This window comes from Rhinoraja longicauda, chromosome 3 (assembly GCF_053455715.1).
Source record: "Rhinoraja longicauda isolate Sanriku21f chromosome 3, sRhiLon1.1, whole genome shotgun sequence".
Classification (NCBI taxonomy): Eukaryota; Metazoa; Chordata; class Chondrichthyes; order Rajiformes; family Arhynchobatidae; genus Rhinoraja; species Rhinoraja longicauda.
In genome coordinates, this window is record NC_135955.1 from 67,930,246 (window position 1) to 68,074,424 (window position 144,179).

At 41.8% G+C, this 144,179-nt stretch overlaps 1 protein-coding gene and 1 pseudogene across 9 annotated transcripts; one reads left to right on the plus strand and one right to left on the minus strand.

Moving 5' to 3' along the window:
* Nucleotides 1–2,423: 2,423 nt before the first annotated feature.
* LOC144592260 (RNA-binding protein 8A pseudogene) lies at nucleotides 2,424–12,014 on the minus strand (annotated as a pseudogene).
* sema6a (sema domain, transmembrane domain (TM), and cytoplasmic domain, (semaphorin) 6A) lies at nucleotides 5,369–107,455 on the plus strand. 9 transcript variants are annotated; one of them, XM_078396303.1, is made up of 20 exons: nucleotides 5,369–5,968; nucleotides 51,126–51,265; nucleotides 51,608–51,725; nucleotides 60,528–60,588; nucleotides 63,912–63,974; nucleotides 64,256–64,357; nucleotides 70,932–71,025; nucleotides 73,593–73,712; nucleotides 74,238–74,326; nucleotides 77,876–78,093; nucleotides 78,828–78,959; nucleotides 81,991–82,146; nucleotides 83,970–84,143; nucleotides 85,128–85,268; nucleotides 85,754–85,831; nucleotides 86,739–86,797; nucleotides 89,056–89,076; nucleotides 89,270–89,320; nucleotides 92,110–92,271; nucleotides 103,655–107,455. In XM_078396303.1, exons 2-20 carry the CDS (start codon nucleotides 51,166–51,168, stop codon nucleotides 104,824–104,826), a joined length of 3,111 nt encoding a protein of 1,036 aa, XP_078252429.1. In that variant the 5' UTR covers nucleotides 5,369–5,968; nucleotides 51,126–51,165; the 3' UTR covers nucleotides 104,827–107,455. The 9 variants fall into 9 exon arrangements, with proteins under 9 accessions (XP_078252429.1, XP_078252430.1, XP_078252435.1 ...); XM_078396304.1 differs by having other exon boundaries at nucleotides 5,369–5,646; XM_078396309.1 differs by having other exon boundaries at nucleotides 5,371–5,968; nucleotides 92,152–92,271.
* Nucleotides 107,456–144,179: the final 36,724 nt, after the last annotated feature.

The window sequence follows — 144,179 nt, forward strand, 5'->3', positions numbered from 1 at the left end:
TTTTAGTTATGATTTAAATGTTTAATGCTAGCACTTAGTTGCTGGTCATTCAATGATCAAAATTGGAATTGAATAATGCCTGTGAAAAAACAGCTTAGTTACCATTGATTTTCCCTTTCCTCCAATCTAAAAAAAACGATAAAATCAAGATTTTTTTCAACTTATTCATTTTTAGGGATGTGCACATCATTGGCATGTCAACCTTTATTGCCATTCCCTAATTGGGTGGTGATGAGCCTTTTTGAACTGATGGAGAAAGCACTCCTACATTTCTGTCTACAAGGAAGTTGCAGGATTTTGAGCCAAAGACAGTAAAGGAACAATAGTATATTCCCAACTCGGTTGGAATGTAACGGAGGGAATTCTGTAGCTCTATTATTCTTGGTTCAGCTGCATTTGGAGTATTATGTGCAGATCTGTTAGCCCCATTACAGGAAGGATGTGGATGAAGGCTTTGGAGAAGGTCCAGATGAAGTTTATCAGAATATTGACTGGATTCGTGGTTGTTAGCTACAAGGAGAGGTTGGACAAATCTGGATCATTTTCTCTTCAAAACTGAAGGTTGAGAGGAGACTTGACAGAAAGATATAACATTATGAGAGGCAGAGAGTAGACAGTCAGAATCTTTTTCCCAGGGCATAGCTTTAAAGAGAGTTGGGCAAAGTTTAAAGATGTGTGGGGCAGGTATTTTACACAGGTAGTGGTGGTGGGTGCCTAGAACATGCTGCCAGGGAAAGTGGTGAAGGCAGATATGAGAGTGGCATTTAAGAGGATTTTAGTTAGTGACTTTAACATATAGCAAATGGATGGAGATGGACGATGTGTAGGGAGGTGAGGTTAGTTCATCTTGGCATTATATTCAGCACAGACATTGTGGGCTGAAGAGCCCGTTCCTTTGATATATCTTTTCTACGTTCTATTTTCTAATGATTTTCCATGCATGCTGTCCTTGTTCTTGTAATTGTCAGAAATTTCAGATTTGGGAGATGCTGTCAAGGTAGGCTGGTGTAATAACTGTAGATGGCTCACATTGCAACCACTGAGTATCAATGGTGGAGTGGGTGAATGTTTGGACTCGGGAAAGTTTAGTTTAGTTTAGTTCAGTTCAGTTCATTGAACTTCTGGACAATGCAGATCCTGATCAAGCAAGCTGCATTGTCCTGGAAGGTGTTGGAAGGAACTGCAGATGCTGGTTTAAACCAAAGACATCCACAAAATGCTGGAGTAACTCAGCGGGACAGACAGCATCTCTGGAATGAAGGAATGGGTGACATTTTGGGTCGAGACCCTTCTTCAGACTGATGAGCTACTCCAGCATTTTGTGTCTCTCTTGTCCTGGATGGTGTCAAGCTATCTGAGTGTTGTTGGAACTTCACTCACCAATGCACTAGGCAACACCGTTAAAAAATCTTGTACTTAATATAATTGTATTTAATTGTATTTATGTATTTATTTGTTTTTGCATTTATTGCATATATGTTTGTACGCACCGTCAGGATTGGCTATTTTTTAATTTCGTTGTACTCGTTGCAATGACAATAAATGAATATTATTATTATTATTATTATTGTAATTGGTCAAAAGGCCTTGGATGTTAGGAGGTGAGTAACTCCGTGGTGCTCATAAAAAAACAGTGTTTATGTGGCTAGCCCTGATGAACCTCTGGATTGGTGCTGGATTAACCTAGTATCAAAAGTAACATATGCTAAGGGCCCCGCATTTTCGAGGGCCCCGCACTAAATGCTTGGAAGCTGTCTGCTGAAACCGGCACCTCACGATCTGGCAACATTTCGGGGGAGCTGCATGCTGCATGGTACGTAATCATTATGGACGTCATTAATAACATGATATGAATAAATAATTTTGTTCAAATTTAACTTTTAATTGTCCCATATTAGGCCAGGGGTGGGTGGGGGGGGGGGTGGGCCCGGACACTGTAGGAAAAAACCTGGAAATGCTGGTTAAAATCGAAGGTAGACCCAAAATGCTGGAGTAACTGCATGGTACAGGTATGTAGGTTAATTGGCTGGGTAAATGTAAAAATTGTCCCTAGTGGGTATAGGATAGTGTTAATGTACGGGGATCGCTGGGCGGCACGGACTTGGTGGGCCGAAAAGGCCTGTTTCCGGCTGTATATATATGATATGATGATGATGATGATGAACTCAGTGGGACAGGCAGCATCGCTGGAGAGAAGGAATGGACGACGTTTTGGGTCGAGACCCTTCTTCAGACTGAAGATTTAAAAGAAAAACTAAAATATGTTATTTCTGAGTGTTGTTTTGCACATGTCAACCATACGTTCCTCTCTCCACCCTCTCCCCAGCCCCACGACAGTCCAGACTGAGATTAAATGGCCCCTGTAACACACAGCTCAGTTTGGGCACAGCGATCTGCAGCCGTTTCGCTCCCAGCCCCACCGGTCACTCCGCACTCCGTCCCGGCTCAGTGACGTTTCCGTCCGGGCTCCGGCTTCTGCGGCCACTCCGCCTCTTGCTCCTAAGGGCCCCCCTGACGAAGCCCCAGTCCATACTGATTGGCCACCCAGCCAGCTCCAACCCGTTCAAACCCCCCATGGCCGCCTGCACCTCCTTGTACTTCAGCAGAGCGTTGCCCTTGAGGTAGCTGGTGCGCTGGTCCAGGTTGAGGTGCAGGTTCTTGATCTCAACATACTCGGCAAACCTGTCGTGGATGTCCTTCCTCCTCAGTGGCTTCCTCGTGGACCGCGGTCACAAACAAGATCCATCCCTCCATCGAGCGTTGAGGGCCTGGCTCATTGCCGTCTTGCTCCACGTAGTCGTAGTCTTCTCGCAGCCTGGATCGAGCGCCTTCCTTGGAGCCAAATCCTCTCCCCTTCCTCTTCTTCACCTTCTCCTTCAGTTTGTGGATGCTTTTGTCGCCCTCGTCTTCCATGGCAAAGTCCTCGCCACCTGCCTCATGGAGGTCCAGCAGAAGATGGGTAACTGTAATTCTTTTTGTGCACAACCCGCAGGCATTGCCACTTTCATTTCACTGCACATCGAGTATGTGTATGTGACAAATAAATTTGACTTGACTTGACTTGACTTGACGTTTTGGGTTGAGACCCTTCGGTAGGGTCTCGACCCAAAACGTCACCCATTCCTTCTCTCCTGAGATGCTGCCTGACCCGCTGAGTTACTCCAGCATTTTGTGTCTATCTCCTGACAGTGTACGCCCGGGCGCCGCCTAGCGGAGGTTGCATAGCGACCCGCCTCCCGGCCTAGGCGGCTGCCATTGGTGGAACGGGAGCATGTGGCCGCTGGCTGGGTGGGGTCACGTGGGGCGCGGGGTGGTGACGTCACCTTGTCCAATATTTGAGAGTGAGGAAGTTGGCAACCCTAGCTACAGGCCCCGTACTAGCTTAATCCAGCCCTGCTCTGGACAATGGTGACTCCCATCCCTCACACCCACCCTGCTTCACTATGGTAATGCCATTGAATGTCAATAGGTGGTCAAATACTTCCAAACAAACAGTCCCAGGAGGAGCCCTTACAATCCCTGACAATCGGTGCCATTCAGTCAGATGGGTGACATTGTGCATGGCCTTCTTTGCAGCCCATTCCCCACCGTTCTCTTTTTTCCCCCAATTCAAAAAAACGATTGATCTCACTTTGTGACTGAACATCCGCAGCCATTTGCGGTAAGGAATTACAACGATTTACAACTGTCTGTGTAAATAAGTGTTTTTATCTCTCGCCTCACGTTTAAATGCCCAACTCTTTATCCTGAGGCAGTTCCCCTAATTCTAGACTCTCCATTCATGTCCATGCATGCATGTGGGCATTCTTCGTTATGTAGCAACCCACATGTATGAATAATTATGCCTTCTGTACAATTATGTATTCTTTACCGCACGCTTATATAGTCAATCTTTCATTCCCACTCAAAGCAACCAAAAAGGGCCGAAGACTAGTACTGAAAGTGATAAAAACAAATCATGGAAATGTTTGCAAGGTGGCAGGTTTTTCGCTGATCGGCACTTCTGGGCAGGATTTACTTGATTTCTTACATTTTTAATCTACTAAAAGTAAATATCAAGCAGCAATGTGAATGCATCCCCCAGCGTTTAAAATGAAGTGAGCGAGGAGATTAAATTAATCATTTGGTACGGGGCGGGAGAGATAATGGGAGGACGGGAGGAGGAATGAAGGGGAAAGGGCCATGGGGACGGAGAAAAGAGGGTGCAGGGAGATGTGGGCAATTTTAAGGATGTATTTTAAAGAAGCCGTCATTAGGAGTATTCCTCTGGAGAATGCCACGCAGTGTTTCTGCGGCCACTAGGTTTGCTGACGGTCCTGCTGGCTATTACAATGAGGACACCAGAAGAGGTACCTGCCGCATTAGGAAACAACAGCACGCATTGGGAACATCGGTTTGCGAAGAGCCAGTGTAGACAAGACGAAGTTATTTATATTAAACAATCACTGTAGCTTGTTAAAGGAAACTGGCTTTTCTGCTTCGTAATTTGCACAGAAGTGAAACTTGACATGAGAATATAAACCAGCAATCTGCAGTTCCTTCCTACGCATAAGAATGGTTTGCTGAAGTTGTAACGTCTTTCCGTGCTCTCACTCCCCCCCATGTTTGTGTCTCTCTCTTGCCTTTCTATCTTTTATTGTTCGCACGTCCTTTTTTTTGTTGCAATCACCTCGCGGTCTGTTGTGAACCAGCCTGTGGGTCATTCACCTATTTACTGCCGCTCTCTTTATAGCCCAGGTGTTCATTCCCTCCGTTACTTTTCTTCCCAACTGAGATATCCCCATGTGATGAACTAATATATCCGCAAAACTTCATTTAAACAAAAGCAGTTGCAGACAAGCGAATAAAACTTATTTTCCCGTTTGCAACTGACCTTTGTTTAGCGAAGTATTCTATTCCGTATTTCCAATCGTTGTATTGTTCCAATGGTCTAAATACAGAAGAATATTTCTACCTGCCAATGTTATGATTTTAATCTGCCATTGTTTTAAATCTCAGATGTCAACAAACGCGTGAATAAAATTAAAAGTGGGGGGGGGGGGGTGGAGTATGAAAATGCGAATAGGTAACATTTCTTACTGTTCTCTGAAATAAAAAAAATCAGCAGCTTTGCTTTGCAAGTAAAGAGGTGTTTTAATGATAGATTGCAATCCACATGTTGAAACTCAATGGTAGATTAACAGGATATATCTCAGTGTTGTAAACGGATTGGCTCTTAAACCAATCCCGGCGAACTGATCATTTCCAAAGTGTCAGTTGCTGGACGGCTGTGAGGATTTCTTTTCATTCAATTTCGCATGAAGTTGGAAACGATGTCCTAAAATGCCTGCATAAATGCTGAACAGTTGATCTCGGGCTGGCTGGGGAACAGCACTCCCTGAGTGCAAAGCGTTGGTTCATTCCGAAGAAATAAAATCCAGGCCGGGTTTTGATCGCTGCCTCTTGCAAAGCGGATAGCCAGTGACAGCTGGAGTTTGAAGGCAAGGATGAGGGTAGTACTGGGGCATACGCTCGTAAGACAGGCTGCTTGTCCTGCACATCTCCAAATAAGATGACTCGGAGCCTGAGTAGCCAGCGCCGTCCCAGTCTGTTGTGACAGGACCTCGGACAAGGAGCTACAGGCTTACACCAGCGGCTGCAGGAGAGGTCGGCTTCCACTTGAGCCAAGTCTCTCCCCCTCCCCTTGATAGTGGCGCGGATCGGCGAGAGTTTTCCTGGGTGGATTTCTGGCGGATTTGCATGAACAGGATTTTTTTTTTGAGCAGTAAAAGTTCCACATGCAGCCGGGAAGGTCGGGGGATCGCCAACTTACTCGCCCCCTTCTCCGGGAAGGACAGATGTGTTCCCCTCACAGGGGCTGACGAGCGCTGTGTGAGTCAAGCTGGCCACAGATAGCCTTAAATGGATTACTAATGAGACACCAGTGCCACTGGTTCGAGTCCTTCGCCTGCCTTTGCCAACCCAGAAGGTAGACTGACTCTCTGATTATTCCTCGGATCAAGGCTTTGCACCTTTGTTTTAGTGTGTGGCGAGCATGTGCTCTTTGTTATTTTGCGCCTCTTTTCTTGAGATTTGTTCAAATAGTTGCTCACCCTCGGCCGTGACCATATCTACAGGGAGCTGTGTGAGTAGAACCGAGGCGTTTGGATTGTACAGTATCTCTCAGCTGCTGGCATTAAGCTCCCAAGGACTGGTGCGAACTCTCTGGCGGTATTGCATCTCGCTTCTAGGTTTCTTTTGTTGTTATTGAGTGCCGAGGCTGGTTTTAATTTTTGACACAGATGCTAAATATATTTTATTTTTCTAACGAGCGTGCAGAAACCACATCATCTGTGTGTTATTTAGAAAATACGTTTCTTTTCTTATTTGTTAAAGTTTCCTTCCAAATTTCTTTCATTCCCCCGTTCGCTTTTCTTCATAAAATGCTACCTTTTGGGCAGCACTTTTAAATACTAAACGGCTTTCTTTTTGTGTGCACTAGACACCAGTAGTTAGTAGCCCGGGTCAATTTACAAAAACCTTTGAACAGACCGTAATTGCTTAGAACCTAAGGTTTCGCGGAGCAAGCGTGGAGGTTGGCGTTGTGTGTGGAAAGTCCGGGAGTGGGTGCGGACTGAGTGAGGACTGATCTTTCTCTCTGCCTTTGTTCTATGTGTCCGTAAAACAGTTAAAGAAATAGTTTAAAGTAACCCGCGGAAACCATAATCAATGGTCCAAGTCTATAAACCTCCACGTGCATTTTAGTTTAGATTAAAAGCAGTACAGTTGCTACATTACAATACGTGGAACAAGAGGACTGTGTCCTGTGCTGAGCACCCACCAGCGAAATAGTTTAGTCGCAATGTGTAGCACTTGTGTGGTTACCTACTCTGCGAGGCTAGCGTCCCCGTCAAACACTCCCAGGGCAGGGAGTTAGATTCAGAATGGGGAAAAAAGAGGGTCCCTGGTGTCTTGGAGTGGGTGATTTGGAGCGCGGAGGATGTGATCAGGCCAGGGGTGGGTGTCCAACAGCTGCTTATGCAGGCAAAATGCGATGTGGAATAACATCACAGGCGCCGAGCAAATGTAATGCAGCTTGTGGCGGCGGGAGTGCGGTGGGGATGTTTCTTAAAGGCGTCTGTCGTCTCTGTTGTGAAGTGGAAATGAGCCACATTTTAAGAGATGCACAATGTGAAATCTGCATTTTAAATGTTCTGTGGCATGTGGGATATCTTGACTGGACTGGAATCAGTCTCCTGAGACCCGCTCCCATCCTTCACAAAACTGGTGTCAGTGTTCAACTGAGCCGAGCTGAGATCCATCTCCAATCGCTGTTTGCATAGTCGAGCGCGTCTTTTCCTTTTGCGTAGAGGAGGGTTAAATGGATACAGTGGGTAGGACTGTCGAACCACATAAAAGCTTTCAATCAGTGAACGGGGAAAATCTGCACTTTCAAATTGTCTTTGTGTGCGTGTGGATCCTACGGGCTTGAGTTATCGCTCAGTCAGGATCTTCATCTATTAATCATGGAAGCTACTTACTTATTCAGTTTCCATAGTTTCAAAGCCTCTGATAGTGTTTTAGTATCTTGGGAATGGCTGGAAATACAGTAGGGCCACATGCTCACCAGTTTTTCTGGCAGCAGCGTGGAACTTAACAAAAAAAAAAAGGTCCAGGGTGTCGGGAAGTCTCCCTCTTCCCAATCCTGCCTCTCCCATGAACTTTGTGCAGAGTGATTTGATTCTCATTTTGCAAAAGGTTACGAGTTAGCTTTGGACAGCAAGAATATTTTTACTTATCAAACGGCACGTGTAGAGTGAAACGATAGGCTCTCCAATCATCTCTGAGCATTTGCAAATAGCAATCATGATTTCATGATTATGCATCAGCAGATGCTATATTTTCTCATTGGAACCTTATGCCGGATACAGTTATTCCATATGGAGGTGTCTGGCACTTTGAAGTGTTAACCCAGTTTTTTGATCAGGTTGCTCTGTGGCTTTCCCAAAGGCCATTGCTGAGTGTCAGACTGCCTGATTTTGCTCATCCGAGCAACGTAGGGGTGTTGAGTATGTTGATGTTTGTGTACATGACAGAGTGTTTATATATATTTTTTACACTTCTACGTTCCTGTCACAATGCTAATCTGGGAAATCGCGGTTCCTCCCCCAGATGAGGATTGTGTGAGAGCAGAGCTCCCGGTCCCCTCCCTTCCTCTCTCTTCCTCTCTCCACACTCTCAGAACTGCGGGGCTCGCCGCCCGTTCTCCTCGCCCTTCTTTTTTTGTTCTATGCTCCATCTGGTGGCCTAAGCTGGAATCGGCGCAAGCAGTCAAGTCAGCAGGGTTCAAATGTCAATCGAGACAAAGATTCAAAGGTGGGATCCTGCGGTAGTGGGCCCTGGCAATGTGTTGCTTGAGATATAACATTACCTTCAGAGGGGGAAATTAGTTAACCGGCCTTTGCATTATGCTGAAGTGTTGGGTTGCCGAGGTGTAATAAAGTGCCCTAATCCTTTCATTGTGCTGTGCTTGGAGAAAATCTGTAATGTTGTGATTCGATATTAGTGGAAGCTTTATTGGATCAAAGGGTAGTCATACGCAGAAGGGTTGCTTGCCCAGATATGATTGTCTAATGTTTATGGGTCTGCACTAAAATGATCAGGGCTTCTGCTGAAATGCAGTATTGCCGCTGTAGCATCAAAAGCAAGTTTAGCTTTGATGCAGCTGCTTTATTGAACGTTTCCATTTTAAGTTTACAACTGTTTGCTAAGCTTAATTATTGCAGAATGCATCATTGTTTTACTCTGCACTTGACTGTAAGGCAGATCCAGAAGATGTGCTGACTGATCCTTGCAGCATTATTTTGCTGCAGTGAATGAGGTACCTAAAACTGTCAGCAGACTTTTATTCCTTATGATTTACTAAAATGCAGGATATGGAGTTTTACATTTCAACTGTGTTTGTTCTGTGGTTACTTAGATCTTTTTTATGATGTACTGTGATAGTTTATAGTTTGCGGAAGCAGTTTCCACGGAATAAAAAAACATGGAATTGTTATGGCACATGGGAAGGCCATGCAGCCATTGTGTCTTAATCCAGCAACCCAGTCTTCTCACACTATCACTCCCCCCCCCCCCCCCCAATACAAGCATCGACAATGGAAAGTAAATTTTCAACACTAGTTTCCAGAAACTTTGTTTTAGTTTGCATGTTACATAACATTGCAAGAGAACTGCTGAATGTGCCCACTGCACACACAGCAGTGGGGGGATGTGCCATCTGTAAACATTATAGCACGAGTGCAAAAATGTCTTCAGCCCAGTGATAGAAGGGATGTTTTATAGCAGTGCTTCTGAAAACATGGCTTTACATGCGTAAATGAATGCCTAATGTCACATATATTGTGTACACGTGTTTTATTGAGATTTTATTGATACTGGTAGTGGTAATAGACAATAGGTGCAGGAGTATGCCATTCGGCCCTTCGAGCCAGCACCACCATTCAATGTGATCATGGCTGATCATTCTCAATCAGTACCCCGCTCCTGCCTTCTCCCCATACCCCCTGACTCCGCTATCCTTAAGAGCTCTATCTAGCTCTCTCTTGAAAGCATTCAGAGAACTGACCTCCACTGCCTTCTGAGGCAGAGAATTCCACAGATTTACAACTCCCTGACTGAAAATATTTTTCCTCATCTCTGTTCTAAATGGCCTACCCCTTATTCTTAAACTGTGGCCCCTGGTTCTGGACTCCCCCAACATTGGGAACATGTTTAGTCAACTCTTCTTGTTACGAAGGCCAACATTCCATTCCATTAGCTTTCTTCACTGCCTGCTGTACCTGCATGCTTCCTTCCCACCTTCGCTCGACCTGGACCCTTCCTTTCAATGACTGATGCACTAGGACACCCAGATCTCGTTGTATATCCTCTTTTCCTAACTTGACACCATTCAGATAATAATCTGCCTTCCTATTCTTACCACAAAAGTGGATAACCTCACACTTATCCACATGAAACTGCATCTGCCATGCATCTGCCAACTCACACAACCTGTCCAAGTCACCCTACACCTCATAGCATCTTCCTCACAGTTCACACTGCCACCCAGCTTTGTGTCATCTGCAAATTTGCTAATGTTACTTTTAATCCCTTCATCCAAATCATTAATGTATATTGTAAATAGCTGCGATCCCAGCACTGAGCCTTGTGGTACCCCACTAGTCACTGCCTGCCATTCTGAAAGGGACCCATTTATCCCCACGCTTTCTGTCTGCCAACCAATTTTCTAGCCATGTCAGTAACCTACCCCCAATACCATGTGCTCTCATTTTGCCCACTAATCTATGTCGGACCTTGTCGAAGGCTTTCTGAAAGTCAAGGCACACTACATCCACCGGCTCTCCCATGTCCATTTTCCTAGTTACATCCTCAAAAAATTCCAGAAGATTAGTCAAGCACGATTTCCCCTTCGTAAATCCATGCTGACTCGGAACGATCCTGTTACTGCTATCCAAATGCTCCGCAATTTCGTCTTTTATAATTGACCGATCTCCGGGGTCTCCTGTAGTCCATGTTCACTCCCCTTTGAAACGGTCTCCCACCTTCGCTCGACCTGGACCCTTGGCGTGACAGCATCACAGTAGGTCTGGTCCAGGAAACTCTCGCATTCCCGGATGGCTCCGAGATCATCCAGCTGCTTCTCCAACTCCACAACACGTCCATTCAGGAGCTGCACATGGACACAATTCTTGCAGGTGTAGCTCCCAGATGCTCCAGCGGTGTCTACCTTCCCACATCCTGCAGGAAACACACTGCACCAACTTGCCTGCCATTACTTTAGTGTCAAAAAACAAATCATGCTCAAAAACAAGTGTATCCTCCTCACCTCAGCCTCCTCGCTGAAGACTCGCAGCCAAAGACTCGCACTTTTCTCACAGGGCACTTCCCTCGACAGGGAAACATATGGTCTTATATAAGAAAATAACTGCAGATGCTGGTACAAATCGATTTATTCACAAAATGCTGGAGTAACTCAGCAGGTCAGGCAGCATCTCGGGAGAGAAGGAATGGGTGACGTTTCGGGTCGAGACCCTTCTTCAGACTGATATGATAGCTATCTTTCTTTTTCAAGATATAGAATGATTAAAATACTCCATTGTGTGCTTTGTCCTTGAATAAGTATGTGTTTGTATTTTTTAAGCAATTGCATAAGGATGATATTTAGTCAGTGATGGTGTCTGGTGCCTTCTCCGGTTGCTAAATGGAAAAGTTTGATTACAGATAAGTTTAAACAAATCCAAGGATCATAAATCAGATTTACCAAACATCAACAGGCAGAATTCTCACCAGCAGAGCAAAGCCTTTTAATGCCCCATTGAATGAGAATTTAAATCATGCAATGAACTAGAGTCATACAGCACAGAAACAAATCCTTCGGCCCAACTCGTTCATGCCGACCCATATGCCCATCTAAGCTAACTCCATTTTCCTGCATTTGACTCTTATCCCTCTAAATCTTCTCTATCCATATACCTGTACAAATATTTGTTAAATGTTGTTATGGTATCTGCCTCAACCACTTCTTCTGGCAGCTCATTGCATATGAGTACCATTCTCTGTGTGCAAAGATTGCCCCTCGGGTTCCTTTTAAATCTTCCCCCTCTCCCCTTAAACCTATGCCTGCTAGTTCTTGATTCCCTAATCCTGGGAAAAAGACTGTGTGCATTCACTCTATCTATGCCGCCCATGATTCATTACCTTTTTATACGATCACCTCTCAGAATCCTATGCCCCAAGGCATAAAGTCCTTACCTGCCCAACTTCTCCCTATAATTGATTTCCTTAAGTCCACGAAACATCCTTATGAATCTTTTAAGCACTCTTTCCAGCTCAATGGCATCTTTCCAAAGTGGGGTGACAAAACTGAATGCAATACACTGCAATGTCTTGTGCAACTCCAATATAAATTCCCATCTTCTGTATTCAATGCCCTGATTGATGGAGGCCAGTATTGCAAAAGCCTTATTCGCCATCCTGTCTACCTGTAACACCACTGACAGGGAACAATGTGCTCATACTCCTAAATCTGTTCTACAACACTCCCCTGCCATTCCTTGTGATAGATGTGCCATTTGCAATTCCTCAGCCTATTTACCCAGATGATCAAGATTTTGCTGTAACTCTTGATAACCTTCTTCACTTAGTAGAATCAATAGATTGGCAAATGAAAGAATTCACCAATCTGTGTGTGCAACATCAAGAGTTCAGAGAATCAATTTAATTGTCATATGTACCAACAATTGAATAATTAAATTCTTAGTAGCAGCATAGCAGGCCTATAAACACAATACACGTAGATAATATATAATAAATGAAAATAAAGTGATTTATTAATGACCCCAATACTAGTGCAAAAAACCCCAAAAGTTCATGGTAAAGCCAAAGTACATAGTTCATCATTGAGGTTATTGTTGTAAAGTGTACAAGAGCCTGATATTTGTTGGGAAGAACTGTTCTTGACCTAGTGGTCAGACTCCTATGCCTTCTTCCCAATGGTAAGAGTGCAGTCAAGGCAGGAAAAGCTTTGCACACTTTTAGGTGTTATGTGAAAAATGGTAGTGTGTGGAATGCTAGAGCTAATGTCCTCCCTGGAGGACACAGTATTTGCCAATTATTGGCTGCACAAATATGTTCCAGCTGAAAGAGAAATAATCACTTTTCCTACAAATTATAAAATCAATCTTCTGGGCTTTCAAAGCAAAGTAATTGAGATTAATAAATATATCCATCAGCATCATTGCTGAAAGAACATCTAAGGAAGGCTTGCATTTCTATAGCAGCTTGCTTGTCTTTCTTCAATATCCTAAAATGCTTTACCATCACTTTAGAAATCTAGGAATAATGACACCCCATTGTACATAGTAACGGTCCACAAACATTGTTAAAATCGCTAGATTGGTCAGGGCACTACTATCAACCCCCCCCCCCCCCCCCACCGCCCTTCTTCATAAATAGTGCCATTGGATCTTTTGCATTAACTAAAGAAAGCAGACATTTTAACACCTCAGAGCAAAAACAGCCCACTTGAGAGTGCAGCATTCCCTGTCATTTTCATGCTCAAGACGTGAGAGCACAATCAATATCGTGATAGCTGGCACTGGCTGGAAACAATGCCTGCTCAATGGAATCTGATTGGTTTTATTCTGAGTTATTCAAGCCCTGCAAATGTCACTACTAGACTAGCCCACTCAAAATAATGATGGGGCAATCCAGACCAGCTATAAATTTTGTTTAAAAATGGTAATGTTTTTATGACAAGATAAAAAGTAAGAATTTCAGAAGATAAAATATGGTTTAATTATGCATATGTGCAATGCAATGCATAGATTACTTTAATAAATTAAGCCATACTTTCTTTGAAGATGTGAAGATTAAGTTTGATTGAAGCTGAAAGAACTGATCATAGATGAGGGCTATTAAGATGCTGCAGGAAGGATTTGAAAATGTGTCTGCTCTTGAGTAGGATTTGTTAGTGGATTTGTTTCAGTTCTGATGTTCCCTGCTGAAATATCATGACAATTCCTGAGAAGGTTTGCTGCCCCTGAACACCAGGCACCAATGAACCTTTGCTGGTTTGTGTATTTAATATATTCAATGTTTCTCCATACAGGAGAAGAAGATCTATATTCGAGTCGTGGCAATCTAACATTTCTTTAGTTGATTCCATCTGATATCTCCACCTAAGCTGTAGAGTTCAGAGTAAAATTCCACAAATTTCAGAGAAACCTGTGCACTATATACACCAGAAGAAAATTTAACTACATAGACAACATTTTGTGTTTTTTTAGCCATAAAGCCCACAATCTTCCGAAGTACTGTGAAGAAAACAACCGGCGAACATTATAGGTTCCTAATGAAACAGGGATGTCTCATTTGGTGCCATTCATAATAAAGATGTCAGGCAATGTTAGTTACATATGTAGCTGCTAATAAAAAGTCAACCTTGAGAATTGGAAGCAGTAAATGAAAAGCAGAGGAAAGGATCTGTAACAGGTTGTTTAAATTCTGCTAGCAGGCACACTGCCCTCAAATGGCTGAGGTTTCTCATTGCAGTTGGTTGGAGGGACCAGGTACTAAAAAGCATGTTGTTATGATAATTATGAATACTATTATCATTGCATCTCCTTTGGTCAGAAAAAAACATAGTTATAGGGGCCGTGTTGTACATGGGCTGCAGAATAGTTTGTGTTTACCTAAACAAATAACTGCAATTTAGAAATATAGTTCACATTTATAGGTGGTTTACAGAATTATGAATGGACATGCTACAGTAAAATAAATGACATCCCTGCCCCCATCCGTGAACAAGTGTTACTTCTTTCAATGTTAGTATTTGCCATATGGTTACGGTACCTGTTGATTTTGATTTCTAACTTCCCAGGAAGGGAGTGGGGGAGGGTGGAGGGAGGGTGGGAGTAGAAGGAGCTCAACCTTATACCTAAAATGGCAGTTAGATCCACACTGATTAGAAGAAGCTGCCTGTCATCAAGTAGGTAGTTTGACCATTGAACCACAGAAATACCAGCTGAAACAAAATCATTTAGCCGTTGGGCTTGTGAGTCTCAAAAATATAATAATTGCAGTTTTAGAGTTTGAAACTGGCATGAAATCATGGAAGGTTTATTGGTGTCCTTTCAAGATACAGAGGTAACTGTGAATTGGTTCTGTCTTTTTATTTCAGATATTTCACCTCACTGTCTCAGCACAATAATCAATCTGTGACATCCACAGATCAGTTCAGAAACTCTAAAATGAGTTTTTTTAACTGGCTTGCAACTCGTTTAAAATGGATGAGTTTACACAACTCATACCTAATCTTAGGTGTCAGCTCCTAAGACCACAAATGTATCCCTGAAATTAATCTATTATACAAATTGATTTCAAAAATGCATTAGAAGTATACACCGATTAGATTGAAGGAAATGTATTCAGAAAGATACTGCAACCTCTGTAGGGTGTCAGTAATAGAGTTTCATGATTGTCTGGGCTTGTAGGAGCAGAAACCACTCTGTTCATGTATCCATTCATTGCAGGGTAATACAAAAGTTAGTATGAAAGCAGGGCATAAAATTCATAGTTTTACTTTTATTAAATAATAATTCATAATTTTATTCTGGGTGTTAGGTGTAAGTGTTAAGAGACTTTGATTAGTAATCAATCAGATTTTGAATGTTCTCGGAAAAACATATGATTCATTATAGATATGTCTTGCAATCGATTTGAGAGCAGTACCCTGCAAATAGACTGGGACAGTTAATATTTTGATCAAATGTTCACTTAAAATTACACCACCCAGATAGTGCCAAATGTTTAGCAAAAAACAAACTTCTGCAGGAACTCAGCAAGTCAGGAAGCATCTGTGGAGATCAATGAACAGACCATGTTTTGGGTTGGAATCCATCAGACTGAAGGAATAGAGGGGAGATAGCTGGTCGAAAGAGGTGTGTTCAACAGAGTGAATGCCTCGTCTATGCTTGATATTACCAACGTAGAAGAGGCCACATCGAGAACATTGAATGTCTCCACAAAGAGCGATTATGTCTCCATCATTTGTTTGTTAGTGTACTTCCAATTTTTCAATACTAGTGCTTGGAAAATGCCAAAGCCTTTCTTCTTTTCTCAATTTAATAAATGTCCTGCAAATGGTGAATAATGTCAATGACTATATGCAGTCTGTATTGAGAGGGGGATTGAGCAATCTCTCTCAACTATTTAGTCCTTTAATAATGTTGAAGTTGATGCTATGCTGTGATTATTTTCTAAGAAAGGTCTTTTTAACCAACTATTTTGTCCACCTGCTTTATTTATACTGCAAAGGGTTTCATGAAGTTCTTTGAATTTGTTGAGGGGATGCTTTGAAATCAATTGAATTTTAAAGAAATCAATATTTCTAGCCTTCATTACCTGTAACTATCTGGATCCTTAGAGCCTGCATTTGTCCTGCCAGAGGATAGCTCATTATAAATTGGCAAAGTGTAGAGTCTCTACAAATGTCACCAGTTTAAAAAAGATAAGTAACAATGATGTGATTGTTTGATGTTTGTTTTACCTTTGTACTCAAGATGATGTCTATATATTTTCTGCCAAAGCCACTCATTTTTTTAAACAAAATGTAGCTCTCTTGTTGATGCAACCATCTCATCTTAAGGTGGATTTTGGAAGAAGTTTCCTTTGTGCTCTATTTGTGCTGGAGCTGTAGGTCAAGTTATAAAGTCTTCTTTGTAAATGCTTTTGATTACTCTTCATTGATGCAGAGAGAAATCCATCTCCTACTCTAACCAGACAAATGTTGGTCACATTACGCTCATGTACTGAAAGCAAAGTAGCTCAACATAAACAACTCCGTATTTAAAAATTGCCCTTCTTGTCTCAGGAATATTAACTCCTTGCAATATTGTGCAAGTCAACCTCTGATGCTTCATGCCAGGTGTTCTAAGCAAGTTTTATCATTGTCAACAAGGGCTGCTTGACTACATTGGCTGTGTAGCCAACCCAACCTTGTCCACTTCACATTATGGTGTGTTTCTAACAAAGTCTAACATTGTTTTATATAACCAGAAATTAACTTCAAAGAAGCAGAGAGACCAATTGTTGCACCTTATCAACCAAGTTGTTGGTCAGCTGAATCAGTTAGACCAAATATTGAATCTGGATCTACATAGTTTAGTTACTGCAGTCTGTGTATTAAAGTGTCTGCATGTTTAATGACCATTATAATAGTCTTAATCTTACAATTACTAAAAAGTTTTTAGTCTTACAATTTCTAGCCACATTGATCCTCTTTTTGTATTCATTCAAAAATGCCTTTTCAGATTCCAGTTAGATCCAATAGTTGTGCAAACAGGGAATGAGCAACATATAATCTGGGATTTCAATTGTTTAATTATTTATTAATTGCACAAAAGCAGACATGGTTTAAATCTGTATGTTTGGGAAGCCACATGTGTACTGGACAATTGGTTGCTTTCAGTCTTTTTATGTGTTGTGTTTGAATTCAGTTTCTAGGAATTAATCTTGATCAAACACTGGCTACCAGCAATTCACACTAACAGCAAGTGCAGAGTTACTACCTAATGCCAGGCTCCCTTGATCCAAATCATAAACAAGGTCAACATCAAATTGTGTATGCTGTCAGTCTTTTCAATGCTGTACAAAAAAAATTAGAAATGATTTGGCAGAATGCCTTGTCATTACTATCAGCATCAGTTCTGTAACCGCAGAGTCAGTGGCTCAGGCAAATGAAGAATAGCACTCAAATGTAGAAACAAGGAACTGCAGATGCTGGTTAACAAGAAAAGTCACAAGGCGCTGGAGTAACTCCGCTAGTGAAGCAGCATCTCTGGAGAACATGGTTTGATTACATTTCAGGTTGGGACACTTTTTCAGACTGATTGTGATGCAAGCAGGAATAAAGCTGGAAGAGAGGAGGAGCAGGCAAAGCCTGGCAAGTAATAGGTGGATACGGGTGCAGGGAGCTTTAGGGTGGCAGACAGTTGGACAGAGGCCAGAGATGAAAAGACAGAAGATGTGAGTCAGAAGGATTGAAGAGCTGCAAATTGTGAACCTGGAAGGAATGTAGGCGGAAGGGGAGGGGAGATAGAGATGCGAGTCCAGGTGGGGCACAGGGGAGAGAGGGGGAGAAGGGGAGGGGCCAGGAAAGATGGGGGTGGGTGGCGGTTTGTAGTTACCTTAAATTGGGAAACTCATTATTCATAACTTTAGGGTGTAAGTTACCCAAGTGGAATATGAGGTGCTGTTCTTCCAGTTTGCATGTGGCCTCGCTCTGACAATGGAGGAGGCCAGGACAGAAAGGTCAGTATGGGAATGAGAAGAGGAGTTAAAATAGTTAACAACCGGGAGATCCAGGAAGTCTTGGCTGAGCAAGTGCTCTCCCCGTGCATGGGGGCGGGGAGAGTTGCAAATCCTGTGTAATTGACGGTGCCCTGCAGAGATTAGTGCGGGCGGAGATGAGAAGGGCGCAGTTGTAGGGTTCACGGAAGCTACTTTACCACCGAGACATCGTGGCTGGGATAATTTACACGTGGTTTCAATTGTCACCAGTGATTCGAGTCGAAAGATTGTACGAATGGACAAGTTACACAAAGCGCTTAGATTCAATATCACAAACAGAAGCAGTTCCATAGTGCAGAGGAGAGTTGTTTGGGTTGCAGGGGTCTGGGAGGAGGGGGTATTGTTGTTGTCTGCTCTGTAGCTTTGAACCTGCTAGCGCCTCTCAAGCTCCCGCCGACCACAATTGGAAATGGTTTGTGATCAGACTCCGAAAGGGCGGATATAAATTACAGCGGCTAATAAGGGGACAGAGTCCGATGGAGACACCGCTCAAACAACATATCACTCGGGGGGGGGGCACAGGAGTGGCAATGGTCCTTTGTTTAAAGACAGGTGCGAACATTACTGAACGTGCTACTGTTGAATGTGCAGACATTGAGACCGCACGAGGAGTTTTTGCACAGTTTTGTTTATATATTTTTTTAAATTCGGAAATTTATTTCTGAAATAAAAACAAGCATCTTTTTAACATTAATAAATACACCATACACACAAAAAAAGTTCGCCAAGTTTCCCTCATGTGCTGAGCAGAATTTGTTTAAAGCTCATTTCGTGTGTCAATAGTCGATTGTGTACAAACCCAAAACGTCGTTCAGTGTGGTCGATTGGCTCAGAGGGCTGGGAGATTGTAGGGGAGGGAGCTCTCTCTGGGAACTAGGGACGGTGAATACAATACACAGGGTGTAGACCTGCCGCCTCCTTTGTTCACTCCTTTAACGGGAAGCTAGTCTTTTCTCTCATTCCTGGTCCACGAATGACCACCAAAGTCCCAAATCTCCCCAGCATTAGTGCAGTCGGGCCGCAGGCAGGCTCACTCATTCGTTCTATTCACAAAATGCTGGAGTAACTCAGCAGGTCAGGCAGCATCTCGGGAGAGAAGGAATGGGTGACGTTTCGGGTCGAGACCCTTCTTCAGTCTGTCGAGACCCTTCTTCAGGTTCTCGACCCGAAACGTCACCCATTCCTTCTCTCCCGAGATGCTGCCTGACCTGCTGAGTTACTCCAGCATTTTGTGAATAAATCGATTTGTACCAGCATCTGCAGTTATTTTCTTATACTCATTCATTCGTTCACTAAGGAGGGAACATTCAAACAAAAAAAGGACCAGTGTGTTTTTGAACCTGTTATCAGTTTATCAGGAATATTTTTAAAAAAAACAGACTTTAACGTTCTGCTCACACCTCGTCCTTGTATAATACAAAAACAAAAGATGAATCATTATGTGCCGTGAACCGCCACCGCTTTAATTCTTTGCTGAAGACCGGGGAATGAGACGAGACTCCACACGCTTCACCTTCCCCGCATCCAGCCCTGATGCAGCTCCCTGCTTGAAACACAAGTCGCAGCCGCTACCCGGGCGCCACCAGTCACACCCACCTAACGCGGTGTCCTCTTGTTGTTTTGCAAGTACCACTCATTTAAATTTGAATCGATTTTGTTGGTCGATCTGCAATGCGGAGGAAGAATAAGGAAAAAAATCGATAACTGAACTGTACACCTTTGTTTTTTTAAAAAACGATAACAAGTTTATTGCAAATTTTACTTGCTTAATTTAGCCAGCCTTTATGCCAAGTTATTCGAAACGAAATGATAAACAGTTTGCAATTATAAATCCTATAACGCTCATTGGAATACCATTTTAACTCGAGAGCCTGATTGGAAATCCACTCGTACCCTTGGGAAATGTGGCCAGAAACGTGATAAATCAATCAAAAGTCTCGGCTACACCGTTGTTACCAATCGCAAATTAACATGTGTGCAGCAATCCTGGGAGGCCAATGTGTGATTGAATACACTGGTCTCCAACTTAACTTTTGTAGAAATAAATTGGTCCTGATGAATCCCGCGTTACAGCGGCTTGGCACGTGTAAAATAAGATTCCGCGCGGTGCGAGAACCCGGCAGAATCTTATTTGTTTCATACAGTAATTGTTGCCATACGTCGGGGGAGGAAGACAAACTAAAAATATATATGTGCCAACGCGACCTGCTTTTGGGGGAAATGCAGAGGAGTATGACTTGAATTAGACTAGCTTAATCTTCTGGTCTTCATACAACATTTAGTGTAGGTTAAGGTGCATTTAAAGTCTGTGTAGGAAGGAACTGCAGATACTGGTTTAAACCGAAGATAGACACAAAATGCTGGAGTAAAAGTCTGTGTAGCTTTAGATAGTGCGGGTTGAAAGAGAGATTCAGCAGGAGTCCGCACTGAACATCAAACACCCATTTGCACAAATCCTACACTAATCTAACACAACTTTATTCTCTCCATATTGTCACCATTTCTCCTCACCATGTGCCTCTAATGTGTCCACCATCACTCACCTTCACACCAAGAGCAATTTACAGAAACCATTGACATCCTCCTCCCCCACCTTTGAGAAGCAATTCTAAGGCGACTAGTATTGGTGACCTAGATACAGTGCCCTCCATAATGTTTGGGACAAAGACCCATCATTTATTTATTTGCCTTTATACTCCACAATTTGAGATTTGCAATAAAAAAAATCACATGTGGTTAAAGGCAACATTGCCAGATTTTAATAAAGGCCATTTTTATACATTTTGGTTTCATGTAGAAATTACAGCATTGTTTATACACAGTCCCCCCATTTCAAGGCGCCATAATGTTTGGGACACAGCAATGTCATGTAAATTAAAGTAGTCATGTTTCGTATTTTGTTGTATATCCTTTGCAAGCAATGACTGCTTAAAGTCTATGATTCATGGACATCACCAGTTGCTGGGTGTCTTCTCTGGTGCTGCTCTGCCAGGCCTGTATTGCAGCCATCTTTAGCTTATGCTTGTTTTAGACAATAGACAATAGGTGCAGGAGTAGGCCATTCAGCCCTTCGAGCCAGCACCGCCATTCAATGCGATCATGGCTGATCACTCTCAATCAGTACCTCTTTCCTGCCTTCTCCCCATACCCCCTCACTCCGCTATCCTTAAGAGCTCTATCCAGCTCTCTCTTGAAAGCATCCAACGAACTGGCCTCCACTGCCTTCTGAGGCAGAGAATTCCACACCTTCACCACTCTCTGACTGAAAAAGTTCTTCCTCATCTCCGTTCTAAATGGCCTACCCCTTATTCTTAAACTGTGGCCCCTTGTTCTGGACTCCCCCAACATTGGGAACATGTTTCCTGCCTCTAATGTGTCCAATCCCCTAATTATCTTATATGTTTCAATAAGATCCCCCCTCATTCCAGTGTATACAAGCCTAGGGGGCTAGTCCCTTTCAGTTTTCTCTTCAGCATATAAAAGGCATGCACAATTGGGTTCAGATTGGATGATTGACTTGGTCACTCAAGAATTGACCATTTTTTAGCTTTGAAAAGCTCCTTTGTTGATTTAGCGGGATGTTTGGGATCATTGTCTTCCTGTAGAATGAACCACCGGCTAATGAGTTTTGAGGCATTTGTTTGAACTTGAGCAGATGGATATGTCTATACACTTCAGAATTGTTATGATACTACCATCAGCAGTTGTATCATCAATGAAGGTACGTGAGCCAGTACCTTCAGCAGCCATACATGCCCAGGCCATAACACCCCACCATCGTGTTTCACAGATGAGGTGGTATGCTTTGGATCTTGGGCAGTTCATTCTCTCCTCCATACTTTGCTCTTGCCATCACACTGATAGAAGTTAATCTTCGTCTCATCTGTCCACAATACCTTTTCCCAGAACTGTTGTTGCTCTTTTAAGTACTTCTTGGCAAACTGTAACCTGACCATCCTATTTTTGCAGCTAACCAGTGGTTTGTATCTTGCAGTATAGCCTCTGTATTTGTGTTCATGAAGTCTTCTGAGGACAGTGACCATTGACAAATCCACACCTGACTCCTGAAAAGTGTTTCTGATCTGTCGGACAGGTGCTTAGGGATTTTTCTTTATTACAGAGAGAATTTTTCTGTCATAGGCTGTGGAGGTCTTCCTTGGCCTGCCAGTCCAAGATTGCGATTAGTAAACTCACCAGTACTTTCTTTCTTCTTAATGCTGTTTCAAACAATTGATTTTGGTAAGCCTAAGGTTTGGCTGTTTCTAACAGTTTTATTCTTGTTTCTCAGTCTCATAATGGTTTCTTTGACTTTCATTGGCACAACTTTGGTTCTCATGTTGATAAACAGCAATAAAAGTTTCCAAAGGTGATGGAAAGACTGGAGAAGACGAGGTGCTGAGAGCTCTCTTATACCTGCATTAAGGAGGCAATTAAACACACCTGAGCAATTACAAACATCTGTGAAGCCATGTGTCCCAAACATGGTGCCCTGAAATGCGGGGACTATGTATAAACACAGCTGTAATTTCTACATGGTGAAACTAAAATGTACAGGTGCTCCTCAACTTACAATGGGGTTACGTTCCGACAAACCCAAAGTAAACCGAAAATATCGTGTTGAAAAAGCATTTAATACTCCCAGAAGCCTCCTCGCTAACCGGCGCATGCACCCAGAGGCCGTTTGAGTGACGCTGCTGCAGCCGCGACGGAGGGTAAATGTTGATCCTGTGGCCGGGCCTGAGGAGATAACAATAGTCAATAGTCAATTTATTTGTCACATACACATAAATGTGCAGTGAAATGAAAGATTACCCACAGTCCAACAATAAGACCAATAAAAATAAGCAATAACACACAATCATAAACCAACACCAAACAAAAAGAAACATCCATCACAGTGAGTCTCCTCCAGTCACCTCCTCACTGTGATGGAAGGCCAGAATGTCTTTTCTCTTCCCCTGCCGTCTTCTCCCGCGGTCAGGCTGTTGAACATGCCACGTCGGGGCGGTCGGGGCTCCCGACATTGTAGCCCCCCGATGACGGTGCCGCTGCCGGAGCTCCCGATGTCGTCCCCCACGCAGGGGCCTGCGGGCTTCCGACGTCCACGCGGCCCGCCACCGCAGCCCCCGAAGGCAGCCAGCTCCGCAGATGGTAAGTCCGGTCTGCGGGCTCTGCGAACCAGAGCCCAGGTGTTCCCAGCTGGGGGCTGCCAGCTCCAGGTGTTTGGCCGATGGTAGGCCGCAGCGGGAACGGAGACACCACCCAGAAACAAAGGTCGGGTGTCCGTTCGGAAGAGACAGATTTACTGTTCCCCTCCCCCCCACACACAATACACAACCACAAAAAACACTGCATCATATCTAAACACTACAATTAAGACAAAAAACAACAAAAAATACAAAAGACAAATGGACTGCAGGCAAGCCGCAGCTGCTAGGGCAGTGCAGGGGCGGCAGCAGCAGTCTGCAAGTCCAGGAAAAGCTCGGGAAAAATTCAAAATTCGAAGTGCGGTTTCTAGTCAAGTCAAGTTTATTTGTCACATACACATACACGATGTGCAGTGAAATGAAAGTGGCAATGCCTGCGGATTGTGCAAAAAAAAAGAATTACAGTTACAGCATATATATATTAAAGTTAATACAGAGAAGACAAAATTTAGTCCCTGGAGTTATAAAAGTTGACAGTCCTGATGGCCTGTGGGAAGAAACTCCGTCTCATCCTCTCCGTTTTCACAGCGTGACAGCGGAGGCGCTTGCCTGACCGTAGCATCTGGAACAGTCCGTTGCTGGGGTGGCAGTGGTCCCTCAATCTTGCTTGCTCTCGATCTACACCTCCTGATGTATAGGTCCTGCAGGGAGGCGAGTGTAGTTCCCATGGTGCCATGGTGCGTTCTGCCGAACGCACTATTCTCTGCAGGGCCTTCCTGTCCTGAGCAGAGCTGTTCCCAAACCAGACTGTAATGTTGCCGGACAGGATGCTCTCTACAGCCCCAGAGTAGAAGCAATGAAGGATCCTCAGAGACACCCTGAATTTCCTCAGCTGTCTAAGGTGGTAAAGGCGCTGCTTTGCCTTACCCACCAGTGCGGCAATGTGTGTTGTCCATTTCAGATCCTCTTTGATGTGGACTCCCAGGTATTTAAAACTGCTCACCCTATCGACAGTAGACCCATTTATTTCCAGTGGCGTGTACGTCCTTGGATGTTGAGCCCTTCTAAAGTCCACAATCAGCTCCTTAGTTTTTGTGACATTCAAGAGAATGTGCATGCATTTTGCACCATTGTAGTCGAAATATCAGAAGTTGAAGCATCGTAAGTCAGGGAGCATCTGTATAAAAATGGCCTTTAATAAAATCTGACAATGTGCACTTTAACCACATGTGATTTTTTCTATTACAAATCTCAAATTGTGGAATACAGATGCAAATAAATAAATGATGTGTCTTTGTCCCAAACATTATGGAGGGCACTGTACTTATTCACGTGTAAGCTCTACCTGACAATAGCACTACACCGAGTACAGCTAGACAACAGCAGATGCTTATTCGAACATTGACTCTGCTCAATAATTTTATCAATGAAATGTTAGATCTTGCACGTTCTGCTTTTTTTCTCGCTGATCCCATGGATTAGAATTGAAAATGTAGTTGTTGGAAATATCCGTTATACCTGGATTCAAGAAAGATTGTGTCTCCTTTTACTCCTTCATTTTCAAGCATGCCATTGAGTAAGCCCAGGATATCTCAAACGTACTTTGCAACCAAAGAGTTATTATTGAAATGTGTCTGAATGATGCAGCCAACAGGAATGAGGGGAAGACCCACTTTGTGAGTGCACATTGTGGATCAGCCCAATCTTGGAATAATGATATGGGAGCTTTAAGGGCCACCTGAACAGTCAGGTACATGAATAGGAAAGGTTTAGAGGGATATGGGCCAAATGCAAGTCAATGGGACTAGCTTAAATGAGGCATCTTGGTTGGCATGGACGAGTTTAGCTGAAGGGCCTATTTCTGTGCTATATGGTGCCATCTATGACACTTTCCTCTTTTATATCGGCCCAGCAGCAGGCCCACATCACTATCTCTGTGGTACTGCCAGGCATTGACGGGTGTCAGAGGTTATGGGGAGAAGGCAGGAGAATGGGGTTAGGAGGGAGAGATAGATCAGCCATGATTGAATGGCGGAGTAGACTTGATGGGCTGAATGGCCTAATTCTCCTATCACTTCTGATCTTATGATTGAGTGGGGCTTTCCCAAGAGCACAGGGGTGTAAACCCCTCATTATGTTATCTGCATGATCCAGAAGAAGGTTAAAGATGTTTGAATGCCCCATTATTGTATGAAGTGAAAATCACTTGTGGTTCCCATTACTGTTCACAATGTGGTGATTTCTGTTGAAAGTGTACTCGGTGCAGTTTGACTTTCATGTTCTTCCTAATCAAATTAATATTAAATGAGATTCGGCAATCTATATACAAACACAAAATGAGGTAATATTCCAAGCTAAATGCATAATTTGTCAGTGAAATGCATGCATTGCTATTTTTGCTTTAAAGTCTCCCCCAATTCAAAATTGTCCAAACTTTTGTGTTATTTTGATCATTTGACAAAGGGTCCCAACCTAATAAATCACCTGCTGCCTGGCCCACTGAGTTTAGATATTGGACTTTAGACTTTAGGGATACATCATGGAAACCGGCCCTTTGGAACAACGAGTTCACACTGACCAGCGATCACCCCGTACACTAGCACTATCCTACACACACTAGGGATAATTTACAATTTTTACCGAAGCCAATTAAACTCTGGAGCTGTAAGGCAGCAACTCTATCGCTGTGCCACTGTGTCATCCCTAATTCCTCCAGCACTTTGTGTTTTATTGATGTCAAATTAATTTTTTATTAATTGGAATTTATTTAATTAGTGTTGTAGAGCAGAAGAAATTGGAGCAGTCACTGGAAGTGTCATGAGAGCAGTCAGGGTTACCGTCAAGGAAGTACTGAAGGTACTGTCGTGTTTGAAGGTAGACAAGTCTCCGAGGCCTGATCAGATATATCCGAGGACATTGTGGGAAACTAGAGAGGAAATTGCAGGAGTCCTGGTTGAAATTTATGAGTCGTCCTTAAATACAGGAGAGGTGCCAGAGGATTGGAGGGTGGCAAATAGAAACATAGAAACATAGAAAATAGGTGCAGGAGTAGGCCATTCGGCCCTTCGAGCCTGCACCGCCATTCAATATGATCATGGCTGATCATTCAGCTCAGTAGCCTGTACCTGCCTTCTCTCCATACCCCCTGATCCCTTTAGCAAAAAGGGCCACATCTAACTCCCTCTTAAATATAGCCAATGAACTGGCCTCAACTACCTTCTGTGGCAGAGAATTCCACAGACTCACCACTCTCTGTGTGAAGAAATGTTTTCTCATCTCGGTCCTAAAAGACTTCCCCCTTATCCTTAAGCTGTGACCCCTGGTTCTGGACTCCCCCAACATCGGGAACAATCTTCCCGCATCTAGCCTCTCCAACCCCTTAAGAATTTTATATGTTTCTATAAGATCCCCCCTGTTGTGCCTCTTTTCAAGAAGGGCTGAAGGGAAAATGCTGGGAACTATAGACCAGTGAGCTTAACATCTGTAGTTGGTAAGTTACTGGAGAGTATTCTGAGGGATGGATATACAGGCATTTGGATGGGCAAGGGCTGATTATCGACAGTCAGCATGGTTTTGTCCGTGGGAGGTCGTGTCTCACAAATCTGATTGATTTTTTTGAAAATGTGAGCAAAAAGGTTGATGAGGGCAGAGCTGTAGATGTTGTGTACATGGACGTTCGACAAGGTAGGCTGCTCTGGAAGGTTAGGTCTCATGGGATCCAAGGAGAGATAGCTGAATGGATAGCAAATTGGCTCCATGGAAGGAAGCAGAGGGTGATGGTGGAAGATTGCTTCTCAAAATGGAGGCCTGTAACTAGTGGTGTGCCGTAGGGTTCGGTGCTGGGCCCGTTACTGTTCTTCATCTACATCAATGATTTGAATGAGAACATACAGAGCAAGATTAGCAAGTTTGCTGATGATACAAAAGTTAGTGGTTTTGCAGATAATGAAGATGGTTGTGAACGATTGCAGCAGGATCTGGATCGATTGGCCAGGTGGTCAGAGGAATGGTTGATGGAATTTAATACAGAAAAGTGTGAGGTATTGCATTTTGGGACGTCGAACAAGGGCAGGAACTACACAGTAAATGGCAGGCCCCTGGGTAATGTTGTAGAGCAGAGGGATCTAGGAGTACAGGTGCATGGTTCCTTGAAGGTCGAGTCACTGGTGGATAAGGTGGTCAGAAAAGCTTTTGGTACTTTGGCCTTCATCAGTCAGAGTATTGAGTTTTGTATCATCAGCAAACTTGCTAATCTTGCTCTGTATGTTCTCATCCAAATCATTGATGTAGATGAAGAACAGTAATGGGCCCAGCACCGAACCCTATGAGTATAGAAGTTCGGAGGTCATGTTGCAGTTGTAGTGATGTTGGTGAGACTGCATTTAGAATATTGTAAGAGAATAACTGCAGATGCTGGTACAAATTATTTCTGGGCACCATGTTATAGGAAAGATATTGTCAAGCTTGAAAGGGTTCAGAAAAGATTTTACGAGGATGTTGCCAGGACTAGAGGGTGTGAGCTGTAGGGAGAGGTTAAGTATCTCTATTCCATGGAGTGTAGAAGGATGAGGGGAGATCTTATAGAGGTATACAAAATCATGAGAGGAATAGCTCGGGTAGATGCACAGAGTCTTTTACCCAAACTAGGGGAATTGAGGACAAGAGGACAGAGGTTAAAAGTGAAGGGGAAAAGATTTAATAGGAATCCGAGGGGGAACTTTTTCACACAGAAGGTGGTGGGTGTATGGAACAAGCTGCCAGAGGAGGTAGTTGAGAGTGGGACTATCCTATCGTTTAAGAAACAGTTGGAAAGGTACATGGATAGGACAGGTTTGGAGGGTTATGGACCAAGCGCAGGCAAGGGGCTGGGGCATTGTTGACTGGTGTGGATGAGTTGGGCCGAAAGGCATGTTTCCACACTGTATCAATCCATGACTCTTTGACTCTACAGATTTTATAAAATCACATAAAATTTGACTGGAAAAGTGCCGACGGGTTCTTCCAGCCTTAATATCATGGTTTACTACTTCTGTATTTACCTATTATGCAGGACACCTCAGATTTGTGTTTCATGGAGACACACGGCAAGCATCAACAGACCTTTTCTGCCACAGCATTTGTGAATGCAAATAGTGTTGGTAGCAAGCTCCATTCATTAAATAGTGTTGTGGTTATAAAGTGGATCAGTTACAATGCTTGTCCTGATGCCAGAGTGTGAAATAAAAAGTTGGTCGGTATTTTATTACACTTTCAGTAACAGTACATTGGCACACACTCGCCCTCTCACTCCACCATCAGATCACGATGAACTTTGATTGGGTACAGTCCATGGAAGTTGCACAACGTCATCATTCTGAATAAATTCCCATCACAGAGGGTTGCGTGATCTGAAGCCAGGGATTTGAAGGACAAGAGGTTATGTTCTTTGTGCCTTCAGTACTGGAAGTACATGGAAAATTTACAACAGTAATTCAGGCTTCCAAACTGGCCCAAGCAATTAAATGCTGTTGCTGTTTGGGAACAGTGTTGTTGGAAGCTTGCCTGTTATTCTGGTAATGGCTCGAGGGGCTTATTGCTAACCAAGGGACATATTTCTAACCAGAGAACTATGTAAAGGGCTGCTGTCATGTTGTCCACGAGACTGCAATCAACAGCTGGTAAGGTATTACTAAAGATATTCACTATGCAGACACACAAGCCGAATAATGAGACAGAAGTCTCGAAAGAAGCTCCTTTTGTCCAGCTACATTAATTTGAAAGACCAAATGATTGACACGTGTGGCGATTGAGAACCATTGGTTGATTATTAGCTGAATTCCGTGCTGTTGCTTTTCTTTAAGCTTGCTTGTGTCAGAGTATATTCTCATTAACAATGCTTGAGGCTTTTACTGTAAGCAGAATTTTGTGTGATCATGCCAGTAGTGTAGAGCAGGTCACACAGAAGCTGAAGATTCATGCTGAGCACCCTCATCATGTTTGATGGCACCATCTGGCTTGTCAACTTCTGCCTGGATTTTCTGCTCTGATATTCCCACTTAAAGCCGCCGTTTATCTGGATAAACATCACAATGTAATGATATGCCTATTCATAAAGCGGTTTACCATAGTAGCAATAAAGTACGGCGTATTAAATGGATTTTAACTGTCAGCAAAAAAATTTCAATGAGAGAAAAATACTGCTGGAGATGGTCAACTTGATTTCTTGTTGAAAAGCGGATTGAAGTCTTGAGTTGACCAAAATGTCATTTACAGTCCAAAAGACTTACTGGTATCAAAACTTTGATTGCAATTGATACTGTTGATCATTTTAGTTTTGGGATTTAATTTTTCTTAATTTAAGCTCTTTCAGGGAAGAGTATCTTCTCGTCCAGGCAGAATGCTATATTCTATTATAACTGCAGTAGAGAAACTGTGACCACAGGCATTTGTTGAATCTAACCCAGATCCATCATCGGGGAAGAGCATTTTGCCATAAAAACTATAATTTTGCTTTATGTGCATTCAGTGTGCACCAAATCCATGTTTTTTGGTTAAATATATTTCGAATTAAAATCCAAAGTGAGTTAATCATATCATATCATATGTATACAGCCGGAAACAGGCCTTTTCGGCCCTCCAAGTCCGTGCCGCCCAGTGATCCCCGTACATTAACACTATCCTACACCCACTAGGGACAATTTTTACATTTACCCAGCCAATTAACCTACATACCTGTACGTCTTTGGAGATTAGATTAGGTTAGATTCAAAATTGGTTTGGCCATAGAAGACAGTGAATAGAGATGGAGGGGGTGTTATTCTAACTGGAAGTTTGTGACCTGAGGTGTTCTGCAAGGATCAGTGCTGGTAACTATTATTTGTAATATTAACACATTATTTGGATGAAAATATAGGTGGACGGATTTGTAATTTTGCAGATGACACACATATTGGCAGCATTGTGGATAGTGAGGACGGTTGTCAAAGGCTTCAGCAGAATATAGACCAGTTGGAAATATGGGCAAAGAAATTGCAGATAGAGCTTACTCCAGACACGTCTGAGGTGTTGCACTTTGTGAGGACGAATATAAGAGTAAGATGTACTGTAAATGGCAGGACCTCAAGGAGCATTAATATACAGAGAGATCTTAGGGTGCAAGTCCATAGCTTCCTGAAAATAGTAGTTTGAGTAAATAGAGTGGTATAGAAGACATACAGCATGTCAGCCTTCAGCGATCAAGGTGTGGAATATAAAACTGGGATGTCTACGGCAGCTGTATAAAACTTTAATTAGGCCACATTTGGACATTTGTGGGCAATTCTAGCACAATATTGACAGGAAAAATTGGTAGCTTTGGAGAGAGTACAGAAGTGCTTCACCAAAATGATGCCCGAGTTAGAGTATTAGCGATAAGGAGAGGTTTGGCATGGTCTAGAGTCACTTGATCAAAGTATATGAATTATGACAGGCATCAAGAAGGTAAATAGTCAGAGTCTTTTTCCCAGGGTGGAAATGTCAAATACTAGAGGGTATAGCTTTAGAGAGACAAGGAAAGCTTAAAGGAGATTTAGGAGGCAAACATTTTTCACAGAGAGTGACAGGTGCCTGTAATGTACTGCCAGAAGAGGTGGTGGAAGCAAATAAAACGGCAACGTTTATGAAACATTTAGACAGGCACATGAAACAGGTGAAGAATATGGATCACATGCAGGCAGATGTGCAGTTTATATGAGCATCATGGGTCGAAGGACCTGTTTTTGTGCTGTCCTGATCCATGTTAAATTCTCTTGCTTTTCAAGATAGAAAGAAAACTTTCACCATCGGAAGCAATATATATTGATTAAGGGAAACAAATCCAATATAACAATATTAAACTATAAGAAACAAACACAACTAGAAGAATCTGGCAGGACAAACAGAAATTCCAGAGAAACAAGCCATTTGGTTAATGTTACTAATTTAAGAGTTTTCCCCTAGAGAATTTGGACATAAGCTATCCAATCCACTCATGTACCCTGACTCTTAACATTATCACATTTTCAGATTATATTTTTCCTCTCATTATTTTCAATATTTAATTTGAGAAATTCAGCATATGCATTATTTAATTTCTTGCATAAAACTCTGGTAGATTATAAATGATTCTAAATCTTATGAATCAATCTGTTCTTGAGAAGTAGATAACATGCAGGTCCACAAGAAGGAGATAATAACATTCATGTCCAAAAGTGCTGTTTCTAATTTATCTTCTAATATATCTAAATCTACTTCTGATTATCTATTTCTAATATATCTATATATATTCTATATAGTAGAATTCATGATCTCAGAGCATCCTATTCTTCTTTCCTGCCAATTAAGTACTTTTAGAATGTTGTCACTGTCATTGTGTAGGAAACACCAAAGATTCTCTATATTTGGCTGTTTATGGAAAGTGTTAGAAAGGAACAGAATCAACTTATGTTTCTGACTTGATATACAAATTCAAGATTTTACCAAATCCACAAATATTTGCTGTTTAGTTTAGTTTAGAGATACAGTGAGGATACAGGCCTTTCGACCCACCTAGTCTGCACCAATCAGCATTCCCCGCTCTTTAACACTATCCTATACACAATAGTGGGCAAATTCATGGCAGATGCAATATAATGTGGATAAATGTGAGGTTATCCACTTTGGCGGCAAGAACAGGAAAGCAGAGTATTACCTGAATGGTGACCGATTGGGAGAAGGGGAGATGCAACGTGACCTGGGTGTCATGGTGCACCAGTCATTGAAAGCAAGCATGCAGGTGCAGCAGGCAGTGAAGAAAGCGAATGGTATGTTGGCATTCATAGCAAGTGGATTTGAGTTTAGGAGCAGGGAGGTTCTGCTGCAGTTGTACAGGGCCTTGGTGAGACCGCACCTGGAGTATTGTTTGCAGTTTTGGTCTCCTAACCTGAGGAAAGACGTTCTTGCCTTAGAGGGAGTACAGAGAAGGTTCACCAGATTGATCCCTGGGATGGCGGGACTTACATATGAGGAAAGACTAGATAGACTGGGCTTGTACTCGCTGGAATTTAGAAGACTGAGGGGGTATCTTATAGAAACATATAAAATTCTTAAGGGGTTGGAGAGGCTAGATGCGGGAAGATTGTTCCCGATGTTGGGGGAGTCCAGAACCAGGGGTCACAGCTTAAGGATAAGGGGGAAGTCTTTTAGGACCGAGATGAGAAAACATTTCTTCACACAGAGAGTGGTGAGTCTGTGGAATTCTCTGCCACAGAAGGTAGTTGAGGCCAGTTCATTGGCTATCTTTAAGAGGGAGTTAGATGCGGCCCTTTTTGCTAAAGGGATCAGGGGGTATGGAGAGAAGGCAGGTACAGGCTACTGAGCTGAATGATCAGCCATGATCATATTGAATGGCGGTGCAGGCTCGAAGGGCCGAATGGCCTACTCCTGCACCTATTTTCTATGTTTCTATGTTTCTAATAGGGACAATTTACAATTATACCAAGCAAATTACCCTCTCAGTCTGTATGTCTTTGGAGTGTGGGAGGAAACCGGAGAAAACCCACGCTGGTCACGGGGAGAACGTACATACTCTGTACATACTTGTACAGACAAGCACCCGTAATCAGGATTGTGCCCGGGTCTCTGACACTGTAAAACAGCAACCCTACCGCTGGGCTACCATGCCACCCCTATCTTTTGGATCTTTTGACACGCATAGCAATAACTTAAATGATGTATTCCAATCATTATTATCTGATTGTATTGCATGACTAGTGCATAAAATTGTTATATAATGTTTAATTTGGTGGAAGATGACACCAAATAATTTGCCGAGATGGTGAAAAAAATGTATTAAACTTGTCACCTTCAGTCAGATTTGTAAGGATTGCCTTTCACATAACAAAAAATAGTTTTCAGTAATTGTGTGTTCCTTCCGTAATTGTTGCAATGGATTTGAATTAAATGCAGAATGCTCAAAACTGATCTTCAAACAATAATTTAACACTCAAAGCTCCTTGATTGTCCTCCATGTGAAAAATTATATAATAGGATTAATTATGAAAAAGCATTTCTGCTCTGGGGTATATTTGGCTGGATCAGAACAATCATATGATAACAGGGACCAGGGGATGATTTGGTCCACTTTGACTCTGTGCATGAATCAGGTGTATGTTTATGCTATATTATTGAGTTATATTTTCTGAGTGTAGTGCAGTTTCATGAAGTTCATTGTGATAATACTGAGTGCATGAGGCCAGAAGATCAGATCGGAAGGAATTTGTCTGTTGCATGGGTGGCATTATTCCACTCCTCAGTGTAGTAGAAACCAGGTCATTTGCAATTATGTTAATCAATTGCAGACGATCCAGAAATGCCATGTTTCAGTAATGAGGACATAATGTCAGCACTGTTTCCGACAGACTGCTGTGGTTTTTATTGTGCATGCACAGCGAAGTGTGTTGGCATATCCCTGATTTAGTCTGGAAAACAATGTTTCAGGAATGCAGCACATATTGTGGATTAGAAGGACATGATGGATTTTGGACAGTATTGTAGTAAAACTTGTGTTGTGTGGAGGTTATATATGTTTGGGGGTTTTTTCCCACAGTTAATACAAATTGACTATTCTAGTCTTGCACATTGCAAATAGCATAGGAGTACAAACATGTGGGTCTCTTTCCGTTGGGTCATTGCATGGTGTAATCCAGCAAAGGTTCCAGGAACCAGGGCCTTTGAGGATCTGGTGCACCATCTTTGCCAATTTCTTTGGAAGACTCACACAGTGTGTTTGCTCTCAGGCTCTTTGTATTAACAGTAGACGCCAATGACCTTGGGAGGCTGACGAAACACTCAAAGTAAAACAAAAGAACTGAAATGTATTCAAGTTGCTTTCTTCAAAGGGTATGTAACAAAAGATGGAGTGCTGCGAAAAGAGAACGGTTTTGCAACATGCCATTCTTCGGGTGGCTTTGGCCATTACACAAGGATCCAAAGGTTCAAAAGCTAATCTTGTTAAAAGACTAAAGTGGAATTAAACTGATTTGCAAATATATTTCAAGTTCCCTTCCTTGATATTACTGTACCTTGTTTTATCCACATTTTTGCCTTAATTTATAATGCAGCTTTTAATGTTAAAATAAAACAAAAATGCAAATAAAAGAGCATATTGTACTTTGCTTTTTTAAATAAATATTCTGCAATGAAGGGGTTTAGATTTTTTTGTACACACAAAGGAGTGAATGACTTTGCAATATAAAGTAGTGGTGTTGCCATGTTCCATTCATTCTACAAATAAAAATATTGCTAAATGTATTTTGTTGAAAACAATGCCCCTTTTAAAACTGTATTCTCCCTGAGTCATGCAAGGAATACACAGCAATGTACAAAAGAAGCTAAGTGTTCCATTTTAGCTTTGCTTGTGTTAATTGCTAAACTGTGAAATTGCACTTTCCTGACCCTTTCCAAAATGCATTTTATGTTTAGTAATATGGAAAATGTTGGACGTGCTCAGCTGGACTGGCAGCATCTGGGAAAAGTGGAACAGAATTAAGGTTTCAGTTTGGTAACTTTAAATGTCATCTTTCCCCAAAGATGCTGAATACCTCTATGTTGTTTTATTTCCAATTTCCAGCATTTGCAATATGTTTTTAGTTTAGTTTAGTTTAGATATATAGCACAGAAAAAGCCCTTCAACCCACCGCGTCCGCACTGACCAGCGATCCCCAGACACTAGCACTATCCTACACACTAGGAACAATTTGCAATTTTTACCGAACCCAATTAACCTACAAACCTGTATGCAGGAAAAAAAACTGCAGATGCTGGTTTAAATCAAAGGTAGACACAAAATGCTGGAGTAACTCAGCGGGTCAGGCAGCATCTCAGGAGAGAAGGAATGGGTGAGAAGGAATGGGTTTGGAGTGTGGGAGAAAACCGGGGCACCCGGAGAAAACCCATGCAGTCATGGGGAGAACGTACAAACTCCATACAGAGGGCACTCATAGTCAGGATCGAACCGGAGTCTCTGGTGCTGTAAGGCAGCAACTGCATCACCGAGCTACCCCTTTTCTTTTGGATTTTTTTAATACTCCTTTTCAAATACCAATTCAGCCCCTTTCGAATTAATTATGTAATCTCCGCCTTAATAGCCATTCTTGATGACATGAGAATTTGGAGCAAGAGAAAGCCATTTGACCTTTCAAGCCTGTTCCATCATTTAAGATCAAGTCTGACCTTCCAACTTTGCATTATTTTCCAAGGTCATCCTTTTTCCTATGATTATTTTAATACCCGCAAATTTGTTGATCTTTGTTTCAAATGCAATCAGTCGTTGATCTTATACAGTATCCGTGTTAGAGAATTCCAAAAATTCCACATATTTTGGCGGTAATTTCTCCCTCCTAAAGTCCTATAGGGCCTATTCCTTATTCCAAGATTATCCCCGGTTCTTGGCTTCTTGACTAGATGAAACCTGCTCCCTGCATCCATCCAGCCAAACCGTGTAAGAACTTTGTAAGTGCTAATGAGATCATTCCTCCTTCTCCCAAACTCGGGAGAACCCAGGCCTGATCTACTCTACCTCTCCTCATGCAGCAAATCATCCAACCCTGTAATCAATCTCTCCACATTCTCTCCATAGCAAGTACATGGTGTTTCAGAAAAGTAGTCCTAAACTAAACTGAATGCTCTAACTACAGTCTCTTTAGGATTATTCCCACAACATGGCATTGTATTTCAATGCCTCCACCTACACTGTAACCATATGCTGACACACAAATACTCTAGTACTTACACACTAACACACAGATTTACCTTACTCCCATCCCCATTCTCTCCACTCACAGGGTTATACAGCGTGGAAACAGGCCCTTTGGCCCAACTTGCCCACACTGACCAACTTGCCCCAAATACACATCCCACCTGCCTGCGTTTGGCCCATATCCTCCAAACCTTTCCTATCCCTGTATCTGTCCAAATGTTTCTTAAATGTCGTGATAGTACTTGCCTCAACCGCCTCATCTGGCAGCCCTTTCCATATACCTAGCACCCTTGGTGTAAAATGGTTGCCCTCATGTTCCTATTAAATCTTTCCACCTTCATCTTAAACCTATTCAAGTAAACTTAATCTGCATTGCTGTATCCCACGGCTGAAATTTGTTGAAAAGATCCACCCACTGGATTGCTGATTCTTATTCAAACACAACAGCTCCCTCCTGAAAACTGCTGCTCTCAGAGGGACTTATACAATCATAGATTGTGTAACTTTCTTCTGGGAATATTACTGCTTCCCTGTGAACTAGAAGTAACTGGGGTGCAGATAATCATACTGAATGCACATTAGAGCCATAAAATTATTTATGTAATATTAACAAATTTAGCCGAAGGAATTAAATAGACATAGAAACATATAAAATAGGTGCAGGAGGAGGCCATTCGGTCCTTCGAGCCAGCACTGGCATTCATTGTGATCATGGCTGATCATCCACAATCAGTAACCTGTGCCCAACTTTTCCTCATATCCCTTGATTCCACTAGCCCCCAGAGCTCTATCTAACTCTCTCTGAAATTCATCCAGTGATTTGGCCTCCACTGCCCTCTGTGGCAGAGAATTCCACAAATTCACAACTATCTGGGTGAAAAAGTTCCTTCTCACCTTAGTTTTAAATGGCCTCCCCTTTATTCTAAGACTGTGGCCCCTGGTTCTGGACTCCCCCAACATTGGGAACATTTTTCCTGCATCTAGCTTGCCCAGTCTTTTTATAATTTTATATGTTTCTATAAGATCTCACCCTTCTAAACTCCAGTGAATACAAGCCTAGTCTTTTCAATCTTTCCTCATATGACAGTCCCGCCATCCCAGGGATCAATCTCGTAAACCTATGCTGCACTGCCTCAATTACAAGGATGTCCTTCCTCAAATTAGGAGACCAAAACTGTACACAATACTCCAGATGAGGTCTTACCAGGGCCCTGTACAACTGCAGAAGAACCTCTTTACTCCTATACTGAAATCCTCTCGTTATGAATGTAACATCTCCAAGTTTGCAGATGACACAAAGCTGGGTTACAGTGTGAGCAGTGAGGAGGATGTTATAAGGCTGCAGGGTGACTTGGATAGGTTGGGTAAGTGGGCAGATGCATGGCAGATCATGGCAGATCATGGCAGATGCAGTATAATGTGGATAAACGTGAGGTTATCCACTTTGGCTGCAAGAACAAGAAGGCAGATTATTATATGAATGGAGTCAGATTAGGAAAAGGGGAGGTGCAACGAGACCTGGGTGTGCTTGTACATCAGTGTCCAAAGGTAAGCATGCAGGTACAGCAGGCGGTGAAGACAGCAAATGGCATGTTGGCCTTCATAGCTGAACGATTTGAGTATAGGAGCAAGGAGGTCCTACTGCAGTTGTACATGTCCCTGGTGAGACCACATCTGGAGGATTGTGTGCAGTTTTGGTCTCCTAATTTGAGGAAGGACATTCTTGCTATTGAGGGAGGTTCACCAGGTTAATTCCCGGGATGGCGGGACTGACATATGATGAAAGAATGGATCGACTGGGCTTATATTCACTGGAATTTAGAAGGATGAGAGGGGATCTTATAGAAACATACACAATTCTTAAGGGATTGGACAGGCTAGGTGCAGGAAAAATGTTCCTGATGTTGGGGCAGTACAGAACCAGGGGGTCACAGTTGAAGAATAAGGGGTAGGCCATTTAGGACTGAGATGAGGAAAAACCTTTTTATCCAGAGAGTTATGAATCGGTGGAATTCTCTGCCACAGAAGGCAGTGGAGGCCAATTCACTACATGTTTTCAAGAGAGAGTTAGATATAGCTCTTTGGGCTAACGGAATCAAGGGGTATGGGGAGAAAGCAGGAATGGGGTACTGATTGTGGATGATCAGCCATGATCACATTGAATGGCGGTGCAGGCTCGAAGGGCTGAATGGCCTACACCTGCACCTATTTTCTATGTTTTCTATGTTTTCTAAAATTCAATATAATTATACATAGCAGGAGACATATGCACACACAATGACTCTTCCTCAGGGACAAATCTGTGGGCATTTAACAGTCGTGTACTTCCACACACAGTGACCATTGGCTGACAAACACAGGCTCTCTGGGATATAGGTCCCATAGACACTGATTCTCATGACTCTATATTTGTATTGTTTAGAATCTATTTGTCACAATTTGCCCAGTTTTTTAATCCTTTATAATTGTTAAATTCCTTTGTAAATCTAATACAACCTAATAAAGTTAAAGAAGCTATAGAAACCAACAGCATAATGTACCCCGCATAGCAGTTTGCAGATCGACATAAAGCGTATCCACTGTGGGAGACGTTATGATATCCACAATATGTCTAAAATCATAATATAATAGGGCACTTTATATTGAGGTTGCACTGTGATTACAAGTAGACTGCTTTATTCATGTACTCCAATTCTCTTGAAATAAATTGAACATGCCATTGGCCCTCCTTACTACTTGTTGCACCTGATTGCTATCTTTCTAGAACATGTTGTTCTCTTTGACTGCCAATATTTCTTACAGTTGCCATGAAAAAAACCCTGCTCCTGCCTTGTGCATCAAAGTGGATTTCTTCATATTTTTCCGCATTATATTGCCACGTTATTGACTTCTGAATTTGATGGTTTATATCCTTTTGATGTCTCTTTACATTCTCCTCATTAATCACAATCCCACCTAGTTTCGATAAAGCCTTCTGTGGTCTAATGCACGCTTCTCTATTCATTTTTCATTAGAGTCTATGCCACCTTGCTACACTTTTTTCCAAGCTGCTTTTAAATATATTTCTTCCAGCAAACTTCACAAGTTTTGTTCATAACTAAAATGTTTCATTCCTGGTATCATTCTAATGAATTGTTGCTATCTTGGATTGAGTGGCCATTGTGTAACATATAGAAGTTTGGTAGAATGCTAGATGACAGTGTGAACTGTGAGGAAATTGCAGACTGGATGCAAGAGAATGTAGATAAGTTAACTGAATGGTCAAAGACATGTCAGATGGAATATAACATGGAAAATGTGAGGCCATCCTCTTTTGTAGATAAAATGTAGAAAGATCGAATACTTCTTAAATTGGTGTAAATGGTGTAATATGGAAGGACTTGTTCAGGGGGACCTGGATGTTCATGTACCTGACTAACTAAATGTTAACGTGCAAGTAGAGCAAGTATTTAGAAAAGCAAATTGTATGCTGGCCTTTATTAAAAATAGACACAAGTACAAATCTAAATAAAACACAAAGTGTTGGAGAGACAAGGAACTACAAATGATGGTTTACAAAAAAAAAGTGGCAACCTCTCTGGAGAACATAGATAGATGATTTTTTAGGTTGGGACTGACCCAAAAAGTCACCTATCTATGTTCACCAGAGATGCTGCCTGATCCATTGAGTTACAATGCGCTGGAGTAACTCAGCAAGTCAAGCAGCATCTGTAGATGGAATGGAGAGGCAACGTTTCAGGTCTGGACTGAAGAAGGTTCCCAACCTGAAACATCACCTATCCATGCCCTCCACAATGCTGCCTGACCCATTAAGTTACTCCAACACTTTGTGCTTTGCACAAGATTCCAGCATTTGAATTCCTTAAATCTAGAAGTCTCAATGTAATAGGCCAGACTACAATTTTATGTTTAGCCTTTGTGTAACTACATCTGGAATATTATGCATTGGTCTTCCCATCAAAGTAAAGATATACTTGCGGTAGAATTAATGCAACAAAGGTTCCCCAGATTGATGTGAAATTTGGTCTACAAATTTGGTCTTCAGCAGACTGGGCCTGTACTCTCTTGACTTTAGAAGAACGAGAGGTGATCTCATTGAAACACACAGAATTTTAATGGAATTTGACAGGGTAGATACAGTGATGATGTTTCCACTCTCTCAGGTGACTAGAAAGAGGCTTTGCAATTTCAAAACAAAGGGTTGCCCATCGAGGGATTGAAATGAACAGAACATTTGTCCACCCATAAAGTGGTGAATCTTTTGTTTTCTTTCTCAAAGAGGGCTTTGGCGGGTCAGTTGCTGGTGATTGATTGAAAAATGCAGCATGGAAACATGCCCTTTGGCCTAGCGAGTCCACACAGATCAATGATCACCCGTTCACACACTAGATCTATGTTTTCCCACTAGGGACCAATTAATCTGCGAACCCACATGTTTTTGGGATGTGGAAGGCAACTAGAGCACATAATCACAGGGAAAATGTGTAAACTCCAAAAAGACAGCATGCAAGGACAGGATGGAATCTGGGTCTCTGCACCACTTGCCATCCCTATGTATATTCAAGTCAACAGGAGTTTACCTCTTTCTGTTCATTCTTACATTCTTTCTTACATTCTTTCTACAAAGCTTATATATTTGTTATATTTGAACATTCAGAACACTGAGTTTCTGAGTTTTGTAAATTCAACTCCAAAGACGTACAGGTATGTAGGTTAATTGGCTGGGTAAATGTAAAAATTGTCCCTAGTGGGTGTAGGATAGTGTTAATGTACGGGGATCGCTGGGCGGCACGGACTTGGTGGGCCGAAAAGGCCTGTTTCCGGCTGTATATATATGATATGATATGATATGATAACACACTTTCCTTTATTATATATGCAGTGATCTATGATAAAGGTTCAGAATCCATATTTGTGACACATTTTACCTTATTTCCCTTCTTTATCATTAGGTTATTTTTGATCCCTCATTCCTGGCCTTGAAACAATGCTCTCTCCAGTTGTTCAACAATGATTATCTATCTATACCTATGAATTCCTGCATCCTTTCCCTGGATCATATTTCTTATTTTGGTATTGTCAGAAACTTCATTACCTTTCTTCTTTGTACATGCTGACAAGTGTGACAGATTTGTAGAAAGGATTTTTACCCTCCAGATACAACATTAGAGCCTGTCAGATTTCCACTTTAATTCCACTATACATTTTCCAGCACAGTGAACTCCCTGGAGAATGCTAAAGAGGAAAATATCTGCATTACTGTAACACATCATTCAAAAGTTCCAGAAACCAATTTATAATTTATTTATTTTTAATTCATAGAAACAAAGTGCAGGAGTAGGCCATTCAGCCCTTTGAACCATCACTGCCATTCAATATGATCATAGCTGATCATCCAGAATCAGTAGCCTGTTCTTGCTTTCTCCCCATATTCCTTGATTCCATTGATTCACTTTCTAAACAAAACACCTTAATGATTTCTGGAGATGCCACAGTGGAGCTGTTTTCTGTTTTGTGTTCATTTGCTTCAAATTATTCGAACTATTTGTAAAGATTATGATAAAAACTTATTGTATGATATAAGTCTTTCTGGTAAGAGTAAATGAGCACATGGTGCATCCTCCTGTACAGAAGGGCGGTTATTGTAAATGTCTCATTTTTTTGCATTGTAACGATTCCTTGTGGATATTTTGACCACCAGATAAAGAAATTTGTTGGAAAGAAAGTAGACAAAGGAACTGTTTGCACAAACAGCCCTTTTGGTTTCAGCGCTGAACGATTTGCTGAACTTGGCCTAGTTTGTGTATAGAAAGGCTGTCTATTGTTAATCAGGCAGGGCTGAGGGGTTAACAAAAGAGCTAACCTCTCTTTGAAGATATTGGTGCATTAGGATACTTCACCCTCAAGATGATTGCCATTTCAAAAGACAGTCGAGATGAGGGAATTAGTGACCATTGATTCCTAGCATTGCTTTTATATTCACATGTTGGAAATCAATGTGCTTTTTCAAATAACCAATCTTTGCTGTTGGATGACTGATGCTGATTTGTGAGAAATAAGGAAAAAAATGTATAATAGTGGAAGTAATTTATAGTAGTGATATAGCAGGAAGAGTCTTGACACTTGCCTGCTAGTGGCAGTCTGTCTGCCTCAGCCTGTTTGTTAATGCCGTAAACTGAACTTAACAGGTGTCGTTTGAGATCCCAGGAGAGCATTTGCAGTAAAGGTTACAAACAGAATTCATTGGCTTTCTGAGCCTTCCTGATTCAGCAGGGATATTAGACGACAATCTAACAGATCATGTCATCACGGATGGTTTCCTGGTTAGGATGCAGTTATTAAAAGTGTCGTGTAGGTCAGGAGTGGCTTGGTTCAATTTAAACAGTCATTTGTGCATCAAAGTCGTGCTAACCCATGGAGCAATGCATACTGTGGATGAAGCTGATGTGTGTGACAAGTTTACTGTAAAGCTTTTACCCTCTACTTACAATATTAGACCCTGTCAGATTTCCCATCCAATTCTACCAGCTTATCTTTTCTCACAAGGAGATTGCACTGAGACTTTTTCTGTTTGCTGCTGAAGATGAAAATATTTGTACTACTGGTGGTGTCATTCATAAGTGTGACGAGATCAAACTAAAAATGATTGCTTTTATAATTCTTTTAAAGATCCACTTTCTAAAAAAACATTTTAATGCTTACCAAAGATTCCAAAATGCAGCTGTCATCTGTTTTGACTTAATTTCATTCAAATTCTTTGAACTTGCTGAAAAAATTGAGATAAGAGCACACTATAGAGAAAACCAAGTCCAGCTAGCCAAAAGATGGTGACAAAGGAGGCTTTGTCCGGGTGATTTTGTTCCTGTGAGGATTAACTCTTGCGTGTTTGGCTCTCTTTTCCTGCAGCATTTGAATACTGTGTTTGATAACAGATCGGTACACTGCTTGCTTACGGTGTGAGAAAAAGCTTTAGTGTTGTCTGCTTGTATTTAAACAGTGGCTGGATTATATAATGCAAAATTGGTGTAAAAACCCAACCTTCACTGCTCATTTGCAGCTTTAACAACAATGAATCCTCGTCTTACTGTGAAGAGTGATTCAGTGGAAGAAGTATTCTGCTTGCTACTTGTAGGAGCTTGAAATAAGACACTTATCACTATTGGATTTTCAACAGTCTTGGGTACTTATTTAGAGCCACATTATTGAAGGATCTGCTGCTAAATGGGAACTGAACCAAACAGAAGAGGTAGGTCCCAACTTTAAAATTGACTTATTCTATTGGCTGATCTAAGTACTTGAACTTTATTTGCTTAGTGTGTCTCTGGATCAGAGATCTTGTTCTTGGTCTTTATTTATTTTCTTCTACTTGAAAACACCTCTATGTACAGCTATTGGTTAGAACAATATCAGATTTGGCCGTGATGCCCTCGTAGCTAAATTGCCTCTTACCTTTCACTGTTCACACTTGAAAATGAAGAATTGCCAATTAGATTGTATAATGAGGGTTGGTGGCTGTTGTAGAACCATACTTTCACACAAGGCAATGCTCTAGGGCTGTGTTAATATTAAATGTAGGTGGGGGAAGCTGGGGATGTAGAAGTAGACTCCATCACATATTTACAGGACAGTTAAAACCCATAATCACACTGCAGAACATATAACATTGGAATGTTAATGGGAGTAATTCACAACCTTGGTCTAGACAACAACCCCTGTCTCTGTTATGTAGCTTATTACATTAGTGTCAGCTGTTCTTATGCAAGCGTCAGACACTTAGCTCCTTCAGCAGATTACAATTTCCCCTTCATTGTATCTCAAGCTGCGATCAGTATTTCACTGTGTTTTTGTACCTCACACCCCAACTTTATCACATTTATTTTAGGAATTTTAAGTTAGAAGTAAAACACTGGAAGAGAACTAGCAATAAGTTCTTCTTCGCCAACACTTTAGCCATAGTTTCAGTCTACAAAATGCAAAATGCAAAGTGCTGCACTCAGTGGTCTAGGCAGCCTCGGTGGAGGGAATGGATAGGTGGCATTTCAGGCCAGGACACTTCTCCAGACTACTAGATAATTAGATGGGAGTAGACAGATGAGCTTAGTTTACTCATCATAGGTAGATAGGGTAGTCAAAAAGGCTTTCGGCGCCTTGGTCTTCATCAGTCAGAGTATTAAGTATAGAAGTTGGGAGATCATGTTGCAGTTGGAAAGACATTGGTGAGGCAACATTTAGAGTATTATGTTCAGCTTCAGTTACCATGTTATAGGGAAGATGTTATCAAGCTGGAAAGGGTGCAGAGAAAATTTAAGAGGATGGTGCCATGTCTCGAGGGCCTGAGCTATAGGGAGAGGTTGAGCAGGCTAGAACGTTATTCTTTGGAGCACAGGAGAATGAGGGGTGGGTGATCTTATGGAGGTGTACATGATCATGATTGGAAAAGATAGGGTAAATGCAGTCTTTTACCCAGAGTAGAGGAATTGAGAATATATGATGGATATATGGAACCAGCTGCTGGAGGAAGTAGTTGAGGCAGGTACTATCATAACCTTTAAGAGACTTCTGGACAGGTACAGGTAGGATAGATTTTTTTTTAGAGATACAGTGCGGAAATAGGCCCATCGGCCCACCGAGTCCGCGCCGCCCAGCGATCCCCGCACATTAACACTATCCTACACACACTAGGGACAATTTTTATATTTACCCAGTCAATTAACCTACAAACCTGTACGTCTTTGGAGTGTGGGAGGAAACCGAAGATCTCGGAGAAAACCCACGCAGGTCACAGGGAGAACGTACAAACTCCGTACAGACAGCGCCCGTAGTCAGGATCGAACCTGAGTCTCCGGCGCTGCATTGGCTGTAAGGCAGCAACTCTACCACTGCGCCACCGTGCCGCCCGTTAGAGGGATATGGGCAAAGCACGGACTAGTGTAGATGGAGCAAGTTAGGGTCAAGGCCCTGCTAACTCTATGACTCTATTACTTTATTTTGGCATTATGTTCGGCATAAACATTCTGGGCCGAATGGCCTATTCCTATACTGTATTTTCCTATGTTCTACGTTCTTAGATAGAAGAAGATTCATACAGGTTGATGCCAGGAATCATATAGGATCAGTGGATACATAAAAAGAGATGTTGCTAAACCAAGTGGATGAACCAGTGAGGTTGGGTGGGATAAATTAACAAGTTCATGATAATCTGAATGATTGTACCTTTTGATGTTCAGACACCTGAAGGGAAAAGGTAAAATCGGACACAAATGTGTAAAGCTGTAAAGGTCTCTTCTGTTTGCTGTCAATGTGGTGGTTGAGTGTCTACCAACAACTTGTAATTATATATTTTCTTAAAACAGTAATCTAAAGATTTTTAATTCAAGAGGGAGACCATAGAAGAGCAAGAAAAAGATATCAATAAGCAAAGTTGCATGAAAGTATTAAAGGTGGGGAAGGGCTTTGGGTGAAAATGGTGGAAGGCTGATATGACTGAAGGTTGTGCCAAAAGAGGTAGAATCGGGAGGGATGAAGACCCCAAGCTACAGAGGACAGAAAAATGTAGCCAAGCTATGGAGGACAGAAAAATGTTAAAGGCACGTATAATAACGAAATGGATTGATTTGTGAATGAGGGAGAGGATTTTGAATTTGGGTGATTGATGGGAGTAGATATGATTTTGCAGGATAGGAGTGTAGGCATCAGGTTTTGGACAAACTACAGTTTGCTTCTGATGGCACTCCCTTAGCTCATATAAAAGGAAAGGATAACGTAGGGTGCTCAGTTGGGATCAGGATATGGGTGCAAGTATGCAGTCTGCCGGATTGACAGGCCATGAAGCTCAGCTCAGAAGACCAGCAGAAACCTGAACTGTCAGAGCAACTTCTCTTCTTAGAAAGCAATGAGAAGGATGGCATCAGAAAAAGGTGTGGCCTTTTTAATTGGATGTGCAAAAATGATTGCTCCATGTTGCTTCCTGTTCATTAAAGGGAAATTCTAGGTGCTTCTCATCTTGCCCAAACATGCAAGATTTGAACAACTGGGAAGCCGCCTCTTGCGGCATCCACGTGACTGTGAGGAAGATTACAAGAAATGTGGGCAGAATGGATGCCCAATGAGGTAAAATTAAAATGTCAATGGCCCAACAACATTTATGATACTTACAGATATTATCAACTCAAAAATATGTCGTAAGCATGATGAAATGTGGGACATTGTGAGGTGAAAATAATGAATCCAGAATTTTTTAATGAGCCAAAACCTGCCATAAACATGATAACATTTGAGACAACATGAGGTGAAAATAATGGATGCAGAAAGTTTACAAGCCATGCAAGACATGTTAGAAGTACAGTCCAGAATGTGCCAACACTGGTTGTGCAGGGGCTTGCTATTTCAATACTCTGTTGCATATGAGGACAAAGGCTCAGTAGATTGGGGATTGCCTTTGGCTGTTTAGTGGTGGAAGGTCATGGTTATGATCCGTGAAATTCCACGGAACTAGCATTTAGATATGTGTTACATGTAGGGTTGCCAACTGTCCCATATTAGCCGGGACATCCCGTATTTTGGGCTAAATTGGTTTGTCCCATACGGGACTGCCCTTGCCCCGTTTTAGGCCCGGACAGCGCTGTAGACCCAGACACTGTAGGCCCAGACGCTGTATGCCTGGACACTGTAGGCCCGGACACTCTAGCCCGGGGGCCGCTGTAGTCCCGGACAGGTTAAACTGTTGATCACATTTAATAATTGGCTAATGAAAACCATTGGTCAATTGTGCAAAAAAAGGGTACCATCACGTGATTAAATTGTTAAGTTAATTGGGTTTTTTTAAACCATTGTCATGTCATTTCAGAACCATAACTCTAGATTTTCGCTATTAATTTTTAAATAATATTATTGTTCTCATGTTATTGTACTCATGTAATGAATTGCATTAAAATGGCGGAGCATCAATCAAGTTTCCTCTGAGGAAAACAAATAATGTATAAACCATCGCATATGATAGTAAACGAAAGATATGAAAACGTAATGATACTGATATAAAATATAATTAGGTTTATGATCAAGTTTTTGAATGAAGAAAATTTTCCCAAATAACTGTTTAGTTTAGAGATACAACGTGGAAACAAGCCCCTTCGGCCCACCGCATCCGCGCTGACCAGCGATCCCTCGTACTCTAGATCTATCCTATACCACTAGGGACAATTTACTGAAGCCAATGAACCTTCAAACCTGCACATCTTTGGAATGTTGGAGGAAACCGGAGAAACAGGGAGAACATGCAAATTTCCACACTGTATCTCTAAACTAAACTGAGCAGTTTACAATAGTCTATTTTTGAAAGAGATCATCAGTATTCACAGGAATTTTGAGCTTGCAAAATCTTAGCACTTAAACAAATATATTCTGAAATTGATCAAACAGATCAATTGATCAACACAGATAGTTTAATTATCATCCAGCCAAGCCTTGGATGTGCTGGCGAAGGATATTGCATTGTTCAACATAAGGGCATTACTGCTACAGGTTCACCACGGATTCTCCGGCGCCCTTGGTTCCAGAGCCATGCCGTATTATCTGTTTTGCTGGAACAACAGAGGTCAGGGCCATGGGGGGGAGGCAAGATACCGCTGACAAAATTGGCCATGGAAGTCGGTTATGGGAACAGATTTTCCGGCTCCGGCCGGGCTGGAGTTCCAGAGCCCCGGCCACAGGCAGCAAATTTGACCTGCCCATCGGCTGTGGAAGACAGCTACGGGAACGGCTGCTGGCTCAGGCCAGGCTGGAGATCCAGAACCTCAACCACAGGCAGCAAATTCGACCCGCCAATTGGCGCGGAATTCCCGATGAGATCGAAAGTAGACACAAAATGCTGAAGTAACTCAGCAGGTTGGGTAGCATCTCTGGAGAGAAGGAATGGGTGACGTTTCGGGTCAAGACCCTTCTTCTTGACCCGAAACGTCACCCATTCCTTCTCTCCAGAGATGCTGCCTGACCCGCTGAGTTACTCCAGCATTTTGTGTCTACCTAGCCTGGTCACAATTGAAAGCATATTAATAAGATAATATCTCACCTCCCTGTTATGGTTTGCTATCAGTTATGTTTCTTAAGCCTAAGGTCAGTAATGAAATTTGAATCTTAAGAATCTGTCATTGATAAAAGTAGCCAGTATTGAACATCTTTCTTGTCTTAACCCTGTGCATTGTTTAGCTGATTATTGCCTTATGTGATGTTGTGTAATATCCATCATGTAACATTGGTTTAATGGATATTATGCATGTTAGCTAGCACGATACAGCATACAATGCTTGCTCATGACAATTATATAATGATCTGTAGTAATTGTTCCCATAATCTGGTCACCTTATATTTGCACATAAAACGACAAGCTATTTTTTGTATTGGGCAGGAAGACCCATTGTTTAACATTGTCTTTTAAATCATTGCTTTAAGATTCTAGAGAAAATTTGATCCCCCCCCCTCCCAAGTAAAAATTGTACATTCCACTGTGAGTTACTACAGTGAATCCTCCTTGCACTCCTCATGTCATTCCCACATATGTGACGCTTGGGATGCTGTCATTTTCCTTTAAGCACATCTTTTTGGAGCATGAGATGGGAAGTTGTGCTATTCTATGTTAGGTTCACCTGTTGTTTGTGACTCCTGGGAGAATATGTCCTTATCACAGCGGGGAAAACCCGCAGGATAAGTAATTTTTCTTCCTCCTTGGCAATCCCACCATTTGCACGGCACCCTCCAAACCCATCCCTGTACACTCGGTCCCCACCCCCATCCCAATTTCCAATTCCGTCTCCTACCCTTGATCCTCCTCCAATGTAAATCCTCAACAGTGATTATTTTTTCCCTAATTCATCAGTCCAAATGGTCACATTGCCAGAACTGATCTATGTTTTGCTTCCCCTGAGCTCTCCAACAAAGCTGGCTTATTCTGTCACATGGACTGATTGGACTATGACCACTGACCAACCTCCCAACAGAGCCTGGCTGTGAAAAGACGTAGAGTTGCACATTGCTGATTATAAAACTATACAAAGCATGGTCACTTGCATCTTAGGCTCTAGAATTTGTAGATAATTATCTCTATTGAGTGTCAACAGAAACAACATGTTGATATGTATTGTAAAATATCCAAAGGTATTTCAGAGACCTATCAGACACAAAATCATGGTGAGCCGCACATGGGGATTTTAAACAGAATGTAAAGTTTTAAGAAAATGAGATATGGCTGTGAAATATATGAAAAGGGATGTAATTGAAGTCAAGGATGCTTTAGAGAAAGGAAAGGAACTTGAATATCTCTGAGCTTGGTGTGGAAAATCAGTGCTTGCTGTCCACTTATCTTTGGTCTCTAAAAGCACCAATTTAAAAGTACAATGTTTAGAAATTTTCAGAAGTGTATTGTGCGTTATGTAGATATAAGTTCATTCACTCCTCTCTTTATCTTTTCCCTCATGACCAGTTGAAGAATGTAACCTTTAGTACATCATTATCCTAATTCAGTTAGCTTAGGAAAATTGTCTGTGCTGAAATATTGATATTTCATTAATGTGTTCATCCAAAGTGGATTCAGATGAGTTTAAATAAGACTCTGTTATTTCACCCTGAACAGGTCTACAATATTTACACTTAACTAATTGGGTTGTTGGAGGGAGCTGATGGCAAAGTATTGTCATCACCTTCCTGGCGATCCCTGCTATTACTCCCCCATTAATTTCACAAAGCAACTTGGAAACAACACAATAATGTAATTTTCTTTCTATTTTAAAATATGGGGTTAGTAGCATAAACCCCATAATTCTCCTTTACAAGGGCATAGTAGAAAGGCAGTATACATCAACACAGAAGATAAGCTGGGCCCTTGATATGAAAGCAGATGATGTTTTTTTTGTGTTAGGAGATTCTGAAGAACAGGGGTGGAGGTCGGGGGGGGGGGGGGGGGGGGGGGATGCGAGGCGCAGGGCGTCAGAACAGATCTGGGTCTGATAGCTGAGCCTGAGTGAATCTATGCCAACTCTGGAGTCTCCGTAAGGTCGCAGAATTTAGAATATTTTAAGTCATGGTCAGATTTGGCCAAATTGCTGTGCAGCTCTTGATGCCCTTTTGTAATTCTAAACGTGGTGTTTAATGAATTCAAGGAGACCTTGTTTACATTATTAACTACTGACTCCTCTGGACTGAGGTCTCGTGTGGATGCCACTTGTAATAACTGCACTTTTTCACAATAGTCCTTGCAATGCTGGAGTGTAAATGACAGGTAATGAGCTGCGATGGTATATACGGTATTGTTTTAAGAAAAAAGAATTGCATTGACATTGAAGGTATTGCATCATTAGAATCTTTAATTATAAAACCACATAAATGTTATGAATTGTATTAGTATAGAATTTGAACATTTTCATGGCATTCTATTGTCACCCCAAGGCATTTCGGTAAGTTTATAGAGACACCAGCCAGATTGCAAATGTCACGTTGTTGCTCAAAATGTGATTTTTTGTTGTAAAATTTTGGGGCGTTGGTTTTGTGTATGCAGCTGTACAAAGAGCAGACAGAGAGATACATGCGTAGGCTTGTATCACTGATGATCAAGTGATAATTTCCCATCTCTTTGAAGTGCATATTACATATTAGTTCCACTAGATTGAGTGGATGAGCTCTTGATTTAAATTTGTGAATTATCTGAATTAAGATTTTGTGATTAATAATATTCACTATGTCCCTCCTATTACATTGCCTTGACATTGCTGTCAATTTTAAATGCAGGCAAAGTTTACAATCTTATTACGTGTAGGAAGGAACTGCAGATGATGGTTTTCTCCGAAGATAGACACAAAATGCTGGAGTAACTCAGTGAGACAGGCAGCAAGCATCTCTGGATAGAAGGAATGGGTGACGTTTCGGGTTGAGACCCTTCTTCAGAAGAGTTACTCCAGCATTTTGTGTCTATTTACGTTCTTTTTAGTTCACTTACTTTTTAATCTTGGGTATCACAAAATGCTGGAGTAACTCAACGGGTGAGGCAGCATCTCAGGAGAGAAGGAATAGGTGACATTTCGGGTCTCGACCCGAAACGTCACCCATTCCTTCTCTCCTGAAATGCTGCCTGACCCGATGAATTACTCCAGCATTTTGTGATACCTTCAATTTGAACAAGCATCTGCAGTTATTTTCCTACTTTTTAATCTTGGTCTTGTTGACTCGCTCTCTCTTTACATCTTGCTCTAGTAACTAGTAAACTATGTGTATATAACTAAACAATGCAAATCATTCATAGCATATGAAATTTTTTAGAGTGATCTTAAGAGCTAACACCCGACTCCTTTTTTCCCCCCATTTTTCAGGCTTAAGTGAAAATAAAAAACAGAAGCTAGCTGTGCTATTATGAAGTCTGAAGCCTTGCTGCTATATTTTTCACTACTACATTTTGTTGGGGCTGGTTTCCCTGAAGATTCTGAGCCTATCAGTATTGCACATGGCAACTGTAAGTATTCAAGCAACATTTCTCATTTGCTGACTTCAGTGTGAAAGTAAAAATAAAGGAGAGAAGTTTGAAAAATTATGATTCTGTTTGCAACTTGGTAAATGCCTCTCCACAGGAATAGTTTAAAAAAAAGGTAATTTTCTCCTTAGCAAGAATTTTTAGCTTGTGAAGGAATACTGTCCCTGCTGACTTGTAACAACGATTATAGGAATGAGTACTCGTGAAATCTGCTGTGATACTGCTTTACTGCCTTAGGGTACAAAAACGAACTGATGGCTAAGTGTGTGAATTGTAACTCAGGCAAATTGCATTAACTTGGTTAAATTCTCTGTTTCATAACAGATACAAAACAATATCCGGTATTTTTGGGTCACAAGCCAGGACGAAATAACACACAAAGGCATAAATTGGACATTCAGCTGATTGTGAAAATGAATCGAACACTCTACATTGCTGCTAGGTCAGTATTATTTTGTTTATTTGTCAACACCTACACACAATTCACAGACCAATGCTCCCAATTCAAGTCTCCCAATTCAAAATAAGTGGCTCTGGCTGCTTGTGCGATATAAAGAACTGATTGTGTTGAGTGCTGAGTTTGAACCAGCTTTGTGCTCTGCAGAAGAAGGCAATGGTTTTGCCTCAGTTCTCAGTCCAGATATTATGGCGTAAGAAGGAACAGCAGATGATGGTTTTACACCGCAGATCGACACAAAATGCTGGAGTAGCTCAGCGAGTCAGGCAGCATTTCTGGAGAAAAGGAATAGGTGACGTTTCGGGTCGAGACCCTTCATCAAACCCTTTGTCTGATGAAGGGTCAAAAACCCGAAATGGCACCTCTTCCTTTTCTCCTGAGGTGCTACAAGGATATACAAGGATTATAGGAATCCTGAGATACTCCACATATTATGTTGTTTCCTATATATTCACACAAATCCCTCTAATCACCACGTGATAATGATCATCCTTGGGCCATGATCATTTCTGATGCACAGGACACCATGTTTGAACAGGAGATTAGAGCAAAGAAGGTTCATTATCACTACATTTATGGCTTCCATCCATAATCAATAGAAAAATAGTTGAGTTACTACATTTGTGTCCAATGGTCTGGTGCTTTATCTGGGTACAGGGGCTCATACCGTATTTTGGTTGCTGTAGAATTAAAATGTAAGTAATTAAATAAATGTGGTATAAAAATTAGTATCTGGAACGGCAGCTACAGAACTACTGCAAACTCATCCAGTTTGCTAATGCCCATCAGCGAAGGAGATGCTGGCATCTCTACCCAGGGTGCCCATGCATCACCAAACCCATCAATAAGCTGACCGTTAGCCACTCTCTGAAGTGGCCAGTAAACTATTTAGTTCAGTGGAGAACATCATATAAACAAATACATTGTAAAAATCCTTGGAACAAAAGCAAACTATTCAGTCCCTTCAACATGCTCTGCCATTGAATTAAACCAGAGTTTAACTCTACTCTTTGCAGATTGCAAAAAACACAGGTATGATAATACTTTGGATTATGCCATAGATAAATACTCATGTCTGGAAATCACCACTTTGATCTGCTGCTTGGTATTTATTTTTAATAAAGGATAATGGAAGTAGCTTTGATTTTGTGCAACAGTGAAAATGAATCGACAATTTCACATATTTTTCCATATATCTTTAGTTTATAATAATAATAATAATAATGCATTACATTTATATAGCGCTTTTCATATACTCAAAGATGCTTTACAGGGATTTAAAGAACATAGGGAAGTGAATAAATAGATAAATAAGTAAACGAACAGAGAAAGGAGATAGAAGATGAGGTGACCTTCAGTGGTTGAAGGCAGTACTGAACAGGTGAGACTTCAGTGATGTTTTGAATGTGGTGAGTGAGGAGGAGTCTCTGACGGTTTGGGGTAGTGAGTTCCATAGGGTGGGAGCAGCGATGGAGAAAGCCCTGTCCCCCCAGGATCTGAGTTTGGTCCGGATGGGGGGGGATAGGAGATTGGCAGCAGTTTAGTTTAGTTTAGTTTAGAGATACAGCGCGGAAACAGGCCCTTCGGCCCACCGATTCCGCACCGACCAGCGATCCCCATACAAGAACACTATCCTACACACACCAGGGACAATTTACAATTATACCAAGCCAATTAGCCTACAAACCTGTATGTCTTTGGAGTGTGGGAGGAAACAGGAGCTCCCGGAGAAAACCCACGCTTTTTAAAATATCCCCACTTCTGCTTCTGGTGAACTCCGTGCAAGCAGTGCAACATCATGACCGACTTGCACATGCTTCCTTTAGGATGTTGTCTTTCATCTAGTACATTTTATGGCCCAAAATTGGAAAAGAATGATCATTAGTGTCTTTATAACCCTGCACATAATATAAATTAGGTCTGTGCACATTTTTTTTTACCTTTTAAATGCAACAAGCATTATAAAAAGTCACTCTTGGAAATGTTTTGGCAAAATGTTAGTATTTTCTTTTGCTCACTACTCCAGCGATGATGAGAAACATGGCAACACTTCAGTTGCAAAGCTAAAAATAACGGTGATTCATAAATCCAACCTCCCCACTGAAACATTCAAGTTTCATCAAGACATTTCCCTATTAATTGATACATTTGTACAGTTGTATACATGAAGGGAACATATGAAATGAACATACTCATTGGCATTAATTTACACTCTGATAGAAAATTATTGAAATTAAGCTCAATTTTGAACTGGAGACAGTAAATGTTATTTAGACGGTAGGAGATCCATAATTTATTTGCATTGCACAGCTAAAAAGATGTTAAAACCAAAATGGAGGGAAGAATAACATATAATTCATCTGTCACCAAATTGTTAACCAGGTTCAAGAACCTGCCTCTGACAGTCTGAAAGGGTCTATTTGATTTTAAAGTCAATGGCCCAGAAATTCAATTGCATGGTTTTTGATTTTAAGTACAGATTTGGGGATTGTGGCACTGGGAGTAATCAGAATCTTGAGGTGAGGAATTGGGAGGCAGCAGACTGTGTCTGGGTCAGACTTGGGGGTGTGATAGGGCCAGGGTGAATGTGTGACCTGCAGCCTAGGGCAAGAGGTCATGGGTCAGCAATACGACAGGGAAGGATGCAGCGTAGAAGGAAAGGGGCTGGGGTCCCTAAGAGAGAGCAAAATCTAACTTAAGAGGAGTATTTGTAGATACAGGTACAACTTTTAAGAAACATTTAGATGGGCAAATGGATAGGATAGGTTTAGAGGGCTATGGGCCAAACGCAGGCAGGTGAGATGGGGGCATGTTGGTCAGCGTGGGCAAGTTGGGCTGAAGGACCTGGTTCAACACTGGAGGAATCTATGACTCTATGTGTAATCTGCAACAGGTTCCTGATGTTGGACACCAGGATCTAGGGACTCCTCAGGCAGTTCCCTTTCATGAATCCGGCGAAGGCAGGAGAATTGGATTGAGAGGGAGAGATAGATCAGCCATGATTGAATGGTGGAGTCGACTTGATGGCCGAATAGCCTAATTCTGCTCCTGGACCTTATGAGCGTATGAATGACAAATCATGTCTTACAGGTGCTCCATTGGTCTCATTTTGCTTAGGATTGTCCTGCATTGTCCACCATCCATGCCGATATCCATTAATGAAACACAGTGACAGTGTGCAGTGTGCATGTCTGGCTTTAACATCAAATGTTTCAAGGACAGGGAAGGTAAATCATGGTCTTGGTGATCTATGGAGTAATTCTAGGATTTTATATACTGTATATTTTTTCATAGAAGATGTGCAGACACTCAGAATCCCCCTTTACTTCCTTACCTTAAAATACCACTAGCTGCTGAATAGGGGCATTGCACAAATGAAATCTCGTTTTAAATATATAGAGTCATAGAGTCTTAGGGTGATACAGTGTGGAAACAGGCCCTTCAGCCCAACTCGCCCACACCAGCCAACAATGCCCCAGCTACACTAGTCCCACTTGCTTGCACTTGGTCCATATCCCTCCAAACCTGTCCTATCCATGTACCTGTCTAAATGTTTCATAAACGATGGGATAGTCCCAGGCACTACCTCCTCTGGCAACTTGTTCCATACACTCACCACGCTTTGTGTGAAAAAGTTACCCTTCAGATTCCTATTAAATCTTTTCCCCTTCACCATGAACCTTTGTCCTCTGGTCCTTGATTCCCCAACTCTGGGCAAAAGACTCTGTGCATCTACCCAATCTGTTCCTCTCATGATTTTGTATACCTCTATAAGATCTCCCCTTGTCCTCTTGCGCTCAATGGAATAGAGACCCACCCTACTCAACTTCTCCCTATAGCTCACACCCTCTAGACCTGGCAACATCCTCATAAATCTTTTCTGAACCCTTTCAAGCTTGATAATATCTTTCCTATAACATGGTGCCCAGAACTGAACACAATATTCTAAATGCGATCTCACCAATGTCTTATACAACTGCAATATGACCTCCCAACTTCTATACTCAATACTCTGACTGATGAAGGCCAAAGTGCCAAAAACCTTTTTGACCTCATTATCTACCTGCGACTCGACCTTCAAGGAACCATGCACCTGTACTCCTGGATCCCTCTGCTCTACAACACTACCCAATGGCTACCATTTACTGTGTAGGTTCTGCCCTTGCTCGATGTCCCAAAATGCAACACCTCACACTTCTCTGTATTAAATTCCATCAACCATATCTGGCCAATCAATCCAGATCCTGCTGCAATCGTTCACAACCATCTTCACTATCTGCAAAACCACTAACTTTTCTATCACAGCAAATTTGCTAATCTTGCCCTGTCAGTTCTCATCCAAATCATTGATGTAGGTGACAAACAGTAACGGGCCCAGCACCAAACCCTGAGGCACACCACTAGTTACAGGCATCTAGTCTGACAAGCAACCTTCCACCATTACCCTCTGCTTCCTTCCATTGAGCCAATTTGCAATCCATTCAGCTGTCTCTCCTTGGATCCCATGCGATCAGCCTACCATGACTAAAGTCCATGTACACCATCTGCAGCTCATCAATCTTTTTGGTCACGTCTTCAATAAAATCAATCAGATTTGTGAGACACGACCTCCCACGTACATGAAAGAACTGGTCAAATCTCTTCAAATTCTGTTTCAAAAGCATGCCAGGGTTTTGAATTACCCATTGAAGTTGTTTATGTTTCATCTGCAAAGGTTTGGAGTGAACAGTGTGTTTAGCATGCCTGTTGGAGAGAAGAACTGTGCCATTTTAATCTAAAATAAAACAAAAAATGACTGGCATAATTCAGTCTGCCCAATTTCACTTGCTCATTTTCCTCCTCTTTAGGGCTGCCTGACATGTCATTCCACAGGTAGCAGTTCCTTCTAGGATCTTGCTGAAGTGATAACATTTTATTTATGAACAGTGATAGGGACCCTTATAATTTTCTCTTCTCTTTCCCCTGGCCTCTGCACTTCCTGCCCATGTTTAGCCAGCCCAACAATGCTGTTGTTGAAGATAGACACAAAATGCTGGAATAACTCAACGGGTCTGGCAGCATCTATGGAGAAAACGGTTAGGTGACGTTTTGGGTCAGGACCCTTTTTCAGACTGATTCTAGTGAGGAGAGGGGGAGAACAAACAGTAAGCAAAGAAAAAAAAACAGGACAAATTGAGGCCAGCAACAGATGCCAGGCAAGGATGTTCCTTGATAGGCTGCCTGTTGGCTGGAGAAAAGTGTGAGCACAAGAGGGATACATGGTTACAAACTGTGGAACTAGTTCATCAACTCTTAGTGGAGGAAGGGTGGGGGGGGGGGGGGGAGAGGGGGGAAGGAGGTGTTTGTAGAAGTACCAGCAGAGTATCAGATGCTGAGGTGCTGTTTGTGTGTGGCCTCACTCTGCAGAGGAGGAGGATGAGAACAGACATGTTAGTAAGGGAAGAGAAATTAAAATGACTAGCAATGACTCCTTGCATCTATCTCCAACTATCATTTGCTAGCTCTTGCCCCACCTCTTCCCCTCACATCTTTTTTACCAGTTATCTCTCCTCTTCTTCGTCAGTCTGAAGAAGGGACCCAACCCAAATTGTGGTCTGTCCATTTCCCCCCACAGGTGCTGCCTGACCCACTGACTCTTCTCGCAGTATGTTTTTAAATGCCCATGATTTTAGACTTTAGAGATACAACGTGGAAACAGCCCCTTTGGTCCAACCGAGTCTACGCTGACCAGCTTTCACCCTATACACTTGTACTATATTACACAGTAGGGATAATTTACAGAAGCCAATTAACCCACAAACCTGTATGTCTGTAGAGTGAGGGGGGAAACTGGAGAAAACCCATGCGGTCATAGGGAGAATGTACAAACTCCGTACAGAACAGGCAACACCCATAGTTAGGATCGAACCCAGGTCTCAGGTGCTGTAAGGCAAAAACTCTACCGCTGTACCACTGTGCTGCCCCTATGCTGGTTCAAACTGGAGAGCTGACTCTTTGGATTAACTACACTGAGGTGGTCTGCCACTGCAGATGTAAGAGCTGCAGATTGCTGTGCCTGAAACTAACTGTAACTAAATTGTACATTGGAACCATTGAAATGATTTATCGGTGGAAGTGAACACGGACATCCATTTAATGGGACCCAAAAAAGAAAGCAAGGAAATGTGTTCAGCAGACCCAGCTAACTACATTCTTCCCTCCCCGGCAAGCCTGCCTGCCTGCCTATTCTGTTCTCACAGTGGGAATGCGTGCAGAAGAATTTAAAAAAAGCCTTGCACCTGATGTGTTAATGGTTTTCCTCTGTAGGAAGATTGGTGGGTATTTGTAAAGAAAGTGCTGGTCTCAGCAATATGTAAGCAATCTGACTTTTCTGTGAGGAGAATTTAGCAAATACAATGGGTTATTTGTCTGTGTATCCTTTTGAATGAGTGGAAATGCATGAGGCTGTAAGCATGATTTAAATTACTTGGCGATTGTAGATGTCACCATTTAATTTTAACTTTCAGAATAACGAAACTTACCACTTTGAGTGTGTCCTTGCCAAGTATAAACAGTGTTTTATTTATTACTTAAAGTCAAACGATATCGCCTTGCTAAGGTTTCACCTAAAGGATATATGCAAGGGTGAATTTTAAAAATGCACAGCCAATGGTTTCAAATTTGCTGTTAGTCTTCCTTTCAGGTTGGTGTCCTGTGTTCACCTCTCCGTGTACAATTACATTAAGGAGATCTAATAGTACTTGTCAGTGTTCTGTGTCAGAAAGAACTAATGTGCTGTAGCCCTGAAATTGCATCTTTGGCTACCAGCATATATTGACCCTCTATTCCTACAATTACATTAGTAGAAATGATGTTATCAGCAAAGACTTTGTTTAACCTACAGAGGTTAGCATATAAACTTTCAAGAATGTTCTAGCAATTTGCAATTTGCTTAATTAGAGCATTTAGAATGCTAGATTCTATCTACGTAGATTGGAAAAAGAGGCTGTAAAAAAATGTAGGAACATACTTTAAAAATGTAATTCTGCTATAAATCTGAACTAATGAGATACAGAGCATCTATTGAACCATTTATAATCACAAATATGTTATTTTATTCTATAAAATGGGAGTTTAAGAAACTCATTATGGTTCACAATTAATGCTATAAATGAAAAATAATTTTAATATTGAATATTAGTCACAGCACAATCACACTGCACAGGAACAGGCCCTTTTATCCACCAGATCAATGCAGTGGATCGACAGCCTGTCCAAACTCATCCCATTTCCCAGCAATCAGCCTACAGCCTTCTGTACCACAGCATTTCAATTGCTTCTCTAAATACTTCCTAAATGTTGTGAGAGTACTTGCCTCTGTCAGGCAGAGAATTCCAGGTTTCAACCATCCTCTGACTGAGAAACATACTTCCTCAAGTTCCCCCAGCTCTCGTTTCCCTTATCTTAAACCATGCCTTCTCATCATCGACACCTTAACAGAGAGGGACAATTTTGCACTATCTACCTTATGTTTCCTCATAATTCAATGTACCTCATTCAGGTCTCACGTCAGCCTTCTCTGCTCCAGCCAAAACGAGCCTCTCAATGAATCTATTCAATCTCTCCTCTCCGAAATGATCCATCCCAGGCTAAATCCTAGCGAATCTCCTCAGTCACTACCTTTGAAGATGCTTGAACCTATATACCAAGGTCCCTCTGTCACTCAGTAATCTTATGGACCGCCCAATCATTTTACACTGCCTACTCTTTCTGTGCTCCTCATAATTATATATCTGAATCTTATTAGAATTCCCGAAATGCATCAACTACTTTTTCCAGGATTAAATTCCATCTGCCATTTCTCTTTCCCTGATACCAATTGCTATCATTCTGTAATTGAAAACTACCACCCCCTCCCCCCACTCTCACAGACTCAACTGTCCTTTAAAGGATAGTTTATTTTCAATGTTTCAATTCATATCCGCTTCCAAAGAATTGGCTTGCCTCGTGATAAACCTCGTGCCTCGTGAGATATCGGATACTGATGATTCATGGGCGCACAGTAACACAGCAGTAGAGCTTCTGTCTCACCAGAGACTGAGGTTCCATCTTGACTACGGGTGCTGTTTCTGCAGAGTTTGTACGTTCACCCTGTGACCGTGTGGTTTTTCACAGGGTGCTCCGGTTTCCTCCCACATTCCAGAGAAGTGCAGGTTTGTAAGTTTTTTTGGCTTCTGTAAATTGCCCCTAGTGCGTAGGAGTGAAACCGGAATAAATAGAACTAGTGTACGGGTTTTCAATGTGTGGATTTGGTGGGCAGAAGGACCTGTTTCCACACTGTATCACTAAACTACCCTACACATTATTGGTGCCCCAAACGAAGTCATTGCATGCTCTCATTCATTTGAAGGCTGTGGTGATGAGTAAAGATATTTTAATCCCTAACAGAAGAATGGGTGGAGCAGAGGAATTAGAGCAGAAGATGATCACGTCCCCCTCACCTGATGTACAAATGGCCAGTGCTAGGCAATGGCAGCTGCCAGCAGAATCCCTGGACAGATCTGGGCTCTCACCTGTCCTGCTCGTTCAGCAAAGAGCTACTGGGAAAACAATTTGCTCTATTTTATGAATAATCTATTGACCAAAGTCTTTTCTAATGCATCTGTAATAGTTGTATTATTATGTGGTGAAGCATTTAGAATTGAATGCTTTGCTCTACCCGACTTGCTGTCTGTTTAGTGTGATAAGATTCTACACACCATGCTTGAAGCCTGAAATGAACATGTCGATGTTTTGTTCTAATTATAGAGACCACATTTACACTGTTGAAATGGATACGTCATTCAAAGAACAGATTAATTTTAACAAAGTAAGTTGCATGAATTTTCTTTGGTGCTGTGATGCTGCTGTCACCATTTAAACATAAGACACCGCATGCAGAACCCAGATAAGACTTAACTACTGTCATTTAGGGGAAAAAATGGCAGTGAAGTGTGTGATAAACAGACACTGCTAAAAAATTTTAATAAAGGCAGAAATTGCTGGAAATACTCACCAGATCAAGTAGCATCAGTGGAAAAAGAATTTACATTTCAAGTCAAAGACCCTTCATCAGAACTGGAAAAGGGTGAAATCAGGTTGGTTTTAAGTTGCAGCAGAGGAAAATACTTTCGTTAAGAATATTTTGAGATAAATCTCGACATTAATTTTCAAAGTACCATTCTCATTAGTTCTCTATATGGGAAAGCTTGATTCAGGTGAATGTGTTTTGCAATGAGTTTATTTCCAAAGGTTTTGAATAAATTGAATCTCATGTATCATAACAAATCTGTTAAAAAAATTACCAGGCATATGTTAGTCAGATTTATTTTCTCAATTAAATAATTCATTAGTTATCGCATAAAGCTAACATTTTGAACTCTTACATTATTTTTCATTGTTTATAAAAGCTAGTAATCCAATGGAAATGAAATCTCATTAAAATGGAAACCCCTGCAGTAATTCAGTCATCTGCAGTAAATCACAGCACATGGTCACAGTGAATCAATGTAGTAATTCCATTAACATGTAAAAGAAAGTCTACTGCCTCCTGTAGCATTTGCTGCAATGATTGAAAGTTTTAAAAAAAAATTTAAACCATAGAACAATACAGCAAAGGAATAAGCATTGGCACACAATGTATGTGCTGAACGTGATGCCAAGTTAAACTAATCTCATCTTCTTACAATGCATTGGCAATACATTCCAGGTAGCTACCATTCTCTGTATAAAAAAACTTGCCCAGCAAATGTCCTTTAACCTTTTCCCCATGGACTTTAAAGCTAGCTCAAAATGTCCAAAATCATGGTTTAGCTTCAGTTGATAGCTTCTGGTCTTTCACATTTCCACCCCAGGAGAAAGGTTCTGACTGTCAACCTTCTGAATGCCTTTTATTATTTTACATACTCCTGTCAGGTCTCCTGTACTTCTGATGCTCAAAGGAAAACAATCCAAGTTTGTCCAACTTCTTCTTATAGTTAATACCTTCTAATCCAGGCAGCAACCTGGTGCATCTCTTATACACCATCTTCTGAATTTGTGTTTAGGTGGTGCCTTCAGAATGATAGTGGTGGCAAAGTGAAGCAGCAGTTGGTGCTGCTATTGCACAGCTCCAGAGATTGAGATGTGATCCTGACCTTGGATGCTGTCTGTGTAGAGTTTGCACTTTCTTACTATGACTGCATGGATTTTGACAAGTATGAGATATAGTACCTGCGGTCTTGGATTCATAGAGTTGGACAGCATGGAAAGAGGCCCTTCGGCCCGACACATTCATGCTGACCAAGATATCCATTTCAGCTACTCCAATTTGCCTGCATTTCACCCATATCCATCTACACGTTTCCTATCCATGTACCTGTCCAAGGGTCTTTTAAATGTTGTTATTGTTGTTATTGTACCTGCCTCAACCAACTCCTCTGGTAGCTCATTCCATACACCCACCACCCTCCATGTGAAAAGTTTGCCCCACAGGATCTTATTAAATCTCTCCGGTGATGTTGAGCAGAAATTTCGAAGTAAATGTGGGAATGTTATGAGAATGTTGCCAAATCCCGAAGGCTTGGGCAATTGGGAGAGGGTGGGCAGACTGGGACTTTATTCTTTGGAGTGCAGGAGACTGAGGGGTGATCCTGTAGAGGTCCTTAACCCCATGACCTCTAGTTCTTGATTCCCCTACTTTGGGTTAAACACCTTTGGATTAACCCCCTTTATTCCCCTCATGGTTTTATGCGAGGGCAAGGATGGACAGGGACTGATTAGGGGCAGTCAGCATGGTTTTGTACGTGGGAGGTCGTGTCTCACAAATCTGATTGGATATTTTTGAAGACGTGAGCAAAAAGAGTAATGAGGGCAGAGCTGTAGATGTTGTGTACATGGACTTTAGTAAGGTGTTCGACAAGGTGCCGCATGGTAGGCTGCTCTGGAAGGTTAGATCTCATGGGATCCAAGGAGAGATAGCTGAATGGATAGCAAATTGGCTCCATGGAAGGAAGCAGAGGGTGATGGTGGGTTGCTTCTCAGAATGGAGGCCTGTGACTAGTGGTGTGCCACAGGGTTCCGTGCTGGGCCCGTAACTGTTTGTCATCTATATCAATGATTTGGATGGGAATTTACAGGGCAAGATTGGCAACTTTGCAGATGATACAAATGTTAGTGGTTTTGCAGATAGTGAAGATGGTTGTGAACGATTGCAGCAGGATCTGGATCGATTGGCCAGGTGGGCGGAGGAATGGTTGGAATTTAATACAGGAAAGTGTGAAGTGTTGCATTTTGGAACATCGAACAAGGGCAAGATCTACACAATAAATGGTAGGCCCCTGGGCAGTGTTGTAGAGCAGAGGGATCTAGGAGAACAGGTGCATGGTTCCTTGAAGGTCAAGTCGTAGGTAGATAAGGTGGTCAAAAAGGCTTTTGCACTTTGGCCTTCAGCAGTCAGAGTATCAGTCAGTTGTATAAGACGTTGGTGAGACCGCATTTAGAATATTGTGTTCAGTTCTGGACACAATGTTATAGAAAAATATTGTCAAGCTTGAAAGGGTTCAGAAAAGATTTACGAGAGTGTTGCCAGGACTAGAGGGTGTGAGCTATAGGGAGAGGTTGAGTACGTGAGGTCTCTATTCCATGGAACGCAGGAGGATGTGGGGAGATCTTATAGAGGTATACAAAATCATGAGAGGAATAGATCGGGTAGATGCACAGTCTTTTACCCAGACTAGGGGAATCGAGGACCAGAGGACCTAGGTTCAAGGTGAAGGGGAAAAGATTTAATAGGAATCCAAGGGGTAACTTTTTCACACAGATGGTGGTGGGTGTATGGAACAAGCTGCCAGAGGAGGTAGTTGAGGCTGGGACTATCCCATCGTTTAAGAAACATTTGGACAAGTACATGGATAGGACAGGTTTGGAGGGTTATGGACTAAGTGTAGGCAAGTGGGACCAGGATTGGTGGGACGTTGTTAGCCGGTGTGGGCGAGTTGGGACGAAGGGCCTGTTTCCACAATCTATCAATCTATGACTCTATGACAGAAATTAAAATGAACCACACTAACTTTGGACATACCAGTCACAATACTGAATATTATTTATTGAAAAATAATAAATTATATAAGATGGTTTCTGATTCCAATGGCTGTTTTACTTTCATATTCACAGAAGTTAACCTGGCGATCCAAACAAGCTGACATAGACATATGTAGAATGAAGGGAAAACATAAGGTAAGTGGACAATATTCCTTAATGGGTTTCACTTCAGTGCAGATTATCTGTCATGATAAAACACAATTTCCAATCAACCGGACCATTGGCTTTATCTTCTAATGGGAGCCCCTGCTGACAGCTCTATTTGTTACAATGGTAAATTCAAAGAGGAGGAAAGAAATAGCTTGCTGTTCAGTTGTACTTACAGGTTTGGAGATACAGTGCACTATAATAATTGATCAATGAAATATAATTGTATTGTGAGCTGGCTGTAACAATTTTTTTCTTTGCCGCTTTAGGATGAATGCCACAATTTCATTAAACTGCTTCTGAAGAGAAATGATGATACCTTATTTGTCTGTGGGACAAATGCGTTTAACCCGTCATGCAGAAACTACAAGGTATGTTCCTTAATAAGCCTCTCTGATTCAGAAGCTGGAAACAACGTTAGGTGATTGTGACTCTTTCCAATTCATTGTCTGAATTACATTGTAAAATCGATTGTTTATTTCCTGATTTTTGTAAAAAAAAGGATGCTGTATTTAGTACTTTGACCATAGATAACACAACAATTATATGGATCGAAATTAAGCTGCATGTTTATGCCGTCCAAGGTTTACAGTCTGGCTTTGTGTTGTGTTTAAAGGAGACAATCCAATTTTTGCATGCCACAGCCTATTAGTGTCTTTTAATTCAGATCTCTTCAGATAACAACTGGCCAATGCAGTATAAACCAATTCTATCCAGGCTTTGGATCATGGAGTGAAAGATTGGCATTTGTAAAAGTGTCCTCGTAACCATTCCAATTTGACCTTGTATTTTTTTGAGGACCATACGACGTGAGAATATTAACAAGCACAATATTAACAGTGTCAAAATTAAATGCAGGAGGTATGAAATGTGAGGTGATAGAAAGGTTATACTTCCTTTTCAGGTCCCATAAAAGAAAATAAATGGTCTTGATCTGTTTTGTAGTTCCTGCAACTTTGTATTAGTAGCTACTCAGATTCAAAAATTAAATAGTTGTATGCAAACTCAATCAATCACAAATTCTTGATATATATTTGAAAATGTTGTTTGTGAATAAAGGTGTACTATCCCATACTCATGTGTTCTTCGTGAAAGAATGTATTGACTGGGCTTCCATGGAATTTAGAAGGATGAGAGGGGATCTTATAGAAACAAATAAAATTCTTAAGGGATTGGACAGACTAGATGCAGGAAAAATGTTCCCCATGTTGGGGGAATCCAGAACCAAGAGTCACAGTTTAGGAATTAGGGGTAGGCCATTTAGGACTGAGATGAGTAAAAACTTTTTCACCCAGAGAGTTGTGAATCTGTGGAATTCTCTACCACAGAAGGCAGTGGAGGCCAATTCACTGGATGTTTTCAAGAGAGAGTTGGATTTAGCTCTTAGTGCTAATGGAATCAAGGGATATGGGGAGAAAGCAGAAATGGGGTACTGATTTTAGATGATCAGCCATGATCCTATTGCATTGTGGTGTTGGCTCAAAAGGCCAAATGGGCGACTCCACCTATGTTCTATATTTCTATCTATGTTTCTGATTGCCCCCTTTTACTTTAATCAGTCATTGTTGTAACCAGTTTTCACAATCTATCCATGCTCGTCAATATGATAGTGGAAGATGATTAGAATCCAAAGCACGATAGACAATAGGTGCAGGAGTAAGCCATTCGGCCCTTCGAGCTAGCACCACCATACAATGTGATCGTGGCTGATCATTCTCAATCAGTACCCCATTCCTGCCTTCTCCCCATACCCACTGACTCCGCTATCCTTAAGAGCTCTATCTAGCTCTCTCTTGAATGCATTCAGAGAACTGGCCTCCACTGCCTTCTGAGGCAGAGAATTCCACAGTTGCAGTGTGTGTACAAAGACAAGAAGATGATAACAGTTTGTTGTTAAGGCAATGATGGACACAGATTTAAGAAATTGGTATTTTGAGAGATATTTTGGGGTGATAGAAAATTACAAGGGAAGAAGGTTTTATAACACCTCAAATAAATGCCCTAGGTAGCGAGTGAACTAAGATCAAGTTATTGACTGAACCAAATACAAACAAGCTTTGCATTGTGCTTAAATCCAGAATTAAAGCAATTACAAGCTATGTAGAGCCAAAAAAAACAGTGAAAGCTCAAAACAGTTACCCTTTTTTCAATTTTTGACATAATAATTTTGTCAAAACAAAATTAGTTTTTTGTATCTTCGAACTATTATCTGAACTTTTTTTTATATACAAGAGCATTCTACCAAAAGAAAGAACTCTTTGTAACTTTTTGGTAATTGTTTGTAGAAATGAATTATTAATACATAGCAAAAAACGAAATATTCCTTGAAATTCCAAATATTTTATTTTCCTCAGAGGGATAGAATTGAAGAGCAGAGAAGTAGTATTAAATTTATACAGAATGTCTAAACAGTTCTGATTTATAAAATGGATAGAGGGGCACAAGTGACAGTGTCATTCTTGTGAATCTCCTTGCACTGTGAATGAGAGATTATTTCTTGTAGGAATAAATGAATAGAAAAGGCAATGCTGTGGGTGACGAGACAATGGTCTCTAAGATTATGGAAGTCTTTGAAATGACTGATAAGAAATGTAGGCAAGACCAGAACCAGGCACGAGAAATGTATATTTCTTATTAATATTTCCATTGAGGATTTCAGGACCTACTGTACTTGCCTATGATGCTTGCAACTTATATATAAACAAAATCAAACAGCAGGGATGGATTTAAGAGGAAATTTGATAAATGATTGAGGGAGAAAGGCATTAAATAATAGATTTTTCAAGAAGAGTCGTAACACACTTTAATGGATCTGTTGGGCACAATGACCTGTTTATGTTCCGTAAATATTATGTAAGGAGTGTAACAATTAGAATGATTGTTCTAATACTTACAATGTAAAGCTGTTTGGATATTTAATGTGCTGAACTGATGGATTCCAAGTGAGTGAAGCAAAAATGTAGGTCCACATTTATCATAAGTGATCCAGGCATTCCTTTTAAAGAGATTTAAAAAGTTAGATTGGAGGTAAATTCATCCTTTCTTTCTGCATTGCTTCAGAAAAAACCTGATGAAACATTCGTTTGGGCTTTTGTTGCGTTTAAGGTTTTGTTGCGTGCTAACCTGTCAGTGGAAAGACTATACAGTATATGATTGCAATCGAGCCATCCACGGTGTACAGACACATGATGAAGGCAATAAGATTTAGTGCAAAATAAAGTCCAGTAAAGTCTGATTAAAGATAGTCCAAAGATATTCTCCAATGAGGTAGGTAGTAACTCAGAACCGCTCTCTAGTTGTTGATAGGATGGTTCAGTTACCTGATAACAGCTGGGAAGAAACTGTCTCTGAATCTGGAAGTGTGCGTTTTCACACATCTGTACCTCTTGCCTGATGGGAGAGGGGAGAAGAGGAGGTGACTGCGGTGACACTCGTCCTTGATTTAGCTGCTGGCCTTGCTGAGGCAGCGTGAAGTGTAAATGGAGTCAATGAAAGGCAGGTTGGTTGGTGTGATGGTCTCGGCCGCATCCACAATTCTCCGCAATTTATTGCGGTTTTTGTTGAAGCTGTGCTGTGATGCATCCCGATAAAATTCTTTCTGCGCCGCATGTGTAGAAGTTGGTAGAAGTTGTAGAAAGCATCTTTCTTTCATGATGAGCCCAGCATGGTTCTGGGAATTTTTGTGGGATGGAAAGGCTGTGGAGGGCAGGGAATGAGGGGATGAACAAGAGGCTCAGAGCTTTTGCAGGTGAATTACTGCCTGGTTGAAGTTAAGCCGTACCCATGATCTCCAATACGTAACCTCTGGCATTAGAAAAAGACAGCATGCAGGCTTGATATTGCTACATTCTGCAGACCTCAAACTGCACAATTTAACTATAGAGAAACCGAGCAGGTTTCCACAATTTTCTGGAGAGAAGCCACAGCAATTCAATTACCATTGTAAATTACATCAGGAAAAGAGACATCTGCAGTCAATGCCATCACCAGATCGAGAGAGGAGCAGACAGACTTGTTAAGCTCATTGGTTTGACAGCTGCTGGGTTTTAGTACCTGGAAGCAGCACAAGACAGTGGCCACTTCAACTTGGCTCAAAATTTGTTTTTCTACTCTTGCATATTATACTCAAACAGGTGTCCTGTTTCACAGAGAGGTTGGTTTCATATTCATCAGAGTTACCTGATCTAGTGAAATGAAAGTCAGTTCAACAGCTCTTTGGATGAATCTTCTACAGTAACTAACCTGGCAATACTGATCTTGTTTCATTCCGGCTTTTACATTTCAATCTTTGCTTTACGTTCAGTGGTGTGGATCAAAGTTTGGAAACTTGTTGCATTCCAAAAGAGTGCAAGTCTTTGGTGTCTCAACTTTGTCATAGTGGTTTGCCACTAGGAGTAATACAAATATTTAATGCTTTTCCCATGTGCTTTACTGAATAAAGGATACTGGTTACCACACCTGTTGATTTGCCATTCCACAGATGGAAATAGTGCAGACTCAGGCACTAGCTCATTGGTCAATAATGAACATCTACTGAATGCTATTACACTTATTTCTATTCTATACCATTACTAATTCCTTAGAAATGTCTCAGACTGGCCACCAGTCTGAAATCGGATCTTCCCGTTCCTTTGTGACTTGTCTGGATTCTCATTTAAGTGCAGCAAGGCAAATAACCAAACTAGGAGGCAGCTCGAGGGTTGGCTGTGTAAAATAAACTGTCTTTTACATTAAATCAAACTGCAGAAGTGTTTGAATGTTAAACACCTTGATAGCCTTTTACACTGATCCAGGATGGGGAGGAATTGATCCAGGATGGGGAGGAATTGATCCAGGATGGGGAGGAATGATTCAGGATGGAGAGGAATGATCCAGGATGGGGAGGAATCTGCCTGATCCAGGATGGGGAGGAATCTGCCTACAGATGGGAAGTGTTAAAGCTGGCGTCCTGGTGCCATAGCAACAACCTGGAGCTCAATGCACTTAAGACAGTGGAACTAATTGTAGACTTTTGAAGAGCTCCCCCTCCCCTCCCCCCACTCACCATCAACAACACCATAGTCACATCTGTGGAGTCATTTAAGTTCCTTGGAACCATCATCTCCAGGGACCTTAAATGGGGGGCCACCATCGACTCCACAGTCAAAAAGGCCCAACAGAGGATGTACTTCCTGCGGCAACTGAGGAAACACAATCTGCCACAGGCAATGATGGTCCAATTCTATACTGCTATCATTGAGTCCGTGCTCACCTTCTCCATCATGGTCTGGTTTGGCTCAGCCACCAAGCACGACATCCGGAGGCTGCAACGGATCGTTCGCACAGCTGAGAAGGTTGTTGGCTGCAACCTTCCTCCCCATTGACGAACTGTACACTGCAAGGACCAGGAAGCGAGCGGGCAAGGTCATCTCTGACCCCTCTCACCCTGGCCACAAACTCGTTGAAGCACTTCCCTCTGGAAGGCGACTCCGGACTGTCAAAGCAGCCACAGCCAGACATAAAAATGGCTTTTTTCTACGATTGGCAGTTCTACTGAATAACCAAAGTCTGTAATTTCTTTTTTGCTCTGGTTTATTTTCACCCACATGTTTAGACCGTAATGTTCTATCCTTATTGTTTTGATGTGTTTATGCTTTATTCTTAATTGTTAACTGTATGTTTTGTGTTGTCATTTGTGAGCGGAGCACCAAGGCACATTCCTTGTATATGCACATACTTGGCCAATAAACTTATTCATTCATTCATTCATTCATTTATTCACTTAATCTCAAATTAACTCCCTTCCATATTTAAATACCTCTCAATAAAATCTGAGGAAGGGTATCGACCCGAAACATTGCCTATTGCTTTTCTCCAGAGATGCTGTCTGACTCATGGAGTTACTCCCACTTTTTGTGTCCATCTTCAAAATAAAAAATGATTTGGATTTTGTGCGGTACTTCAAGATTCAAGAGATTCAAGATAGCTTTATTTGTCATCCAAATTGGACGAAATTCAGTCCAACAACAAAAGCATTAAAATAGGCAAATTACACAACCCCCAAAAACACACAAAAAAAGAAACATCCATCAAAGAAACATCCATCACAGTGAGTCTCCTCCAGTCCTCTCCTCACTGTGATGGAAGGCCACAATGTCTTCAAGTTATTACATAGGTAATGACATATTCCTAACATTAAATATAGCAAACAATGTATTGCATAGTCAGCAAACAACAGGAGAAATAACTCATGGATATGTTTTTGTGCAGTGTGTGGAAGTTTGCTCAGAACACTGGAGAAAATAATGCTATTCTTCTGAAAATATTGGTTTTGCTTCAGCGGCGGATGGCTCTTTTCCTTCTTATCTGATCTAAAAGCTCACACTTCCATTGAACAATCTTCTGTCAATAATGGACTGAATTATCAGCTTCCATTACATAAAAAAACAGAATCATGAAAATGCTGATGTTGTAAATCTGAAATAACAAAAGCCCAGAAACTGCTGGAAATACACGGCAGGTCAAGTAGCATCTGTGGAATGGGTGTGAAGGGTCATGGGGAGAAGGCAGGAAAATGGGATTAGAAGGCAGAGATCAGCCGAATGCCCAAATTGTACTCCTATAATTTGTGAACTTGTGAAAAGGGATTACTATTTCTGGTCAAGTGATTCTAATAATGCTCCCTAACCGCTGAGTGTTTCCTGCATCCCCTGTTTATATTTCAAACAACCTTCTATGGCTGAGCTATGAGCCCCACCACTGAGGCAGGTATAATACAAATTAAAAAATTGTTTCATTTTAGCTGTTAAACCAAGAACAGCAGCATATTTTGAAGCTGGGATGGAAGAAATGGAAGTAGACGATCATCTTGTTGAGTAAAATGCGTTATGCATGGCTCACTGAGGTTTTGAACAATATCACCACTTGTTCTGGAATTTGATTATGATTTCTCCTTGCTTGTTTCAGTTGGAGACCCTGGAGGTCCTTGGAGATGACAATATCAGTGGAATGGCAAGGTGCCCTTATGACCCAAAACATACCAACGTTGCAATATTTGCTGGTAAGAAATTTCCTAGACTTTGTGATAGGTAATTCAACATTCAGTCAAAATGCATTCTTTTGAACTCCCCATCCTCGCTCTCCCTTCAGAAATGATTGGGTTAACATATGATGAGCGCTTGAAGGCACTGGGCCAGTACTCAAAGAATGATGGGGGGGCTCAATGAAACGTACTGAATAGTGAAAGGCCTGGATAGAGCGGATGTGGAAAAGATGTTCCCACTAGTGGGAGAGTTTAGCCTCAGAATCAAAGGACACACTTATGAAAAAGAGATGAGAAGGAATTTCTTTAGTCAGAGGGTGGTGAATCTGTGGAATTCATTGCCACAAACGGCTGTGGAGACCAAGTCAATGGATATTTTTAAGGCGGAGATTGACAGATTCTTCATTAGCAAGGGTGACAGGGGTTATGGGGCCAAGGCCGGGGAATGGGGTTGAAAGGGAAAGATAGATCAGCCATGAATGAATGGCAGATTAGACGATGGGCCAAATGGCCTAATTGTTCCATAAAATTATGGACTTATGAAATACAGATCTCACACAAAGAGTATTCTCAATCTGAAGCCGTGAGGGTTCAAAAGGAGAGCAGTAAATTTAGTCAACCTATCAATAACTGAGTGGTTCCAATGGGAACTTTCACAGTAGCAGCAGTTAATACATTACCAGTAAACATTCCTAATCTAGTGCTTGTTCATTCTCTTACCAAACCCCCCATCCCCCACTAAAATTCAGATTATCCTAAAGCTTGTTCTTTATTCCCTATCCCACGCAAAGTCTCACATGCTGCCATGGATTTACTGTGACCTCCTGTCCCCAGATCCTTAGATTCACATTTCTCACCCTCATTGGGGTATCTTGAACTACATTCAAGCCACTTTCAGGGCAAATTCCTCAGGGTTTATTCAGTGCCCAGCAAAAACATGGCCACGCACAGCATATCATGTCAGTCAATGATAGACTGAAAAAAAATCCGCATGAAAGCTGGCACTTCCCAGCGAAGCTCCTGAATTCCCTTTTAGGTGATCCTCACTGTCAATCCAACTGTTGGTCTCTTCAAGTAATCCAATGGTTACGTCCCAAATTCCTGAAATTTTCAACCAATTGCACTGAGAAATTTACCCTGTGAATATTCATGAGTTTTGACCTGGCGAGAAATGCTGCAAAAAGAGCTTCAAATAAACTGTATTTGTATTGAACTGTGTTTTCCAGCATGTTTACGTATTTTAATTTTATTTTTACAAATATTTTACTTTTATTTAATAATAGGTTTAACTTGTAATGGTTTTGGGTACTTTGAATGTAATCACCAGAGATATTCATTGACATGTCCCAGCACTTTGTCTCCTTAACACTCACATTCTGTGCTTCTTGCTTCATTAATGGGCAGAACTTTCAATGGTCTGGGCTTGATTCTCAAAAATAACCTCCTTAAATTCTTTATCCTCTACACTTTAAAATCTTCACAAGTCCTGTCTTTTCAGCTAAACATTTGGCGATTCTTCCTAGAGAATCTTTTCTGAATCAAAGCCCACTTTCCATATACCCATCTGTAAAGTGCCTGTACAAATTATTTATATTCACAGTGCTTCATAAAGACAAGTTGTTTACTGATGTTTCTACCACAGTGAGTGCTTGCAGTAATTCTATGTGAAAAGAAATGTTTCTGTTAAGTTAGCCATTAAAACTCAGAAATTACTCAAAAGCAATTCCTAGCCACAGAAATACAAATCTAGAACAGGATTCAGGAATGCTTTTTAATCCAGCAGGAGATGTACAACGGAAAGCTGAAATAACACTAAATGTTAGACACAAAATGCTGGACTAACTCAGCGGGACAGGCAGCATCTCTGGAGAGAAGGAATGCGTGACGTTTCGGGTCGAGACCCTTCTTCAGAAGAAGTCTGTGTCTTTCTTTGATTTAAACCAACATCTACAGTTCCTTCGTGCACATAACACTAAATGTTTTTGCTTATCGTGGAGAGAATAAATGTGGCAGAGCTAGGTATGTTAATTTCAGCCCAACATTTTTAGGGGGAAAGGAAGATTTGATTTTTGGGGGGAGTTTCAGCTGGAAAATCCATATATTCTTTCACTTTGTGTAGTCAAGGGTACAGATGAAAAGAACATAGGGCATTCAGGCAGACATATGGGTCTCTGCAGGAAGTCAGCGGGATAATTTATTGTTCTGATCCAGAGCTGGCTCGAATCCATGATTTGACTATGAAAGTTTATAGTGATAAATTTCATTTTTAAATTATTTTTCTTGCTCTTGGAAAGGGTTTTGAAGTTAATTGAATCAGAGTGAAATTTGATCAGGTCTCATAAAATATTTAGTTTGGGGAAGAAAAGAGTGTTGACAAACCCTTGAATGATGCTAGTGCACTTGTGAATGTAAAAAGTTAGGCTGCTTATCGGAGTAACGTGGTATCCAAGAAAACATCCAAAATATCCTGAACTGAAATTATATTATTACAAGATTCTGATGGAATTTCAAACTTTTTACTGCATATTTCCCATCAAAGCTGCATTGTCTAATGTAGCATGTGTTTTTGTGTTCTATTTTTCCAGAAGGTAAGCTTTATTCAGCAACTGTAACAGACTTCCTTGCAATCGATGCTGTTATATATCGGAGCCTTGGAGAAAGTTCAACACTAAGGACAGTAAAACATGACTCAAAATGGTTGAAAGGTGAGTAAACAAAAATGTTATTTGAATACTTTACTGTCAAGCATCCAAAATAGCCTTTATCTCTAACTTCTAAAGATCTTGCGGTTTTTATTTTACTTGAAAAATGGTGATTGGTATCGTATGTGGTTTAATTTGAGTCAAGTCCAAGTGGTGTCACACAATACTCATAAGGCACACCTCAGGACATCATGGGATATAGGAAATACTCCACCGGCTCCTTGTTGAATGTTTTTTATATTGTCACGTTACAGCTTTGATATTTAAAATCCATTCTCCAGCATAAACGTGCCTGCAGAGAGTGGTAATGAAATGATTCATTCTGTATCATCTGACATTAACTGTCTCACTGGGTGCTTTTGGGAATGCTACATCTCACCGTTGAGAACTAACTCCAGTAGTTTTCCCGAGGAAACCGTCTCACACTGGGCATGAACATTAAATGAAGTTGCTTGTTTTGTTCCACTTGTACACTAGAACTCAGTGTTTGAACTGCAAGTAAACATGTGCTTCCTTCTTTTGTTACAGAACCTTACTTTGTCCAGGCTGTGGATTACAATGATTTTATCTATTTCTTCTTTCGAGAAATAGCAGTAGAATACAACACCATGGGAAAGGTAGTGATCAGAATTTTCCTGAATATTATTGGGGCTATCAGCAGTAAAAGTCATAAATTATTAATATTCTTACCCGGTGTAAGATTCTCTTGGTATTGTATGTGTTTCTGGGTTTTTTTCAACTTTCATAGAAGTATTTGCTATAACCTTTCTCTCAGTAGCTGGTTAATCCAACACGATTAATGCATGGATTATGAAGATTCATTCGAAAAAGATTATTTAATGCATCATGATCTGACATTCTAACACCCAAATCTGACTCCATTTGCATCTCCCTAATTTGTTGACTTGGCTGGAGATCAATAGTCAAGAGTGTATTATTGTCATATGTCCTGAAATGGAAAAATGAAATTCTGACTTGCAGCAGGACAACAGCTATGTTGTGGCAGTGCCCGGGGATTAGGCCACTCCCTGGGTCATCCCCCTCAGCACTGAGTGGACAGGGCTGGGGAGGGGTCTGGAGCTACGGGGATTGCCTGAAGGGGCTAAAGAAAACTCGTGCGGGAAACTGAAGAGAGTGAATGTTCTGATGCTACATTAAAATGACTGTTAATCCTTATCTGGCGTCTTGGCTGATTCCTGCAGCATCCAGACCCACTACATTGGTGACCCTCGACATTTCCTCGCAAGTCGCGATGACCCACTACAATGTAAACATATTACTCTGTAAAACCCATGATAAATTTTTAAAAATCAGTATAAAAACAGTCAAATAAGTAGACAAGATAGACACAAAATGCTGGAGTAACTCAGCAGGACTGGCAGCATCTCTGGAGAGAAGGAATGGGTGACATTTCGGGTCGAGACCCTTCTTCAGACTGAGAGTTGGGGAGAAAAGGAAATGAGAGAGAGAACAAATGAATGAAAGGTATGCAAAAATGTAACGATGTAAAAAAGTAACAAAAAAGATCATTGTTACTTTTTTGCATATCTTTCATTCATTTGTTCTATATATCTCTGCATCCCCGTCTATATCTCCCGTTTCCTTCACTGAGATTAAGGATATGGGTAATGTTTTTGTTGCTGGGTTTGTATGTTTGTTCAAGGTAATTCTACAGAATAGACAAGGTTCAAAGTGGGCTGGATCAAAATTGAAAGCAAAACATTCTGCATGAAATGAGTTTTCTACTTTTAAAAAGGAAAATTACCGGATCTCCAAAGGGATCTAAACATTTGTGTTAAAAAGACAGCCTTGGGAAGCTGTTGCAATGGCCTCTCGGGCCCGAGTAATAAAATAGTGAGAGAACTAAGAACACATTAATGTAATATCGGGATGGAACAATGATTCAATTTATAACTGTGAAATTTATTTTAACAGTAAAATAATATTTTACAAAGTTATATTACTTTGATTCTGTAATGTGTTTAATCCCAAAGTGGGGAAGCTGTTAACAACCTCCCAATCCAACGCTCCCGACCAAGTCTCTTTTTTTTCCCTGAAGGCTGTGCTTCCAGAACAAGATTCTATAGATATCCGTAATAAACTAAACCTCAACTCAGCAACAACTTGCAGACAACGCTTGAACTGGAGGGATAAGCAAACTAATACACTGCTGGAGATTAGTTTACACCAGACAGACCGGACATTTAACCTTATCCTTAGAACACATTATCACACCAGGCTGTGCATAGGCCCATCAGTGGGAATGTCTCCATTTTCACCACTTTTGAAAATTAATTGAAGCTGAGGAATCCAAATGAGTTCCTGACTTTGGGAGATTCTGCATTATTTCCAGGTCTGGTCCTGATCTCCTTGTGGGGTTAGAGAAGAGCTTTGCAGACTTCTTGAAGTATTGTGATTTTTTTTACTGCAATATTCAGCAACCTATATGCCTTCCATTGGGGTGGAGTATATACAAATTGTAATGGTTATGGTAAGGGGCAGATTGGATGGGACACAGGTCTATTCCTGTCTGCTACTGTGTATGTGCTCATATCCCACACATTGGCAAGATCAAATGGTATTTAGTCACCGACAAACTAATTCTAGATTTAATTCTGACACTCGGAGAAGTTTCCTGTGCTTTTCCAACAAAGCAGAGGACCTGAACGCAGGATATGATGTAAAAGAGTGGATCATTTATTCCCTTGAATCTGTTCTGTCACTCAGTTAATTCAAGCCTAATCTGTGACCTAGTTCCATACATCCACTTTCATCCCATTATCCCTTAATAGATTTGTTTTATACAAGTCTGTTACTCATAGAATTAAAGTCAACAATTGACTGAGTGTCAGTTATCATTTGCAGGTGCAAGTTCCAAATATCCATCACCCTTTCGTAACCTCATGATCTTTCAAATTTCAGGGACATCAATGCTGACTTGGGCAATCCATTCTCAGACCTATCGAAATCAAGCCTTCATTCAAAACAATGTCGTATTTAGGGTGACTCAGTGACACAGCTGGTAGAGTTGCTGCCTCACAGCACCAGGGACCTGGGTTCGATCGTGACCTCAGGTGCTACCTGTGTGGAGTTTGCATGTTCTCCCTGTGACCACATAGGTTTTCTCTGGGTGTTCCATTTTCCTGCCTTATCCCAAAGACCTGTGGTTAATTGGCCCCTGTAAATCGCCCTCAGTGTGCAGGGAGGGGATGCGAAAGTGGGATAACCTAGATCAAGTGTGAATGGGTGATTGATGGTCGGCATGGACTTGATGGCCGAAGGGTCTGTTTCCATGTTGTATTCCTAAACTAAATTCAATATTTCAGAATGTCATTTACATTTACAAAAGCCAGATGTGCATTTAACATAGGTTTTTCTTTTATTTTCCCCCAATACAACATCCCCTAGTTTCCAATTAAAATGTTGTATAGTCCCTAAAATCTGTAATAATGAACGGTCCACGGCAATATTCCTGTGAGCTTTACAATTGCTTAGTCTGGAAGCTCAAAATAATCTGAATGATGGAAGAAAAATGTTGACCTCAGGTTAAATCCACTCTCAGTGTACAATGACATGTTATCATTCCTGTGGGAATGTATCTGAATTTTTCAATTTCCGATGAATCAGGATATACCACAATTTTTACACCACAGTATCTGGTGCAATGCAATATAAATGACAGGATTCTTAATTTCAAGGCAAAGGAGGCTTCCTGCCTGATATGACAGATGGATCCTGCTTATTGACTCATTTCTCTGTGTTATATTTGTGGTCACTCAGTTTCCCAAATGTGACGGGATAACCAAACTATTCCCTTGTCAAGCACACCAGTACTCAGGTGGGGGAAGGGGCCTCACATGAATAAGTGCATTAGCTTAAAAACACAGAAAAAAGTACCCAAACTCTCAGTCTACAAGCCCTTCAGATATTATTAACAGAAATTGTTAATTCAATTCCAAACGTCCTCAGGGACTGACCTTGCATAAAGTATTCTTTAACTAGGCATATCCAAGTACTTGCTGCTCCACTGGAGACCTGGTTCCATTTTGATAATTTTATTTTAACATGAACTTCAGCTTAAGACCAGGGGGCAATGTAGCGAAATTATAAAGTGATTACTTGAGAGCTGAAGGGAATGTCAAAAGACTTGCATGGATATTTTACAGGTTCTCTTCCCACGAGTGGCTCGGGTCTGCAAAAATGACATGGGAGGTTCTCAGAGAGTATTGGAGAAGCAATGGACATCCTTTGTGAAAGCTCGTCTCAACTGTTCTGTACCAGGGGATTCACATTTTTACTTCAACATCCTGCAGTCAGTGACTGATGTCGTACGTATTAATGGTCGCGATGTGATTCTAGCAACATTTTCTACACCGTATAACAGGTAAACATTTTAGGCAGCATTTGAGATGCTAACCTAAAGTTATTAAAATACTGTAGTATCTTCAAACCACATTGCTTGTTTATAATACCAGTGCAGATCAGCAAATTAAGTGTAGGTCAAATGTAATATTATTAAGGTCGCATAATTAAATTTCTAGAATGTATATAATTATTTGTATTTCGTTCCTTTTATGAAATTGTTACTTTAAAAAAATGGACAAACTTACATTTTCACTCTAAAAAATGGCTAATATTTCTGAATTTGCTGTTCCGAGCTGTTTGTTTTGCTGCTATAACTACAAATGATAAGGACAGAAGCTATATTTAAGCATGCCTAGAAGCTGTAATGTATGGTTATTGCTTTTGCTCCTAGATCTGACAGGGGTTTATCTTCCTTTACTTTTCTGTTGCTTAATTGGTCATCATTTGTTGAATAAAACAAAAATGAACTAAATGTCTAGGACAAGTAAAGCATCACAAAGTATAAATCTTATCACAATTCATCAATGCTGTCTAAAATGGGCTGCATTTGTGGAGAAGTTAAGGAAGAAAGCCAGGTGTGGGGACTGGGGTTAATGGGGTAGTGGAAAAACACCCAGACAATGTGTGAAAGCTCTTAATGGCGTAGCTTGTTAGTAGTAGAACAGGAAGCCAATTTTAAAAAATGTGTTAAGGATTAATTTGCTGCACGGCATTTGAGTGAACAGCGGCTTTCTGCTCACTGTCAAACTGCAGCATCCCTGGCTCAGCAGTCTGTGCGTATGATATGGAGGACATTGCCACTGTTTTTACTGGTCGATTCAAAGAGCAGAAGTCTTCTGATTCCACGTGGACCCCTGTCCCTGAAGACCGAGTTCCTAAGCCAAGGTACGCCACCTGTCTTTAAGATATTTTGTTTCAGAAAAAAATCTTTAAAAATTGGCCAGGAATGTCCAAACAGCATAAGAAGCCTTTTATTCTGTTAAAGTTTGGCTGACTGTGGCCAAATTTCTTCTTCAAAGTAAAATTTAACGATATTCCTGCACAATACAAGACATTTATGCCATTTACATTCTATTAGCTTGCTGTAAATGTACAACAATATTTTTCCCTTCATGTTGCCCCGCACAAAAGAAAAGTATGAGTTATGCAAGGAGATAACATTTCACTGAATCTTGAAACAATATGAATTCAAAATGACTCTAAAAAATGCTGTTATTTTCATTTGGCACTGCTGTCTTTTATATGAGATAAGCCAAACTGCAGGCTCAATGTCTACTTATGATACTGCTTCATACATTGTTAGTGCTGCTCTGAGCCAAAAGCTGCCTCATCCTATTTGTATTCTTGGTTGAAACGAGACTCTTGCTATGGAGCAGTATCCAGATAAGCTGTGCTTTAGTGATATTGTCGGGGATAAATATTACCGAGTGCACCTCTGAATTAATATGAGGAAAAAAAGTCTTCTATCAGTATCCATACCAACATTTTGAAGGTTTTAGGAGAATTTTGCTGTACAAAATGACATAACCAATATATCAGAAACACTGCAATGCATAAATGCACTCATATGGTAATTAGGTAGTAAAAATAAACTGTGAATGATATATGTGCAAATGCTCAGTGCATGTGTTCGAGATTCCTCTCACTGCTGTTTTGGCAGAGGTGTTAAGCTATTTAATTTAAAACAAGGTAATGCCTCCTGTTGAAGGGAAAGGATTGAAACAATTGCATTAAGTGGGCACACTTCCCATTGTGTTTGGCAAGCAATCACTCTCTTTGATTCCCAATCAGAGAAAAATCCTCTAATTTGATAATTAATAGTGGAATGGTAGACATGGATAAATATATGAAAAATAGCATAGTGCCCTGATGCTCAACATTTTACATGGAGGGCTAAATCGACAATCCAAATAATTTATTGTTTTATTTTAAGCATGCAACAAGATAGTATTATTTTTTTATACATGCATTTGCCAATAAAATTCATTAGCAACCTAGTGTCTGTTCAGATATCTCAAATTTCTGGTACACAAGAGAAATCCAATCAGTTATTTAAAATGCATGGACATAATGTGGTTTTATTTGACGGGATAATGTGCTTTTAATTTAATTTTTAGCCTTTTTTAGTACTGGAGGCCTGGTGGCAGGCTGATTCTACATTAAGATAACATTCCCTGATTGATTATATAACATTTACTGCTTTTACATGTTATATTCAACTTTGATAATTAAAACCATATAATTTTTATGCCAGCACTTTCCCCCACCCTATCCCCCCCTATCCCCACCTGATACAATAACTCATTTTACTCTGTTGGTCATTTAATTCTAACTAGAACATCAAATCATGCTCCATTCAATTCTGAACTTCCAGAATTTCTGTTTCTGTGATATGCTGTGCACTTCATCTTTTACCCACTAACAAAGATCACTATCCACTCCCAACATAACATAAAAGCATTGATACAGTGAATGGCTGGAGGTAATCTCCTAACTCCCACCCATGTCACTCCAGAAATGGTTTGAGAAGTTGCCTGCTACCTAACACTATCATACACTGGATAGACACAAAATGCTGGAATAACTCAGAGCATCTCTGGAGAAAATGGAGAGGTGATGTTTTGGGTCGGGACCCTTCTTCTTTGCTCTTTGCTATGAAAAAAATGCTAGACCACGTCTTGATACCAAATGGATTCATAGCAATTAATCTATTGCTCTTCATTTGGGTCATTATTTTGGTATGAGAAATGGACTACAGACATCACTTTATCACAGGATGTTAACAGATGCAAATCCAGACTGCTTAAAATGGATTGTCTGGCATTATGCAACAATTGTAAGCTGGTTGTTGGTAGGTTTAACTAGCTATAATATGTGCTGTGTGTACATGTTGTCAGGAATTTCATAAAAGAGTTGTTGTATATTAGGTAGACAGCTTAGTGTCGCTGAGTGAAACTTTGATACCCAGATGGAATTAAGCCAAGCTGATCTCCAATTTAGCGTGTCGAAACAAGGAACTGCAGATACTGGTTTACAGAAAAAGGACACAAAGTGTTGGAATGGGTCAGGCAGTATCTCTTGGGAACTTGGATAGGTCATATTTCAGGTCAGGACAAAAGTCTGAAGAAGGGTCCTGACCCTAAACGTCCCCTATCCATGTTCTCCAGAGATGCTGCCTGACCCGCAGAGTGGGCTGGAATTGTGTCACGTGAACTTTTTCTTACACCCTAATGACTTGTAGTTTGGAGGTCCTGTGATCGCTCGTAAGGAAATGCCCTACCTGAACATTTTTTAATAATTGCACAGCCACTAAGTCAAATTAAGTGAGCAGTTCATTGAGGTCCAATTGTTGTAGAAGAAAGCAATCTTCATATCCCATTGACAAATTAAATCATCCAAGGTAAGAAGGAGAATACTTTTACGGACAAGATGCACTATTTCCTTCACTAGATACAGTGGATGCGGAGAGGATATTTCCAGTGGTAGGAGAGTCTAGGACTAGAGGGCACACTCAGAATAAAAGGACACACCCTTAGAATGGAGATGAGGAGGAATTTCTTTAGCTAGAGGGTGGTAAATCTGTGGATTTCATTGCCACAGATGGCTGTGGAGGCCAAGTCATTGGGTATTTTTAAAGTGGAGATTGATAGGTTCTTGATTAGGAAAGTGTGTCAAAGGCTACGGGGAGAAGGCAGGAGAATGGGGTTGAGAGAGAAAAATAGATTGGCCAGGAGTGAATGGCGGAGTAGACTCAATGGGCCAAATCTAATTCTGCTCCTATGTCTTATGGTCTTCACCTCCACACCGTAGAATGCCTCTATAACCCTCAAATGTTTCTCAGTGCCAATTTTGTAAAATTGGGTCTGTTGGTTGATTTCTCCCTCTTTGACAATCATTTCTTTTGTCTCTTGCACAGGCCGGGTAATTGTGCAGGATCACTGTCCCTGGAAAGATACAGCACCTCCAATGGATTCCCAGATGACACCCTCAACTTCATTAAAACACACCCTCTACTGGACGAAGCAGTCCCCTCAATTTACAATAGGCCATGGTTTTTGAGGACAATGGTCAGGTTGGTGGTCCTCTTTATTTGGCCTTAGCTTAAACCAATGCCAATCTTTTCTTACTGGCCTGTAATGGCAACATTTACGAAGTAAAAATAAATTACTTTGATTATTTGAAGAGCAATCTTTAAGATATTAGATTGAACGTTGCACATTGGCGCAATAGTGGAGCTGCTGTCTTACAGCGCCAGAAACCCAGGTTGGACCTTGACTACGGTCTGTATGGAATGTGTACATTCTCCCTGTGACTGCGTGGGTTTTCTGCAGGTGCTCCAGTTCACTCCCACACTCTAAAGATGTAAAAGTTTGTAGGTTAATTGGCTTCAGTAAGTTGTAAAAAATTGTCCCTAGTGTGTGTAGGTTAGAGTACAGGATGATCGACGGTCAGTGCGGACTCAGTGGGCCATAGGGCCTGTTTCCACGCTGTATCTCTAAAGTCTAAAGTCTAAACTGTTATGGTACATGGAAAGAAATTAGTTCTATTGGTATGAGAAATTAAGAATATAGACCATGTTATAAAGTTTTAGAATTGGGTTTGCAGGAGAAAAGTTGCAAAATACAGCAAAAAAGCTGCAATTATACGTTCACTTGTTATTAATAAATCTGATCTTGATATTTTTTTAAACATTAAAGGATATTGAATAAAGGATCATCAAAGATGATTTTATTGAATGACTAAACAATTTTGGCAGGGCTGCCATCTAAATTGCCTACTTATGCAAAAAAGAATCTTACTTTGAGTGAGTTTTATCAATATTATTGTAACAATTGGACATTAAAGGCCAGGAACTCTTATGGTACATAGTAGTAAATTAAGAGAAATTAAGAACATAGACCAAGTTCATTATATGAAACAGAATGGTTCCCCATTGGGTTTTCTATTCATTCAATTTAATGGCTGTCAGCAAAGATATTTTCATAACTGTTTGCAGTATGTTAAGTAAGCAGATTTATTGATGATTATGGGGGTACCATACAATTATGAAAGAAAGCACATCTTTGAAACAAAGATGGAATTACATCAGACTGAAAATCAAGGATACAAAATGCTGAAACAGTCTCTGCAAGAAAAAAAGGGTTAGTGTGAAGGAGCACATTGGAGCCATTAAACTTGTCTTTCTTGTTTTACAATCTAATTGACATTCTGCACACTTTTGGCATTTCAAGTAATTACTTTCTAAGGAAGAATTTTTTGCTGTTCAGGCTTTGATACTAGTTTTAGTTGGCTGTGTGAGCTCCTGCTCATTGGTGGTAGTGCAGTTGCTGGGAAAATATTTATTTAGTGCGTGACTTTGTGAAGCGTCTGGTAGAAGGCAGCACAGCTGGTAAAAGTTTAAACAGTGAGTGCACTGTTATGCCCATATATAGAGAACGATCAGTTCTCTAAAATCATATTTCATGGGTTGAACAATGCAGCCCTTGGTACAGATATATTTAGAATTTAAGGTCTGTTGATCTGCCAGTGTAGGTGAACAAAGGGGAGCTTGTCTGCTTCTTGAAGCAGTCAGCATATTACAGCAAAATGGGAACCAACTCTGGTTAAAGAATCCACATGATAGGTCACAACCAAGCAAAAGCTCTCTGTTATATTGTGAAGGAACTCATTACATTTTGATTTCATCACACTTGGAGATTGTTGCTCCTTTTTACCAGTGCATTCTGGGTTTGACATTATCTATTGGCTTTTTTTAAAAAATGGAGTGATTATTTTGTTTCAGATGATTTTGCAGTATACTTTAAAATATATATATATTCCTCTTAATATTTAGCATTCAATGTGGTTCTATAATACAGCCAAATTTTAATTAAAACCGTTCATTGTTTTGAACAGATACCGATTGACTAAAATAGCAGTGGACACTGCAGCAGGCCCGGGGCTGAATTACACCGTGGTGTTTCTTGGGTCAGAGAAAGGAATCATCTTAAAATTCCTGGCCAAAGCAAATATGGGCTCCATCAATGATAGCATCTTCCTGGAGGAGATTAATATCTACAATGTAGAAAAGTAAGTGCACCATCAGTTCACCGTTGTGATTTAAGCGAATTTACTCATTGGTCGATGTCAAATATAGGTGCACCACCTATTTTCTGGCAACTGGTGGTCCAGCACCTCCTTTAATGCGGATAAAATTAAGAGAGTGCTGTTGAAATCCTCCCCAGAAGTCCCCCTGAAAATGTGGTGCCTAGGCCGGGTCAGGCAGCCGATCACGACCTCCATGGGCGATCGGCAGGTTGAATTTGCTCCCTGCGGCTGTGGCTCTGGAACTTTGGCCAGGCTGGAGCCAGCGGATCCTTTCCCATAGCCGACTTCTGCGGACGATAGACAATAGACAATAGGTGCAGGAGGAGGCCATTCGGCCCTTCGAGCCAGCACCATCATTCAATGTGATCATAGCTGATCATTCTCAATCAGTATCCCATTCCTGTCTTCTCCCCATACCCCCTGACTCCGCTATCCTTAAGAGCTCTATCTAGCTCTCTCTTGAATGCATTCAGAGAATTGGCATCCACTGCCTTCTGAGGCAGAGAATTCCACTGATTCACAACTCTCTGTCTGAAAAAGTTTTTCCTCATCTCAGTTCTAAATGGCCTACCCCTTATTCTTAAACTGTGGTCCGTTGTTCTGGACTCCCCCAACATTGGGAACATGTTTCCTGCTTCTAACGTGTCCAACCCCTTAATAATCTTATACGTTTCGATAAGATCTCCTCTCATCCTTCTAAACGATCGGGGAGTTGACGCCTGCAAGTTTCAGCCATGAAAATACTGAATGATGGGTTAGGCTTGTGGTCTACCCCTACTCCCATTTTCTTGTGTTTCACTGTAATTTCCCATGACATCGATCACATAATGATTCCCACCTTGCACAAACAACAAAAATATGAATGATTCATTTATTGGTCCAGGGAATATATTCCGACAGAAAGACAAAACGTCCCTGTGTATCGAACGTGATTCTCATAATGTCAATTTGGCCGTTCGGTGTTAGGTGCAGTGTTGATGGTGTGGAAGATAGAAGAATCGTGGGAATGCTGCTTGATAAGCCCAGCAATACTCTGTTTGTGGCCTTCTCCACTTGTGTCGTGAGGATGCCTCTTGCTCGATGTGAGCGGCACAGCAAGTGTAAAAAGTGAGTAGTTCATAGTTCATACATTCATAAGTTATAGGAGTACAATTAGGCCATTCGGCCCAAATACTCTGCCATTCAATCATGGCTGATATATCTTTCCCTCTCAAACCAATTCTGCTGCCTTCTCCCCATAACACCTGACACCTGTACTGATCAAGAATCTGTCAATCTCCGCCTTAAACATATCCATTGACGGCCTCCACAACCATCTGTGGTAGTGAATTCCACAAATATGCCCCCCTCTGACTAAATAAATTCCTCCTCACCTCCTTTCTAAACATATGTCCTTTTAATCTGAGGCTGTGGCCTATGGCCCTAGACTCTCCCACTAGTGGAAACATCCTCTCCACACCCACTCTATCCAGGCCTTTCACTATCCGAGTAAAGGGTTTCTAGCATGTGCGTATGCAATTTTTTTTGGGAGGGGTTCACATGGATAGTGCCTTGGATATGCATCCAGAAGTCTTTTTTTGTCTTCTCTCCAGGGCTTGTGTTGCCTCTCGGGACCCCTACTGTGGTTGGCTGAAGGAGGGATCATGCGTGCAGCTGTCACCGACAACTAAGTAAGTGATGCCTTGTAAATAAAGGAGAGGTGAACAGAGGTGAAATCTGTGACTGGAGAAGTGAAGCCAGCAGCATTGATGGAACAAGGGCTGAGCCCTATTGGCAACTGCTTCCTTTTGAAATCAATGCAGTGAAGTTGTTTGTTGCCTGTTCCCCTGAGCCCTTTTGGAGGATTGAATGTCATCTGCTAATAGCGGACAAATTGGCTGCTTGTCTTCTTTTATTCTAAATGAACAGTCACTTTTGGTGGTCTTGGTGGTTAGAACTCAGACTGAAAAATTAATGAGTTTACTTAAGTGAAAGTAGAAGTTTGCTTATGAAATAAGCATGGATTATGAAACATGGCTTATGAAACATGGAATAAAATATACTGATATTGTGTGGGCACGTAGCTCTCCCTTTCTCCCAACCATATCCCTTCCCCCAGTATATTTTTCCTCCTGTGTCTTTAGACTTTAATCTACCCGCAGAAGTGTAGATGAGATATGTACTGCTGATTTGTTGCACCACTGCTCCCCTCCAAGGGGGCCGGAAAGCAATTTGCTACCTGATTTTCATGTCCATAGAAGTGAAAAATAGGAAATAGAAAGGTATTAAGGTTCAATCGTAAGTAAGGATCTGTACTTTTCCCCCCTACTGTATCCCTACTATATCCCTGTCTGCTCCTCATCATATTCCTAACCCCAATCCTCCAGTTCTCTAATCTGAAAACGAGGAGAATTGTGCCTCGGCTTCTTTCTCAACTAGGATTAACTAACAGGTATTGATCAGGTGTTGTCCCAGGACAATCTGTGGGTGATATTGTCAATCCTATCTGAACTATCTACTGATTTTGAAATATCAGATGTTTGGTTATCATTTTATTCTAATAGTCATTGGATGGTATTCTCTCTTTCTCTTACATAGATCATCATTTGAACAGGATATCGAGCACGGGAACACCAATGGTCTGGGAGACTGCCAAAGTAATCAAGCCTGCTTTTATTCATGGGTCAAAGCCATGCCTTTTGCAATACGATTGATGTGCAATATTATGAAAGCCTAATGGCCGGATAAGAAAAAAGACATTTCCCTGGCGTTTTTGCACATATGCTGGCATCATTGTGCATAACACTCATTTCTGATTTATAGGAAACACTGATGCAGATCTCAGCACCCAAGCTCACAGAGCTATTTATTGCATGTTGTTTATGCTCGTATTATAATCTGGTGTTGCAGTTTCACTAGATTGGCACCTCAACATCCGTAGGTATGTTGGTGTGCTGTTTGGCAGCTCTACTGATCCTGCTATAGAGCAGGATGTGGTTCAATCAGACCACTCTTTAGCATGGAAGGTTTCCTGACCCAACATGATTCTGTTTAGTTCTTCCCATAACCAACTTCACCCACTTAAGTTTTCCTTCCCCCTGCCCCGTGATTCTCCCTTTATATTCCTGGTCATCCCCTCCCATCTTCTTCTCTCAGCTCCATGGCAACTGCCTCATTTCCCAGCAGGCAGGCAGCCTGCTATCATCTGTTAATGCAGAAGTCAGTTGTGAAATGCAATTTCTAGTCTGCAATCATTGCAAATCTAACATAGACAAACCTGGTTTTGGCATTTGACTGATTTACCCCCAGGTTAATAACCCATTATCCACAGTTTATTAAACATGGTTCAGCAAGGAATCCAGAAAGGTGTGTGGGGATTAGCATCGAGCATTCTTAAAATTGACAAGGTGCCAACTCATTGAAACTGCAATGTTGGATTATTTGTATGCTGAACTGCAATGGCAGCTTGCGATATACATCCTCACACGCAACAAATCCAATTGAACCTCTGCAGTCCTTCCATATCTAGACATGAATGGTGGTGGGCACTGGGAGGAGGAGGTTGTAAGAATATCCCCATTCGCAATGATGTTAGGGCCCAGCATGTAACTGTTCAAGAAAAGGCTTAATGCATGACAATGATGTTCACTGAGTAGTACCCACTGGCTGATCCATCTCGGCTGTCTCCTGAGATCCTCAGAAGCCAGTCTCCTGCCAATTCAATTTGCTCCATGAGGTGTCAACAAACGGCTGAGTGCACTGCAAACACAACAGGATCAGACAATATCCAGCTGTAGTAAAGAGGATTTCTGCACCTCCGGCCAAGCTGTTCCAGTACAGTTATACCATAAGTGTCTAACACACAGTGTGGAAAATTGCCCAATTATGTCCTATTCCCCAAATGTAGGATAAATCCAATCCAGCTAATTAATACACAACTAGTCTAAAGATCGACACAAAGAGCTGGAGTAACTCAGCATCTCTGGAGAAAAAGGATGGGTGACGTTTCGGGTCGGGACCCTTCTTCAGAAGAAGGGTCTTCAGTTCCTCAGAAGAAGAAAAGCTTTAAAAATAATCTCAAGTGCAAAACTGAATACTGCGGCAAAAAAAAATGCAGAGTAAATATTAGGACTGTTTTAAGGAGACTGTTGGGGGTATATTCAGTACAATAATTTTTCTTTCCCAAGCTACTTATTCAGAAAAAAATATTAAAAATCTTATATCATATCAAATGGGATACAATTTTTTTCACCTTTTTTTAGATACCTAGATACAGGCAAATAAAACGTTTTCTTTAACTCATGGTTATGTAGATAAAAGATGGACGATTTCAATAATGGAATGAGAAATAGTTAACAAAACCTTGGCTTTCAAAGAAAATCCAGTTCTCTCAAATGAAATGAAATGTATTGCGTTGATCTGTTTTTTTTAAAAAAGCATGTTAAAAAAAAAGCAAAGAAGACTTCACAAACAATGCACCCATGACAATAGACTGCATTCCTTTCACCATTTCTGGTTACTTTTGAAAAATCTCTTGTAACACAATACTATTTAAAAATGGATATTAAAACAAACTTTCAGATTATTTGGAGACACGATAAACTGCAGATACTGGTTTACAAAAATAGACACAAAGTGCTGGAGTACCTCCACAGATCAGGCAACATCTCGGGAGGACATGGACAAGTGTGAAGGGTCCCGATTCGAAACATCGCCTAGAGTGTATCCTTCGGTGATGCTGCCTGACCTGCTGAATTACTCCAGCACTTTGTGTCATTTTTCTTTTGAAATTATTTCATAGTTTTTTAGTTGCAAAAGGATCCGTAGGAACTTTTTAGCAACTATGATGCAAACATGATGTAATCCATTGTGTGCAAATTAAATTTTTAACACCCTTTTCCTTTTTCTTTTGCAGACTCCTTTGTGGCTCTGAATGGTAAGTCCATCTGATTATACTGCTTGATCATTGATTGTGAGAACATTGGATGAATAATGCATCTGTCCCAACTCCTAACTTCATTGTAATCGCTGGTACTCACTTTCGAGATTTATATTACAGTTTTTTTCTGTATTTCTTTTCCTTCTTTTGAAGCATTTTGTTTTCTTTTCCATCATTGTTTTCTTCTTAGACTTATCAACCACTCCACAAGGTCATGAAATGTCTCGTGATACAATACATGGTCAGTGTTTCTTTTTTAACCCCGTTTTATTGACTTTAGTAAACATTTATTTTAACCGTAAATCTATCCTCCAACTGAAGTAGATTATTTAGCTGTTCTTTCTTTAGTTTCCCCATCTTTTATTATTCAACTTTCTAATTAATTTTCTGTAGATTTTAGCATTGCTACAAGACCCAAAGCCTTGCTGATTAGAGTAATAGTGATACCTAATCACAGTGGCTATCCTTGACTGACTATAAACAACATTATTTTGTCTAAAACTGCACTCATCCATAGACTTGCTACTAACATGACATCTTTATAATGCTGGACCCTTTTTACTCTATTCACAAATTATGGAAAAGATTTAAGCCTCAAATGTTGATCTCTGAATGTGTAATCCTGCCATACCTTCTAGCAATGGTCTTGCCTATGGATTGTTCTAGAAATCAGCAGATGATAAAGAACAAGAGTTCTGTTTTTCCATGCATTGTGAAACATTCATGGATCACGCTTCAGCTTTCCTCTTGGAGTACAAAATGCTGGACTAACTCAGCTGGTCGGGCAGCATCTTTACCTTCTGTGTCTTCATTATCCCTCCATTGTTCAGTGATTTTCATCCTTATAGCCAGCTGTTTCTCCTAGAAAACAGATTCTTCTATGAATCCAGCTCTAGGTCCCATTATTCATGTGTGAGAAATGAGCAGATAGCAAGCCAATCATTCACCCAGTGTTTTCCTATGTCCATATGTTCTACCTCCCTAGGAAGGTTGCTAAGTACTTGGAAGAAGCAAGAATCCTGCCCCTATTTCTATCCCTCTTCTGTCATCACTAGCCCAAGCTTTGCTCATATAGGTGCCTGCCTAAATGTCTCTTAAAAGTAATGATTATATCTACCAACACCTCTTCCAACAGTGAGTTTCAGACATCAACAATTTCTGTGTATAAAAGAAAACATCTATTCAAATCCTCTTTAAAATTCTTTCTTCCCGCTTTAAACCATTCCCCTCCCTGGCCACGGGGGAAAGATTCTGACTATTTACCCTATCTATGCCTCCTATAATTTCACATATATCCACCAGGAGAAGACAGATAAATGGGGTTGTGAGGAATTTCATTCAGAAAGATCAGCCATGATTGAATGGCGGAGCAGACTCGATGGGCCAATTGGCCTAATTCTGCTCCTGTGTCTTATGAACTCCTGAGAAAACAAACCAGCCTTTTTATTCTCTCCCCATTATTTAGGTCTTCCAATTTAGGCAACGTCTTGGGGGAATGTAGAAATAAAGAACTGCAGATGCTGGTTAATACACAAAAGGACACAAAGTGCTGGAGTAACTCAGCAGGTCAGGCAACATCTCCAGAGAACATGGACAAGTATTGTTTTGGGTTGGAACCCATCTGCAGTCTGAAGAAGGGTTTAGACCTGAAACATTACCTATCCATGTTCTCCAGAGATGCTCCAGCATTTTGGGTCGGAACCCTTCTTCACACCTGTCCATGTTCTCCAGATATGACGCCTGACCTACTGAGTTACTCCAGTAATTTGTGTCCAAACATCTTGGGGGATCTCCTCAGCATGCTCTTCAGCACTACCACATCTATCCTAAAGTGTGGCAACCAGAACTGCACACAATACTCCAAGCGCAGTTTAACCAGTGTAAAGTTGCAACATAACACCCCAACCTTTATATTCTATAACCTGATCCACGAGGACAAGCGTGCCATATGCCTTTTTAACCAACCCTTCTACCAGTGTTGCCACTTTCAGAAAATTGTGGATTTGAACCCCTAAATCCCTCTGTACATCGACCTTCCTTGGCATCCTATCATTTATAAAATATGTCCTGCCCCTATTTGACTTCCCACAATATTATATATATTGTGTACAGGTTTATATGAAAGCAGATTTCAGGACTTAACTCGCCATTTTGTTGGTATCTTAAACTTTCTGAACAAACTATTTTGTGGATTATGATTAGAGAAAGAAGATGGTGACGAGTCGACAACAAAAATACATTTCTCAAGCTAAACATTCTGGAAAAGGAAGCTATTAGCCAACATTGTTAAAAAGCAATGTAGCTGTAATTGTTCCCTTGGCTTCAAGTCATATCTTTTTGCAGTAAACTCAAGTGAAAGTATTCTATTTTGCAATAATTCATTTCTAATAATTATAAATTATTTTTAATCAGAGTATAATGCATACTCAATAATTCATCTCCCTGTGGACAGTTTTTTTTCTCCAGAAACAAGGCATTAACAGTATAAGATGCTCACCCTCACTCCCCCCAACATATTTCCCTTGTAACATAAACACCCCCTTTGGTTGCACTGATAATGCCTCATGTTAAACAAAATTTCCTCTCAAGGTTGATGGTGAATAATGAAATGCTCCTGTCAGCACAATCTTTCAGCCTTTGGCACCAAGCAAAAATAAATCCTTTCTAATGATTAGGTCCAGCAGACCAAAGGACAATCCTGTGGCAAAATCATAGTTAACAATCCTTAAAGTAACTGCCTCCATCTCTCAACAAGGACTCTTATCACCATCACAGTTATTCAGAGCTTCTGTCACACAGATGCAGTGTGCCAAAGGCTGGCGTGAATTGTCATTGTTGCTACTTACTTCATTGCAGATTTAATGCGAAAGAGGAAAGTAACATTTCAGTTAATTTAACGTAAAATGATTTTTTTTTAAAAACAATTTACTTAAACTGGAGCAGATGTTTCTTTTTTTTCTCCTGACTTAACAAGAAGCTCAGACTCTAAGTAAAACAGAATGACCTTGACTGTGTTTACAATGATGACAGGCTACTTCAGTTCTGCCTTTTCCACTACCACCCCTCCTACAGCAATTAAGGAGGGTTATGATGCCCAGGGGCGGATGCTGGATCAGAAGAATGTTATTGCGTCCTCTGAAATCATTGACCCAAACGTGATTAACCCTCCACACATTCACCATGATACCAACGGTAAGGCCTTGGAAACACATCTTTCCTGTGGTGGGGGTAAATGGCAGGGTCGCTGCTTCCAGATGGATAAAATCAATTGGCATCTTATACAAATACGTAAAGAATTTAACTGGTTCTTGGTGTCACTCCCAAAATATATATCTAAGCAAATCAAGCATAAAGAGAGCTCTCATCCTTAACTGATCTGGTTGTGTACATCACGTCAGACTCACAGAGATGTCTTTGATTTTTAATTGCCCTCTGAAGTGGCCTCAAAATCCATTCAATTCAGGGGTAACTTAGAGTTGGTAATAAATGTTGGCCTTCCCAGCAGTGCCTCACCTCATAAATGAATCAAATATTTAGTGATAATAACATTTTAAAAAGGAAATGGAATCTCCTAATTTCCCCATTCCTTCAAAAATATCCAGTTTTGGAGCTGAATTTCGGTGACTTGATTCAAGACTGTTAGACATGCACAGATTGGATTGCTATGCACTTTTAATTTCCAATTCTGCTTTGTGCTCCACTCCTCCACAAGGGCGAGCAACCTATGAAATAGTAAATAGAGAAGCTGATATCAACTTGTGGTCGATCACCACTTGATTATGACCAATGTTGAAGAACCATAGAATTGTTATTACAGACAGAGGCTACGTGGCACTTCAATTCTTTGCTAGATCGGGATAGTTAGTCCCGTTCCCCACAGCTCAACAAATTATTTTTTTAATCAAGTACCTATTCAATTCTCTTTTAATGGCACTGTTAACATCACCTCAGCAGGTAGCGTCCAAAATGTATAAAAAGGGTATTCCATACATTCCCATGTATCTTTTTTCAATCACTTTAAAGCCACATCCTTTGTGCTCCATCCACCCCCATCCACCCCCCTCCCACCCCCACCCCCCAATCTTCACTGCATCCTCTCTGGCAGATTCCTTCATAAAATGAGGCATCAACTAAGTGTACTTCAGCCATTTTATTTAAAATAGCACAAGTTTTACGTTAGGACTATTTATCTAACATTGCCTAGCAGTACTCTCCGAGACATATTGAAGCTGGATATATGCCAGTAATAAGTTAATCAGGATTAATCAGAATGTTTTAATTCTTCAAAAAACATAAAAGTGATAAGACAACATTATCAAATCATAATTAAGTGAAAATGTTTTCCTTTGGGTCAGACCTGAACTGTAGGTTGAAAAAGTATCTTTACAGTAGGCATTATTTTAAGGCACCCATTAATCATCGTAGAACCTGTACAATATCAAAGGAAAGCTTAAAAGCTATAAATAATTGCTTGTTTGCAAGGCTAGACCAGCATCTGCCTGCTTTGGTGAGTTGCTGTGGAGACTGGCTAAAAAAAGTAACCCTGATGCACAGCAAGAAAGATAAACACAAGAGGAAGTAGGTATTGATTGAGAAAAGGAAAATAAAGATTTTTTCCCCTCGCTGACTGGGAATTCATGGTCCATACTGAGTAACTTCTTTCATTCGTATGTCAACTACAACAATCAAAAGTGGCAATTGGTGCTTCAGAGTACCGTAGTTGACGCTTTGCTGCAAATGTTGCCAGTTCTGTAGAACTACCCAGGGTGGGACGATGAGGACGTAAAGCAGGTCCCACCCCACCGAGTAACTGATCTTACTTGGAGCAAATTTGGAACATTTTAATCAATTTCTCTTCAGCTGGACTAAAGGGAGCAAAAATCAACCAGAGATTTCACTTGCAATTAAAATCCAGTCCTCGATAGCCATAACATTTACTCCCATGCAAAATAAAGGAGCCAGTGGGTTCTGCTCTGCCTCTGCAATTCATACCATTTCAGTCAATTTATGAGCTGCCCGTAAAGCACTCCCACTGCTGAGAATGAATTTCTTGGCTTCTGCAGACCAGCCACAGGGTCTACCGTAGCAAGGATACCTTCAGGAACTGGAGCGGGGGTGAGTGTGTGGAAATCAAGGGAAACAATGTCAAAATATGACCTCATTATGAATAAAAACAAAATTGACCCACAGACACATTTTGCTAACAACTGGCCCTATTCCAAATAGGTTTCGTCTTTAACCTTTTGCCTTCATCGTTTTTAACTCTCTTTGTGCTCGTATTTGATTATGACCGAGAATGGCAGTGACCCAAGAGGATTATTAACACCAAACAAGGTCGTTTTAATTTTTGATGCTCTGTGGGATATCATGATGATGAGCAGTGACAGTGCTGGAAGCAGTTTACCCCCTTTTGAAGAACAATGGTAGCAGAGGTGATTGCATGTGTCTGACATTTTGGTGTGTGGGAGTGCTTTTAATACACTAAATTATCTATAAAGCTTGGTGTCAATTGCATTTGATGGTTTAATTGGAAAGCGGATTTTTTGTTTTGTTTATTTCGACTGTTAATGTGGTATGATTTTTTTTCTGTTGCCATTTAAGGATTGCGTTGTTTAATTTGCACAATGCCGCATGGAGTTCAATCTTGGAACCTTATACTTCTCATTTGCTAATTTGCCTCCCCTCACTATCTTTGAGAAAATGCACGTGCAATGTGAATGTACCCCTCGCAATGTCTGCACAGCTGCTTTTTTTTAGCAAACTTCTGCTCAATTTAACCTATTTCTTTCTGTGTCGCACACTGGCTCCTTGGAGATGTTGCACCCACATGACTAGTCTCCTTTGGCCTTTGATTTCTTCAAAGAAAATACTTACAAGCTGCAGGATTTATGAAATGATCAGAAAGGACAGTTTATGTGGGTGAGACATTATATGTGTGCAGCAGCTTCTGATATCAAATACTCTGAAACGTTTCAAAAAGGCTACAAAAACAGCCTTTGCTTTCATTTCTTCAAACATTGGCTGGAAACTGTTATTTCTATAAATTACTTTTACGAAAATCTTTCAGAGTATGCTTCTTTCTGCTGCAATTTCTGTGTGGTGAACTAATGGTGTGAACCCCTTAGCAAAAAATGAATTTAACCCTCCAGTCTAACCTTCCCTTCTGCTGCCATTGTATTGAAGACCACCCTCCCACTGAACATTTCATCCCCTTGTATGAAATGTTGTAAGGCCTTACTGTATGTTGTATGATTCATTACTAACCACAGAAATAGGTGAAACAGTTGATGGAACATAAACCCCCATTTCATTATTCCCTCCTTTAGGATTTGACCCTTCTTTTTTTCTATGTTGTGATTTATGTCTGCATGTCCTTGTAACCCTTGTTTAGTAGTTTTTTGATATCTCTCAATTGCCTAAGTCAAGGATAGCCCCTCTCTTTTCCTACTTATCTCAGTTTCCAGATGTCTGGAGCCTCTGCAGTCTCTGCCAAGTTGATACAAATATTATAGTTCACACTGGTAATGGCTGAGAATTGCTGGTTTACAAGATAAACTCCAGAGAATTTCTTTCACACTTGCAATTTTTTATCTGTGTGCCCTTCATAATCATGAAGTATTGGACAAGTATGTCTCTAGATAAAGTTGCCAACTGCAATCTATCACAGTAGTTTAACTTAAATTCTGTTTATCCAGGACTGCATTGCTAAGCCATCTGTACTTTACTGCTTAAGCATATATGAGAAATTGTGCTTTGTGCCTCAGGCTTTTCACCATCTTCTCCCTGATCTTAATATCTCTTCACTAATTAAGAGGTTGGTGAAAAAGAGTTGAACTCTAGATCGAGATTACATCGTGTTTGACCTAAAAAATAAGGGCAATGCTCTTTCAATTAGATTCCTTCCTGTTGCAACTTGACGGAAATGTCCATTTTTGCAGGGCAGGTTGCTGAAATGTATTTGTCCTTTTCAATGTTACAATCTGTAAATTAAGAAGTCTTTCTAGTCAATTTAGACTTTATCCCCTTTTTCAACTGTTATATTTAATGCACTTCTGGTCACTGGAATTACATGCTGTTAAAACAGATGCTCAATCATTTTGTGTACAATTTAAGGTGACAAATATTAGTCAAAGCTGTCAGCTTCCATTGATCTGAAGTGCTGCGTTATTGTTTTATATTCTGGGATTATTCATTATGATTATTACAGGTTGTCACCTGGACAATGCTTCCTGACTAAGTGTGTTTATGATTTGTGATTCATATGCAATTTTGGTGAACATCATGGAGGCAGCATTGCTTTTCAACTTCGATTTATTTTATTTGAAATATGAAGTGAATGGAAACTATGTGAATTGCCACTAAGCCTCTATTAACTGTTAACAGAATATATCCTGACTTCCTGCCTCCTCAAGAATTAACTTATTCCATCAGGTATCCTTTCCTGGACTGTTGTTTCAGATGTTGTGACTTAATGCCTGACAAACAGCCTCTGTTCAGTGACTAGTCCCATGAATGGAGCAGGGCCAAATATCTTCAAATCTCTTTGATCTTCCCTCTAGTCATCCCCCCCACAATTTGCCATATAATCGACTGGAGATCTCGGTTTACGGTCAAAGAAAATTAGCAAGGATTAATAATAGTTCATCAGACTGGGAAGTATTGATTAATTATTTGCGCAAATTGGAATTTAGCTGTTAGCACGGGATAAAGGAACATATTAGTTATAAATAAGGACAGATTGCCGAGTCCATGGCCTTATGCATGCGTGTTGGGTGAGGTGACTTTAGGGTTGCAGTCAGCCACATTCAATATTTCTGGGTAGAATCAGCTGTCTTACGGTAAGTTGTTGACTTTTTGGTGACTAGGTGCTGGCTGAAACAACCAAACCTTTGTCATGTAACTACTGTTGTGATGCTCAAAACTGGACACAAAATTTGCATGCAGCATACTTCCAGAAAACAGCAAGCTGAAAACAACTAGATTGTCTGTTTCACTGTCATAGAATCATAGAGTCATCCAGCGCAGAAACAGGCCCTTTGGCCCAGCTCATCATCAGGCATGTTGATGGGAGATAAGAACCTTCAAATGATTTACTGGTATTTCAATGGAAACGTGTTCACTGGTTTACATTTAATGGTAATTCCATTTTGTAACCATCAGCATTCATTTTAATGTAACTTAAATTGCAAAATATACTTTTTCTGAAATTCTAATTCTGCTGTTACCTGAAGGATGTCCTCTCCAACCAATATCATTATTGTAACATCCTCATGATTTGTTTACTCAGCAGCTGGGTTCAGCAAATTGAAACCCTGAAACCAAATCTTTACTGCAAGAAACATGTTGCTGTTCACATAAAATATCTGACTGATAAATTGCACAAATGACCTGAACAGAAATTAGTGCATAATATTAAAGTATTTTCCGTGAAAAGAAATTGACAACATTTTGAATAGGGAATACCAGGGAAGGATCTGCAGTGGATGCCGCTTGTTAAATTCCAACCTGACAAACTCTACAGCTCAAGTGTACTGTTTCCTACTTGAGCTGCAGCTTTTTCTCCTATTTAGTTTCAACTCTGCAGCTTATCTGGTCAACCTCCTTCTCTTCTCATGTTAGGAATGCAAAGCCAATTTCAGCCTTCAATGAAACTGACTGCACAGGACTCATCTTTATGTTGACCATGGAATGTAGAACAAAACAGTGTAGGAAGGAACTGCAGATCCTGGTTTAAACTGAACACAAAAAGCTGTCGTAACTCAGCGGGACAGGCAGCATCTCTGGACAATAGACAATAGACAATAGGTGCAGGAGGAGGCCATTTGGCCCTTCGAGCCAGCACCGCCATTCAATGTGAAAATGGCTGATCATTCTCAATCAGTACCCCGTTCCTGCCTTCTCCCCATACCCCCCTGACTCCGCTATCCTTAAGAGCTCTATCCAGCTCTCTCTTGAATGCATTCAGAGAATTGGCCTCCACTGCCTTCTGAGGCAGAGAATTCCACAGATTCACAACTCTCTGACTGAAAAAGGTTTTCCTCATCTCCGTTCTAAATGGCCTACCCCTTATTCTTAAACTGTGGCCCCTTGTTCTGGACTCCCCCAACATTGGGAACATGTTTCCTGCCTCTAACGTGTCCAACCCCTTAATAATCTTATACGTTTCGATAAGATCTCCTCTCATCCTTCTAAATTCCAGTGTATACAAGCCTGGAGAGAAGGAATGGGTGACATTTCGGTTCGAGTCCCTTCTTCAGACTCAGTCTGAAGATGGGTCTCGACCCGAAACATCACCCATTCATTCTCAGCAGAGATGCTGCCTGTTCCGCTGTGTTACTCCAGCTTTTTGTGTCTATAGAACAGTACAGCACAGGACCAGGCCCTTCGGCCTACAATGTACGTGTCATGGGTATGCCATGAACATGATGCCAAGTTAAACTAATCGCCTTGGCCTACATGTGATCCATATCTCTCCATTCCCTGCAAATCCATGTGCCTATCTAAAAGCCTTTTAAATGACACTCTTGTGTCTGCCACCATTCCTGGCAGCTGGTTCCATGCACCCACCATTCTCTCTACAAACCAACCTTCCCTGCACATCACCTTAAAACTAGACCGACCAGTCTTTGACATTTCCACCCTGGAAAAAAGATTCTAATGTCTACCCTATCTACGCCTCTAAGAATTTTACATCCATCCATCAGGTCATTCGTCAGCTTCATGTGCTCCAGGAAAAATAAGCTTTCCCCATAACTAAAATCCTCCAATCCAGACAACATCTTGGTCGATCTCCGCTGCATGCTCTTCAACATAACCACATCCATCCTATAATGTGGCCACCAAAACTGCACACAATACTCCAAGTGCAGTTTAACCATTGTTTTGTAAAGTTGCAACATAACACCGCAACCTTCATGCTCTCTGCCTTGAGCTCTGGACAAGCAAGCTGCATGCCTTCTTGACTACCCAATTGGTACTTTCAGTGAACAATGGATTTGAACCCCTAAGTCCCTCTGTTCATTGACATCCCTTGTACCCTATCATTTACAGAATATATCGTATTCCTATTTGACTTCCCACAAAGTTCTATATATTCTGTATAAGTATATATGTAAATGCAAAACAATTGATTTAATTACCAGTAGAAACAAAGAACTGCAGATGCTGGTTAATTTTCAAGGGGGCACAAAGTGCTGGGGTAACTCAGCAGGTCAGGCAGCATCTCTGGAGAACATGGATAGGTGACGTTTCCGGTCGAGACCCCTCTTCAGACTGATTGTAGGGGGGACATTATGTGGCGCTATTGACACATGGACAAATTTCAAAGCTTATATCCCTTAGTTCTTGCCCTTCCAGCCTGAGTGAACAGCCTGTGATCATCTACTGTAACAATTTATAAAGGGTTTCAATGACATTGCCTGTCCATCTCCTGAACTCCACTGAATATAAGCTAATGCTACTCAATCTCTGTTTGAGCACAGCCCTTCATTACAGGAATCAATCTACTTAATCTCAATAGTCAATAGTCGTTTATTTGTCACATACACATAAATGTGTAGTGAAATGAAACATTACCCGCAGTTGAACAATAAGACCAATAAGAATAATCAATAAAAATGCAATAACACATACAATCACAAACTAACACCAAACAAAAAGAAACATCCATCACAGTGAGTCTCCTCCAGTCCCTCCTCACTGTGATGGAAGGCCACAATGTCTTTTCTCTTCCCCTGCCGTCTTGACCCGCGGTCAGACTGTTGGAGTTGCCACGTCGGGGCGGTCGGGACTCCCGACATTGGAGCGCCGTGCCGGACGGTGAAAGGTCCACGGCGGGCCGACCCAAGCCCCGCGATTCGGGACGGGCGAACACGCTGTCGCTGCCGCTGCCGGAGGTCCCGATGTCGGCCCCCATTCAATCTACAGCGCATTATATCTAAAACAGGTGTAATTAGCTAACAGGACCAAGATTCAAATGATTTTCTAGCCATGGTCTTGCCAAGAAAATGAAAATGAAAAATAAAACTGCAAATACTGAAATTCGAAAATAGGAAATGGTGGAATACTCAGCAGGTTGGGCTACATCTGTGGCAAAGGAAAGTATTTCATTTTGGTCCTACCATTTTTTTAATTTCTGAAAATTATTTTTTGTTCAGAATAAAATTGTATACAAAGAAATAACTACAAAATCTCTTCAGACATTTTCAGCATCTATACATTCATTAGTGTCACGCTTAGTAGTTTTCGCACCTATCTTTAGACAAAATACCCTTGCCACCCATGTGGCCCACTGGGATAGACAATAGACAATAGGTGCAGGAGTAGGCCATTCAGCCCTTCGAGCCAGCACCCCCATTCAATGCGATCATGGCTGATCACTCTCAATCAGTACCCCGTTCCTGCCTTCTCCCCATACCCCCTCACTCCGCTATCCTTAAGAGCTCTATCCAGCTCTCTCTTGAAAGCATCCAACGAACTGGCCTCCACTGCCTTCTGAGGCAGAGAATTCCACACCTTCACCACTCTCTGACTGAAAAAGTTCTTCTTCATCTCCGTTCTAAATATCTAATATCTAAAAGGATATCCCTCCTCTTGCTTGAGGGGAGCCCCCACTGTACTCTGCCCCTCAATGTCCAGCAACGGAAGCACCCTAGACTGTGATTCTCCCCCACGTGCCTTGGCTGCACCAAGCTTCAGCGAGTCCTTGAGCACCTTCTACTGCAGTCTGGAATGGGCTAGTCAGCAACATTCTCTTACAGATTTCTCGCTGTGCTGGGAGGCCAACGTGTTTCGGACACACCAAAGAATGTCTTTCACTGAGTTGATGATCTTTGAATGCCCTGTGCAATTGCAGCTAAATTTCTTTACTCTTATACCCCGAACTCTTTGCAATAAGAGCCAACATACCCATATGTTCCACATCAGATACATGGGGAATGCCCGAGTACAAATAGCTGACTTTGTGTAACTCTAGTACGATTTCCTGATTTTCAGTTTTAGTCATTATTGAACTTGCATTGCATTGAGAAGAATCTTATGATTTTTTAGTGAATTAATGTCTGGCCTGCTATTTATGGGAGGTCTCAATTTACATAAATTTGAATTTCTATGCTTGAAATTCTATGTGCGCCAGGATAGGCATTTGACATTGTAACTGTCTGTAGTGCTCACATATTGACTTCATGTAAGGGCGGCACAGTGATGCAGCAGTAGAGTTGCTGCCTTATAGTGCCAGAGACCCAGGATCAAGCATGATCATATTGAATGGCGGTGCTGGCTCAAAGGGCCACTCTTGCACCTATTTTCGATGGTTCTAAGCCTGACCACTGGTACTGTCTGTATGGAGTTTGTACGTTCTCCCCATGGACCACATGGGTTTTCTCCAGGTGCTCCGGTTTCCTCCCACATTCCAAAGACATGCAAGTTTGTAGGTTAATTGGCTTTGTTTGTAGTGTGTGCTAGTGTAGCAGGGATCGCTGGTCCGCACGGACTCAGTGGGCCAAAGGGCCTGTTTCCGTGTGGTATCTCTGAACTAAAGTAAACTAATGCATTTCAGATTTGTACAAACCCTGTACACCTTTCACAAGTTTCCTACCAGTTAAAACAAATGCTCTTACTGTTTTTCATACTAGACTGAATAACCCAATTGTATAAATTACACTCCCATCTTTGTGTTTTTTGGCCATTCGCTTAGACTGGAATCAGGCAGATATGGGATCAGAACTACCAATTACTGAGAAAAAAAATCTGCTCCATGTACGTGTGAAATTGAAATATTATAAATGGAGTCAGTCGCTCCATTAAAAAAGTAGCAAGTCATTATTGAAGAGGTTTTTCCCTTCCACAACTGAAAGGATAACTGAATAAATTGTAGATCCAGAAATACAAGCACTTTACCTCAATGTCCAATCTTTAGTAGCAAAACACTTGTTGTATCTACCACATATACATCCTGCAGCAGTTAGTACGCAGAACGTGGAAGTAGCAAGAAGAGTTCTTTTTTTAATTTCTGGGGAGTTGGAGGGCCAAAGAAAGGAAAACTTACTCCAGGCTTTGATGAGATCATATCTGGTCCACGGAATATGGTTTTGTTCTCCTTAATTTAGGAAGGATACACTGACCTGAAAGTCGAGGCAGGAAATGTTTAGAACATAAAGTACAGCACAGGAACAGGCCCTTCAGCTCACAGTGTTTATGCCAAACATGATGCAAAGCTAACTAATTTCTCTGCCTGCATCTGATCCATACACTTCATAACCCTGCAGATCTACGTGCCTATCTAAAAGCTTCTTCAATGCCACCATCGTACCTGCCTCTACCACCACCTCATGTTTCACCCACTGACCATTCTGTGTAAAAAAAACTTGCAGCACACATCTCCTTTAAACTTTGCCACTCTCACCTTAAATCTCTGCCATCTAGAGTTTGATATTTCCATGCTGGGACAAAAGTTCTGACTACTCTTGAACAACTCCTGAGAAAACTGAGATTTGAAATAGATTCAATAGAATGGGATTACATGATTTTGTGTATAGAAGAAGGAGTGGTGATCCCATTAAATATAGGAATATTAATACACAGTGCTGTTGTAACTTGGCACGTCAGGCAGCATTTCTGGAGGCAAGGTCAGACCTGATTCAGGACACTTCTTCAGACTACAGGATCTGAAGAATGGTCCTGACCTTGAACATTACTTATCCATGTCCTTCAGAGATGCTGCCTGACCTGCTGAGTTACTCCAGCACTTTGTGTTTTAATCAGGATTCCAGCATCTGCAGTTCCTTGTGTCTAAAATTAAGAAGAAGCTTGACAGAGTGAATTCTACGAGGTTGTTTCCCTTGTGGAATCAAGAAGTAGGGAAGCATGGTTTCAGGATAAAGTGCTTGGACAATTAGGATTTAGGTTAGGAAGATGTTCATTACTCAGAGGATGGTAAATAGTTGGAAGACTCAATCTCAGAGAGGTGCGGATGCTCAGTCATTAAATATATTCAAGGCTATAGTTGATAGGTATTTGGTTTCCAGAGCAATCAAGGGATGTGGGGATTGGATGTGAAAGTGGAGTCAGGGAAGAAGATTGCTCCCAGTGTCAAAGTCTGAACACATTTGTAATTCATCCTTCCTAGTCCAGGAGCAAAACAAATTATGACATTTCCACACATAGCCCATTTAAGATTTATTAATCATCGCACTCTGAGACCAGAAGCTGGCCTTTCTTGGTCTGTAAGACTGCAATAATCTGACCTTGGCTGGCATTTCACTCATCGGAGCAGCAGAAAATTGGTAAATGTTCGGTTTGAATTTTTAATTATTTTTCTTTATACTTTATTGCATAAAATGGTTTCAAAGGTACTAAAGGTGTATTATTACCTTGCCAGATTTTGATTGACTGAAAAGGATTGTTAGACATTTATCATTTTATTCTTAGTGGTTACCCTTGGAGGTGAAGATAATCTATTTTTGTGGAAATGACAAGAATCACATACATATTAAAGTCAACAATGGCTTTTGTGTTTATAAGAGAATAGAAATAATTTTCCTGTCAACTAAACTCTGTCTACTATCTAATGTTTCAGGAGTAATCCGCGAAAGTTACCTCAAGGGTCATGATCAGCTTGTTCCAGTCACCCTTTTGGCTATTGCAGTTATTCTCGCCTTTGTCATGGGGGCAATTTTCTCAGGAATAATTGTTTACTGCATTTGCGATCACCGCCGCAGAGACATTGATGTGGACCAAAGGAAAGAGAAAGACTTGCCTCGATCCCGCAAGGATTCCATGGCCAGTGTCATGAAGCTCGGCGTCCTGTTTGATGCTCAGACAAAGGATCCAAAGCCAGAAGCTCTGCTCACTCCTCTGATGCACAACGGTAAAATCGTAACACCAAACGGCACAACCAAGATACTGATTAAAGCCGATCAGCACCATTTGGATCTGACAGCCCTGCCCACTCCAGAGTCAACGCCAACCTTGCAGCAAAAGCGAAAGCTGAGCCGTGGCAGCAGCCAGTGGGAGAGGAACCAGAACCTAATCAATGCCTGCACTAAAGACCTGGCCTCCATGGGGCCAGTGATTCCCATGGATCTTCCCCTCCGTGCGTCCCCCAACCACATTCCGAGTGTTGTGGTCCTCCCCACCACGCAGCAGAGCTTCCAGCACGACTATGGCGATCAAGGGCACCGATCGGAAATGGGGCAAATCACTATTGAAGATCAGAACGCCACACTGGAATACAGAAGTATAAAAAGTCCCTGCCATGGATTGGTTGCAAACCATGACCATGTGCCACCTAAAGTTCCTCAGAGAGAAGCCTCACTCGGTTCCGCTAATTCTGGGCTGACTCAGAATGCTCTGAGCAAGCGGCTGGATGTTCCTTCCCCTTCGTATGCAATCGAATACAAGCGAAACTATCCCAGCAATTCATTGCAGAGAAATCCTCAAACATCTGCTTTCAAACGAAACTACAATACTAACTCTTCCAATTCCTCCCACCTCTCCAGAAACCAGAGTTTTAACAGAGGAGAGAATCCTCCCCCTGCACCGCAAAGAGTAGACTCCATGCTGGTTAATGCAGGCCAATCTCAGACGCAGGCTGTGACCGTGTCTAGGAGATCCAGCATCACAGCACCATACAACTCTCTGCCAAGACTGGGGCTCAAACGCACGCCCTCCATAAAACCAGATGTTCCACCAAAACCCACATTTGGTCCCCATTCAGCTTCCATCAAAGCAAATGACACGTGTACATAATCACAGGTGGGAAGTACAAAATGGTGTGGACCCTGCTTTCTGAGTCAGTGCTTTGCAACTGCAACACTAGTTTTGTGTTTTTCTTTTTAAAAGAAGAGCTGTTGTTAAGCTGAGGATACTTATCCCTTCTCCCTGGGAAAAGTGGAATATTTACTTGCGATTGATGCAGCTACTGAACTCAGCAGTTGAAAGGTGGGGTTAGCAGCTGTGGAACTTCCATCTACGGGGATTTCTGATTGATGAACATGAACAGAACAATGGGACAATGAGCCTAAAGCACAAAACTGCGGCAAAAGTGTAATGTCTCCTTGACTCTACAGCAACTGCCCTTTAGGGAGATGAGTTTCAAAAATAAAGCACTGAAGATGTTGACTCAGACTTAACAATAGCTGAAGTTTACTGTTTGCAGATAGTCTCAGATACTGTGAAATGCCTCTCAGTGTTACATTCGCTTGGCTGAAGCAGATATCAGCCATTTTGGCAAGGCTTTGGCCTACATCTCTGCTATTGTCCTTGTAATGATTAATGTGACTATTAACACTAATAGCTCCTGGTATTTATTATTTAAGTGCTATTTCAAATATGACTGACTCCTTCAAATGAATTTATGGATATTCTTTAAAAAAAAATCAGAAAAAAGTCTAAAATGTAATGTTTGTAATTATTTAAGTCAAGTCAATTAACTGGAGACATTCAATGCTTTTTTTTTAAGATAACTGTCCACTAACAATATGGAGGTGGCATACTGAGTGCAATGTTTCTACTCAGCTGCTGGTAGGGTAATCAAAGTGCTTGGGGAGGGGAGAAGCAAAGAAAGGGGCTATTTATTTTATTGTGACAGGTTCATTTCATGGTGAGCTGAAAGGGGGAGTGCATCAATGAAAATGTCCAAGTTTGTTCCCCTGAGGACTCGAACAGGAAAGGAAAGAAACTCAGATAACCATGCACACAGGTGGAGGCGCCATCTATTATTCAGAGGATGTCTACGCATTTAACAGCCCCTGTTGGTTTTGTCAGTAATTCATACTTGCAAAGTAGAAACTGGCACATCGTGTGGCAGCAAAACTTAATTTTGCACGTGTCACAGCAAATGGTAGCAATGCGTGGAGCCTGCTGAAAGACAAGCTGTTACAGTGCATCAACCATCCTTCTGTCATGCTGGTTCTAACTAGGAATACATCTGTGTGGCAAGCCTCTTTTTCCATGTGTAAATTTGTGCCTTACAACATCAATTATGTACAGTTCTAGCTAGTAATGTGCAAATAATTCCCCACTTTTAAAAAAAATCTCTTTCTGCTAAATTTTCCTGCCCATTTGGAATAATTTCTCTCTCACAGAATATCCAAGCTCCGATTGCTTAGTCCTGGAAAAATCTGGACACAGCGCCTTATGAGTCCCATAGTCGTGCCAATCCTCCCCGCCCTCCCAACATGTGACAATTGCAAAACATTTCAAGCTCATCCACATTTCTCTGGGTGTCTTCCCTTTCATCTTTATTTCTGCACTATAATTGAATCAACATATTCCCGCTGGCTAATTCGGAAAGACGGACGTGATTTAATAATGTTTCTACCGGTGACAGACAGGTGGGCAATTGCTATGATCTGATCAATTATCCAGTTGGTCAGTGCCTCTGTTCAAGGCTCCACAAAACCTACATTGTAAATGTTAGTGAATTGGCAAGGCAGTCTTAAAGCAGGCTGGCTCCTGCTGTGGTAACACTGCTTTAATAGGTGAAGCCAGAAGTTATTGTGAAACCTTTTGGTGCAAGTGTTTCTAATTACTACTTTTCTTTTACATTTTTCAGTTTGTCATGCACGTTGAATTGAGTGTTCTTACCTGTTTAATAATTGTCAACATGTCATAGAAATAAGGTTTTTATCAACTGTGCTGGATGAATCTTCCTTTTTATTACTTTTTGTACTTACTTGCTTTTTTAGTTTTCTTCATTTGGACACCTACTTGCAAGTTGGTTAGTGTTTAGCATGGTAGCTGGATAATTCCAGAAGGAACTAGACCAAAATGTGTAACAAGGGCGCATACACATTCAACTCCTGTGCCCTGTATTTGCAGAACTTTATTAAGTTGACTAGCATTGATGCATTCCTTCAAAACAATTTTTAAAAATAAATTGTTAACTTTGTATGTTTCAAGCAAACTTTGTTTGCTGTTTCTCATGCCTTCTTTACGTTCATGCTGTGTGATTGTTCCGAGTGCAATTTTAATATGTTCTTATAATTTCAACGAGAAATTCACCACAGAACATTTTATGCAAAAATAAACCTGATGAGTTCATATTGAGAGGCCAGTATTGTACTCACAACCATTGATTTGATTCAAAGCATAATGCCCTGAAATAAATGAATAATAGTGTGCTGTTTGCTGCCTTTTCTTTCCTGGCAGTGTCCTTGTTGATCCCTCTTCGGCCCTACGTGTGCCTTTTGAAGCTCACCTTTGATATAAACTCTTGGATACAAGAGTCGAACACTGGTTGTGTAAAATGTAAAATAGTGTGATGTTGGCACAATCTCTTTCCCACGGCTCCATCTCCCTAACATCCAGTTCACAACTCAAATGTATGTTGTAAAAAAAACTTTAATTATTACATAATGTAATAAAACAGACTGCTCTGCTGTTGTTTTATTGGTTTGTGTGTCATGATTCTTCCAGAGCCACTTGATTGTTGCATTAGCATCTGATTGATTTCATACTTTGGAATGCATTTAATTTGTCACAACACATCTGTATTCCTATTTACATTGAATTACTGTTTTGGGTGATAGAGCAATGATCCATTCTAACTATTTTTCCTCAACTGAGCACTCTCGTCCGGAAGCCAAGACAAATCTTTTAAAGGGGAACAAAAATATCCTTTAAATGTGGCTTTAAGAAAAACACAGTACTGCACAAAACACTGTAAAATGTTCCAGATCTCACAACTGTTTCTTTACTTTCGTGATTTTTGAGAATAATGACCAATTTATTGGAATTCCACGCTGTGGATTTGCACAGGACATTTCAATAATTCTGCAAGGCTTGAAGTGTGATCAAACATAAGCTAACTAGTAATGGTTAAGCACTTTGAAGGGATGCGTGACAAGCAATGGGAGGGTTTTTGGGGGAGCTTATAACATGGAAAAATAGGGGTGGGGCGTGCGAAAGGGTTATTGGTAGCCAGAACTGGGGATGGGAGCAGAGTCAGGACTGGGTGGAGAGGATCAAGGGTGGGTGGAAGAAGATGGGGGTTGGGGGGGGGGGGGAGGGGAAGGGTGGTGGGGAGAGGAGTTAAGTAGGGGTGTTGTATTTGTACAGATGGTCAGGGTAGGAAACAGATGGGTGCCTGAAGAGCTGCTCAGTTAGAGGGTTGGGAAAATAATCAAGGACAGTTCAGCACATTGGCCACTTACCAACTCACTGGCCAACTTACCAATTTCTACAGGTGCGCATACAGCATTTTATCAGGATGCATCAAACATGGTTTAGGAGCTGCTCCATCCAGGACTGCAAGAAATTGCAGAGAATTGTGCACGCAGTCCAGACCATCACACAAACCAACCTCACTTCCACTACTCCATTTATACCTCACGCTGCCTCAGCAAGGCCAGCAGCATAATCAAGGACGAGTCGCACCCTGGTCACACCCTCTTTCCCCCTCTCCCCCCCTCTCCCATCAGACAAAAGGTATAAAAGTATGAAAATGCACACCACCAGATTCAGGGGACAGTTTCTTCCCAGCTGTTATCAGGCAACTGAACCAACGACAACTAGAGAGGGGTCCTGAACTAGTATATACCTCATTGGAGACCCTCGGACTATCTTTTTACTAGCTTTATCTTGCATTAAACGTTATTCACATTATTCCCTTTACCATGTAGCTGAACTCTGTGGATGGCTCGATTGTAATCATGTATTGTCTTTCCACTGACTGATTAGCATGCAACAAAAGCTTTTCACTATACCTCAGTGCACATGATAATAAACTAAGCTCAAACACAAACATTGACCAGGAGGGATCTGTACATTTGGAACCTGGAACTAAAAAGGAAGCTTCCCATTAAAGACCTTTCAGTATGAATGGCCCACGGCATTTATTGGAAGATAATTTCACACAGCAACATCAGTCATAGAATCAAACAGTATGGAAACAGGCCCTATGGCCCAACTCATCCATGCTGATCAAGTTGCTTCACTGATTTGGTCCATTGGTTGTGCCCAGCCCATTTCCCTCCAAACCTTTCCTGTTCATGCACATGTCCAAGTATCTTTTAATGTCATAATTGTACCCACTGCTACCATTTCCTCTAGTTGCTTATTCTATCTAGGGATCACCCTCTGTGTGAAAAAGTTACCCCTTTCACCAAGGACCTATGCTCTCTAGCTTTGGGCTCAATTCTCGGGGTGAAAAGACTGTTCCACTCATGTTTTTCCGACATATAATAGATGACTTACATGTAGTCAAGATTGCTGTGAGAGTCTACGGGCTTTAAGGGGTGCTTTCAACTCGCCTATCCACATGATGGGGACAGAGAGACCCAAAAAAATAAGGGAGCAGTCGGAGATCGACGATGTGAAAGTGAGAGCATGGTGGGATAATGGAAAGTCGGAGCATAGGTAATGGAGTATTTGAGCTCCATTTGAGTGTAGGAAGCACCAGTACTGTCATTGATATACTGGATAAAAGGAGTGGGGGGAAGGGGGGGGGGTGATTGGGACGTTAGTGAGACTGAAGCAGGAACTGTTCTGCATATTGCACAAAATACATCTGTAGTTTGGGCCGTGGTGCGTTCCCAATGGCTACACCATTGCATCATTGCGTCTTTTCCAGAACGTGGTATTTTGATTTTGTTATCTGGGAGATACGGTACAAGTGTCCAAAGCATTATTTAGGCCAGAGCTATATCCGGGTTTGGTCACAATATCTCAGGAACATTGAACTAGACTTGGTATGAGGAAAGATTGAAAAGACTAGGCTTGTATTCACTGGAGTTTAGAAGGACGAGAGGGGATCTTATAGAAACATATAAAATTATAAAAGGACTGGACAAGCTAGACGCAGGAAAAATGTTCCCAATGTTGGGGAAGTCCAGAACCAGGGCCCGCAGTCTTAGAATGAAGGTTAGGCCATTTAAAACTGAGGTGAGAAGGAACTTTTTCACCCAGAGAGTTGTGAATTTGTGAAATTCTCTGCCACAGAGGGCAATGGAGGCCAGGTCATTGGATGAATTTAAGAGAGAATTAGATAGAGCTCGGGGGGCTAGTGGAATCAAGGGATATGGTGAGACGTTGGGCACAGGTTACTGATTGTGGATGATCAGCCATGATCACAATGAATGACGGTGCTGGCTAGAAGGGCTGAATGCCCTCCTGCACCTATTTTCTATGTATCTAAGTACCATTGTTGTGGACACAGTGAGTGGAGGTGAAGGAGAAGATGTTCAGCAAGATGAATGAATGTGTTGGTGGAGAGAAGTATTAGAGCCTCCGTTCAAGAAATACCTGGAAGTACGTTGGTTACCAATGCACAAACTAATTCTATTTAGTATAAAAACTTTGCACCTCACAATAAAAATTCATAGACCATATAAATCATGGAGTTTTCACTCTCCAAAGGCACCTTGGTCCCTCCACTCTGTATAATTATTTTTTGTATTTTCACTGTCGATTCATGACCTCAGTCCTGGTTTATATAATTTTCCTAACAAGAGTTCCTCCTGACTCCTGGGAAGGAAAAGCCTTTCCTCGTCCACACCTATGATGAACTACACATTGCCCCAAAGGATGGTGAAACATCACAAGGAATGTAAGGTAGAATTAGTAGCATTTTGTTTCATTCATCAATGATCTAGGACAAGCAAAACGACGTGGATGTGCTGATCAGACACCAGAATGATGGTCTTCTGCACCAAGGCCATTGATAGTCAAGGACATGATCATTTTGTGTATCATATTAATGAAGGTTATGTGTGGAAATGGAAAAACAAATATGTAAGTCTTATAAAAAAAGCATTTTAGGTCAATGGGATTTGGATGAAGGAGGGTGATTTGATTTAATTCCTCCAGAATACCAATTCTACTGTCATTGTCTTTCCACAAGCAGCTTCTAAGTCAGGTGAAAAGACCTCCATATCTGATCCAGCTGCCGATCGGCATTCGAGGCAAGGAAACCTGCACTTCAGAAGGAAGAAGCGACCCAACTGAAAGAGCTGGAGGATTAAGAGTTAAGGACAGATTACTAGAGTTTAGGTAAAGATCAGCCACCCTCTTACTGAACTAATCTAAATTACACCCACAGGTTTGCAAGTACGGAGTTGATGTTCTTGGATCTGAGTGGGATCATTACTGGGCAGGTATCTCATGGGCCCAGCAAGACTAAGGAAGGTGCATGAAATGAAATAACTGGCAGGACTGGATGCTCCTAGAACTCAGGGTGCAACAGACCTTTGGGAAGGCAGTCTAGGACAGTCAAACCAAGCACCATTGCCCTCTTGTGAATCAAAGCACAGCAAATCCTCATCTGGTATCTCTCCATCTCCAAATCCACTTCGACAAGTTGTTTATCTTTTGTATTTTAAAGTGTTACAGTGTACACTCAATTTACCATTGATTGGCAAAACTTAAACTGCAAGCACATCAAGGGCGGTGCAGTAGCTAAGCGGTGGAGCTGCTACCTTACAGCACCAGAGGTCCGGGTTCGATCCTGACCTTGGGTGCTGTCTGTACAGAATGTGTACATTCTCCTTGTGACATGTGGGGTTTCTCCAGGTGCTCAGGTCACCTCCCACATTCCAAAGATGTGCAGATTTGTAGGTTAATTTACTTCTGTAAATTGACCCAAGTGTGTAGTATAATGCGCGTGTACAGGGTGACAGCAGGTCGGTGCGGACTCGGTGGGCCGAAGGGACTGTTTCCACGCAGTATCTCTAAAAGTCTAAAGTAAAATCTAAATTATCCCCACGAAAATCTTAATATATACGAAAAGCAGAAAACTGGGTCATCTATATCATAAGTCATTTATTAAATATAAATTTCCATGAAGAAAAATGCAGGAAAAAATTACAAATGTTTAACGTTAAATTATGGTTCAACAGCAATAAACACCAATCCTCTCTCTACAAATAACTTCTTCCAAAAATATTTAATGCCAACAGATAAATCATGATAAACCGTGCTACTATTTACAAAGGTTTTCTGTTAAATATAATCAAATGCCTGACATCTGGTTTGAGGTGAAACTTTGATACTTTAAACTGTCAGCTGTGATTCAGTTAGCCGCACGCTGAAGCTGTCCAGGAGGTCCCCAGGTTACCACAAGGTTCCGCTCCTGAGAACTGTTGGTGACATGAAATGTTCGAAAGACGGAAATAAACCAAAGCAGTGTGGGGGCGAGCGAAAATCGCAGAAACAGCTGTGAGCGGAGAGTGAGCAGTCGTGGGAAGAGCGGCCATTAGCCGGACTCACTGACTTTGTGGGTGAACGAGTGAGCCTGCTCTGTGTTCCCAGTTCTGCTCACCTCGACCCAAATCACAATTATTGTGGTGGGGGGAGAGGGGAGGGAATGTGTGGAAATGCCCCGTTCCTACCCAGCAGAAAATGTTTGCAACTCCACAGCGACTGGCAAATCCATCCTGCCAGTCTCCCAAACACTTGTTCACTTACGTGACGGTTATCCAAAATTAGGGGGTGAATAACTCGGGAAGGACCAGTGGATCTTAAGCTCAAAGTCTATTCCTGCAATTCTTGCATTAAAATCTAGACCGACTCTTTAGTCCAGTGTGCGATGAAATGTTAATCTCAAATGGGAGTTGTTCTCTTTGGCCACACGTAGCAAAGGTATCTGACCAACATTGATGGCTCAGTGTAAGATAGGGGGTAAAATAGGCTTTTTAGCTAAGATAGAGTTGTCTGCAAACAGTTCCTATGTCGAGCAAGCTGGCGCACTCAGAATAACAATTAGGTGTTTAGGCAAATAGTGGGGCCCTGTTGGAAGAAAATCACGAGGCCTCAGATCATGCAGCCTCAAGGACATTTAGTTGTAAGATAAGGCACACTTTTCTTACCAAAGATGAGCTCAATCCTGACAAGATAAATAACCCCTGTTCCCATCACTAAATAGGGTACCTAGTTTTAAAAAAGACGTGACTTGGTTGTAGACCAGGGAAGAAGTACTGGCTTATTGAGTCATGTCATTAGTGATGGCCCATCAAGTCTACTCCGCCATTCAATCATGGCTGATCTATCTCTCCCTCTTAACCCCATTCTACTTCCCATAACCTCTGACACCCGTACTAATCAAGAATCTATCTATCTCTGCCTTAAAAATATCCACAGCCTTCTGTGGCAAAGAATTCCACATATTCACCACCCTCTGACTAAACAAATTTCTCCTCATCTCCTTCCTAAAAGAAACATCCTTTAATTCTGAGGCTATGACTTCACTTCAGTCTAGGATCAAAAATGGTGCCAGGATCCTTGCGTTCTCTTAGCCAGGTCACTGTTAAGGACTCACTGCCATGCAGAATGAAGGTGTGAGACTCGTTGCTACCAGCGCTACTTATATCAGTGAAAACCCAACAAGCAGAAGGGCGTGAGACTTGTGACTTGTTTAATCTCTAACTAATCTTTTTACCGTATTTCATAATCCTTTAATGTACTTTGTTTCTTTGGAAACCTTGAAGTATTCTTTCTCCATTGTTGTTCTGAATCCTCAAAACCTACTTGTATCATTGTACTCAGTCAAAAGGAACAACAACAAAAAATTAAGATGTAGAAACAACGAAACTGCAGATGTTGGTTTATACCAAAGCTAGACACAAAGTGCTGGAGTGACTCAGCAGGTCAGGCAGCATCTCTGGCGAAAAAGGATACGTGATGTTTCGGGTACTTTGTGATTTCCACAATGGTGCTAGTAGGAGCTTACAGTACAGTGTTATGTACATTACTTCACTGGCTGCTACAAGGTATCTTTTAGCATGGAAATTCTGTATTTATGTGTTCCTACTGTGACCTTTACTAAACAGTAGAACCATTGTGGTGTGCCTGCATTTTGAAAGTGTTTATAATGCCACGGACACTCAGCATTTAAATAGTTCAAATGTGCTATTTAGCAAATAAACCACTTATACTTTACATGTGTTCGTAAAAATATTACACAGACATTCAGTGGAAGTGTTCTCAGGTTGCAGCTGTACAAAATATGTGTTAGATCACAAAACACAAAGTGTGGAAGGAACTCAGCCGGTCAGGAAACATCTGTGGAGGAGGCAATGGACAAGTGACATTTCAGGTTGGGACCCATCCACAGACTGGCCCGAAACGTTGCCTGTTCTTTCCCTCCATAGCTGTTATCTGACTCGCTGAGTGTCCACTTTATGCTTTTGTTCAAGGGGATCCTGTGGAATTCTCTGCCACAGAAGGTAGTTGAGGCCAGTTCATTGGCTATATTTAAGAGAGTTAGATGTGGCCCTTGTGGCTAAAGGGATCAGGGGGTATGGAGAGAAGGCAGGTACAGGATACTGAGTTGGATGATCAGCCATGATCATATTGAATGGCGTGCAGGCTCGAAGGACTGAATGGCCTACTCCTGCACCTATTTTCTATGTTTCTACGTTTCTAAAACATTTTCACACAGAGAGTTGTGAATTTGTGGAATTCTCTGCCTCAGAAGGCAGAGGAGGCCGATTCACTGGATGCATTCAAAAGAGAGTTAGATAGAGCTTTTAAGGCTAGCGGAATCAAGGGGTATGGGGAGAAGGCAGGAATGGGGTACTGATTGTGGATGATCAGCCATGATCACATTGAATGGCGGTGCTGCCTCGAAGGGCCGAATGGCCTACTCCTGCACCTATTGTCTATGTATCTATAGACAATAGACAATAGACAGTAGGTGCAGGAGTAGGCCATTCAGCCCTTCGAGCCAGCACCGCCATTCAATGCGATCATGGCTGATCACTCTCAATCAGTACCCCGTTCCCGCCTTCTCCCCATACCCCCTCACTCCACTATCCTTAAGAGCTCTATCCAGCTCTCTCTTGAAAGCATCCAACGAACTGGCCTCCACTGCCTTCTGAGGCAGAGAATTCCACACCTTCACCACTCTCTGACTGAAAAAGTTCTTCCTCATCTCCGTTCTAAATGGCCTACCCCTTATTCTTAAACTGTGGCCCCTTGTTCTGGACTCCCCCAACATTGGGAACATGTTTCCTGCCTCTAATGTGTCCAATCCCCTAATTATCTTATACGTTTCAATAAGATCCCCCCTCATCCTTCTAAATTCCAGTGTATACAAGCCCAATCGCTCCAGCCTTTCAACATACGACAGTCCCGCCATTCCGGGAATTAACCTAGTGAACCTACGCTGTACGCCCTCCATAGCAAGAATATCCTTCCTCAAATTTGGAGACCAAAACTGCACACAGTACTCCAGGTGCGGTCTCACCAGGGCCCGGTACAACTGTAGAAGGACCTCTTTGCTCCTATACTCAACTCCTCTTGTTACGAAGGCCAACATTCCATTGGCTTTCTTCACTGCCTGCTGTACCTGCATGCTTCCTTTCATTGACTGATGCACTAGGACACCCAGATCTCGTTGAACTCCCCCTCCTCCTAACTTGACACCATTCAGATAATAATCTGCCTTTCTATTCTTACTTCCAAAGTGAATAACCTCACACTTATCTACATTAAACTGCATCTGCCATGTATCCGCCCACTCACACAACCTGTCCAAGTCACCCTGCAGCCTTATTGCATCTTCCTCACAATTCACACTACCCCCCAGCTTAGTATCATCTGCAAATTTGCTAATGGTACTTTTAATCCCTTCGTCTAAGTCATTAATGTATATCGTAAATAGCTGGGGTCCCAGCACCGAACCTTGCGGTACCCCACTGGTCACTGCCTGCCATTCCGAAAGGGCCCCATTTATCCCCACTCTTTGCTTTCTGTCTGTCAACCAATTTTCTATCCATGTCAGTACCCTACCCCCAATACCATGTGCCCTAATTTTGCCCACTAATCTCCTATGTGGGACCTTGTCGAAGGCTTTCTGAAAGTCGAGGTACACCACATCCACTGACTCTCCCCTGTCAATTTTCCTAGTTACATCCTCAAAAAATTCCAGTAGATTTGTCAAGCATGATTTCCCCTTCGTAAATCCATGCTGACTCGGAATGATCCCGTTACTGCTATCCAAATGCTCAGCAATTTCGTCTTTTATAATTGACTCCAGCATCTTCCCCACCACTGATGTCAGACTAACTGGTCTATAATTACCCGTTTTCTCTCTCCCTCCTTTCTTAAAAAGTGGGATAACATTTGCTATCCTCCAATCCACAGGAACTGATCCTGAATCTATAGAACATTGAAAAATGATCTCCAATGCTTCCACTATTTCTAGAGCCACCTCCTTAAGTACCCTGGGATGCAGACCATCAGGCCCTGGCGATTTATCAGCCTTCAGTCCCATCAGTCTACCCAAAACCATTTCCTGCCTAATGTGAGATGGAGAAATTAAAGCGAGATCTGAGGGACAGGTTTTCTACACAGAAGGTCGTGGTTCTCTGGAACAAGCTGCATGGGGAAGTGGTAGAGGCAGTTACAATTACAATGTTTCAAAGGTATTTGGTAGATATTGGATAGAAAAGGAGTAGAAACTCACAGTAATGAATGCGAGTGGGATTGGCATAGAAAGGCATCATGGCCAGAATGGGTGAGTTGGGACAAAAGTCCATTTCGATGCCATACAGCTCTGGGAAGTCTTCCTGCACTGGTAAAGCCAACCAAGATTATTGATGTTCAAGCTTTGAAGCATGGGTGAATGAACACATGTGTGAGTAATAAGCCTGGACTGACTGTATTGATCTCTACCCTGTTTATTTTTACAGTTCCACTCATTTAATAACATTACCAATTTCTAATATGTAAATCCTGCAAGAAAAATAGCACTGACCTGAGTATGTGAAGCAAATGTCGTAACTGGTATGCCAAGGCTCTTCTGTCTTCAAACAAACTGCAATTTCTATTCCAATATACGAAGCCTGGAATGTCAGGATCCTCATGGACATTCCCAACATTTGGAAGATCCGAAACCAGTCTGTTACAATATTGGCATCATCAGTCACCTTAGAACCCACAAAACTGGAATGGAAACACTCCATCCTCAATCGTAAGAGACAGCCACAGAAGAAGAGTGGCTGATGAGGCGGCACAGTGGGGCAGCGGTAGAGTTGCTGCCTTACAGCGCGAGGTATCCTGCCTATGGGTGCTGTCTGTACGGAGTTTGTACGTTCTCCCCGTGACCGCATGGGTTTTCTCCGAATGCTCTGGTTTCCGCCCACACTCCAAAGACGTACAGACTTGTAGGTTAATTGGCTTCTGTAAAATTGTAAATTCTCACTTGTGCCTTGATCGGTGCGGACTCGATGGGTCTCTCTAAAGTCTAAAGTCTAAAAGAGGAAGATAAATTAGCAATATGAATGGTATTTTTACATATATTTCATGGCATCGGTGAAGAAAATTGATGGCTGCCACTTGCCAAATTATAGATATGTTGGTAGCATATAAACTGATTTTTCACAGTATTTTCATGAGACCATTGCAATAAAGCTTGTTTGTCTATGGCCTCCATGTATACCACTAAGAATGGATGGTGCATCAAACTACAATGTTGATAAATCACTAGATTGTCTGTAGGATCAAGACATGCTGACTGACTCAAATGACTAGAGATGACAGTTGGAGACACAGGAGAATGCAGATGTAGGATCTTGAGCAAACAACAAGTCGCTGGAGGAACATAGTGTGCCAAGGTTCTTTGATGTCAAATATTAGTTGGCTTAATTAAAGGACTGATGTAGAAACATGAAGAGGAAATTACCCAGAGGCCATTACAAATAGGAGAAAGCTAAGATGTTGGGTTAAGGGGCAAGAACAGGATGGAACAGTGAATATATTTTTCAATAAAGAATCCAAATTTGCATTGCCATTCTGGAGCCATTTTGGGTTGTTCCTTATGTGATAAAATAAACAAGTTCAATTGAAACTGTTAGGCATGAAATTCCCATCTTTTGAATTTATATGTAAAATGTATTTGCAAAGGAAATGGCATGCCACAGAATTTAGTGCATCCTAAATGACTGGTGTAGCTGCAGTCAACGGTTAGAGAATTACAGCAAAGTTCAAGGCCACAAAACTCATCTGTACGTGAGGCCAATTCATTCTATTTCTATAATTGCAATGCCCATTGCTCTCCACAGTTTTGGCAATTTAGTAAGGCAAAGTGCTTCAATTGCCAAAGAAAGGTCACTTTTCAACAGTCTGAAAATCAAAGGATTAGTCAAGGAACAAGCAATTCACAATTTAAAATGACAGCAGAATGAAGGTCTTCATCGTTTGGAAGCTTATTGACATAGTTAAGATCTGTGTATTGTTTCTGTGCCATAAATAGTAACTGCAGTGGACAGATTTTTGAGGAAAAGTGTTGATTAACAACTGTTAACAACACTGGCAAACGAATTGATGCTGCTGCAGATTGTTTGCTGATAGATCAGCAGTAGAATTGTTTGCCGCAGCAGTAGAATTGCTGCCTTACAGCGCTTGCAGCACCGGAGACCCGGGTTCGATCCCGACTACAGGTGCTGTTTGTACGAAGTTTGTACGTTCTCCCCGTGACCGCGTGGGTTTTCACCAAGATCTTCGGTTTCCTCTCACACTCCAAGGACATACAGGTTTGTAGGTAAATTGGCTTGGTAAATGTAAAAAACAAAATTGTCCCTAGTGTGTGTAGGATAATGTTAATGTGCGGGGATCGCTGATCGGCGTGGACCCGGTCGAACGAAGGGCCTGTTTTCACGCTGTATCTCTAAACTAAACTCCAAAGACGTACAGGTTTCTAGGTTAATTGGCTTGGTATTAGTGTAAATTGTCCTTAGTGTATGTAGGATGGTGTTAATGAGCGGGGATCACTGGTCGGTGCGGACTCGGTGGGCCAGAGAGCCTTTTTCTATATCTGTATACTAAATTAATCTGTATCTCTAAACTAAACTAAACCTAACAATTTCAGACAGATGAGACTGACAGAAAGAACAGTGATACTGAAAATCTACTCTGGTGAGATACCATGGACATAGGACAAAAAGGGCACAAAGTGCAAACGGACAGTGAGGGCAGCCACCTATCCTTGATGCTGTCAATGAAAACAGAGCAACCGTAATGGTGAGCAATCAGCTGTGATGACTGAAACCAGGTCTGAAGAAGGGTCTCGACGCGAAACATCACCCTTTCTTTCTCTCCTGAGATGCTGCCTGTTACTCCGGCATTTTGTGTCTACCTTCGAGTTAAGCCAGCATCTGCAGCTCTTTCCTACACGTGACTGAAGTCAGATTGGAAGAATGTTTTCAATGCTGGTGCTTCAAAGGCGCATTTTGATACATTGTTGGAATGGACAGACAGTATGTTTGGAGTGGCCTGAACTGTCAGAACAGGGTACAATGAGCACATTGGCATCTGACCAGATGCGAAGCGGGGCTTTGGCAAGCCCAGACCTGTCCCATTATACTCTAAAGAATCTCATTGGGAAAACTAGAACAAAATGGTGTGATTGTGAAAACAAACCAGTGACTGAACCATAATTTTGGCTTTATTCTTTAGAGATACAGTGCGGAAACAGGCCCTTCGGCACCGACCAGCAATCCCTCTACACTAACACTATGCCTACACACTCGGGACAATTTACAATTTTCACCTAAACTAATTAACCTACAAACCTGTATGCTTTTGGAGTGTGGGAGGAAACAGGAGCACCCGGAGAAAACACATGCAGTCACAGGGCGAACATACAAACTCCGTACAAACAGGGATCGAACCCAGGTAATGTAAGGCAGCAACTCTACTGCTGTGCCACCGTGCCACCCCATTCTAATGGTGCTGTGCCTAAGCCAGGCAAAATGATGTGGATGTGCTAAGACTATAAAGTCGCACCTGATCACGATGTAAACAATGAACAATACCTCTATCCCATTTTGTGAGACCTGTGTGTGGAGTTGACGAGATCAAATGTATTCACAAAATTAGATTGTATCCCATCAATGCACAATGAACTACAACAAAGATTGTTGGCATCACCGAACCATCAGCAAGCACAAAAGGTTATACTCAAACACAAGGATACCCTATGGAATCAAACCTTTGCCAAGATATTCCAGACTAAAATTGGTAAAACCCTATAAGGAGTGGACCTACCAAGATGGCCTTATTGAATGGCAGAATAGGCTACCTGTTTCCTGAACAGTCTCTCTATTCAATAAGATAATGGCTAAACTGATGTAACCTCACCTCCAAATTACTGACTACCCACAGGAGTAATGTGCCACTCCCTGGTTTACCAAGAATCTACCTCCATTTGCCATTAAAATATTCAATAACTTTGCTTCCATCATTCTCAGAGGAAGGGAATTCCAGAGACTCACAATACACTGAGAACTTAGCCTCATCTCTCTCTTGAATGGGTGAGCTTTTTAAAAAAACAAACTGATCACCAAGTTTCATACTCTCCTGAAGAATAAGCATTCTCTCCACATCGACCATCAGGATCTTTGTTTCAACCTTTTAAACGCTCTCACTAATCTAAACCCCGGCAGGTCTAAGCTTAGCCTATTCAACCAACCCATTTTAGTTAAAGCTCCTTAGAACTACTTCCTTAACATTAACATCCTTTCTTAAATAACACAAATAACAGGTAACTGAAACATACTATCACCAACTAGAGAGCAGTTCTGAGCTGCCATCAACCTCATTGGAGACCCTCAGACTATCTTTAATCGGACTTAACTGGACTTTATCTGACACTAAACATTGTTGCCGTTATCTTATATTTGTACACTGGAGACTCTCGACTGTTATCATGTATAGTCTTTCTGCTGACTGGATAGCTCGCACCAAAAAAGCTTTTCACTGTACACATGACAATAAACTACCAAGAATCTACCTCCATTTGCCAGTGGTAGAGTTACAGTTTTACAGAGCCAGAGACCTGCGTTTGATCCTGACTACTGGTACAGACTGTACGGAGTTTGTACACTCCCCTTGTGACCCCATGGGTTTTCTCTGAGTGCTCCAGTTTCCTCCCACACTCCAAAGACATACAGGTCTATAGGTTTTGGTAAAAACTGTAAATTGTCCCTAGTGTGAGGGATAGTGTTAGTGTATGCGGGTGATCGCTGGTCAGTGGGCCGAAGGGCCTGTTTCCACGCTGTATCTTTAAAGTCTAAAGATCCTTTTCCTTTGCAATTGGTCATCATATACCAACAGTGATATTTGGTCCTAAATCAGAGAGCTCCACCATTGGCAGCATCAAGAATGCATGTTGGGCAATCTTTCTCTCACAGTGCAATTGCCTAATAATCAGATACAGAATAGAACATTATTGCAGACATTCTGTTACAGTTACTGGCTGAGAACTCTGATGTTGGAACTGATAACGTGATCCAGGAATTAAATGTGATTGATGAGGACTTTTCTGTAACTACATCCAAACTCACATACAACACCATGCGAGGTTAAGTGCACTGATGAGTAACTGAATCCCCTCTGTATTCATCACAATGTGTTGCCTTGGAACAGGGCTGCATCAAGATGTGTTGCAGAATGGAAGTATCTCCTTATTTGGGTGAAAGAATTTTGACTGAATGCCATACTGAAGGCACAGGAATAATCATTGTGACAGGAACTACAGGCAGCTTTGTTTACTGGTTCTGATTGATCATAAATCGCTGTTAAGCAAATAGAATATTCAGCAAAAGTGTAAGATCAAGCCACCAAAAACTAAGTTGCAGCGTTAGTTACGGCTAGTAAGCCAAGCAAGCATGCGGATTATGGATAGACAACATGACTTTGCTCATGGCAGATAAGAGTCCTACAGCATGGAAACAGGCTCTTCTGCCCAATTCTTGCCCCATGTACCTGTGCCTTTTAAATGCTGTTTAAAACCTGCCCTCAACTACCTCAACCAGCAGTTCATTTAATAGACCCAACAACCTCTGAGTGAAATAGTTGCCCCTCAGGTTCCTATCAAATCTCTCGCCCCCCCCCTCCTCCCCCTAACCATAATCCTATGTCCTCTGGTTCTTGATTCCCCTATCGTGGGTAAAAAGACTGTGCATTCATTCTATCTATTCCCCTCAAGATGTTATACACCTCTATATGATCAACCCTCATCCACCTACACTCCAAGGAATAAAGTTCAATCCTCCCAACTTTTCCCAGTAACTCAAGCCTTCAAGTCCTGGGACCATCCTTGTAAATCTTATTTCAACACAGTAAGTCACAGACCATATTTTGATTCTACCTGTGTCAATAGCTTGAAAATATAACGTGTAAGTAGCTTCAGTGCGTTGCCCTGCTTATGAAATTTTAGTGTTTTTGAATGTGCATTTGCTGTGTCTCAAGATATTAATGAAAGTGTTGCAGCAGTAAAATATTTCTGAACATTCTCATATTTTCCTTTATTTCTTTGTGTGGTAATTGAAGCCATTCAACCCATCAGATCCATGTTAACTCTTAGAGAAATTTCTGCAGTCCATCCCCCACTCATTTCCTGGTGACCTTTTCTCTCTCACGTACCGATCAACTCTCATCTTCTGATTCTCCTGCCTGCCACCTTCCTACACCAATTTAAAATGGCCATTTAACCTCCCAGCCAAAGTGTCTGTGGGAGGTGGGAGCACCTGGTGGGATCCCATGCAGTCACAGGGAGGATGTGCCAAATCCACACCACCAGCAGCAGCAGGGGCCAGATGTAAACCCAGGCAGCTGAAGTGGTGAGGCAACAGCTCGAAATACTATACCCCTGTGGTGCTCTAAGTGTTTGCTGACATTCTGAAGATATGAAAGCTGCCAAATAAACTTTTCTTTCTTAAAGTTTTGCTTTCTCTGAAATATTTTGTAAGTAACTGAAATCCGCATATCTGAAGACTGCACAGCAACAGAGATCGGGATTCGATCCTGGCCTCGGATGTTGTTTGCACATTCGTCCTGTGACCACGTGGGTTTCCTCCTGGTGCTCTGGTCACCTTCCACATCCCAAAGACACGTGGGTTTGTACGTTCATTGACCTCCGTATATTGCCCTTAATGTGCAGGACGTAGTTGAGAAATTGGGATAACATAAAACTTGCGTGAGCGGGTAATCGATAGACGACGTGGACTCAGTGGGCTGAAGGCCCTGTTTCCTTGCTGTACCCAACTGAACCAAATAACCTTAAAGCATCAAGAATAAATACAATGAACATAGTACACAAGACGAAGACAAAACTTCTTTAAAGTTTGTTAGAGTGAGGTATTTGATCAGAAAAGTGGATGTACAGTAATTCAATTAAAATATTCTGAAATGCAGTTGTGGGAGTTATTGGGCTTCTAGCTTGACATCTCCAGCAGCAAGGTATAATTCCATTATAAAGGAATAGAAAAGCCATCGTTTCAACAAAGAGAAATTCTACAGCAATGCCACCAATTCCATCATAACATAGATCTATGAATATGGATCAAACTCCATTAATTTATTGGAGTTATTTGAAAATTTAACATTATTGCTTGAGAGTGCTTCATTGATTTGATTTTCAGAACTCAATTCTTAATGAGCCTCGTAAGAAAGCATAGCTCAATAAACACCAGCTGGAGGCTTCAGCTCCATGAGGCCAAACACAAACTATATGAACAGCAAGTCACATTCTGCCTGGGTAGTCTACAACCCACTGGTTAGTGGTTAATGGTTTCTTTATTGTCATGTGATCCATAAGACTATTGAATTGAATTGAATTTAATGCTTGTGTCCCCGACGGTCTGACTTAGACGCAAATCCAAATCGAGCAGCTCGCTCCCGAATCGCGCCTCTTGGTCGACCCTCTAGTGCACTCCTGACAGAAGCACTGGATGTGGGCCTTGCCTTGCCCACATCACACCATAGCCACAGGGAGTGAAATCAAGGTTTCAAGGTCAGTTTATTGTCACAAGTGACAATTAACGTACAATGAAATTTGAGTTACCATTACTAAGTGAAAAGCAACAAGACACACAACCACATAAAAGTTTACATAAACATCCATCACAGTGGATTCCACATTCCTCACTGTGATGGAACACAATAAAGTTCAATCTTCTTCCTCGTTGTCCTCCGCAGTCGGGGCGATCAAAGCCCCCACAACCGACGATCGAAGCTCCTGTCGGGGTGGTTCAAACTCTCTCCACGGCATGGAGCTCCCGAGTCGGCCTCTTCTTACAAGAGACCGCGGACTTCACGATGTTAAAGTCCACAGGCCCCGCGGTTGGAGGTTCGATCTCCGGCAAAGGGATCGCAAGCTCTACGATGTTAAAGTCACGCAGACTCCCACGGCTTGGAGCGTCCTTTGGTCTCCAGGAAAGGCCGCCAACTCCACAATGTTAGGCCGCAGTGGGACGGAGATATGATACGGAAAAAAATCACATCAAAACATACTTTTTAACACATGCTAAAAATAAGAAAAAGAAGAAAGGACAGACAGACTGTTGGCGAGGCAACTACTGCTGGTGGTGCCACCCCACTTCCCCTTCCAGGTGGTCCAGAATCTTTTGAACAAGTCCCGGAAGTGGTGATCCTCCAGCAGCCGGTTGTTAAAGTGCCAGTACGCGGACCATCCCCGCAGCGGGATGAACTCCACCCACACCAGGTGGTGGTCAGAGTGTGGCACCGGTCGCATGGAGGCCACCAAAACACGGGAGACATAGGCCATGAAACGTACTGGCGGTCGATGCGAGAACCACCCCCCTCTGACCTCCTGGAGAAGGCACTAGAGTCGGGGTGGAGGTTCCTCCAGGTATCTACCAAGTCGAAGGAGCCCACGAGCTCCTACAACTTCTTCATCGACTCCTGGCCGCGCTGGATACTGGAGCAGTCTCCTTCCTCAAGGGTACAGTTGAAATCTCCATCGAGGATCACGCAGTCGCCAGGGTCGATGGAGCTCAGCAGGGTGGACACCTCCAGGAACAGGCGTGTCTGCTATATGCCAGGCTGGGGGCGTACACGTTAACAAAATGCAAAGGCACGCCATGAATTGTTTCATATCAGCCTTGATCCCACTTGATCCCACTATCTACACAGAGCATTCCACACATACTATTCTTTCACAAAACATTCCACCCCTTCTCACCCAGTTTCTTCCCCATACACTTCGTCCGCTCAATACTTCCATCAGGTCTTGTACCACCCACTTGCCCATCCCAACTCCCTTATTTGATCCCACACTGCATTTTCCTTTCCCATCAGATTCCACCATCTTCTGCTCTTGGTTACCTCAACCTACCACGTCTCACCTGTGTTGTTATCTCCACCCCTCTGTTCACCATGTGACTCCATTTTCCAATCTACCTCATCGGTGGATCCATCTATTATATACTAGCTCTTACCCCAAACCCTCACCTCTTTAGACTGGCTCCACTCTCCCCCTCCACTCTTTCTGTCCAGCAGAAGGTAGCGACCCGAAATGTAGACTGCCCATTTCCCTCCACTGAATTGCCTGACTTGCTGATTCCTTCCAGCAGTTTTTGTTTAGCTCTCAATAAAACTGGGAACAATAACAGGAAAGGGTGGTAATCAATGGTCATATTTCTAACTGAGCACTGTAAAGAATACCCTGAGAGCCATTGTATGATCTCTGTGGTTTATAGAATTATAACTACTGTTGACGAATCTGCGGAAAATAGAATTTTTCAGTGCTAATAAAACTGTGTCGAATACACACGAGTATTTATGTTTTATCCAATATATAAACTAGATTCTAATATAAAGGGAAAAAACAGTAATAAATTCAATACTTCAGAAAATATTGTAAATAAAGAGTAATATTTGTGAAGGATTAAGGGAAGAAGCCAAGAGCAGCTACTGCTGGAGTGATTTAAAACACAATAAGCTTTAAAAAACCCCAACGTAATTGGACTTTAACATTCAATTATAGACATTTTAGAAAGTTGGCCAAACCTGGGCTTTGTACTCTCAAGGAATGTAAGACCAGGCCACCTCCCTGCAGGGACTATGCCAAGCTTGCTGCTGACTATCAACCTGAGTCCAGTGGACTGCATGTTCGTCTGTTCATGTCATGTCTGATCTCAGTTGCAGCGTAAAGCTCTTTCACTGATTTTTCATCAATGGGTGAAAAAGGGTGGGGAAAAAAATCAGCTTCTCATCTCCACTTCAATTCGTACATTTGCATGGAAATTGGATCCCATTTTTTAACACTTTATTAATCAACTTCAATAGTAGGTAATTGAAAAATCAGAGAATCCCATGGACACTATGAAGTCGACCAAGCATTCGCTTCTAGATTTTCTGAGTATCTGATGCAAAGATTCCATGGAGGTACCTGGACATTCAAATGGTGGAGTCAAACGATGTGCAAATTGTGCCAATCTTCATTAGCATCAGTAATTGCATCCTCTGTAAACCCCTCGCACCAAAGCAAGTCTTTGTACCCCTTAAAAAGGCCAGTTTCAGAGAGATCTAAAAGTGGTCTGCTTGAATCCCTCTACTTACTGATCAGTATTAACCCCCCTTTGAATCCAGACAGTCCGCTTCATCCATGAACATTTCTTGCTTGTGACCTCACTCTAGCCCCGGACATATCTGATTTATTTATTGCACTCTGCTGATGCACTGAGCATACTTTGTGCAGTTTCTGCAGTTATTTTCTTATACTTTGTGCAAGGATATTTACAGCATATGGTACCTTGGCCCACATCTAATGTGCCTAAACCTAAAACTGTTCATATACTGTCATACAGTACAGAAACAGACACTCCGGCACAACTCAGCCATGCTGACCAAGAAACCCCATCCAAGCTAGTTCCACTTGGCTGCACTTGGCCACTATCCCTCTAAACTTGACCTGCCCATGTATCTGTCCAAGTGACTTTTAAATGCTGTTATAGCACCTGCCTCAACTAACTCCACTGGCAGTTTGTTCCAGATACCCACCACCCTCTGAATTAAAATGTTGCCCCTCTTAACATAAACCTATGTCCTCTGGCTTTTGATTCCCTGTCCTGGGTAAAAGACTGTGCATTTACCCTACCTATTCCCCTCACGATTTTATATGCCTCTAAAAGATGACTCCTTGGCTTCCAACACTTCAAGGAATAGAGCCCTAGCTTGCCCAACCTCTCCCTATTGCTGAGCCCCTCAAATCCTGGCAACATCCTCGTAAATATTTTTTGCATTCTTTCCAGCTTAATGACATCCTTCCGAGAACAGGGTGGCCAATAATAAAGACCGCTAAATGTGACCTTACCACAAGTCCTTCTCAGTATAACTGCAACATAATGTCCCAACTTCTATACTCAAAGCTCTGACTGATGAAGGCCAATATACCAAAAGCCTTCTTTACCACTCTATCTACCACTATCAGGAAACTATGTTCCTTTCGTACAACCTTCCACAACCACCCTCTGCTTCCTTCCATGAAGCCAATTCTGTACTGACTTCCAACCTCTCACCTGGCTCACTCCTGCATTCGATCCCATCCCTCTGCTAATCTAGCTTAAACTGTCTTAAAACCCTCTGGAAAATAGTGTGGAAAATGCACCCAGAAGACTACTATCAATCCACATTACAATATGTATGCTAACATACATGTTTTTTGACAGAAATAATCCCTTTGCATATATTGTTTCAAAGCAAGATATGTAAAACAGTCTGTCTAGATCCCTTGCCCCTGCTCTGTCAGCTCAGAGTTAAACTTGCATCACCACAGGCCACACAAACTGCAGGATGGTCATATTGTTTTGTAAATACTTCACTGAACAGCAATGCAAGAGGGGAGGGAGATTTCTTTTAAAATTGGACATTTAAAAAATCTGAAGGACAAGCAATTAAATTAACCATTTTGTTCTTTCACAGTGCAACACATATGCAACACATCATCGCAGAGCTCAAGTTGGACATTTTAATCAGCTTGCAAGTCTTGTTTGGTATATTTCATCGAACATCTTTTCTGTCAAGTAAAAGCTGGCCAGACCATCTGGCGGAAATGATGCATGGCATCTGCTGCTAGGTTTCTCAAATTAGTTTCCCCTTAAACAAATTAAGCCCAGTTATTCAACTGCTTTAATGATGCAAGTCACACCATCTTGAATTTTATGATTGAAGTCCCCAAAGCCTATTTGTTCAAAGTCAAAATTTTAGTAGCATGAAATAGCGCTCACAGCAGAATATATATCTAAGAAACTTGGAGCAGAACTTAAATATTTGTGGTGAGTGAACAGAATACTCATCAGTAAGTTTAGCTTATGAAGAAATTCATAAAATGCTTGAACTACTCAGCAGGTCAAGCAGCATTCTGTGGAGAGAGGAATAGAGTTGACATTTCAGGTCAATGACACTTCATCAGAAATTTAAGCTCTTCAGTCTTGAAACAAGACAAATAATTTTAATGGAGACACAAGAGACTGCAGATGCGGGTATCTGGGGCAAAAACTGCTAGAGGAATTCACCGGGCCAAACAGCATTTCCTTGGGGGAAAGCAATGGTTAGGTCCAAACCCTGCATCAATACTCTTGCAGTGTCTCTACCCTCATGTAGTCCTGATGCAGGGCCTCGACAAGAAAGAATGTCAATTGGACTTTATCTTGCACTAAATGTTGTACCATTTATCCTTTATCTGTACAGATCACCATTAAAAATAGCATTTTCACTCATTTAAAATATCTCTCTTATTCAGAAACATTCAGAAAAGTTTAAGCAGATTTAAATAATCAAGGTAAAAGTTATTCAAAACAATTCAAAAAATAAAAATAAATGTAGTTTAAAACATATTAAACTATTGTAAATTAATTAAAACATAAAAATAAAGTATAATGAACAAAACTATGCAAAAACTTAACAAAGCATCTTCTTAATGAAGGTCATTAATCCCACTTACCTGATAGGGTCACTGCTCCTATGCCTGCCATGGTGGTAAAAAGCTGAAGGGATGCATGTAAAATGCATCCATCCTCTCAGCACAGTACAATTCAGAACAACTAGAGTAGCGCAGGACCCAAGATGGCGCTCAAGCCAGGCGACTCTGTGTGCTGGTCACAGAAGTGGATCTGCAATCACGCATTACAATCACTACGCTCTTTTAAACCTCTATTCCAACAGCAGATTCCCTTTATCATGTATCTGTACACTGTGGATGGCTCAATTGTAATCACGTACAGCCTTTCCACTGACTGGTCAGTACACAGCAAAAGCTTTTCACTGTACCTCGGTACACGTGACAATAAACTAAACTCAATATTCAGTGGTGAGTCCAGCAGCAGAACAGAAGATCAGACGGAAGAACATCTGACCTGACCGTCTGTGTGCCTCTAACTTCCACAGTGCAGTTGTGGAACGTGAAGTCACCCTGAACCCTAATGGATGGGTTGGAATTCCCAGGAAATCTTCACCCACATCAGATCTCGATCTGGCCCAATGTAGAAAAGATGCGGAGGATTACAAGGGGATTGCAGGTTTTGCACAATCAAAGAAAGAATGACAAAGAATGTTACACAGAAAGAAAGATCTGCATTTGGAAGGGATATGGGAAAAATAAATCTCCTGAACCTATTTTTATCTTAATGATGACTTAATATTGACATGCACTTTATCTGCAGCGGGAAGAATATCTAGCTAGACGCATTGAGTTTATTTCAACGCTAAATCCCGACACAATGCAAACATAATTGGTTCCTTGCAGTATCGATTGGTCTTTAGCTCCACAATGTTGGAGCAATGTTTAAAAAAGGATTGCAATATGTGGCCACTAAAATATTGCATGTTTAGTACAAGTCGTTATGGACACGTTTCCACCCACTGTGTTTATACCGCCAAAATCCCTTTCCTTGTCCCTTTTGATTTCAGGATAGGGCCACTTTTTTATTGCCTATCATTACTTGTCCTGATTCATTTCTGAAGGCAGTGATGTGTCATTTGTCTTAATATGGAGCTGCAATTTAAACATTTAAGCAATGGTGTGCTCTTAATGATTGCATCTGGTACAGAAAACCTTCTGTCTGCCTTTTGTGAAATCTAATTAAACGTGCAGCAATTTGCTACAAATAAACATTACACGCATCATCCCCTGGGAGTTTATTTAAATAAATAAATAGGCATCATTGTAAATCTGTTTCTGGAGCTCAGCAAAACAATTACCCAGACATAGTCATAAAAATACTTTTCACTGCTAATGAGGGGCCAGCCAAAGCCGTTAGGTCTCTCATTTATTGGTCATTATTAAATCCTGAGATGCCATTAGGCAGACCTAGTTTAGAAACATTCTATATTATTGCATGATTTTTGAACCTCGTATATAATTTATATTTTAAATCAATTTGGAAAGTGTATCAAACATCCCTGAGCAGTTGGACCAGTTTTCGATCCATTGGGCTTAAGCCAAGGATTTGATAATCAAAACAGAAGAGACTGTTTCAATTTGTATAAGCACGTTCTTTGGTCTGAAAAGTTTTTGAAGTTAATGCAGAGCAAAGTTTACTCCTGTGGCATATGATCTTTACATTCTCCAGACCGGCAGGGAGAGATGGAAATTGAGTACTTCACTTAAAAAAAAGATAGAGCTTGTAAACTCTGTGCTGTGCAAAGATATTATCCAGGAGCAGTCTGATATCCTGACCCCTCTTGAGCACAGAGGCTACTGATCCAACAGAGTTTATTAACTTCTTCACTGCCAATGTCAAATGTCAGGCTTTACAAAAACAAACAATTGCCTATGGCACTTATTCAAGTAAAACCAGATTTTCACGTTTTGGATTTAAGTGCAGATTGTAGTCTATTCTCTCCAGGAGGCATTTTAAATTGTAATCTAGTCTTCATTAGTAACCAAATCCATTATTTTAATGTGCGCGGGTGCTACATAGTTTTAAGCCAAGTGAAAGTGTGGAATCATTTGAAAAGGTAATATCCTTGTCAGGTTAAACAAAACTAATAAACTGTAAAATCTTTCAGGGAATTCCATCCTATAATCTGACAGCGTAATGTAATGTTTGTCAGAGTGCTGCCCCCTGTGACAGGGGTTGTCAGCCAGAGGTCAAATAAGGGAGGTCAGTGGTGGTATAAACAAAGAACTGCAGATGCTGGTTTATACCAAAGATAGACACAAAGTGCAGGAGTAACTCAGCGGGTCAGGCAGCATCTCGGGAGGAAAAGGATAGGTGACTTTTCGGGTCGGGACCCTTCTTCTGACTGAAGGTGGGGGACGGGGAGTGGGGTGTAGAGCTGGAGGTGAGAAAAGACCAGGACCAGTCAGTGCCGGCAGCAAATGACCTCGGGCAGGGAAGTGCTCTGGTGGGCCCATTGCCGTAGAGCCAGAGAGAAATAGACAATAGACAATAGGTGCAGGAGTAGGCCATTCGGCCCTTCGAGCCAGCACCACCATTCAATGTGATCATGGTTGATCATTCTCAATCAGTACCCCGTTCCTGCCTTCTCCCCATACCCCCTGACTCCGCTATTCTTAAGAGCTCTATCTAGCTCTCTCTTGAATGCATTCAGACAATTCTGAGGCAGAGAATTCCACAGATTCACAACTCTCTGACTGAAAAAGTTTTTCCTCATCTCCGTTCTAAAAGGCCTACCCCTTATTCTTATACTGTGGCCCCTGGTTCTGGACTCCCCCAACATTGGGAACATGTTTCCTGCCTCTAACGTGTCCAACCCCTTAATAATCTTATACATTTCAATAAGATCCCCTCCCTTCCTTCTAAATTCCAGTGTATACAAGAGCAGTCGGAATCACAGAGCGGGAGCAGTGAGAGAGATCTTGCAAAACCACCATCTGAGAGTGGAAGAACAATTAATGTGCAATTAATGTGGGTTAGAACTGTCCTGAATGAGTCTAGGGCCTCTGGTAATTGGTAAAAGTTATTTGTACTCCAGAGCAAAAACGCTCCAAATCAAGAAGGATTTTCATTTATCCCTTCTGCTTAGATAATTACAAACATTCCCAAATATAATGGTATGTTACTCAGTGTTTGCTCCTTCTTTTAATAAAGATTTTGGTTAAAAAATACACCATAAAAGTAAAAGGGAAGATTTACACATGGGCTCTTCAGCCTGCCTTGTCCATGCAGACGAGTGGAATTTCTTCCCATTATTTTGGATTGAAGGACCCAGATGAAGTTGGGGTTAGACCACAAGGCTTAAGAGCAGAATTAGGCCGTTGGGCCCATCAAGTCTGCTCACCATTCGATCTTGACTGATCTATTCAGCAGCTGTCTTATCATTTTGTCCCACTGTGTTAGGTTGCAGCAGTAGTGGGGGTTGCAGTGATCACCTGGGCATTTCTACTCACAGTGCAGCATAAGAAGTGCAGCCTCTTTACTCTCCTGGTATTCCTTCACACGACTACCCTCTTGCTCTCATGAAAATTAGCCCATTTTTGGCATAGCTTTTGAAATACATATCCAGACAAACAAAGCATCGACCCCCCTCCCTCCTTTTAAACTTTAGTTGATAGAAAACCTTCAGTGAAATGAACGTAAGTATATAAGAAATAGAAGGCAGAGTTTCGAGTTTTCATCTTTGCTCCATTGTTCAATAAAATCTTGGCTGATGTGTCACCCCAGTGCCATTCTCCATCACTAATCCTGGTGGCTTTAATATCCAGAAATCCATCAATCACTGTTTTGAATATACTAACAACTGAACCTCCGCAGCTTTTGGGGCAGAGAACTCTAAAGCAGTGATAATAAATATTGAAGCACCACTGCAAAATGAAAAAGAACAAATATATTATTGCAATATCTGTTTTTAATAATGTTTTTATGACAAATGCTACTGCTCTTGAAATATTAAGAGGTCTAACAATGCACTTAACATTATTCTATTGTGCACAAGGCTCAAAGCAATAAGAGTAATGGAAAAAGCCGTGCATGGAATTAGCCTCAAATGTGTTTCTTCAGTCATCATCTGCCATTGCAAAGTGTGGAGTTGAGAGAGAAGTATAATCAAAATGTCTGAATAGAAGGAATGGGTGATGTTTCGAGTCGAGACCCTTCTTCCCACTGGGAGTCAGGAGAGAGGGAAACGAGAGATATGGAAGGGTAAGGTGTGAAAACTAGAGATCTGGGGAGGGGGTGGTTTGGGTGGGAAGGAAGGGATGAGTTAACCAGGGAACTGCGGAGGGAAGTGTCTCTGATATTCCCTGGTTAACTCATCCCTTACCAACCAAATCATCCCCTCCCCAGGTATTTTGCCCTGCAACCACAGGAGATGCAACACCTGTCCCTATACCTCCTTCCTCGACTCCATCCAAGGACCCCCGACAGTCCATTCAGGTGAGGCAGAGGTTCACTTGCACCTCCTCCAACCTCGTCTCTGTATCCGCTGTTCCAGGTGTGGACTCCTAAATATATATATCGGTGAGACCAAGCGCAAGCTCAGTGATCGTTTTGCTGAACCCCTTTGCTCAGTCCGCCTAGATCTACATGATCTCCTGGTTGCTAAACACTTTAACTCCCCCTCCCATTCCCATACTGACCTTTTTGTCCTGGGTCTTCTCCACTGTCAGAGTGAGGCCCAACGCAAATTGTAGGAACAGCACCTCATATTTCGCTTGGACAGCTTACAACCCTGCGGTATGAATGTTGACTTCTCTAACTTCAAGTAACCCTTGAATTCCCTCTCTCCATCCCTCCCCATACTAGTTCTCTGACCAGACAGACTGTCTCCCTGATTACATTTTACATTCTACCCCTCGTTGTCACTTTCCCCTAGTTAACACGATCTATTCTACATTTTCCTTGAACTTCGTCCCCTTTGATCTCTAGTATTCACACCTTAACCTTCCATATCTCTCGTTTCCCTCTCCCCTGACTCTCAGTCTGAAAAAGGGTCTTGATCCGAAACATCACCCATTCCTTCTATCCAGAGATGCTGCCTGGCCTGCTGAGTTACTCCGACATTTTGTGTCTATCTTTGGTGTAAACCAGCATCTGCGGTTCTTTCCCACACATATAATCAAGATGTCATTAAGCTGGAAAGAGTGCAGAGAAGATTTATGAGGATGTGGCCAGGACTCGAGGGCCTGAGCTATAGGGAGTGGTTGGGCAGGCTAGGACTTGATTGCTTGGAGTGCAGGAGGCTGATAGGGTGATCTTATAGTAGAAGTGTATAAAGGGGAAATCACAGTCATTTATCTGGAGTTGCAGAATCAAGAGCCAGAGAACATACGTTTAAGTTGAGGGGGGAAAAAATTAATAGGAACCCGAGGGTCAATTCTTTCTACACAAAGGGTGATGAGTACATGGAACAAGCTGCCAGAGGAGGTAGTTGATGCAGGTACTATAACAACATTTTAAAATAATTTGGATATTGACATGGATAGGAAAGGTTTAGGTGGATGTGGTCCACCTAGGCAGGTGGGACTAGCATAGATGGGGCATCTTTGTTGGCATGCCAAGTTGGGCTGAAGGGCCTGTTTCCATGCTGTACTACTCGATAGGATGCAGTAGATGAATAGATAAAGATCACCTAAAGTGATACTGGGAAAACACTCCTTGTGCAACTCATGGTTAGGGTCTGGAACACATTGTCAGGTTTAATAAATTAGGCAGATTCAACTGCAGTGCTTCAAAGGAAACTGGATAAGAATCAGAAAGGAAAAAATCTACAACAATGAGTTTAGTTTAGTTTAGTTTATTATTGGTTTATTATTTTCACGTGTACAGAGGTACAGTGAAAAGCTTTTTGAGGGGAGTGGGCAAGGGAATGGAACTAGTTGAATGCCTCTAACTAGAGCCAGTAGCCCTTGATGGACTCTAGTGTCTCCATCCATGTTGTAACTGTGGTGTTATTGCAATGTGCCTTTAAGACTACACAGGTCTATTGGTAGGGGGTCATGAGAGGGCGACAGGGAGGAGCCCGGCGGAGCAGATGGCGGTTGAATAAACACTCGCGTAAAAACACAGTCGGACTCACTGTATCTTTTTAAAGAACACAACATGGTGTCAGAAGTCCTGTAGGGTGCGTGAAGTGTACTTTGAGTCGAACAACTATCGTTTGGAGCTCGTTGACGGCAAAAGAGAAAGAAGAGTGCGACATGCAAGACGACAACGCACAGAGAGCCCCGGTAGGACCAAATGCTACATTTAGCATCCAGCCTCCGGAGTCCTTCGACTTTTCAAAGCCGCAAGAGTGGGCCAAATGGATACGGAGGTTCGAAAGGTTCCGTCTGGCAAGTAACTTGAATGCCAGCTCCGAAGATAATCAAGTTAACACGCTGATTTATTGCATGGGAGATGAGGCGGACGATGTTCTGCGCGGGTTAAACCTGACAGTAGCACAAAGCGGAACGTACATAGGGGTGCGCGATGGCTTCCAATGATTTTTCATAGTAAAGAAAAATATAATCTATGAGCGTGCCAAGTTCAACATGCGCAGGCAGGGAGAACATGAAACAGTGGATGCCTTTGTCACTGCGTTATATGCGCTGGCAGAGCACTGTAACTACGGGGTGCTACACGACGAGCTGATGCGCGACAGGCTTGTTGTCGGACTGATGGATAAGCGGCTGTCCGAACGTATGCAGCTTGACGCAGAATTGACGCTCGAAAAGGCCGTCAATATGGCGAGGCAGAGTGAGGAGGTGAAACGGCAACAATCTTCTCTGCGAGGTGACACCAGGACAGAGACAAGTGATGCTAAATCTGTGGACAGAGTGTATAAGAGCAGTAGTAAAGGTGCCAAAAACAAACCTCACCAGGCTTATGGCCACCAACTCAAAACACACAGCGCCCAACACAGCAGGGGGAAAAGTGTACAGTGCCATAAATGTGGCAGCTCTCCGTCCCATCCAAGGCAGGATTGCCCGGCAAAGGATGCAAAATGCCATTTATGTGGGAGAAAGGGACACTACAAGCGTGTGTGTAGATCACCCAAAACCGTGCAGGAAGTTGAAGAGGACGAGGATGTTATGTTCCTAGGCAGCGTCACAGCCGATGGAGAGCCATGGATGGTAAACATCGACATAAATGATAAAAACGTGCCATTCAAAATTGACACCGGCGCCGATGTTACAGTCCTACCCCACACCGTGTTTAAAGAGATCTATAGAGACAGCGATCCACCTACCCTCCATAAAGCAACCAAGCCACTGCTGGGACCCGGGAGGAGTCCACTAGAAGTTGTGGGCGTCGCTGGGCTGTTCCTGGTGAAAGGAGAGAAAAGGGTGATGGAGGATATGTACGTCACACGACACCTGCACACTGCATTGCTGGGGAGGCCTGCTATCGGCAAGCTGGAGCTTGTGGTTCGGCTAGACAGCATCACCATAGAGACACTTAAGACTAGCTACCCGAAGCTATGCAGCGGTCTCGGGGAGGTACGACAGCAGTATGCCATCAAGCTGAAACCAGGGGCCCAACCATTCTCATTGAAGACACCCAGAAGGATTCCGTTGCCGCTGATGGGTAAAGTCGAGCGAGAACTGTCCCGCATGGAAGGCCTGGGGGTGATCACCAGGGTTGAAGAGCCTACTGACTGGTGTTCAGGCATGGTGGTGGTGCCGAAAAAGACAGGAGCCGTACGCATATGCGTCGATCTCACTAACCTCAACGAGTCGGTGTGTCGAGAAAAGTACATCCTGCCATAGGTGGAGGAAACACTGATGTTTCCTCCAGCCAGCATCCCCAGTGTTTCCTCCACCGATGGCAGGATGTACTTTTCTCCCTCATAAATGGAGCCAGAATATTCAGCAAGTTGGATGCCAACACGGGGTTTTGGCAAATACCCCTGACCGAAGACTCAGCAAAATACACAACATTCATCACACCCTTCGGTCATTACTACTTCAAGCGGCTGCCCTTCGGCATTGCCTCTGCCCCCGAACACTTTCAAAATAGGATGGTGTCAGAGGTCACGGAGGGACTCGAGGGAATCGTCTGCCACATGGATGATGTACTGGTCTGGGGCCAAACACGAGAGGAGCACGACGCTCGTCTGCATACTGTGCTGGCGAGGATCCAAAAGGCGGGCATTACGCTTAACATTGACAAATGTGACCTGTCGAAGGAAGAGGTGACCTTTCTTGGTCATGTCCTCTCCTCCAGTGGCATTAGTCCTGACCCGAGCAAGACTGAGGCTGTAAGGAAGATGGAGGAGCCGACCAATGTGAGTGAGCTGAGGAGCTTTCTCGGAATGGTTAACCAGCTGGGGAAGTTCATCCCGCAACAAGCAGAGAGAGACAAGGCTCTGCGAGACCTCCTGTCAAAGAGGAACTGCTGGCTGTGGGGCGTCGACCAGGCAAGAGTGTTTCAAGATTTGAAAAATGCACTGGTATCCCCACCTGTACTAGCCATGTACGACACGAACCGTGAATGCAAAGTCTCAGCAGACGCGTCATCTTACGGCCTGGGAAGTGTACTTCTCCAAAAATGGGATGAGGAGTGGAGACCGGTAGCCTACGTGTCGCGATCTCTCACACAGACGGAGCAGAGATACGCGCAGGTGGAGAAAGAGGCCTTGGGCCTGACCTGGGCTTGTAAAAGGTTCCGCAACTTTCTCATCGGTAAACACTTCCAGATGGAGACGGATCATAAGCCTCTCCTGAGTCTGCTGGGGTCACAAGCACTGGATGCTCTCCCTCCACGGATTCAGCGTCTCCGGATGCGCCTCATGCGCTATTCTTACTCCATTTCTCATGTGCCAGGAAAGTGTCTGTGGACAGCTGATACGCTGTCGCGTGCTCCTGTGAAAATGGGGGAAACGCCTGACGAAAAGGAGTTGTTTGAGAATACAAACATCTATGTGGACATGATAATAGAGAACCTGCCGGCAAGCACTGCCTACCTGGATGAGTTGAGAACGGAGCTAAAAAGGGACAGTGTGTGCGCACGCGTAATGCAGCTGTGTCAGGAAGGATGGCCAACGAATAGCAACAGTGAACCGGCACTCAGGCTGTACTGGGCAGAACAAGCATTGCTCATGGTAAATGACGGACTGTTACTCAAAGGGGACAGATTAGTCATACCCTCAACTATGAGGAACGACGTGCTGACCAGACTACATGAAGGTCACCAGGGAGTGGTGAAGTGTAGAGAGCGTGCACGACGGTCAATGTGGTGGCCTGGACTAAGTCAGCAGCTGAACGAATTGGTCCTCAACTGCCGGACATGCAGCAAAGAGAGACAGAACCACACAGAGCCGCTGATGCCATCAAAATACCCAGGCCGACCATGGCAAAAGCTGGGAGCTGACTTGTTCATGCTGGGAAGCAAGAACTACCTGCTGGTAGTGGATTATGCATCGAGATACGTGGAAATCGCTCCACTTAGCCCCAACAAGTCGACAGATGTAATCCACCACCTCAAATCAATGTTTGCACGTCACGGCATTCCGGAGACATTGGTCACAGACAATGGGCCTCAGTTTGCCGGAACCGCCTTTGCTGCGTTTGCAAAGTCGTATGGTTTCCGCCATGTCACAAGCAGCCCGAGATATCCTCAGAGTAACGGGGAGGCCGAACGTGCAGTCAAGACAGTGAAGGGTCTCCTGAAGAAAGCGGCGGATCCCTACCTCGCTTTACTTACATATAGAGCGACCCCACTGCAAAACGGGTACAGCCCAGCCCAACTCCTTATGGGGAGAAGGCTTCGCACTACGGTACCAACACTTCCAGCCCTGCTGAATCCTGCTCTTCCCGACAATGAAGTGGTTGCGTGGAAGGAAAAGGAAAAGAGAATCAGAGATGCACAACGGTACAACCTGCGGCATCGTGCACGGAGTCTCGACAGGCTCTTTCCCGGACAAGAAGTGTGGGTCACGGATCAAGGCGAAGCTGGAGCTGTGATCGGCAGCCACACCACCCCCCGCTCTTACATCGTGGAGGGACCTCACGGGACGGTCAGGCGAAACCGTCGCCATCTAATTCCCATGATACGCTTGCCGGACCAGAGTGGGGGTGGTATGAAAGAGCAACTCCCGGGTTGCATTCCAGAGCAGAGCTCAGCAGAACCACCAAAAGAGAACATTCCAGAACTGCCATCCACTCCCAGAACCAGGTTTGGGAGAAGAGTGTGAGACCAGATAGGTTGAACTATAAGTGGAAAAAAAAGAGAGTTTCTAAAGAAAAATGTTTTTCTAATTTAGTGAAAAGGGTAAAATCCTTTTCACTAAGACAATGTGTTTACATGTACTTATGTTGAATTAATTTAGTTCAGATAGGAACAGACCTTCCAGCTAAAGAGGCAGAATAATCCTCTAAGGTCTGGTGAATCAACTGCAGTCTACCGATTGATTCTAGAAAGGGGAGATGTGGTGTTATTGCAATGTGCCTTTAAGACTACACAGGTCTATTGGTAGGGGGTCATCAGAGGTCGACAGGGAGGAGCCCGGGGGAGCAGATGGCGGTTGAATAAACACTCGCGTAAAAACACAGTCGGACTCACTGTATCTTTTTAAAGAACACAACAGTAACCATTCTCAGGCTTTTTACAAAAGTACATTTCACAGTGTGCAAGAGAGTTGGACAGTATCGTTGAATTTTAGGACTACCATTTTTCACTCAAAAATACTTTGAAAAGGGATTAGGGCTGTGGATGAGTTCTATTCAAACTTATTGTTACAGAAAGCGAAGATTATAATACTCGGGAAAAACAATGATAGCTGCAATAAATGCAATATTGTTCATCCCTCAATGTCAAAGGCAGTCAGATTATTATTTTATGAAAGAAACATAAAGGTGAAGGGTTACTCATATGAAATTGATTTCAGAAAAAGGGAATCTCATCTGCTTCATGCACCTGAATCCAATAAAGTCAAGGTGATGGGAGTGATGGCAGATTACATTGTTTGGATATAGGGTGCAAGTTGAATCATGAGTTAAAATTGGCATGTCGCAAAGGTAATGCTACAGTGGTTATGGGAGATTTCAACATGCAGGTAGACTGGGAAAATCAGCTTGGTAATGGAACCCAAGAAAGGGAGTTTGTAGAGTGCCTCAGAAATGGGGTTTTAGAGCAGCTTGTACTGGAGCCTACCAGGGAGAAGGCAATTCTGGATTTAGTGTTGTGTAATGAACCTGATTTGATAAGGGAAATTCAAAGTTAAAGAGCCAGTAGGAGGTAGTGATCATAATATGATAAGTTTTAATCTACAATTTGAGAGGGAGAAGGGAAAATCGGAAGTGTCAGTATTGCAGTTGAGCAAGGGGGATTATGGAGGCATGAGGAAGGAGCTGATCAGAGTTGACTGGAAAGAGACCCTGTCAGGGAAGATGGTGGAAAAACAATGGCAGGTATTTCTGGGAATAATACAGAAGGTGCAGGATCAGTTCATTCCAAAGAGGAAGAAAGATTCTAAGGGGAGTAAGAGGCCACCGTGGCTGACAAGGGAAGTCAAGGACAGTATAAAAATAAAAGAGAAGACATTTAACATAGCAAAGATGAGCGGTGAGCCAGAGGATTGGAACTCTTTTAAAGAGCAACAGAAGATAACTGCAAAGGCAATACAGGGAGAAAAGATGAGGTACGAGGGTAAGCTAGCTAAGAATATAAAGGAGGATAGTAAAAGCTTCTTTAGGTATGTGAAGAGGAAAACAATAGTTAAGACAAATGTGGATCCCTTGAAGACAGAAGCAGGTGAATTTATTATGGGGAACAAGGAAATGGCAGACGAGTTGAACAGGTACTTAGGATCTGTCTTCACTAAGGAAGACACAAACAATCTCCCAGATGTACTAGTGGACAGAGGTCCTAGGGTGATGGAGGAACTGAAGGAAATTCACATTAGGCAGGAAATAGTGTTGGGTAGACTGATGGGACTGAAGGCTGATAAATCTCCAGGGCCTGATGGTCTGTATCCCAGGGTACTTAAGGAAGTGGCTCTAGAAATCTTGGACGCATTGGTGATCATTTTCCAATGTTCTATAGATTCAGGATCAGTTCCCATGGATTTGAGGGTAGCTAATGTTATCCCACTTTTTAAGAAAGGAGGGAGAGAGAAAACAGGAAATTATAGAGCAGTTAGCCTGACATCAGTGGTGGAGAAGATGCTGGAGTCAATTATAAAAGAAGAAATTGCGAAATATTTGAATAGCAGAAACAGGATCGTTCCGAGTCAGCATGGATTTACGAAGGGGAAATCATGCTTGACTAATCTTCTGGAATTTTTTGAGGATGTAACTAGGAAAATGGGCAAGGGAGAACCAGTGGATGTAGTGTACCTGGACTTTCAGAAAGCCTTTGATAAGGTCCCACATGGGAGATTTGTGGGCAAAATTAGAGCACATGGTATTGGGGGTAGGGTACTGACATGGATAGAAAATTGATTGGCAGACAGGAAACAAAGAGTAGGGATAAACGGGTCCCTTTCAGAATGGCAGGCAGTGACTAGTGGGGTACCGCAAAGCTCGATGCTGGGACTGCAGCTATTTACAATATACATTAATGACTTAGATGAAGGGATTCAAAGTAACATTAGCAAATTTTCAGATGACACAAAGCTGGGTGGCAGTGTGAACTGTGATGAGGATGCTATGAGGATGCAGGGCGACTTGGACAGGTTGTGAGAGTGGGCAGATGCATGGCAGATGCAGTTTCATGTGGATAAGTGTGAGGTTATCCACTTTGGTGGTAAGAACAGGAAGGCAGATTATTATCTCAATGGTGTCAAGTTAGGAAATGGGGACGTACAATGAGATCTTGGTGTCCTAGTGCATCAGTCACTGAAAGGAAGCATGCAGGTACAGCAGGCAGTGAAGAAAGCTAATGGCATGTTTGCCTTCATGGCAAGAGGAGTTGAGTATAGGAGCAAAGAGGTCCTTCTGTAGTTGTACAGGGCCCTAGTGAGACCACACCTGGAGTACTGTGTGCAGTTTTGGTCTCTAAATTTGAGGAAAGACATTCTTGCTATTCAGTGAGTGCACCGTAGGTTCAGTACGTTAATTCCCAGAATGGCGGGACTGTCATATGTTGAAAGACTGGAGCGACTGGGCTTGTATACACTGGAATCTAGAAGGATGAGAGGGGATCTTATTGAAACATATAAGATTATTAAGCGATTGGACTCGCTAGAGGCAGGAAACATGTTCCCAATGTTGGGGGAGCCCAGAACCAGGCACCACAGTTTAAGAATAAGGGGTAGGCCATTTAGAATGGAGATAAAGAAAAACTTTTTCACTCAGAGAGTTGTAAATCTGTGGAATTCTCTGCCCTCAGAAGGCAGTGGAGGCTGATTCTCTGGATGCTTTCAAGAGAGAGTTAGATCAAGCTCTTAATGATAGCGGAGTCAGGGGGTATGGGGGTAGGGCAGGAATAGGGTACTGATTGTGAATGATCAGCCATGATCTCATTGAATGGCAGTGCTGGCTCGAAGGGTCGAATGGCCTACTCCTGCACCTATGGGCTATTGTCTATTCTATATTGTTGCATTCAAATACTGAACCACAGCTTTTCACATAGTCTTCTCTTCTTAGTCAGAGAAGTTAGCACATTTTCCTGAGCATTAGAAAACAATACATTGAACAGTACAGCACAGGAACAAGCCTTTTGGCCCACAATGTCAATGCTGAACATGATTCCGAATTAAAGTGATCTCCTCCCCGAGCATGTAATGCAGATGCATGTAATCCATATCCCTCCATTCCCTCCATATCCATGTGCCTATCTAAAAGCCTCTTAAATGGCACTATCGTATCTACCTCCGCCACTACCCCTGGCAGTGCATTCCAGGCACCCACCATCCTCTGGGTAGAAAACATGCCCCACACATCTGCTTTAAATTCTGTCCCCTAACCTTAAAGCTATATACACATTCCTCGTACCGAGGCATTAGCCAGCCACCCTCACCTACCTCAATCTGTATGTCACAGCATCCACTGCCAGACAAGGTAACAACCTGAGCCAGAGATGAGAATTTGACTTTCCAAGGGACTCAGGCTGGATGCAAAAGGATTGGTCTATACATATCCTTTGGATCACAATTCTTCTGTTCATGCTCTCTATGGTACCATCCAGAACAAAGAGATAAACTGATGAAGATAAAGTCACAAGCTAACAGTCAGAACCATTTTCCTTTTTTTTCCAGGGTGGAAATGTCAAAGACTAGAGGGCATAATTTTTATGTGAGAGGGACAAAATTTAAAAGAGATGCGAGGGGCAAGTTTTAATGCAGAGAATGATGGGTGCCTGGAACAAGCTCCTAGAGCTGAAGGAAAAGGCAAATATAATAGTGGCATTTAAGAGGATTTTAGTTAGGCATTTGGATATGCAGGGAATGGAGAGATATGGATCACATGCAGGCAGAGTAGATTAGTTTAGTAGGAAAGAACTGCAGATGCTGATTTAAATCGAAGGTAGACACAAAATGCTGGAGAAACTCAGTGGGACAGGCAGCATCTCTGGAGAGAAGGAATGGGTGACGTTTCGGGTCGAGAACCTTCTTCAGACTGATTAGTCTGATTAGACTGATTTCAGGAGGTTAGTTTAAGCTGGCTCCATGTTCATGTTCAGCACAAACATTGTGGGCCGAATGGCCTATTCCTGTGCTCCACTGTTCTATATTCTGTGCCCTAAGTTGTTCTTACAATACTATGTGATAAAATCAAAGTATTATTATTATTTTGCAGATAGCATTGGTCAAGAACCTTCTTGATCAAGGAACGTTTCTTAGAAAAGTAAGCTCTTTTAATGTATCAACTAAATCCCACAATTCCTAAGTGTGGTAATTGGCAGCTTTACTAAACCATATCTGGACAAAGGGATATTCAGAAGCCAAGCCTTCTGATTCCTTGGCCAAAAGAAAACAAAACACATATGGGCTATGTGAGTCCAATTATTCCAGGAAGGAAGCTTGGCTTCGTGTGGGAAAAGTTGGTCACCCTAAACTCACAATTGGTCAGAAAAAAAAAGAAAATTGAATCACAAACACAGAGCACTGTTTATTGTTCTTCCTCATAACTGATTTGAAGGTAAATGAATAAACGAAGTATACCCATGTTCTAAATGATTACTTATCAGCATTCACATGCTGCCAGTAAATTGAAGAGGTCTGGCACCAATCTCATTCATTAAATGCCCATTGTAGCAGTATTGACTTCAATGAGGCTGAACCTCAGAGTACAAACTATACGGCACTGTCCAAAGCTCCTAGTGCAAGCCAAGAACACGAGCTGTTCAATTTGTACGTGGTATTGATAAGTAAAGTGTGCAGGAGGCTATGTTTGAAGTTGTCCAGTTGAGACCACAAATGGGTTTTAACCATTAGAAATTGAACAGTTTAAATGTCCCTAAACATGAGGCACAGGAGGAATCTGAAGCACTGGACAGAAATAGTGAATAAAACAAGTTTGAAATTTGTAA

Bases quoted from the DNA above. Each gene is read 5' to 3' on its own strand.
- sema6a (XM_078396303.1), top strand. From the start codon at position 51,166: ATGAAGTCTGAAGCCTTGCTGCTATATTTTTCACTACTACATTTTGTT. The intron at 78,094-78,827 runs GTAAACATTTTA...GTCAAACTGCAG, and splicing joins TTTTCTACACCGTATAACAG to CATCCCTGGCTCAGCAGTCT. The intron at 85,832-86,738 runs GTAAGTGATGCC...TCTCTTACATAG, and splicing joins CAGCTGTCACCGACAACTAA to ATCATCATTTGAACAGGATA.